A 131,864-nucleotide genomic window follows, 5' to 3' on the forward strand; every position below is an offset into this window, starting at 1 on the left:
CCCTTCTCAGCCTTGAGCTCTCAATCACGACGCAGGGCCCTCACCCAGGGGTTGGGGGCGGCCTCCACTTCCCTTCTCCCGACCCTGACACCGTGCACAGCCAAAAGGCCGGACGCCCTGACACACACGCCTACGGCCGCTGCCGCCCTACGCGCGCCGACGCAGTCCCCGCCCCAACCCGCGGAGCTTCCGCGGCCTGTCCCCGCCCCTTCCCGGAGCCCGCCTCCCGGCTGCGGGCCTCGGGCCGCCCGCCGCCCCTAGCGAGGGCTCCAGCGTGCACCCGCGGCCCCGCCTCCGCGCGTGCTCAATAACTGTCCTCTCAGTCGGCCCGCAGGATTCCCCCGCCCCTGAGCTGTTTGAATATGCTAATGAGGCTGTAAGGACCAGCCAATAGGGCAGAGGGCCTGCGGATCACATGACCCGAGTACGTGTCAGGGGCGGAGCCTACGTAGCCCCTGCCCGAGTTAAAACCGGAGTGTGAGAGAGAAAAGCGCTTCAGTAGCGAGAGGGGCTGAGAAAGTGGTGACACCGCTGGGGTGCGGAGGGAGTCTCTCAAACTTCTCTCAACAGCCCCAGGGCCAATCTCCCCTCAGCCCACTCCCCTCTTCGCCAGATCCCTGGTCCCCACTCCCTGCACTGGGGGTGGGGTGGGGAACTGGGCCGGTCTCCCGCGGGGACACACACAGGGGCCGGGAGTGGGGACGGGACCCCCAGGCCGGGGGGGGGACGGACGGACAGACGGCCGCGCGGCCGCCCCAGCGGGCAGGCAGGCCGGAGGCGGGGGTACGGCCGGGTGGACCTGGGCTGGGGAGTTTCCTCTCAACTATCGGGGGAGAAATTCCCCATAGCCGGTGTTTTCCTCCCGGGGCCGCGTTCCCCGCCCCGCGTATCGGCGGTTGCCGCCGCCGGTGCCTCCACCTCTGCCATCTCTTCACCACCTCGGGCCCCGGTGTCCCCGGCCAGCACTATGCCCATCTTACTGTTCCTGATAGACACGTCTGCCTCTATGAACCAGCGCAGCCATCTGGGCACCACCTACCTGGACACGGCCAAAGGCGCGGTAGAGACCTTCATGAAGGTACCGACTGATCGAGCCCCAGTGGCGACCCGGTGGCCCGCGGGGGGGGGCAGGGCGGGGGGCAGCGGGTCTTAGGCGGGCGCGGGGACCCCTCCCCCACCGCGCGGGCGGGCGGGCGAGCGCTGGGAGCGGGCTCTGCTGGGCCTGGCCCATGTGGGGCTGCTGTGGGTGCGGGGGGTGGCGTAGGGACGGCCCTGCGTGTGCGGTACTGTGGGGGCGGCCAGCGACCCTTCTGCGACTGGTAACCTCGCCTGTGTGCTTCCCTCTCTCCCGCCCGTCCCCACCCTGGCCCGCAGCTCCGTGCCCGGGACCCTGCCAGCAGAGGAGACAGGTATATGCTGGTCACTTTCGAAGAGCCGCCCTATGCTATCAAGGTAACAGCCCTCGCCCTCCCCCTCCCTCCCCTGCTCCTTCCTAGCTCGCCCTCCCCGCCCCCTCTTCATTATGCTCCCCTCCCCCACCGCCGCTCCCGCCTCCAGGTCCCTTCCCCGCGGCCTCCCACCCCTCCCCAGCTCGGGAGCGGCGGCGCGGTGGCAGTTTCTGGCCCACCGCGGTCCCCTCCGGGTCCAGCCTGGCCTGGCGGCGGAGGCGCTACGATCAACATGGCCGACATTTCCCCTCCGCGGCGTGAGCGGCAGCAATGAACTGTGGGGGATATTTATTCAAGTTAGCCCGAGTGACAGCGGGGCCCAGCCTTGCCTAGCACGGGTTTGCATTAAAAGGGAATCAGCCAAACTGGCAGTGAAGCCAGGAGGGGGGCTTCGAGACTTGGTCATCCCAGAGTGGTGGGACAGCTGTGGTCAACTTAAGAAGTCCTGCTGCCATCTGCCTTCCACTAGCACCTTCGCAACACCCACCCCTTACACACAATTTGGAGGATGTTATGTTAGCAGATTTCCCAGTGAAGTTATTAAAGTATTAAAACGGTTGCTACTTAACAAAAGGTGTAGGGCAAGCAGATTCATTCTTGGCCACCTTCGGAAGAGTTTCCTCACCAGACAACGATTATAACACATTCCCCAAGCCGTATCAAGCAAACATGAAGTTAAAGATACAAACCCAAAATAGAATACCTGCTTGGTGGACATCACATTATAATCGGTGTCCATGTGTGTACATGGCTTCAAATCATAAAGAAAAATCTTAATCTTTCTTTTCAGGCTGGATGGAAAGAAAACCATGCAACGTTTATGAATGAACTGAAAAACCTTCAGGCAGAAGGACTTACGACTCTTGGCCAATCCCTAAGGACAGCTTTTGATTTGTTAAATTTAAATAGATTAGTAACTGGCATAGACAACTATGGGCAGGTAGGTTGAATACTAAGGTAGAAAAGAGTTGTTTTTATTCATGTGAACAAAATCACAATCCAGTCCAAAAGTATGTAACGTGGAATGCAAGTATAAAACATTCGAGGTTCAAAAACAGTGCACACAGTTCAAACCACCTAAGGTGTATGGTCTTATATTCCACATTCCCCCTTTAAATGTATTTGCATTCAGAATTTAAATCTGAATTCTTGGCTAGAAAGTTGACACAAATTTGGTTTCAGTCCCTCAAAGTTCACAAAAGACATAAAAGGGAAGATAGCCTGTATCAGTGTACCAGTCTGAAAGTTTATGTAGGCACATATGTAACTATTGAATGGCTCACAGCCATTAGTTGACTTCATAGTTGCTTCTGTATTATAAAGATGTTGGAAGAAATGATTGTTAGATTAGGGTTTAGCTTAACCTAGATTGTATACTGAGAAAGGCAAGGGTTTCCAATAGAGTACCGTAACTGGTTTGACTACATTTAGTACGAAGATTAAAATAAATGGCAGATTCTTAATTTCTAAAGTTTAAAAATTCCAAGCCCTTGGGAAGATGTTTTCTGGGAAACATGAAAGCTTGCCTGTATTTCTGAAGCTCCCCCAAGGTCCTTTCCTCATCTGTGAGGCTGGGACAAAAGCTTTAGGTCACAAGTCATTCACTACAATGTTGATAACATTTATGAGATTGCTATCCTAGAAATACAAGATACCAAAGAATATGCAGTAGTGTCCACAAGGAAAAATAACACCCAAGGATTTCAGTATGCAAAGCACTCTTACCATAATGCTGTGTTTAGTAATATTGTTATACACTTCCCCAAGTTCCACAATGCACAGTTCTCATGAATTTTGAACATTTTAAGGAAAATTTCCTGTGACTTCAAGCTATGTACCTCAATTGGGGATAATTGTTAAACATCTTTTTAAAAATTTGAGTTTAGTCCTTAAAGTGTGTATTACAAATCAGACTTCTGAAAAGCATTTTCATCATTTAAATAGGAAACTTGTCTTAGCACATTATCTTTTTGTTGCTTTATTTTATAACTTTTTGCCACTTGTTGGTCAGTTTTTGTAAAAGCTTTTTCTTTTGTTGTCTGTAGTGCTCTTGTCTTCTATCATCTAAAATTTGATTCCAAACTTGCTGAGTTCAAAGACACCTTTGAAACTTACTATTTAGTTCCTTTATTTCGTTGTCAGGTTCTGTTTTGTAGAACTATTAATTTCCTGTTTTTTTTCCCCCTCATATTTCCTAAGAGGGAATGACAGTTGGATGTATCCACTCCTACATTTTTAAAACATGGCTAAAGTCCTGTAGGAGAATTGTTTACTATGGAGCGATGGAGGGCATCTGTGTGCTCACTCTTGTAGGAAGTTTAAGGATGAAGGGGAGAACTTCTGTTCTGACATTTATCACTTTGACCAACAGAAGAAAACCCTGGAGACTGATGTTCTTACTGGCCAGACAAGGAAGGAAGATGCCTTGTAGTTATTGTAGTGAATCCTCTAGGATTCAAGAAGTGACACTAAGGTGTTTTTGCTCATATCCTGAACTTGTACATAATGAAACTAGCATTAAAATAATTGAAGACACTACAACTTGTGAATAAATAGAAATTTTTGAGTAAAGTTAACTTAGAAGAAAACATGTTTCTGAATTTTTTCATCATAGAACCATTTTTGTTTATTTAAATATTTGATATTTCCTATTTATATGAAGGTTATTAGAATTTTGGATGGTTGAAAATCATTTAATACTAAATATCATTTGGATATTTAGAAAAGTACTTGTAGGATGCCTTTATTCTGTAACTATATATATATATATATATATATATATATATAATTAGCATTCCATATTGAATAATAGAAATACTGGAGATATATTCTCAGTAGTTGGAGAGAATGCAAGAAGGTGGGCTAGCTGGAAGACAGCATTTTACTTTTATAGAGCATCTCTACAACATAATGTAGTTCCATATTTTCTAAAATATGGATTAATTTTACATATTTATATTAACCTCTTATACAGACACTAGGTGATTTTATATAGTCAATTACAAGAACACTGATTTCTATATTGCATTTATTAACTTAGTACTCTTTTTAAAAACTTATTGTATGCATATGAATGCTCTGCTTCATGTACACCTGCATGCCAGAAGAGAGCATCAAATCCCTTAGATGGTCATGGCCACCGTGTGGGTGCTGGGAGTTGAATTCAGAACCTCTGGATGAACAGCCACCGTAACTGCTGAGCCGTCTCTCCAGCTCCCAACTTAGTTTGCTTAATTAGGTAGGATACTCAGAATTGTAAGGTTAAAAATAGCTGAGCACAAAGGATACACCTTGAATATTCCACTAACAATTGTTCTGCATAGAGGTCCTTGTAAATACTTGGTGATTAGTATCAGTTGCTGGTATTTCTATAGCCATTGATCAGTAATCCATCCCTTTAAAAGCAGTACATGTTAACAGTTTCAGATGAGTCTGAAATTAAGCTCAAATTAATAAGATTAAGAATGTAGACAGATTGAACAATATTACTACATAAATTGGTGTTTTATATTTTGTGTTTTTTGTTTGTTTGCTTTTCAGTGTTTGTAGTTATTGTGTGTGTGTTTTTTTTTGTTTTGAAGTTAGGTTTACTTGCTGAATCTGACTGACCTGTACATCCTGATTTTTCTCACTGGCCTCACTCTACCCCCACCCACCAATATAATAACACTGATTGGATTGTTTAGAATGGTGCCTGACTTACTGTGTATTTAAAAAAAAAAATATTTAGTGCTTTGAGATTTTAAATGGGAGTAGTTACCCCATTTGAAATGATGGCCTTGGTGTTAGATGAATTGGATGATCCTGTTTGTTTTTTGAGCTGATCTCATCGCTGGCCTGGAACTCACTATAGATTGGCTGGTCTTGAACTCAGAGAGATCTGCCTGCTTCTCCCTTGAGCATTGGCATTACAGGTCTGCATCACCATACCTGGCCGGGCTCTTCTTTTAATGTTCATTAGTGAAGTGGTGAAAAGTTTGTTCCTGTTTGAGTTTTTGGTTTTTCTTTTGCTTTAAGGTTTCAACAAGTTTTTTACTTATTTATTAAGCTATAGATATTTATTACATTATATATATATTAAGGTTTAAATAACTTAAGTAGAAATAGGTTATTATATTTTTGTGTATAATGTCTGTACTACACTGCTGAAATGTAACCTGAAATAATAGTGAAGAGTTAGTTTTTGTGTGGGTTAAGTATAGAACCCACAACTGTGTGCTTGTTAGACAAACATTCCACCACAGAGCTACACTTTGTTTCCTACTAAAAAACATGAATCCCTTAATTTAACAAAATAAGTCTGTTTTTAAAATTAAGTGCCGTTTGTGTGCAGTGAGGGATAGTATGCCACAGTGCACATGAAGTAAGTGGGTACCTTTGCCAGTTGGTTTGTCCTCGCCGTGCTCCTGCAGGCACACACACAGGTCTGAGGTTAATGGTGTGGACCTTTTCTGCTGAGTCATCATGCTATCCCAGAGTTTCTTATTTAAAAAAAGAAGATGGACAAAACAAAATGTCCTACCTTCTTCATTTCTAAGTGTTCAGTTCTGTAGTTCTAGGTATATTCACTGTAATGTGTAAGCAATGCCTAGAACTTGTTCATCTCACAAAAACTTATAATAACCGTCACTGCTTAGACGCTCTTCAGGTCCTTTTTCTGTTTTGTGTAGTTTTGGTTTTGCTAGACTTCTGTGTATACTTAACAAGTGTTATCACATAAATATCGTTGGACTCTCCATCTGTGGGTTTGCTAATCCAGATATCCACAGTTTAGAAATATCCTAAAAAATCCTGCATCTATACTGAACATGTTTCCTGTTGCTATTCACTAAATACAACTCTTTACATAACAGTAAGATTGCATTTGGTTTTTAAAAATAACAGAAAAGATGTAAAAGGTACATAAGAGATGTGTGTAGGTTATAGATAAGTATACATAATAAGATTATATTTTATATAAAGTACTTGAGAATCTTTGGGGAAGACTAGGAACCAGCTGCTTGTGGATGCTTAGGGGATAAGAGTGTGTTTGTTTTAAGACTAAGGATTATTTGCCCAATCCTTAAGGTTCATCACATTGTAGCATACAGAATTTTTGTCAGAATTTCTTGACTATTTTAGGAATAATACTGTAATTAATGTATATAGGTAAGTATCTCTTTATGACTCTATTTTCACTTTTGGGTACACATATTAAAAGAGAACAGTAAATCCCCAGGAGTGATGTGCTCATCTTTAAGCCTAGTGGTCAGGAGGCAAAGGCAGGTATATTTATATTTGTGAGTTCAAGGCTAGCCTGGTCTACAGAGGAAGTTCCAGGACAGCCAGGACTCTTACATACAGATACCCTGTCTCAAAAAACCCAAAAGAGGAGAAAAAGAATAGCAAATCTTAATTTTTTGAGATCTCCCTACTTTTCCATAGTAATTTTATCATTTTACATGTCTATCAATAGAATGCAAATGGTTGCTCTTCCTGTATCTTGCTGACTCACCCAAACTCCAGTAGCCTTCCTTAGCCATCTTAATGTGAGAAAATGCCATTATTTTGATTTGCATAATCTTGAGCATCTTTTCATGTGTTGGTTAGGCGCTTTAGGTGCGGTCTTTGGATACATGTATTTAAAGTCATGTTAAACATGGACTCAACACAACACATGAGAGTTGATGTTTTTGTGTGTTTCAAACTGTTGGGGGTTGAATTATGGCTACACATACCCTATTGAAGTACTGTGCCATTGAGTTACATTCCTGCTCTTTGGGATTTTTTTTTTTTTAATGTTTTGGTTATTAACTTCTTTATCAAGTAATTCACACATCTGTCATTGTGTAGGTTATGCTTTTACATTGTTGATTGTTCTTATTAACTTGCCCTGTGCTTTTTACATCTATAAAAGTTTGCTTGCTCTAGTATTATTGAAACATCTATTTTGGGCTGATTTTTATATACAGTGTATATAAAAGATCCAACTTTTGTGTGTGGCTGTCCAGTTGCTCTAGTACTATTGGATAGTCTTAGCAAGTCTTTTTCAAAAGCATTTTAAAATAATTAGTAACAAGAGAGGACTTTTACACTTAATATTTTCTCTCCCGTATGTGTTTTAGAGAAGAGCAACTGGAAATGAAATGCCCAATCTTGACTTTGTCATTAAGTCACTATGTAAGACTGAGAAATGACATTGTTACACTGTCTCTGCTGCTTATTCTGAATAATGGACTCACTGTGCTCATATCAATACAGAATGAATGAGAAGCTTAAATCTGATAGATGTCTAAAATGTCTATGGAGTGCTCAGTTAGGGAGGGACAAAACGAAGTAAAATGGGCTTGGTAGCACAAACCAAACTTTAATTCCAACAGAGGTGAAAAGGCCACGCTGCCTCAAAATCCAAAACAAAACCCAAAGTAAAGATGTGCAGTAGTTTACCTGTAGTTTCCTGTTTTGTTTTTTTCTCCTTTGTTTGGAATTATAATTACAAAAATCTAGTGACCTTTAATGTTGGGTTCTATTATTACATGGTTTGGAACCTATTAGCATGTTGAGATTTTTTTCCTTTGAATTTTGCAGTTTATCCTAGAAAAGCAGGGATGAGAGAGAACTTAATAGAACTTTGAGTTGTCTTAATGGTCGCTGGGTGCTATGAGATTGTATTTTTAAAGAAATACATTGAACGGAAACGGGTTAAGTATTGGGAAGACGTTTTAAAAGCAGTATATTGAAGAAAAACTGGGTATGACTATTGTCCTTAGATTTTTTTTTTAATATAGGTTTTATAAAGAGCTTTCAGGAGCATATGTCTTCCTTCCAAAAAATTTGCTACAGTATTTTTTGACACTGTAAGTCTGTTTTCTAGACACTCAAAAAATTGGATGCATTTCTCATTTTAGAAGAAAAATGAAAAAATTGTACCCAAAGAACATCATTGTGTTCTTAATTGTCTATGATGTCTTAAATACAAGAGGCACGAAATTCTATACAATTAAAAAGTAAAGGCCAAGAGCAACTCTAATATTGGAATGAGGCTTTTACTGACCAAGTGTGTTGAATTGATGTAAGGTAATCTGTGGTCAGAAAGAACTAAAAATTGTTTAGCCTTGTTGATGTTACAGGTTCTTTAAAAAGTTGTGCCATCATTGTGCTATAGTTTGTGATTTGAAATTTAAAAATTATTTTTCGGCCATAATAATCTCATTATTATGACTAAAGTGCCTTAATAGTTTTTTTTTTTTTTTTTTTTTTTTTTTTTTTTAAATTTTAGGTGTTTTCTTTAGGTGATAAATGCCCATTTCTTAATTTTTAACAATTGATTTTCCTAAATAAAACAACCAATTAAAATATTTAAAAAGTGAAAGAAAATGATTTCCTTATATCAACTTTTTGTTAGCTGAATTAATTTATGTAATTATGTTAGGTTTATCGTTATAAACCTAACAAGAATTTTTGGTTTTGTTTTGCTTTTGTTTCTATAACTTTTAAAATCACATTTACCTATTTATTGGGGGATAACATAGACCTTTAGAGGTTACAGGGAAATTTTGCAGGAGTTAGTTTTGTTCTTCTACCATGAAGTCCCAATAGATTGAACTCTATTCAGTTGGCTTGCTAGCATGTATGTGCTGAGTCATCTTACTCCCCTCCCCTACACTCCCTTTCCACTCAAGGTCTTAATTACTCAGACTTTCCTTAATTCACTATGTAGCCAAGGATGATCTTGAGCTTCTTTAGAAGAATTACTTACCTCATGCATACTTGCTAGTGTCTATGTGTGTATTTGTGCCTTGCTTTGGTTCCTCTAGAACTGAAGGACAGTTGTAAACTGCTCTGTGGATGCTGAGATCCAATCCTAGGGCCCCTGCAGGAGCAGCGAGTGCTCTTTACTACTGATTCATCTCAGCCCTGCTCCTGAATGCTTAATCCTCCTGCCTCTCTCCCTCCTGAGTGCTGTGTTCCACCATGAAGATTGGTGTGGTATTGTGGATTGAATACAAGCTTTATGTATGCTAGGAACCTCCTATACTGAGCTATACTCTCCACCCCTACTTGAGATTCTTTATTTATATTTTCTATTCCAAGTTTTTTAGTGAAGGCTACTGAATTTTTATATACTCTTGAGCAGAATTCTGGCAACTTTTCATTTTTGTGGTTTAGTGTATCTTAAATTTGTAGAAGAACGAAAGGCCCTGAAAAGTTAAAAATGCTTAATTTATTACCATTTTTGAAACATTGGAACATTTCAAAAGATGACAAGAGATTTGAAACAGTAACATATTTTATAGTAACCGTTCATTTAAAAGAGTCTTATTTAAGAGTGTGAAGGTATAACAGCAGATTTTCTGTGGTTTTCTCTCTGTAAATAATACAATGTGAAGTCTTATGGTTTCTATTTGAAAATAGCATTTCAATTAGCTGATTCTTTTAACCTTTTGTGTAACGGTTCATCTAAATATCATGCGTTACCTTATTACCTTCAATTAAGTTTGCTTCTCCAGTTTGGAAAAAAGGATATGGACGAATAAGGGGCAATTGATAGGATTTTATGGCATTTTAAAGACAAAGTTATATTAGCATAAATTTTACAATTGTGAGTGTGTGTGTTTATCTGCTGAGCCATCTCCTTGGCATCAAGGCAAAGGTTCTGAAATATATAAATATATATAATATATATAAATATAAAAAATATATATTTATATATGTAGTTAATTGAATTTTTGTGTCCACATTTTAGTGCTTTACTTCGTGATTTAGGTAGTCAACAGATGGCTAATAACCTGTCAGTTAATTAGCTGGTCTTTGCATTTGAGCCAGCCTGTAACAATAGGAACTTACAGTAGTAACTTCCCCAGAAAGCTTTGTAGTTAGTTAACTATCACAGGTTTTTTGTTTTGTTTTGTTTTGTTTTTTTTTTTCTAAGATGGTTTTGAAAATACTTAAGCCTCCTGTCTTGAGTCAGAAAAATGTGACTGAAGGCTTGCTTATGAATATCCACCGCACTGGTGAGGTCCTAGCATGTCTTGTCTCCTTTAATCTTGCCTGTCTACCAGGAAGATTTAATAGAAGAGCTCACCATAGATGACTGCTGTGAATGTTGTGCAACCCACTTTATTACTGTAAAACAATCTCTTGTAAATTTCCTTTTGTGTTTTAAAAACTGAAATAACAGGAATAGGAAGCCAGGTTTGCTTTAATCCTGCTTTTCTCCCTAGAAGGTTGTGGTGATACAGAAAAGCAAAACCAAAAATAAACCATACATCTCCACTTTGTCATATATATGTGTGTGTGTGTGTGTGTGTGTGTGTGTGTGTGTGTGTGTGTGTGTGTGTGTGTGTATGTGTATGTGTATGTATGTGTGTGTGTGTGTATATATGCTGGTCTCTCACATTTAAGAGCTTATGCTTTGACCAGTCCTTTCATCTTCAAATTTCTCATCCATAAAGTGATGAAAGTATCAATTTTGAAAGGTTTGTAAGAATTACAAATAATGTTTGTTAATCAGGCTAGCAAAATAACTACCTGGCATATGGTAGGGACTCAGCTGATGAAAATCATTATTATTATTATTTTTTTTTTTTTTAAGGAAAACACTTTAGCAGGATAAAAGCTTTCTATTGTGAAACTGACCAGAGCTACAATCTCAGTATACTGTTTTCCTCCACCACAGGACTTCCTGCTGAAGTCATAGCTTTTGCTGTAGGGAACATGTTTCTTGGTTTTAATTTTTTGTCTGAGGTCTAAAAATTCATTTTAAAACATTTACTGTTCTTTCACGATTTTTAAAAAAAATATGTCTATTTATTTTGTGTATGAGTATACTGTAGTTATCTTCAGACAGACCAGAAGAGGGCATCAGATCTCATTACAGATGGTTGTGAGCCACCCTGTGGTTGCTGGGAATTGAACTCAGGATCTCTGGAAGAATAGTCAGTGCTCTTAGCCATATCTCTCCAGCCCATTTCAAAACTTTTTTCTTTTCAAAACCAGTTTCATATCAACAGACGTGCAAACACACTTGTGAACTCCAAAATAAGAAACATGTTCAATCTTTGAGGAATCTCACATCAGTCTTTTCTAGGACTATATATTTTGGAATTCACATTGGTGATGATTGGCCTGGGTAGATTAGAAGACAACTTTGGTCAAGGAGTTCAAGAAGGAGTATTTCAAGAGTAAGATACTCCCTTTTTGTAGCTTTGTGTGGAAAAAGCTGTTAATAGAATAAATGTATGCTTTTTTTCATATGAAGAGTATTTTTGATATGTTTGAAATTTACTTACATATTTGGATACTGTTGTATGTAGAAAAGACCTTTTAATATGGTCAGCTAAATGACTTCATAATGAAAAAGATTTTTTTTCTAATCCTTATATACTTTTCACTAATGTATACCTTTAAAAACTATGGAATCTTTCCTATCTGTTTGATTTGCCCAGATATAGTATGTGCTTAACAAGGCTACATTTTCTACAACATTTGATTATTAGTTTTAAGTATGTGAGCAAAGACAGTGGAGACATTACTTGTCAGAACTGACGCTGGCTTGTTAAAACATCTCCTTAGTCTTAAGCAGTTGGACCTTGTTAGATTTTAGAAAACAAAATCTTCTTGGGGGTATTTTGGAACTTCAGGACTAAAAACTCCATTAAAAAAGGTTTAAAAAGCTTTGAAATTAACTTTGTCTTGCCTAGTGAAGATTTACTCTTAAGCCCTAGTATATAAGAAATAATAACCATGTTGTGAATTTTTCCCTTTCAAAAATGTAGAACTTTATCCCTAGTTTTTGTGATCTGTAACATATTGACTAGTTTCTCATTACACATATATATAACTGTTGAAGAATTTCATGATTTTATTTTAAAATTTTCAATTTAAAAATGTAAGAATTATTTTATGTGTGTAAGTATTTGGGATGTGTATGTGTCTTCATCACGTGTGCCTGGTACGTTTGTCGGCCAGAAGAGAGTATTGAATTCCTCAGCCTCCATTTGGGTACTGGGAATTAAACCAAGGTACTCTGGAAGAGGAGCCAGTGCTCCTAACTAAGTTGTCGCTCCAGGACTCCTGTGTTTTTGTTTTTAAAGACAATCACAATGTGGCATGGGTGTTTAAAGAGAAGTAACCAGAATCTTCCTATTTTGATATACAATCAAATGTTGGCTTGTTGGAGTATTTCAAAGTGAAGCTGAGTTCAAGAATGATTTCTGCGGCTGGAGAGAGAGATGGACTGCCGAGAGTACCGTCTGCTCTTCCAGGGACCTGGTCAGTTCCCAGCACCTGCGAGGCAGCCATCTGTGTGTAACGTTAGTCCCAGGGAATCTGAGCCTCAGGTACCAGGCACACTTGTGGTGTACAGAAGTATTTGCAGGCAAAATACGCCCACAAAAAGGAAGTAAAGCAACAACTAGCCAGGCTTTTGCCAAGGCAGCGTATGAAGCTGTGGCAGTGAGAACCCAAGAGATTATTAAGCTCAAGGGCAGGCTAGAGAGATCTGGGTGAAACAATGTGAGTTTTAATCTCTTTGTCCTTATTCATTTACATAATTTTAAAAGTATATCTTGCATTTATTTTACTTTTTTTGTCATCTAACATGTCACTGCATTAATTTTCCCCACATCAATTTTATCTAGTCTCTGTAATATAATTGATATATTAGGCTATTTTAATTCATACGACTAGTATCTCTTCTGTAGAATTATCCTCATGTCTTTATTTTTCTTTCTGCACCAGTATAAAGTCTGTTTGCCTGCTACTACTTTTTAGGAATCACCAAAACCAATTTGTTAATCTTTTTTCAATTATTAAATTAGATGTACCATTTATTCCTTAAATTGGCTTTTCATAAAGTCAAGCATTAGTAATTTTTTTTAATTAAAGAAATTTTTAATTAAATTCTATATTTACATTTCAAAAGTTGCCCCCCTCCCCGGTGGTCACCCCTTCAGGGTGTTTCCCCACCTGGCCACCCACCCCCACCTCACCCTCACCAGATCCCCCTTCTCTAGAGCATCTAGTTTCCACAGGATTAAGCACATTCTCTCCCATTCTGAGAGGTTGTTCAGCCCTGATACATTCTGTGGGCTCAAAGCCTGCTACCTCAGGGGTCCCACAAATATGCAACTGACTGACTTTAAATGTGCTTTACAAAACCACTGAAAGCCCCATGTTTATTTGAAGGAATGTTTATGTAAAGCTTGAAAATTTTTTACTAGTAGAGTTTGTAGAAATAAAAGGTTTGGCTACTGAAGACCTTGGTAGGACGAGTTCATGGAGGAACAGAGATTTAAACTGGGCCCGTTGGAATGAGTAGGAATTGGATAAGTTTTAAACGAGGAATAAAACAGGTATTTTACTAGAGAGAGACAAAACTTAGGTGGAAATGGACATTTCCAATATGTGGCTTCGTGAGAAGATGTAAACTTCAGATTTGAGGATCATTTCCCATGTAACTGGTACAAGTAGTGAAATGGTCCCAAAATGTGTTCTGTCCACAAAGAGGGACGCTAGTGATTGTTTCCTTCCTGTGGGGTCTGGAGACTTAATGCTGTTGTGTATCTAGAGTCAGTCTCTCTGTTTCACTATCTCTCCCAGTCTTTCTGCCTGTCTCTGTCTCTGCTTGTGTATGAGATGTGCGGTGTGGATGTGTGGTCTCATTGGCAACACTGACGAGCAGCTCCATCTTACCAAGATCTCCAGGTTATTTTCATAGTCACTAACCTTCGTCACAGACTGTTGTATATCATATTGTTCAGTTTTTTGCTGCCAACAATAGGAGAGCTAAATGTCCCTGAATTTCCCTTCTTTTTAGAGATGGGGATTTTGCTATGTTGCTCAGGCTAACCTTGAATTCAGTCTCTTGAGTTGTGGAGACTATAAGCATATGTTATGTGTGTAAGCATCTTCAGTTTCAAACAAGTTTTGCCTGCTTGAAATTTTTATATTGTCTCCTGTTCTTCATTGTATGAGTGCGTGATGTTGTACATGTGTGCATGTGTGAAGACCATTGGTTGTTGTTAGGTTACCCCTATTTTTTTGAGACATGGTTTAATTGGAGCTGGAGCACATTGATTTTAGCTAGTAAAATCAGTGACTACCTCAAGTAAATGCTTGGAGAGCTTTAGTGGTTTGGCCAGTGAGTTTTAGAGATATGTGTGTTTTCAGTTCCTCCTATCATGGCTGAGTTTACAGCTGTGTGCCATTGTGCCTTGGTTTTTTTCTTGGGGACTGAGATCTAAACTCAGGTCTTCATGCTTGTGTGACAGCTACTTTACTGCCTGAACCATCTCCCCAGTCTGTCTGTTTTTTTTTTTTTTTTTAATTTTTATTGAATATAATTTTTATAGGGTTTTACTGCTGTGAACAGATACCATAACCAAGGCAACTCTTTTATTTATTTATTTTTATTTTATGTATATGAGTACACTGTAGCTGTCTTCAGACACACCAGAAGAGGGCATCAGATCCCATTACAGATGGTTGTGAGCCACCATGTGGTTGCTGGGAATTGAACTCAGGACCTCTGGAAGAGCAGTCAGTGAGTGCTCTTAACCTCTGAGCCATCTCTCCAGCCCTGTTTTTTTTTTTTTTTAAAGTTAATGTGGAGGGCTGGTTCAGAAGTAAAGGCATTTGTCATGAAGTCTGATAACCTAATATGTCGTGGAAGGAGAGGTTGGATTTCTAAAGTTGTTCTCTGACTTAACATAAGCATGCTGTGGCATGTGTCTCCTTACCCCCAAACTAACAATGACAGCAACAACAAAAAAACCAAGGTAATGAAAAACCAAAGGGTTAATATTGGATGTACTTAGATCTCAACTGGAAACCATTTGTATGTAAAAGGCAAGGCTGAGTTTGTCTTCCCCAAAATTCAGTACCTTGAACTGATTGTTTTAACTCTATGCGAGATGAGAATTTGAATGGAAGACATTGAATAGATTCATCTTGTAGATAGCGTTTGAAACCATTTTGTTTCTTGTATTCATTTGTATCACTGTTTTTATATATCCTTTGCCAAGCATTTAGTTGAGGTGTAGTCATCCTTAATTTTAACTTCTTGTTTTAGACTTCTGCTAGTTTTGCTAATCTGAGGATACCCTACAAATACTGTGAAATTAGTTTCTGTAGTCCTAGCCTTGTACTAGTCACTTGATGAAACATTGTGATTACAGACAAGATTCTAATAATGGTCATCAACCATCTTGCTTTCCTCTTCAAGACTGTCTCTTTAAGATACTGTCATTTTTTTTTCCTATCCCCAAGGCAGAGGACAAGGGAACAAGACAATGACTGTTTCTTTCTTTGTAGTTGAGGAAATCACTTGTCTTCCTGACTCAGTTCCTTAGTGCTTGCTAGAACTTCAGTAGTGGACCGTTGTTCCTATGCTATTTTGTATTTTGGGACAGCCAGCTTCAAATGCATGGTCAGTTTGGGTCACAGTTGTGATCCACCATGTTCCTAGAGCACTGTCTTTACTATTCCAGTTTGTACCAGACTTGATTTTAGCCAAAAGACTAAGGTGATATTACTGGTCTAAGATAGCCCACAAAAATTCAAATTACTAGAATTCAGCTATAAGGATACTGTTTAAGAAATTAAATATTGGGACTGTAGAAATGGCTCTGTAGTTAAGAACATTTGCTGGTCTTTCAGATTAGGGTTCAATTCCCAGCACTCACTTCTGGTGATTCACAGTCGTCCATAACTCTAGTTTTAGGCATCTGAACTGTCTTCTGCCTTCCTTTGGTCTCTGTGGCACCAACCAAACACATGGTGCATATGTATACATGCATGTAGGCCAAACATTAATATGTGTAATATAACTTTTTAAAGAAAATATGCTTTATAACATACACAAGTATAAATTGCACACTGTAAAAGTGAAAACACAAGAATATATAAAGAAGTGAGAAATCTATCTTTATATCTCTAATTAGAGCAGAGCTAAGCACTATTAGTATGTGTTCTAAAAAGTGTGTTTTAAAATGTCCAACAGATAATGTTTGTAAGTTTTACTAACAGGAAAGATTGGGTTAGTGAGATGGCATAGCGGGTAATAAAAAGTACTCGACTACTGAGCCTGACGGACTGCTGGACTCTTAGTGCCCACACAGTGGGAAAGAACAGACTCTTGTGCAAGTTGTCCTCCGACCTCCACACACACTCTGACATTTGCGTATACATACACACATAGTAACTGAAATGCAATAAAAATGTTTTAAAAATGATACAGGAGATGGTATACATTCCTGAGGGATTGTAGATGTTCTTTCCTAAGAATTGGTTTTGTAACTGTAGGTTAAGCCAGAACTTAAGCCTTAATATTGTTTTGTTTTGTTTTGACTTTAGGGAAGAAACCCTTTTTTCTTGGAGCCAGCAATAATTATTACAATCACTGATGGGAGCAAGTTGACTACTACTAGTGGTGTCCAAGATGAGGTAAGTGATACAAGGTGTGTCACATGGGTCATAGAGATGAAACTGGGACCTGTTTGTGAATGTGTATAGTGGGGTATCGAGTCCGTCGTAGCACATGTCCTTTTCAGTATAATCATCTCCTGAGGTCCTCTCTCTGTTGACAGCAGTTGTCATTATACCACTTTCCTCTGCAGGAATCCTCTGCAGGTGTGCACATACCTCCCACTTCCATAGCGAGGACTGTGCCAGTGGCTATGCAATAGCAACATTCTTATTTTCAGATTAAAAAAAAACAAACAATTGTAATAATATTTTTAAGCTGTTTATGATAGTGTTTAGTCACAGATAGAACAACTGAAGTGAATGAACTTATAACAAGGAAAGATTTATTTTAAGTCTTAAAGAGGTTTCAAGGTACTGTAAGTAGACTTGAGAGTTTGGGCACTTTGGTGAGACAGCAATGGTGGGGCATTAGGAAGGAATAGCTGCTCAATTCATGTGGGCAGTAAGTGAAGAGACAGGAGGAAACTACAGTCAGATAACACTTTGGAGACTACTCCCAGTGACCTTTCTCCAGCCAGACTCCCGTCTCCCAATGTTGCCAGCATGCCTGGACTGAGACCTAATAGTGCCTTACATAGACATTTCATCCTGAACCCTGTCCATTGTGTTCCTTAGTAGAGTCCAGCCTGGAATACAACACCAAGAGTAGATTAAAACTAGGAAGAATACAGAGTTTTCAACAGTTACATTTTCTCTTTCATCATGTGATATAAGAAACTCAGGGCTAATGTTACTTGCTCTGTTAGTGAAATAGGAATGCTGAAATATGATGAATGTGTTAGGTTAAAGAAAGCAAGCTTTTATAGTGTTTGGCTGTGTTTGAACTGTAATAATATACAGGTGGTCTTTTAAAGACTCACTGTTTGCATTTTGTCTTAAGTACAGACTTTCAAGATTTAGAATTAAAACTAAAATTTAGGTTAAATCTTTTTTAAAAAATTATTTATTTATTTTATGTATGTGAGAACAATGTAGCTGTCTTCAGACACACTGGAGGAACAGGGCATCAGATTCTATCCCAGATGGTTGTGAGCCACCATGTGGTTGCTGGGAATTGAACTCAGGACCTCTGGAAGAGCAGTCAGTGCGCATAGCCACTGAGCCATCTCTCCAGCCCTAGATTAAATCTCTTGAAATTAAAGATTTAGAATTCATTTCCATTCGTGTGACACTGTCTAATATAAATTATATGGAGTCAGAGCATGTGGGTTTTATTTTATTTTTATTTTTTTAAGACTTATTTATTTACTTATTATATGTAAGTACACTGTAGCTGTCTTCAGACACACCAGAAGAGGGCATCAGCTCTCATTACAGATGGTTGCTCTTAACCACTGAGCTATCTCTCCAGTCCAGGTTTTCTTCTTCTACTTTTTTTTTTTTTAAGATTTATTTATTTTGTGTATGTGAGTACCCTGTTGCTGTCTTCAGACACACCAGAAGAGAGCATCAGATCCCATTACAGATGGTTGTGAGCCACCACGTGGTTGCTGGGAATTGAACTCAGGACCTCTGGAAGAGCAGTCAGTGCTCTTAACCACTGAGCCATCTCTTCAGCCCCAGGTTTTATTCTTAATTCAAGTACTTCTAGCAGTGAACTTTCTACCAGTTGGCTTAACTTCCCTAAATCTTTACCTTATCAATGAAATACAATAATTTTTGCTTTCCTTCCAAGGGTTGTTGAAATGTGTAAAGTGATGGATGTGAAAGTGTGTGGTGGGCTGTGAAGACAAAGTCTATTATGTCATTCCATCATGACATCATAGGACCAGTGCAGAACTTAGCTTACCTAATTTGACTTAGGGGGAAATGGCAGAATTGCTCTGTTTTAGCAGTTAATATTAAATAGATTTTAGGAATAATTGTGGAGGTAGCACTGAAAAAAAGTAGCTTACTTGATATAATCTTCTTGAAAGTGAAATTTCATGGGTTTCTGGACTTTGTTAGACTTGGTTGACATGTGTAGCCATTTATGGTCCTGCCACGGGTAGGAGTAGACAAGACACTAATTATCTATAATCACAAGCCATAGCATTGGTACTTAGCATGAACTTAGAAACTGTCAAATTGAGTTTCCTTCCTTAACCATACTGATTTTAGTGTTTGTATTCATGTTCATTTTATAGCAATTCCACATCTGTGATGCTTGTTTTTACCTTAGTGACTTTGATTAAAATATTATTTCTGTTTTCTCTTGTAAAATATGCTGCCTGTAAGGTTATCTAGTCAAGGCTCTCTTTCTTGTGCCTTTTGTAGAAATGCCTTCAGTGATGGAGTTCATTCCAGTATATCTAGATCTGATTTATTTATAAAGTCTGTTTATAGGATCTCCTCTAGCTTTTAAGATATCTTGAAATGTACATGGGGGTTGGAATTGTTGAACTTTTTTCTGATTTCCTCCTTAGGAAGGATTTTAGAGAAATGTCACTGTTTTTATATGTCAATATTAAATTGCAAATAGATTCAGAAGATTTTCCTGTGGGCAGAGATCTTAACCTTTTTGTTCTTTTTATCTGTGAAATATTTAACATAGTTCTAAGAATTTACATTAAAAATATTACAGATTGATGTATTGAATCTGATAGAAAACTTAATTGATTCATTTTGTTGCTTCTTACCTAAAGCAGAGAGTTGATTTATGAAGGTGAACACTTTTGATTTGATTAGGCCTGTGAGTTGTTTTGATATTAGAAAACTCTGCATGTTTCTTTCTCTGTGTCTGTAACCCAATACTGTGGATCCAACCCAGGGCCTAGTGTATCACCACTACTCTCTCTCCCTCTCTCCGTCTCTCCCTTCCTATCCCTCCCCCTCCCTCTCCCTCCTCCTCTTCCCCCCTCCCTTTCTCTGTCTCTCCTCTCTCCATGTGGATATGGATATGTGTATTTACATTCATGCTCCATAGGTGATCAGATCATTTTTTTTCTACCAGGGTATGTCAATTTTGCCTTTATGTCTTGTTACATTTACCTTTGGCAAAACTGAATTCTTTTTTTGTATTTTTAATGAGTAAATGTGTGGTTAATTTCCATTTAAGGAATTTTACGGAATATTGTGTATGTAATTTTTGGTGGTTCATGGCTGCTATTTTTTTTTTTAACAGTCTGTAGCACTGGCCTCAAACTCCGCTCCTCTTGCCTCTGCCTCCTAAGCAGTTAGGCTGCAGGCCTGCACCACTGTTATATAACTGATTCCCATTTGTATGCTTCACTTAGGAGAGTCTGCTTGAGTGGTGTGATGTCTGATGTGTTAGTGCAGAATGAGTGACCCTGCTGCTCTCACATAGCCCTCAGTGACTGTTATATATGAAGTTCAGTTAGTCTTAGAGTTTACAAATGAGCAAGTTGAGGTAAAAAAAAAATCTAAAATAATTTGCTTGGGTTATGGTTTTTGTTGTTGCCAAATTTATATTAGAATTAATCTAAACTATAATGGTATCCCAGCCTAATGGTGCTCTCCCCTCTCCTGGATCTACCCAACACCTCTTTGATTCTGTTGAAGGTGTTTAGAATTTATCTTCTATGTATGTTTGTTTGTGTGCAGGTATGTATGTAGTTCAGAAGCTAATGCTGGATATCTTCCTCTATTGTTTGAGACAGGTTTTTTCCTGAACTTGTAGCTCACTAACTGAACAGTATGATCAGCAACTCTCAGGGATGCTTCTTTCTCTCCCTTGCTTCCTTTGGTGTTACGTTTGCAGGTACTACTATACCCAGCTTTTTCTGTGCATTCCGGGAATCGGAGCCCAATCCTTGTGCTACAAGTACTTGACCCACAGCCTAATTTACCTTCTTTTTGAATTATCTTTATTTTAGCTTTCTATGCTAGTATGATATAGATAATTCTATTCTTAATTTGTTTAGTCTCCCATAAATAACTACTGAGCTAAGTATTTCTAGGCAATGACTATGTAACAGGATAAATTTTTGGTGTTTTGTTTCATGACATTGTTTGAGTCATGTTTTCTGAGTGATAGAAATAGTGATTTCTAAGTATGTATCCGCACTGATGGGAGCTCATCCCATCTCATAGACACTGCTACCTCTCAAGCAACTGGCAAATTCTTTGTAATGTATACAAACATACAATCTCATTTGATCTAGGCTTACTGCATTAATTTGTGAAATTTATAAAAAGGCCCAGTATTGTTTTGAATATAGAAAAATAGTTAATTGAAGTCTTTAGAGCCATATTAAACCGTGGCCTGCGTATGTTCAGGTCCAGTTTTCTTTTAGCAGTGTGTTGCTCAGAGGGACAATAAAACTGCTCTGTACTTTGTGTACTTGGCAATGTGCTGAGTTAGGAGAGAAGACTGTTTTGTACTGTGGATGAAAATCTCGAGCTAGATGTGATCATTTTACATTAATTAATTAAATGGAACTTATAGAACCTAAGTTACTGCTGGGGTGACATTAGTATTGTCTGGGACTTTTGATGACTGTTTATATTGGAAGTTTAAGTATATTGTTTTGGCCTTTTTTTATATGTTTGTATGTAAGTTATATAGGCCATTTAGTAAAACTGATTGTCTCCAGTATTTTCATTTAAGGGAAATGGGTTATTTATAGGTTTGAATTCTGAAATACAAAGGACACTATTTCTCTGGATTTCACAGAACTTATTATGGTGTTGATAAATATTCCTGTGGCCAAATACTTACAATGCTAACTATATCAGCATTATTGGTGTCTCAAACATTTCAATAAAATCACCAAATTATAATTAGAGTTGTTTTATTTACTTAAGATTTTGGGATAGGCTCACCTCGAACTCATGGAGCCTTGGCTGGCTTCAACTTTAGGGCGGCTCCTGTCAGCCTCAGCTTCCTGAGAACTGAGGTGGCAATGGGACGAGGCGTCACCCTGCTTTGCTGGAAACTTGTTTCTTTTTATCTTTTTATTTTTATTTTACAAAGATTCTCTCTAGTCCAGAGCTGCCATGGAAATGTGTTCTGAACTGATTTCAGAAATACATTACCAAGTGCATTGTTCAGTAAGGCAGCAGTAGAAATCCTGCTGAAACAAATCACTGTAGTAATTCCCAAAGGTGCTAATACTAGTATTCTATTTCAAATATTGATATTTCTGTGTACAGACGAAGCTGTTGGTATTTTTTTTGTATTACGATTGCCACGAAGGTGATGTTTTTGAGCAGGTATTTTGTTGCTGGCTCTGCAATACTAACTAGGTTTTTAAGACCAAGCCTGACAACTAACTTTTATAACTTTCTGGAGAGATGTTCTAAAGACATTTGTATGCAGGAATGTTAGCGTGGTCTCACCTTATGGGTTAGTGGCTCTTAGACTGATTCAGCAGTTCGCAGATCTGGTACAGGGGTCCTCAAGCTTTGAAGGATTGGATTGGACACCAGAAATTTGTTTGTTTGTTTTTTTTCTGGATCATTCTATACACTATACATTGAAAATAGTTTTGCTTTATCTGACAGTGGGGTGCCATTAGGCCTTCTTAATGATTCAAAATAATATAGATTCTAGTATCTGGAGTGATTGAGAAACTGTTTCTTTCCTCCCCAAAATATTCTTATTCACTGAAAGCACAAAATGTTTGTCAAAGGTTATAACTATTTTATAGGTAAGGACTTAAAAAGACATTTAGAGTGATTTCCCCACTCTCTGGGATACTTAAAACGTTGGATAGTGTTCTTTGTTTTAAAAACAGAGTGGAAGAAATCTTGAGGAATTTCGTGGTGTGATAGGTTTCTGAGTTTTGTGTTATCCTGTATGTAGTAGCCTCTTCATATTGGCATTACTGGAATCTAGTAATTCTTAAGGAGTCATCGCTTTTGTAATAAAATATTTAGACTGGTACTTTGTGTGTTACCTCTACCAAATCAGTTTTGTAAGAGCACCCCAGAGAACTTGTTGGATATAGATCATTTATATTTTGTTTTCTATCTATAGTTTTGCCTCTATTTTTTTCATTTCTGGATTTACCACTGTTGGTGTGGTTTAGAGATGCTTGTACTTACAGTTAACAGTTTCTTGGAAATGCATACTTAGAAAGTTTGACACAACCTTGTATAGTGCACATTCAGCAGTTCAGATAAATACTGAAAATAGGAAACTATTTTAATATGTAATAAGAATAACCCCTAAGAGAAGGTTCTAGACAAACAGAATAATTAAGAAGAAATGCTTCTTTTTAGCCTAATGAAAGTGGTATGACAGTAGTAACCTGAGATTTTGTGGTAAGATACATCTCAATAGTTTATATTCAGAGGATGTGCTGTGCTTGTCTTGTCCCTGTCACTGCTTGTAGCCTTCCATACGTAGACTCCTGTGTCACTTAGGATGCTACCTTTCACATAGCTGCGTCAGCATCACCGAGTAAGCTTATAAAATGTACAGGCCTCAGGTCTTATGGACCTTTTACTTTGGGCTGGAAATGAAGACGTCTGTATTTTGTAAACAGGTTCAAACTTATTTTGATGAGATGAACAGATTTCAGAACACAAAATAATTGTAGATACATTTTTTCCTACATAAAAGCATGTGAAAATACCTTAGTAAACAGAATAAGCAATGTTTTTAACTTAACAAGGCTAGCCTAGGTATTCAAAGATACAAGTCATTTTTGATCTTCACAGTTGTCATACTTGGAATTCTTCCCAAGGTTGTGGAATTCTGCTTATGTTAATATAACAGTATTGTTTTTTTCTAACCTGTTGTTATAGTTTAGAATAAAGTTACTATTCTTTCCACCCAGATTTTAAGTTGAGGGTAGAGAGGGTGAGCTTCCAGGAAGAGGTGAGTAACTGATTAATGTTGTCTGTCATTACTATCCCTGACTTAGACTTCTGATTTCACCCAAAGGATATTAGAATTCTGGTATCTGGTTTTTTGAATGTCTGTGTAACTACCATTATTTAAAAAATACGTATCTATGACTCTGATGAGGGCTCTGTATCAAAAATTGATGACAGTTAATGATTAACTTTCTGGAGTTGCTCCTTGATTACCTTCCAGAATGAATTTTTTAGATCTGATCTATTAAATATGCTTTAGTTTAGCATTTTTCCCTTTGACATATATATTTGGCTATATACCAGAACTGTGGCTTTCACCGTATAGGTATAGGTCTCTATATTCTAGGTACTGCAGGAGCAAATATGGAGTAAGACTCTTGACCTTAGAAAACATACTGTTTTTGAAATAGGCAACAAAATTAGCACTTGGAGTAGTATAGTGAGATGTGTCATGGCAGAAATAAGATGTTTTTCAGAGAGCATAAACAAAGGAACTTTAAATTTAGAGTAAGGAATTTAGGTGTGATACTATATTCCAGGAGAAAATTAGTATGCCAAGGTATAAATACATGGATACCATTTAATAGATTATTATAAATTAGAAAATATCAGATCCATAAAATGTATATAGAATGCAGATGACAGTGCTCTAAGGATACAGAATTCTATTGTGCTGACATTTACAGGCAAAGGTATTAAGTTTGAAGTTGACCAGTTACATTAAATTTGCATTTTTTAGCAAAATTGTTCAGCCAGGTGGGTAAACATGGAGTAAAGACAAAACGTAGGCACTATATAGAAAGAATGAGTAACATGTTACAACCAAGAAAAAGAATTGTCTGTGCTAAAATTATGCCAGTGTTTTGATAGGCAGGTAGAGACTGGAAGAGATTTAGTAATATCTCAGGCAGGTTTCCAAAGATATGTTAGGTTTCCAAAGATATCTTAGGAAAAGGGGTATTTTATAGGGTAATGAACCTAGAATCTTGGCCTCTAGAGGTCCTATAAATAAATTTCTTTAAAGTAATATCTAAGCATTATATTTGTGTGTGTGCACACTTTACTGGAGAGAAGTTCATAGATTTGTCTTATCTGTGGGGATTTTTTTTATCTTTAATTGTGTGTGTGTGTGCACGTGTCATAGTTAGGGTTTTACTGCCGTCAACAGACACCATCACGAAGGCAATTCTTATAAGGACAACTTTTATTTGGGGCTGGCTTACAGGTTCAGAGGATCAGTCCATTATCATCAATTCCTGGAACATGGTACAGGAGGAGTTGAGAGTTGTACATTTTCTGAAGGCTGCTAGAAGACTCGTTTCTAGGCAGAGGAGGGGGTCTTACAGCCGGTGCCTACAGTGAAACAGTTTCTCCAACAAGGCAACACATACTTCAACAAAGCCACACCTCTTAATAGTGCCACTCCCTGAGCCAGGCATATTCAAACTACCACATTGATGACACTGTTCTGGTGGAAGTCTAGGCTGCCCTGAGATCCTCCTGCTTCAGCTAGCCTAATGCTTGGATCACAAATGTACATTGTTATGTCCAACTCGTTAGCTTTAAATCATTCTTTCAAGCAAATTAATAATGGTCTAGTACTGTTTCTAGGCTTCTATCTTGTGTGTCTGTGTAGGATGTAATATTGTTGCCTAGTATATGGAGGATATAAAAAAGTAGAAATAAGGAAAATAATTGTTTTTAGGGTAAGGATGTTGTCAAGGAATTAAAATGTTACTTGTAAAACAATCACATCAGTCACTAAAGGGCTGAGGATCTGAGTTGGTAATCCCATAAAAATGCTGCGGGCAGAGACAGAAGGATCTTTGGGGGTTCCCTAGCCAACTAGTCTAGCCTAGTAGGTGGGCTCCGGGTCAGTGAGGAGTAGACAGGTAATTCTTTAGCTTTCATATTTGTACACTGAAAACATAATTACCTCAAACCTTTACAGGTGTTTACAGGTGTCATTCTATAAGCCTTTAATTTTGTTATTCTTCTGCTTTATCTTACTAAGGGCTGTGAGTACTGCCATACATATCCAGAGTGGCCAAGGTCATCCCGTCCTGTCTGCATGCACCCCTCCCATCCAGTCCCCGAATGGCCTAGTGTTTCTATTTTACTTTTTAAAATTAAGTAGTTTTGAGACACGGTCTCATTGTGTTTCCTTGTCTGGTATGGAACCAGCTATATAGACCAGACTGACCTCTCAGAGATCTGCCTGTCTCCGCCTTCTGAGTGCTAAAATTAAAAGTATATGACACCACAGCTAGCCCCATTGTTATTTTTAAGAACATAATGATGTAAATATTTAAATTTGCTTATTTAAAGTATCCATTAGTATTGACATTTAAAAAATATTAGAACTAGAATATTCTTTCTGTCTTCCTGCCACACTCTCTGCACACGCACATGTGTGTGTGTTCACATGTATATCAGTTTGTGCATCTATACCCAAGTCAATTTAGTTTGTTTTGGTTATTTTTCTAACTTGCTGAGTCAGATTATAATCTGAGAAAATGAAAATGTTAGTTTGGATTCCTGATGGCCATGCTAATATAAGCATTAGTCTCCTAGTTACTAGTAAATGTACTGGTTATATCTAAGCTCTCATCCTACTATTTTAAACTTTTTTTCCACTTTTGGTCCTTTTCAGGTATAATACAGTAGATACAAATTTTCTAGATTTATATATTAGAAATAAACTTGATGAGGTGACTGGAATAGTATTGAAACTTTGACCTTTAAACCAAAGTAAGGCTACATTTTGATTTAGACAAGGCTGTTTTGGTATATTTTTCCCCACACTCTCTTTTCAGATTGAATTACTGATTTCCCCCTCCCCCCTTGTTTTGTTTGTTGTGGTTTTGATGTTCTTTTTCCTTTCAGCTAAAGGAGCAGCCCAGTGGTTTTCAAGAAGTGCCAAAGTGCACTGACTGTCTCATGATGACTGGTGCCTCAGGGAGGGTCATGATTCCTGGATACAGGATCGACCTGATCCTGGATGTCACTTCAAGCAGTCATATCGTGGGGAAAAGCCTTGTCTAATGGCTAGCCTTCCTCAAAAGTCTGATGCTAGTCATCTCGGAAGGCCTCAGAGAAAGCCTTAAAGGTGAGCAGAGTAGAGTGTAGTTCTCTCTGGGGACTGTGCCTCTTTGTTGGAGAATCTGATTCAGCACAGAATGATAAGCCTAACCTGATTATTCAGGTTCAGTTGGTAAATTAACCTGAAGCTTAAAAATTGGTTGTTGATGATGATTAGACCCCAACTTTTGAGTTACTAGAGACTATCTTCTGCGCTTAACAGCCATATAGGGAGGAATTTGGTTTTTCTCATACTCTTTAGACCTTTAGCTTGGTATGTGCTCTCTTCAAAGGACATACCCTTTCTGTTGTAGCTAAATGATACATTGATGTCAAAATTGCATTCAGTTGTTAGCTACAAACAGAATTATAAAACTTAGTTCATGAAGTATTCTTTTAATTTGTCTCCTTATCAAACCCTGAGTATCAGGCAGTTAAGCTTCAGAGGTTGGTTAGGACAAGTTTACATTTAACTTTTTTCTATCATGTTTTGGGTTTTGTTAGTTTTTGTTTTTGTTTTTTAAACATAGTTATTTCTGGGCATGGTGGTGAATGCCTGTAATTCCCAGCATTGGGGAGGGAGGAACATTGTCAGTTGGACTATCCTACATAGTATGACCCTGTCTCAAAAGAAGGATGAAGAACAAACCAGATGAAAAGCAAGCACAGTAGTTAGGAAGCAGTTTGTATCTTTCTACATTGAACTTGAAGAGTATTAGTATTGCTTCCTTGATCAACATCTTTCCTCACCGCATTAAAATGATTCTTAAGAGATGGTCTGACCCTTTAAGTTTTAATTTTAGATTACTTTTTTTGTAATGTGAAGCACTTACAGAATAATCTATTAATGACCTCTGTTTCTGAGTTTAAGTTAACTTGGAGGACTTGACCTACTAATTTCTTTTTATTGCATTACTTTTTACTGGTAATCAATTATATGGGGTATGTGCCATTCTCAGTGCATGTACAGGACTAATCACATAGCTCAGTGTAGCATGCTTGTAGAGAGTTAGGAGGCCCTGGGTCCACTTCTCATCATGTTGGAGAAAAATCACATGTGTTTAATCTCTATGTGTATATGTTCTGAAGTTTGTTTTCCCTATAACATGAGCTGTGATACACACCAGAGATTTGTGTTCTATTTTACTTTTTGTTGCTTTGATGAAACTCTGGCACCAACTTTGGGAGTTTAATTCATATCATAAGCCATATCCATCATTGAAAGAAGCCAGGGCAGGAGCTCCAGACAGAAACCTGGAGGCTGGAATTGAAGCAGAGACTACAGAGGGCTGCGGTTTCCTTACTTGATTTTCTTGACTTGCCTCCTTGGCTTACATAGCCATTTGTCCTCTGCAGTGCAGGCCTGCCTGCCCGGGGATGAGACTGCCAGCAATTGGCCTGGGTCCTGCCATATCAATTAGCAATCAAGAAATTGCCCCTTAGACATGCCCACAGAACAGTCTGATGGAGGCAGTTTCTCAAATGAGGTTCCCTTTTTCTGCTGTGTCAAGGTAATAATTAAGAATAGTTTTCATAGTTTATAATCTTTTTGATTAAAGGGCTAAATCGTGCTCCTAGAGGCTGCATGGAGACGAGCACCCACTCTCACTGAATCCTGCTGTTGTAGAGAAGAAGCACTCAAACAGTGTATTGAGGAGTAAATACTAATGTAGTCAGTACAGTATTGTTTTCAGAGATAGATTGGGCTGCAGTAGGCTTTGGACTATAATTTATGAACCCTATTTTGGATTCCACTGCCATAGACCATGGGGTTGTGTTACTTGTGAAGCTTTCCACATCAGCTTTGGAATTGTCTTTATCCACACTATTAATCTTTATTTTTAAAGATTTATTTATTTATTATATATGTGTACACTGTCACTATCTTCAGACACACCAGAAGAGGACATCAGATCTCATTACAGATGGTTGTGAGCCACCATGTGGTTGCTGGGATTTGAACTCAGGACCTCTGGAAGAGCAGTCAGTGCTCTTAAGTACTGAGCCATCTCTCCAGCTCCAAGATTACTCTTTAATGCAGTGAGCAGAATAAAACTAGTAGCCAGAATGTACTCAGGTTGTATTGAATAAGTGACTATAGAACTGCACTGTAGTATAGGTACTAGTTCTTGAGGAGGTGAATCTTTATGTGCTAGACATGTGAGCTTCAAAAATGTTAAATCTTTTACAGTCGTTCCAGGCATTGCTCTTTGCAAACCCCTCCCCCCATTTCTATTCTGGATAGTAGAATTTTGAACTGAACTTCCATTTTTGTTTTAAATGCATTTTCTTTTCTGCCCAGCACAATGGCACATGCCTATAATCCCAGGACTCTAGAAGTAGAAGCAGGCAGGGGACTCTATGTTAGATTGAGGCTAACCTGGTCTGTGAGCGCTAAGCATGCTTGGTAAGATTACAAAGACCCTTCTTTCCCTTCCACCCTCTATCCCCACTGTTTCCTAATTCCCCTTTCTCTTACACCTGTCTTTGTTATTGGGGGAATTTTCTTTAACTGATTTACTAAACTGCTTGACTTTAATGAAGGGCTGTGTGTGTGTGTGTGTGTGAGTGTGTGTTGTGTGAGTGGTGTATGCATGTGTACTCTTTTAAATATGTGTGTACTTGTGTATACATGCATGTTGTGGCTAGAGGTTGATGTTCAAGCATCTTCCTTTCTTGCTTTCCACTTTATGTTTTGAGACAGGGTCTCTAATGGAACCTGGAGCTCTAATTCAGTTGAACTTCCTGTTCAGAAAAACACAGGAATCTGTGTCTACCTAGCAGTGGAATGTAGGTATTGCTGCTATGCTTGACATTTTAGTTACTTAGTCTCAGAGGATCTCAGGCCTCATGCTTACATGGCAAGCAGTTAACTAATTGAGACATTTCCTCACCTGTGTGCGTGCATGCGTACGTGTGTACATTTTAGGTAAAAATTTCATAATAAAATTAATCATTTTGAAGTGAACCATATTCTCTGAAATTTTTGTATATGAATATTGAATATGTATACATAAATATTATCTTGTACAGTACTGGGTATTGAACTCTGGGCCTCACATGACTTCTGTAGCAAGCTCTACCATTGAGCTATAACCCATTCCCCCATCTCTTCTTTTTTAGTAGATATATGCATATTACTAACAAAATGCATAAGTTTTAGGGTAAGCAGATATCTTTCACGTACAACCAGGTAATTTAGTTTGGATATTCCTGCCTTTAGGTTTGCTGTTCTTAGAAATAATTAGAAAGGTTGTAAAGATTGAGATTATTGGAAAAACAAACTGTAGAGTCGATATTGAGGATCTGTGCTCATGATTAATAATATAAAATCCAGAAAGCAGAAGACCAACAGAAGGAGGTGTCTCCTGGGAAGGAGGAAACTGAAATAAATCTGTAAGGCCTAGTACAACAGAGTTCTTGTCTTCTCTGGCCTATTTTGGATAAAAGACCTAACTAAGATAGTATTGTATTTGAGAGATGAACTTTAAGAACTGCCGAAGACATTAAATTCTTTTTTGAATAATTTCTATATTACCTAAGCAAATCTGAGCTTTCTCTTTAGAGAGTTACACAAGCGTTTACATTAGTTTTGTAAGGACATATAAATCTTGTCTTTCCTATAGCAGCAGAGTGCCTTGTTTTGCTCTTTGACACAGCGTCTTACACAGCTCTCCTGCCTCTGCTTTTCCAATGTGGGGTTACAGGTGTGTGCCACTTGCTGCCATGTAGGGTGTTTTCTCTTTGAATGCGTATTTTCTCCAGTAACAAACTGACAGACCAACGAGCCTCTAGTTCAGAATTTACAGTATAATCATAACAGTAGCAAAATTACAGCTATGAAGTAGCAGCAAAATAATCTTATGGTTGGGGGTCACCACAGTATGAGGAACTGTAGTAAAGGTTCACAGCATTAGGAAAGGCGAGAGCCATTGCTCTGGTTCAGTCTTGGCAGATTTTTTTTCTTTTTTAATTGATTTACTGATCTAATTGGAAAACTAACAACAAAAACAGATAAGCTTGTATTTTAAAGATAGGTCTAGTTGGGTAGTACTCTCAGAAGTAGAGTGTTGTACGGTTCTCAGTTTCTTCTCTCTGATGGATAGTTGATGACAGGTGAGCTAATTTTACAACCTGCAACCAAGGTTTGGCTTTCAAGAAAAGCAGCAGCCTTGAGAGTGAGAGGCTTCCTTCTGAAGGTTACTCCAGACTTAGGACGGCTTATCAGCCTCCATCAAGCAGAACATCACAACCTAACCAGTGTCTGTTTGGGTTACATTGAGATTGGGAGTTGGAGCATTGATTAGTAGAAGGAGGGAGGAGAGATTGGTTAGACTTGGGGGAAAGATCTGGAGTCAAAGGAATAATAAAAAATTATACTTTAAAAACTTGAATGTTTCTTTGTTCTCTTGTGTCCAAAGCTTATATTTTTGCCTCAGGCTTAGAATTGGTCAGGTTTCCCATGCTTACAAACAGCTGTGCTCCTGGGTTTAGGGGTAGTTCTTGTTATTGTGTTAGTGTCCAGTGTGTTGACAGCATGACGATTTTTTAATCTAAAAGAGAAAATTGACTGACTGTGTATTCATATTTATATCCACTTCAAGTTTAAGTTATTTAAATTAAAGTGTTGTTAAATACCAAGTTTTGAATTGTGGCTCTGCATCTAATTAGAGATCTAAATATATTCTCTATTGTTACAAGGTTTAATGTTCTTTAGAATGAGTGTAATAATGACATCTTAATGTTACTTTGAGGTTTTTTTTTTTTTTTTTTAAAGTTTCCACTATCACTGAACAAAGATGAGACATTTTAAAATTTTAGCAGGGGTATAAATATTGTCTTTTGAGGGAGTCTGTGTACCTTCAGAGGACTGGGTTAAAGTGGCCTGTAGCAGTTTATTTAGTCAGAAGAAATACCTGGGTAGGGGACCATGGTCTGCATTATTTAAAACCGAGAGCATAGGGTTCTGTTTTTCTAAGTCTTGAAAATGTCCAACCTTTTTAGATTGCTTTATCTAACATAGGGGCTTTAAATCTGCATTTAAACTTGAAATCAGGATTAGTAAATCTTACAGGAGAATTTACTGCTGTTCTGATTGGGAACGCAGTCAAAACACCCAAGGAAATAATGCCTTTTAGTGTTTTGCTATTTTCATCCATTATTAGTGGTTATTTCTCATCTTTTCAACATCTTTCATTTTATCAGCGGTATTTATAGTAGTCAGTGTATGAGCTTGGCATATGTGCTATAAACCAGTGTTTTACGAGACTAGTACATACATCCGATGTCTGGTCACACCAGCCCAGTCCACATGTACCTTTGTCTGGTCACACCAGGCCAGTGCATATTCTCACAAGAGTAGATGGTAACTTAGTGGTACGTCAGCTGAATATTTGCTTTAGAGTAATACCTCAAGTGGTGAGAATTTAAAATTCTGTTTTAAGTTTATAATTTTTAACAGAGCTATGTTGCTAAGCTTTACTGGAGAGGTGGTAATAAAAGTAAACCTCCACAGAGGTTTAGATTTACATTTCTAGTTGTTTGTTCTAAAAGGTAGACAAAAAACCTTTTTATTGTCAAAATTCTCAAATATGTACAGCAGTAAGTAAAGTGATAGACATGAAGAAGGAGTTTCAGTGATGGCTGTGCTTTGCTGTACAGTTTTCAGCTTACACTGCACAGCTATTCTAAGTCAGAGCCCTTAGCTTTAAGTCTTACAGAAATTTAACATAAAACTGCCTTTCTAATTCTTTTTAGAAGACAAAACAAAACCCAGGTGCAGTGGCATGTGCCTGTAAAGTCAGCACTCTACTGTAAAGGCTGGAGAGGATTGCAACCTGGGCTATAGAGGGAACGAGGGTCAGTGACCCTGTGCCAGTCAGTGTAAATAAATGCAGGTTAAACCTCCACATTTCTGAGGTTAAATTCAAAGCTTAAGTGGCATTATTACTGCTTTAGCAACTATGAAGAATTGTTTGAGTAATCAAAAACTTATTTCAAGCAAGACTTTAAAATGTAAGCATTATTTTGACTTATAGTTTGCATTTGAAATAAAGCAAATATGAAATTATTCTAAAATCCATTAGGAAATACTGATAGTCTCTAGAATATAATTTCTGAATATACTAAAACCATAAGTTGTTTTTAAAGTCAAAATAACTACATACTGGTACTCGGCTTCAATTTTAATGGCCAAAAGGACTTTAGAAAAGCTTTAGACCAGTTTGTGGAAAAGATTTAGACTTTAATTCTCTGACACTCAAACTGTAAAATTCTATACAGAAGAAGGGGCTAGACATGCACTTTTATGAATAATCATACACTGTTTTTGTGATTTTAATGATGTATGTGAGCCGTGTCTGTAGAGGGTTTGAGCGTGTGACCGTGAGTACCTGTGGAACTCAGAATAACCGAGGAGTCAGTTCTTTCCTTTTACCTTTCCATGTGCTCAGGGGAAACTCAGATGGCCAGGCTCCCTCTTGCTGCTCAGGGAAAGTTTTTATGTGTGCTCCATCTAAGTCTGCTGAGACAAGGAAATATATTACATTGTTGCTATTCCTTAGACTCTTAATTAATAGGGTAATAACTTTGTTAGGAATGTTAAACAGGGAATAGAATGGAGTTACATTACTATGTGAGTTCAGTAAATGGAGATTATAACAGGCAGAGGGAGTTATTTTCTCTGAAGGAAATGTTTTGAGGAAGAGAAACTGAAACAAGGCTAATGGCACTTGGAGTGTTGACAAAAAGGATTATAGTATAAGGTGAGAAGTTTGGGCCTCATTGTGCAAGGAGTGTGAACCAGGCTAAGTAATGATGGTGCTGATACAAAAGAGTTAAGAATTGGCTGGTGATGGAGCTCAGTGTTTGAGAGCTTACCTTGCAGGAACAAGACAGGCAAATGTCATTCAGAGTTTTCTGTATTGGTGGGGGAAGAAGAGAAGACAAGTGTTGGAATACCAGGTAGGCACTGCTGTTAATTTTGGCAATTTGGTCAAGGAGGTGGTGTGGTAATAAAAGAGATGACAAACCCTGCAATTTAAAGAAATACTTAGGAAGTTAAATTAGTAAAATTCACTGTCATAAGTTGCATTTAAGGCTTAAGAGGCAGGACAGTGGCTTCTAAAGCACTCTGTAGATGACAGTGATGCCATTCATTTCCTGGCCTAGAGGATGTTGGAAGGCTATAGAAGAAGAAACGTTGTACCTTTAGAATGCTTAGGTTTTGAGGAATCTTAGAATCATTTAAGAATGATTGTCAGGTAGAAAATTTGGTATTCAGAGAAGAGAATTCAACTGGGCATCTTCAAGTTGAATATTATCTAAATTTAGATAGTAATTAAACCTGAGTGTAGGTGGATTTGGGCCAAGTATAAACTGGCAAGGGTCCATGATTAAGCCCTACAGATCTTCAATATTTAAAGCTTAAGTATTTGGGATTGAGGCTGGGTTGAGACTAGAAGACAGGAGCAGCCAGTGAAGAAGAGGAAAGCCATGGGGATTCCTCTGAATTTGATGATGCGTGTAGTTATCAATTGGTGCATAACGCATCATCCTAAAGCAGTCTATTATGTCTTTGGATTACGTGGGCTAGTGCATTCGTCTCTGGGCTCTTGGTGCTGACTAATGACTGAGGTACCTGGTTCTCTGCTAGAGCTTCGTCTTCATCATTCAGCAATCTGGTTCAAGTTTCTTTACATGGTTTGCATTTTCCACAAGGGAGAAATAAGCCTCTCAAGACTTAGTTCACTATGCTGCTCACCATAGCAACTCAGGAAGAGTGGATAAGAATTAGTACCGTTTGGGTAAGTGGCGTGGGTGGACTGGCAGATACCTAGATGAAGAAAAGTACTTATTATTTTTTTTTATATTTTTCTTAAGCTTGACTGGACTACTGATTTCCCTGCATGTTAAGCTGTTTCTTTGTCCCTTTACTAAAATTGTGCCCATTTATCTGTAAGCCATGAGCTGAAGCCTCTCTCTCTCTCTCTCTCTCTCTCTCTCTCTCTCGCTGGAAGACAGTTTACCTTCCATTGTTTTCTGGCTTCTGCCTATCTTACTATGTGTCTGGGTTCATAAAAGTGCTATTTGGAGAGCTAGGGATGTGCACAAGGTAGAGTTACGTGTGTATTTCTGAAGATGGGACTGCTTGGTCTCATGAACTATCACACTGTTGTTTTTTAAGACTGTGTAGTATGACTGAAAGGGAACCTACTACACAGAGCAGGATGACCTTGAATTCACAGAGATTGACTGCCTTCTAAGTAGTGAGATTACACATACACCCCATACTTACTTTATGGAAACTGTGTGTGTGTGTGTGTTTGTGCGCGCGCGCGCGTGTGAATGCGAGAGCGTGTCTGGTGGACGCAGAGTTCACTGAAAGGTGCTTGCACTCCGGTTTACCACCCTTACTCACTATTTTCTCCAGAATTTCACTTTGCAGATGTTATGGGAAAAAGAAAAGAATCAGATTGTCTTCTCTTCCTCACTAAACTAGTAAGAGAGGCAGGCAGCCAAGTAAACAGGCCATTAAAGCTCGGGTGGGAAGTGCTGTTCTGAAAGGACATAGACGTGTGCTGACTTTAGTAATAGAGCTGGTTAGCAGAGCATGCTGGAGAAGTGTGGTGTTCCAAGTATGAGTGCAGGCTGTAGTGTGTTTTCAGCTGGGAACCATTCAGATGTCTGCCTAAGTGCCAGAGTTAGAGATGGGAACACAGTTTGCCTTGTATTGTTCTTTGGCTTCTGTTTATTTCTTACATTCTGTAAATTAAAATGTAGATAACGTATAAAAATATGGTTGAGATTTTATACATTTTCCTTAGAAATTGAAACAGCTAAAAATATCTTCACTACATGGCAGCTTACAACCAACCATCCAGAACTCTAGTTATGGGGAATCTGTCGTCCTTTCTGACCTGCAGGCACACATGTAGTACACACACTTATATGTGAGTAAAATGCTCATGTACAGTAATATAAAATAAATCTTAAATCAGTTTAAAAAGTATTATCTCTACCTTTGCTTATTTGGTTTTTAATATCTTTATATATACCTGTACCACAAACAAACAGTCAGACAGACAGATAGATAGGATTTTAAGTTCAATTTTAGCAAGGTCACAGACTAATAGACTCTGAGCCATTGTAAAATAAGACTATCAGAATGGGTGATAAGCTGTGAAGTGCTTGTTCTCAAGTGCGAGGACCTTCGGTTTAGAATGGCAAGTCTGTAACTGGCCAGTCAATCCAGGCAAAACCCTTTGTCCCCATATTCAGCAAGAGACTGAAGTTACAAGGCATTGACTTCAGGCCTGGCACACCACACACATGACAAGAAATAGGCTATTGCACTTTAATAAAGACATGGTTTGAGCATGTGATCTATTAGGTTGTCATCAGCCTGTTCTGCCATTTGTTTTCTAAACAGTGTTTGGAAGTTTAGTTTTTATAAAAACTCAAGGAATCCCAGGAGAAAGGATAATGCCACCAAGGGGTTGCATTGTACTGTAATGGCCAGTAATGTGGTTATGGGAAAAATAACTTACTAATGTGATTTCTCCAATTTTCAAAGTTTATAGTTCACTTTTAGACGTTCTAAGTTTAATTGTATAGCAGGGATTGTTTGAGAGCATTCTACAGATGGTTCTGAACATAGACTCTCATGCTACATCATATCTTTCTCTGAAATGAAAGTTCAGTAATGGTATTTTTTACCCCCATTTACTTGTTATAAGTACATGTAAATCTTGTAAAATGGTGCTCAATAGTGCCATTATCATTCATTCTCATTGTTACTACCCATGCTTTTTTCGAATTAGAAGGGGAACAAAGGGAAGAAACACTGCTGCTGGGAAGAGTAGGATCAGAGCAGGGCTGTGACCCAGCAGTGCTCAGGAGAGGATTGGAGACACAGTAGCTGTTTATAATCACTAGCTTGATTCAGTGATTAAAATATTTTTATGAAGTTTAGGCTTTTTCTCATTTGATAAAATTAAGTCTTTTAATAGCAATGTTTTGATGCTTGGATTTTTAAAAGGAATGTGTGTTTTTTTTCAATAATAGGTTTTATGATCCAGTATTAAAGGTCATGGGGTCAGGAACCAGACTAACCTGGACTTTAGTTCTGTCTCCTCGCATTGTGAATCTTCCCAAAAGCTGCTAAAGCGCTTCTGTACTTTACGTCTTTAAGTGTGGGTTATACTGGTCATTGTTTTATTTGTACTTTATGAGTTAAGTGAATATTATGTGTGTGGTTTAGAACGATGTGTGGCATCTAATAGTAACTACTGCAAAGGTATTGTTGTTATTCATGGCTATTTATTTATTGCCAGGGCCTCATTCATGTAAAGTACTTATGCATTTCGTCATTGAATTACATCGCTAGCCTGGTGACTGGGGTTTGTTTTGTTTTGTTTTTTTGATATAGGGTCTCATTATGTAGATATAACTGGCCTGAGATACTTAAGTTTGAATATTCTTGTACTAAAATTTCTCAAGATTAGATAATATCTCTTACAAAAATATTTTTTGTTAAATGTTCAAAAATAGAAATCCTGCTAAATACCATAAAAGCTTGCTAGTACTATGATTTTCAGTTTTCTTTCTGTTTGGTAGGTTAATTTTAAGTACATTTACAAAAGAAATGCCTAAAATATCATGTCTCCCTCACACACCAAGTTTTCCTAGTGCTGGAACCATATTTTACGGTTCATCTTTAAATGACCTAAACCTAAATTTTCATTTGGCAGCTGCGTGTTACAGGGAAACATGAGTGCATCTGCACATACTTGTAGTTAATGATCAAATAGTAATCTTTTAGGATCCTAACAAATGTACGACCTTGGGGTTAGTTATCTAATCTACCTTTTGTTTCCTTGAAGCACATATGAAGTTTTGTCTTTGTTTTTGTTTCTGTTTTTAAGTAATGACATTATTTTTAAAAAATCTGGATAATTACCTGAATACTTTGTTGGCTTCTACAGTCACTTCAGTATGTTGCAGTATTTCCAAGTATTTTGGATAAGAATAATGAATATAAATATCTTTGCCATATTTACTTAGTTGTGTTCTTTCTGTGTATAATTTAATTTATCATATGGAAGAGACGACTACAGATATGTGGGTAGTCTCGTTCTCTTACATAATGTCCTTATTTTTGCCTCTTGTCCAGTTTTCTGGTCCGTTTTGTCCTTTACTACATATTTATGCTGGGCATACAGGAGATTACACTTGTTTGCTTTACCCCTATATAAACTTGGTATTGTGTTCAAATCATTTGCATTTGCCTTTATGTTTTTGACTGAAGAATATACTTAATTACGTGTAGAGCCATCTAACTTAGAAACATGTCTATGTGCAAATGAGGCAGTGAGAGAATGCTGTTAATGGGATGGTAACTGTCAGTTTGATAGCCATATCTCTTCAAATGCACCACACTCGATTCCACATGAATTCAGGTGTAATTCTAAGTGGTAAGTACTAAAGTGTTTTTTAAAGAAAAGGGCTAGATCTTCATGATCTGTGAGGACAATAAACACTAATTATAAAGGAATAAAAATAAGGGCTTTATCAAATGATAATGGTGAACTAATGAAAGTGGTCACAGAGTAAAAGATACTTGCAGCACCTGTATTCAGCAAAAAACTAATGCGGTTGAGATCCAACCCCCTCTCCTCCCAAAGCATAAGACACAGGTACTTCACAAAAGAGCACATAAAAATGGCCAATAATCGAAAGAAAGGACAGTCACCTTCTATAGATCCCTGGGAACTTGCAATCTTGCAATACACACACACACACACACACACACACACACACACACACACACACACACACACACACACACAGAGTAAAATGGCTAATGAAGTTTGCAGCTTTGTACTAAGCATTGGTGAAAGAGAAGCAGCTCTTCTCAGACATTGCTTATAGGACTATACATCAGTACCACTGCTAGAACATTCCCTTCTTTGGAGACTGTTTCTGGGTTGCCTTGGTTGGTCTCACAGTTTGGAATCCTCCTGTATCAATCATCCCTGCGTGCTGGGCTTACGAGTATGCCATTGTACTACAGAGAAATATTAGCCTTGAGCATTATGCGCCTATCACAACGACCTTCTAGCATACTAAAGAAATTCCTGTCAGCAAACGAGGGGTAAATTATAACATATTTACTGACATAAGTGTACAATGGAGATGATCTATAGCTATATGCAAAACTTTATGAAACATCTACTGTTGAGGGGAAGCCTCTAAGACAAAGAAACTGTTCCATAATTATATAAAGTTCAAAATCAGGAAAAGAATATCAAAAAATAATCAAGTCAAATATCAAAAAAGTAGTAGCTAGATGTGGTCATTAGTTAAGTCATGGTATTTCTAAAAATTAACCAAATTGTACATTCATTTTTTTGTAGTATATTATAAAAGGTACTATTTTGAGATCTTTTCATGTTGGACCTTTGAGATTTAGATTACTCTTTTAACTGTGGAATAATAAATGAACGACAGACCACAGTTTATTAGATGGATTTTCAGTGTTCATGTTTCAGATAATACCATTGTATGAGAGTTTGTTTGGGCCTGGGGTCTCATGCATACTAAATACTGACTGTACATTACATTCTACGACTCTTTGTCCAGTTTTTATGAAGAGGAGCGTGCCTCTAGGTGGTGGGGTCTGTGGTCTGTGCTTATTTTCAGCACTGCCAAATGACATCAGCATCTTCCAGATGGCCACATATTACCACCTCACCAGCAGTGCAGGCGGTGTTCTTGCTGCTTTTTATCCACTTATGCTCATTTGATGGGGTAAAATAACATTTCTTGATATTTCAGTTTGTATTATCTGGGAACTAGTGTACTTGATCCTCTTTCCATATGCTGTAGGCCACATGAATTTACTCCATTTTTAAGTTTTTCCATTTTTAAGTTTTAAAATGTATCCATTTCTATTGCATATCTTATGACTGATCAGTTTTGTGTTTTTTCTCTGTGACTTATGTGGAGTTGTTTTTAATTGAAGATTTTCCCCCTTCGTAACTAATGTTAACTACAAGTTTAGCTATTTTAGGTTGAATAATGCAGACTTCTTGTATTTTTTTAAATCTGTTCTTGCTTGCCAGCCATTACTCTAAGTCACTTTCCTCAAATATTCTGTCCCCCTGGGAGATGAGAAGTTGATAATGTTAAGGGAAGGGAATAAATAAGAAACGCAGCAATACACGAATAAAAAAAAAATAAACAGTTTTATAAAATTGAAATGACCATGTTTAAAATATTAGAAATATTCTAAGAGCCTATCTTTTTTTATTTAGAAGTTCATCTTTGATTTTGTACAAGCAGAGACCAATTGTTTAATGTTGTCATGGCTGTAGGAATTTATCATTACATGCTGAGTTGTGTATGTGAGGTTCCAGCAGATCCTCTGAATGCTTGAGGGGGTTCTGTGCCTCTTTAAGAGCACTAAAGTAACAGTTGAACATGTCTTCAGCTAGTCTCTTTGATTAGTCCATGTAAAAGTAAATTTATGTGTTCACTTCTGACTTACGTGTCTGTGTAAAATCTTACACCAAGGCTTCTGAGGTCAGACCGGGTCTTCTGTCGGTTCTACCTTGATTTAAGACTCCAATTTCTTTACCTTTTTAAATATCTATTCTAGGAAGTGTGCTTGTGAAATTGTGCTCATCTAAAGACTTGTACTACTAGTAGACTGTACTTTAAGACTATTACAGGGATAATGATCAGTCAAGGTTTTTGTGTTAAGATTTGTTCTAAATTAAAAAAAAAAATTGTGTGGTTGTTTTGCCTGAATGTAACTCTTAGGTTCTTTGTACATGACTGTACGCATGTAGATCAGAAGGATCCATGAAACTTGGTTAAGAACAGTTGTGAGCTGCCATGTGGGTGCTGGGAATCAAAAATAGGTCTCTGGAAGAGCATCCAGGACTCTTAACTAATGAATTATCTCTCCAGCCCCCTTAAGATTTATTTTTGTTTTTGTGGGAATGTGGGGAGACTGGAATTAGAAGTTGTATGTAACCCCATATGAAATGTGGGTTCTCCGCCTGAGTAGTACATGCTTGTAACTGCTGAACCATTTATAATAATACAAATTTTGTCTTCCGATTTAAGATCTTTATAGTAAAATAGTATTTATTAGATATATCTGAAGCTTTTACTTGTGAAACTTGTTTTTTTTTTTTTTATATATATGAGACTCTTTGATATAAGAGACTCAGAGTGGTTTTGCTGTGCATTTAAAGAAATGGCTCATAATGAGGTTAAAATTCATTCTTGCAGACAACTGAGGTTGGATTCCCAGCACCCACGAGACAGATCACAACCATCTGTAACTCCAGTTGTAGAGGATCTGATGCCTTGCTAAGCTTACTAAGTACTAGGCACACATGTGGTATACAGATAGTGCATACAGGCAAAACACCTGCTGCAACAGTAAAATAATCTTTTAAAAAAACTTAATTTTTTCCCATTACTTTCAGCTCCATTTACCTCTTAATTCGCCTTTGCCTGGAAGTGAATTGACCAAGGAACCTTTTCGCTGGGATCAGAGACTATTTGCTTTAGTACTGCGGTTGCCTGGCACCATGTCGGTAGAGTCAGAACAGTTGACAGGTGTGCCTTTGGACGATTCTGCTATCACGCCAATGTGTGAAGTGACAGGAGGTACGTTTTTTTGCTGAAAGTATCTCAGAGGCTTAAAACAGTTTATTCTGAATGTGCTAAAATGTACATTTCACAATTTGCATGTTTATGTTTGTCAAACAACATTGACATACCTGTAGTTTTAAAATTGCATGTGTTATGATGGGATGTAGTCTTGATAAGTCAATGGTTAAACTGTTGGATTTCATGAATGTTAATTTTTTATGCCTATGTTACAAATGGTGGGATCACTAGTGATTTAGCTGGCATGGTGACATACACCTGTAATCCCAACACTGAGGAAGCAGAGGTGGGTGGATTTTTTGAGTTCCAGACCAGCTAGAGCTGGATACATAGTGATTCTCTGTCTCAGAATAAAAATGTTGTGGACAGCCATTAATTAATTGATTAAAAATATAAACATGTTATAATCTTAATATGAAATAAAATTATTGGAGATTTTTATAGAAAAAAAACGAATTAATCATCTTACAAAATAATTAATCTGAAATTAACTGAAGAGAAAAAGCAACTTTTTCTATACTTTACAAATTGATCCTGTTTAATCTGTTTAATGTTCCTTCTATGATTATTGTCTAGATTCAATCTCATCCCTTGTAATATTTGATAATTTCTACCAAAGCATAAAAGTCTGTAGAATGGGTCATTTTAACTGGGGAAGTAAAGTATGTATAATATTGCACAACTTCAGGTCAAGAAGTTGGCTTATTCTCAGTTATTTAGAGATGTGCATGCACACATGCACGCACGTACAGCAGGCCACAGTCAGTATGGTCAGGCAGCACAAACTACTGTGAAACTGTAAAGAGTCAGAATTTCCGAGTTGGGACAAAGTTAAATTTATATAATGTAAAAAAATCTGTAAGCAGGTTTTCATAAAATGCCTGTATGTTTTGAGTTGGATGCTTTCATTTGTAAAGCACTTTCTCCTGGCATGCATTCGTGACTGGAGCCCTGGAGCTCATTTCTCCAACTCAGGACAGATGAAGCATCTGGGAACAACCCTTGTTTCTCCAGATCTGACAGACTAGACACAATAGAGAATTAGGGTTTCTTACTGGTCTTGCTGCTTCCGTTTTCCATGGTACAACACTGTCTCATTGAAAAGCCAATCTGCAAGAAACAGAAATCCGACGTCAAAGCTTATAAAATGGCTTTCCATATTTGGCAAATAAACCATATTTATTATGGCCTAGAAGACACTTAGTTAATATTAGGTCCCTGCCTCCCTCCCTCTCTCTCTCTCTCTCTTCCTCTCTGTCTTCCACATGTAAGCTCACTCGCAGATGCTTTTACTGGTATCCAGGATGTCCTTTTTTCTCTGTGACTCTTTCTCTTTCGAGATCTTCTTGTGCTATTTAAGTGTCACCCTCAGAAGAAACTTAACAAAATATACTCATTCCCAACCTCATTACTACCATCTATATATTAAAATAATACAAATAATTAAAAATCTGTAGTAACTGCCAGGAGGCCAGTTGAATACTTATCATCTCCTTTGTACTTGTACTTGACACCTTTTATTTTGTTAAGTAGAAATAAGAGTTTTGGGGAGTTGCTGCTAGATGTGTATGTATATCTGTTAAAGATACTGGCTAATAGTTGAAGATAGTACTGCCTATAAGGGTGGATAGATACTTGATGTTTTTCTCTTTGTGATTTGCTCAACCCAAGGTTTCTATGCTCCATTTACCTTACCTATAATTAGAAGAAGAAAATTGTGTACTCACCTATGATGAGATTGTTGCTTGGAAATAATAATTTTTGTTTATTCTTCTTTAAAACTGAGAAATACCAACCACTTAATTTCTATTTATGTTGTCATAAAAAAAAATCCCTACTGTAGTCCTTATGGTCCATTCTTTCAGCTAACTAGTTTACTTCATTCTTTTTATCTCAGGCCGGTCATACTCTGTATGTTCTCCAAGAATGCTTAATCAGTGTCTGGAATCCTTGGTGCAGAAAGTACAAAGTGGGGTGGTAATAAACTTTGAAAAGGCAGGACCAGATCCTCCCCCTGCTGAAGGTATTATATTGTTCTTACAGATATTCTGAGTTTGATTTATGAATTATTGACCTTTGCAGGTTCCTCCCCTCGTGAGTTTATGTGTGTATTGGTCTGAAGATCAATAAGGCCTGCTGAGTGTGATGATGTGTACCTTAAATCCAAGCATTTGGGAGGCAGAGTACACCTCTGAGCTTGAGACCAGCAAGATAGTTAAGGCTACATAGAGATCCTAGCTCATAATAAAATAAGAGTAACAAGGCCAGTTGTCATGGTTACACAATTGCTGTTGGTACAGAAGTGGAAGATATAGGACTATCACATTCAAAAAGAGCAGATTTTTACTGGCTAACGAACTGCAGTCTAACAAAGCAGTCATGTCATTCTCCCATTGAAGAAACAGAGGAAAGCCCATAATCAACAAGCATCCAGATGTTGTTGCTGTTGTTGTTGTTGAGTAATAATGGATGTAATTTAATTTTGTTTTTTTACCCCCTAATGTATTTTCTTTGTCCTAACCTTTTTGCTATAGATGGGCAGCCAGATATATCAAGACCTTTTGGATCTCAGCCTTGGCATAGCTGTCACAAACTCATATATGTCAGGCCAAATCCTAAAACTGGGGTTCCTATAGGCCATTGGCCTGTTCCAGAGTCTTTTTGGCCAGATCAGAATTCTCCAACACTAGTAAGTACCAGAGCATCTGTGACTAATTACTAATAATCATTTAGATGATTCTGTTTTATGGAGCTCCTTGATTTTGAGAGAAGGTCCTGCTTTGTAGCTCATGCTGTGTTGATCTGACAGTGTGACACAAGCTGGCTTGAAGCATGAAGCAGCCCAGTTATTTGAAAGTGCTCATTTATAAAAATTAGACAAATATATAATGTGCTTATCATGATAAGCCATTATTTGCTTTCATATATGGTCTTATGAAGCAACAGAAAAAAAGGGTATCTTGCTTCCCTTGGGATTTAATACTAGCTTACCTTTTTGTTAGTTATATTTGGAAATGAAGGAAGGTATTTTTTAATTTGGATTTTAAATGTGATGTAGCATGAGGGTTTATCCTTGGTACAATTTGAAATTTAAATGAAGGTATAAAATACTTGTGATAGTTTCTGTTTGAGTAAACATTATTTGGGGGTTTCTGCCCCACCTTAGATAATTTAGTTCCCAAATAAAAGACACAAAAGTCTTTATAATAAGCCTTAAAGCACTAGGTATCAGCCCTCTGTGCTGTTCTGTGTACTTCCTTGTGTCACTTTCTTTGTGCCACCTGGGCTGCTCCTCGTGGCCCATCCACCTCTTCATGGCAACTTCTTCCTTCTTCCTTCTCTCTCTCGTCCTTTCTCCTTCTGACTGAGACCCCAAGCCTGGGAACTTTCTGCCTGGCCCAGGCTATAGGTATCTTTATTAACCCAGTATGGATAACTTAGGGGCGAGGTTTACAAAGGAAACACTGGTGTACAGGTGGGGATCTGCTTGTGGTGAGCAACAAGCAGCACTAGACTGATTGCCTGCAGGTTTGCCTGCAGTCTTTCAGGTACAGCCTTAGACTCATGTTCACTTGGACACCTGTAGGACAACTCCAGTTCAGAGTGTTGCAACTTGCAAGTTGAGTTGGTGCGGGACTTTTCTCAAAAACTTTACCTACATGAATTGTTTTTATGAATGTTGATGGTTGTTGAGTGAATCTATTCAGAATCTTAGTCTACTTTTTTAATTAATTTTTTTGTAGAGTGACATGACACTAATATTCTTAGAAGGTTGGCTCTATTTCAGAGATTCTTGACAAGTAACTATTACTCATATTAAAGTAAGCCACTTGTACTTTTTAAAAAAGCTCTATACATGTCTGATTTTTATAAGTTTTGAGATCTGAACATTAAGTTTATGTCTATTAATAAGGCCTTTTTCCATCCTTAAATGTAGTAGCACATGAAAGTAAAAGTTTAAAGTTTCATTGTGTTACCTTGTTTATTCTTTTCTTCCCTTTTCCTGATTAAATTAAATGTATGTACTTTTTTGGTTTGCTCTTATAAACAAGCTTTTCATTTCTTTGGTAAAATTTATTCCTTTTTTCCTAAATTTTATGTAATTCCCATATTTTTATAAAGTATTTTGTTGATTACTCATACCATTGTATTGGCACTGGCAACAGTGTCTATAGAAGTTGATGGGAAGTGGACTAGAGAGTGGGAGAAGCATAGGCTGCGGCTGAATCAATAAACCAGAGTACGGTTAAGAAACCAAACTGCTGTGGTCTAAAATGCAGAGCTTAGGGAATGTAAGCTGTTCCTGTTCAGGTTCAGAGTGCATTTGAAGTCGGCGGTAAGGAGTCACCACTTTAGGAAGGTAACTTGGTACAAATTAGGAGGTAAGTTGGAAGTGCAGGTAGGTTGCCTGCAGGGATAGTAATATGGTTCATTTCAAAGGTCCTAAAATGTGTTTCCTAAAATGATGGAAGAGAACGATCATGAGAAATAGTACTGGATAGAATTCTTTAAAATGTGTTAATTGAGGGCTATTAGGAGGGGAATGACATTTCTACAAATTAGAATTTTCAAATAAGTTGTTGCTACTGAAGTTGAAAAGTTAGTGATTTACTATGAACTGTGAACCTCTTTATTGTGGCTCTTGTCTTCAGAAATTGTTTGGAGACTTAAATGGAAATACATTTAGGAATTTTTTTTTAACCTAAATATAGAAGGATTTCCTCTCAGAAAAGAAAAAAGAAAATTTTAAGACTGGCTTGAAAGGTGGTAGATAAACTACTAAAATATTTTGAACCCTCATTTAAAGTTAAAATATTTGGGTGAAATATTTATACATACACATACACACCAAATATATTTAAACAAAATGCAGCTAGGCAAGAATATACTTATTATTATCTTGAACATTCCCAGTCTGGGCAGGTTCTCAGACGTACACACTGTGGAGCACAGTCTGCTAACTGTGAAGGAAGGCAGGGCGCAGGCAATGTCAGGACCTAACTGCCTGGTGTGTGTTTTGAGCATATACATTGGGAAGGGGCACTAGAAAAGTCTCCCAGAGTTTGGTTTCTAGCAACTCACTCATTCTGTAAAACTCTTTAGTTTTAAGAGAGAAAACAGTGAAATAGTTGTAAAACACAGGGACAGGAAAGATGATGGCCTGTGGGTGCAGCGGCGCATGAGCATGGAGTCTCTAGGGCATGAGTGAGGAATACATTGGAAACCAGAGCAGTGGGACTTTTATTTGAAATCAAAGGTGTAAACCCTTCCCCCCTTGGGATTGGTTGCTACTTTTACTGCATAAGTTTAAGTAGGGAACTACATGAAATATTAGCAGGATGATTGGAGTAGAGTAACTAGTAGGAAGACTAGTTAAAAAGCAGTTGTGTGTAGTTGTAACTTGAGAAACAGTGAAGATCTGAGTTAAAATGGCAAGAAAGATCAGTTACTGAAATTGGGGATTTAATATTGTCAGAAAGAAGGTGGCAGCAGCCAGTACTGAGCATTTGCCCCATTCATGTGTTCTAGGAAGTGCCTTATCATTGCTCTACTGTTTCCTGCAAGTCTTGACAGTTAAAATGGTGAGGTCGTTAGAAAAGAACCTGTGGTTTGGAGACAAATTAGATACAATGCATTGAAGGCTGTGCAGGAGTCAGGTGATGCCCAGCAGACGGTCGCAGACAGGAGAGGAACGAGTGCTCATCCTTAGAGTGTTGTGCTTTTATGCCTCTAGGACAGGATTCTTCAAAATAGTGTTAGGCACCTTAGGAGTATGCCAGAGGAATAACCAGCCAGAGGAGTCCATTTGGGAAATAGAGAAAGAAAGCTAACTTATAAATAAGGTTTATGTCTTTCATTAGATATCCATTAATTATTTATATCTCTTTAAATCCACAGTTTGTAAATAGTGTTTGAATATTACCGATGCAGAATAAAGGAATCTGATTAGATTGGAAGTTATGATTCTCTATAAGAAATGCCACAAAGAGGTCTAGTGGGCTTTTGTACATTTCTTCTTTCTTATATATGAAAATAATAAACTTTTAGTTCTAAATTAGTTGAATGCTTTTTATTCTAAAATTTGCATTTAACTAATGATAATTTGATTTTAGATTTTTGTTTTATGAATTTTGATGTTTTTCTTTTTCTATAATTTAAACATTCATTTGTTTTTCCAACTTAATGGTATTTCTAGTAAATCAAACTTACTAAAAAGATTGAGGAAGTAAGTTTTGATAAGAGAAAGGTACTTAAGATGTTTTGATATCTGGTATTTTGTGTAAATAGTAATAAGATTTTCCCCTCTAGCCACCTCGTACATCTCATCCTGTAGTGAAGTTTTCCTGTACAGACTGTGAGCCAATGGTTATTGACAAATTGCCTTTTGACAAATATGAGTTGGAACCTTCACCACTGACTCAGTTTATTCTAGAAAGGAAATCTCCTCAAACATGTTGGCAGGTAAGCTGAAAAAACTGTAGTGAAGAAAACGTTTAGGTGAGATGTTTCTGACAGAGCTAAACTGGGGACTAGAGCCACGGGTCAGTCAGTGACGTGTATGCTGTAAAAGCACACAGACCTGATAACCCAAATTTTGGTTACCTAGCACCTGTGTAAAAAGCCAGATACAACCGCCTATTTCTGTGTTGGGAAGGAGATAGAAGGACCCTGGGATTCATTGGCTGGATAGTCTGGCTGAAATGGCGAACTCCAGGTTCAGTAAGAGACTGCGTTAAAAGATAAGACTCGGTGTCAGCGTGTGGCTCCCACGTGCCTGCATGTCCATGCCTGTGCAGAAGTACTCAGGCTACTGAATCTGTGGTTTGCACATCATGCACTGTCTACTGAATATGAATTTTAACCTTTCAACAGGTGTATGTGAGCAATAGTGCCAAGTATAATGAGCTTGGCCATCCCTTTGGTTACCTGAAAGCTAGCACAGCCCTGACCTGTGTCAACTTATTTGTGATGCCTTACAATTACCCCGTCCTCCTTCCTCTCTTAGGTAAGTCACTCTTGTCACGAGAATGCTGAACCTACCTAAAGACATCTGAATAATAGTAATCTGCCTGCATTTGTAATAAATTGAAAGTTGATGTAAAATCCTTATATTTTACAAACAGAAGTACTACTATATTTAACTTTTAATATTAAGTATTCTAACTTTGTCCAAGTAAAATTTCTTACTCAGTGATATTTTCTGGGGTAGACTTTCTGTTTAATGCATAAAACATGCTCTATTTATAAAAATCTGAATACATGTTCTAAAAATTTATCTACACTTTACTTGGAAAACAGTTTTGTGTATGTATGTGTGGACGCAACAGGTCATTCTCAGGCACTGTTTTCAAGAAGCCATTCACTCAGTGGTTGTCGGCGGTTTAAATTTATGTGAGAGCTTGTGCTTATGTGATCATGTGATTGCTCATATGTGCCGCGGCGCATGTTTGGTGGACAGAGGATCACTTGTGAGAGTTGTTTTGCCTTCTCCTGTATGGGAACTAGAGACTGAACCTAGGTTCAGGTTATCAGGCTTGACAGCAAGTACCTTTGCCTGCTTAGCCATAGTTGGCCACACCATGGGTCTCTTGCTGGGACCTGGGACTTGCTGCTAGCTGGCCATGAGCCCTGGAGTCTGTTCATCTCTTCTGCTCTGGGATTACAGGCATGTCTCACTATATCTAATTTTTTTTTTCATTGTTTTGCCAGTAACTCAACTCTGGTCCTCATGTTCATACGGCAAACACTTTTATCAGCTGTGCTATGTCCCCAATCCTGGGAAATACTTCAGACATGAGAAACCTAGTGTCTGCTCTTGGTTTCAAGCTGGCTGTCATTTTTGAGCAGTAACTGAGAAGTCCTTCTAGAAAAGTTGTAGTGAAGATAGTAGTAGTTACATTTTTATAGCAACTATTGTATTTTATACGTACTTGATTTTTCTAGCAGGACATAAGACTTTTCCTTGTATATTTTCTGATGCTGCTTCATTAGTGTGTGTTTAAAAAACCATAATAGCCTTTTGCTTTTAAAAACAAAACCCACTAGAGCCAAGTTACTACTCTTAATCTTGTTAAGGTTTTTCTGGTGTTAAGTGTCTCAGCAGTAACAAAGTAGACTTGAGAGGAGCTCTGACTAGCGTTAAGGACAGGGAGTGACGCTGCTCTGTCCTCATGTTCCAGATGACTTGTTCAAAGTGCACAAAGCAAAACCAACACTGAAGTGGAGACAGTCCTTTGAAAGTTACCTGAAGACAATGCCGCCCTACTATCTCGGGGTAAGAAGTACACTGTTAAAATGGACACGGCTCATTCTAGTATTGTAGCCTTTTACTCTTCCCTATGAATAACATGAGATTGAATGTACAGATAACCTATAATGAGTGCAATTATAGATTTTAGTGGTTTTGAAAATATGTGAATATTGTATAGCCAAGGCCAGGTCCTGTTGTAAGCATGATGTGTGTATTATTGGTGTTTAGTCCTTAAGGTCTTTCTGGGAGGTAGAAATGACTTGTTTCTGCCTCAAAGAAGTCAGGAACTGAAAGTCAGTGGTCATTTCTAATTCTAGTTTCTTTTGTTGTAAGACTTTTTTATACCTCTGTTTAGAACTAATCTTTATAAGTGGTCCCTATGTCATTAGAAGATAACTTGATTTTATGGTTGTAAAAGTTAATTCTCTTTAAAGTCTAGCACAGGGCACTTGTCAGGTTAGAGTAAGAAGGAAGGATCTGATAGATATGTTGACTTTGTTATCTTTAGAACCTCTAAGACCTAAGCAGAGCTTCATGAATATCATGTAAATAGGAGCTCTGGGTTAGATTCAGGACTCAGCAGAGCTTATATGTACTTTTTGTGCCATTGAGTTTTCTTCTGTCTTTGTCTCACCCACATATAGCAGGTGTGTCTGTTGGTGATGGTTTACTCTATAAAGTGATTCTGAATTAGACCCTCCGACTACTGAAGTTTTTACTGTTTATATGTGTCTTAAATTTTTTGCTGTGCATATTCTCCTGTATCGCTCCTGCACTCTCATTCATAGCTTGCTGTGTTATTGGGAGGGGTTATGGTCCATGTGTTTGTTTGAGCTTCCCCAGTTGGCTAAGGTCCCTGAGCTTCCGAGCCTTGTAAATTTCATGAGCTTCTAAGACTTTTTAAAATATTAATTTTATTTATATAAGTGCTGATGGTACATTAAGAGTTCTGTTAATGATAATAATAGTGAGGATCAAAAGCTATTGGATGCTTATTATATGCCAGGCGCTTTTCCTAAGTGCTTTCCGTGTATTAAATCACATAATCCCATAACAACTTGTTAAAGATAGATGTTCTTTTCTCCTTGTAAAAGTAAGAGCTAACTCAGGACAAGTTGTATCACTAGCTCAGATTGTGTTTCCAGCTAGCTGCTTACCCCATGTAGCACTCAGACTGGCCCCCACAGTGTGTCTCTGTCTTCCAAATGAGTATTTCCCTGTGGTATTGAGCACTTCATGACTTCATTCTTTTTGCCCTGGAATAGATTATTATGCTTCTAATTCATATTAACTACCTTAAGTTGCTTCTCATGGTACTGATTAAACATTTTCCTAAAATATAAATAATATTACTGTATTGTTGTATAGTGCTCCTTTTAAGGCAAAGAATGCAAGTTGGGGTGAAAAGTTTCTAAAAGTTACATTTTCCAACAAACTTAGTATTGAAAATGTTTCCTTTTCTCTAGCCCCTGAAGAAAGCCGTTAGAATGATGGGCGCGCCTAATCTGATAGCAGACAGTATGGAATATGGACTCAGCTACAGTGTCATTTCTTACCTCAAAAAGTTGAGTCAGCAGGTAATGTCAGAAAGTGCTATTGAGCATTAAGGATTTGACTGCTAGCTAACAGTTTTAATAGTCTAGAAACTATCTAGTTCTTGATAAGTCTCTTTATTGCTGTGGTATATGGGTCAAACCCAGGGTTTTTCATGTGGTCGGCAGTTTTCCACTGAGTTAATAGCCCTAGCCAACCCTTTCATTTTGAGGCAAGTTAATCCACATCAGACTTGAATTTGGCCGTTCTCCTGCCTCAGTCTTTTGAGTACCATGAATTACAAGTGTGCCACTATCTAACAGGCGACAAACAAGTTCTTGTTGATTGTACATTTTTATAGTTTCTCATTTATAAATATGGCTTAACTTCCTGCTTATATATATTTTTTTCAAGATTTTAATTTAGAAAGATGTTTTCATTAGGGAAAAAAATACCATTCTATTTTTCTTTGTGTTTTAAAACCTGTATGTATTTTCTTTCAAACTCGGAGGCTTCGTTGGAACTGTTTATAAACCATGGGATTTTTATCATTTTGATTGTATGTTCTATTAGGATACTGTGAATATCAATCAAGCAGTAGGAAGCTCACGTCCATCCAAATTGTGAATGTCTTTCTAAGTTTTCTAGTACTGTAGACATCTCTGCGATTTATAAGGAATCAAAATGTGGCTAAAGTGTACATCAGGGTTTGCCACATCTGTAAGTGTGTGTGCAGTTCTGTGCTGATCGTATCTTCAAGCAGTTTGTTTTCTTATTTCTTGTTGCTTCTGAATTGGGAACGTTTTCTTTTATGAAATGTACTTCATGGTTTATGTGTGATGGGTATTAATTAATAAAATAACTTTAAGGAATGCTAATCTAACTGCAAAAGTTTTAAGTTGTAATTATTTTAACTGATAAGGTATTGTTATTAAGGTATGTTTGGTTTATCTACAACTAATGGAAATTAGCATTACTCTCTTTTTAAATGTTAAATTCAATACATAATGTATGGTGTAGAGCATAGTCACTCACATCTGATTTATAAACTTGTAGATTGAAACTTTTGTTTCTTTTTGCTTTAGGCCAAAATAGAATCTGATAGAGTCATCGGATCCGTAGGCAAAAAAATAGTGCAGGAAACTGGAATTAAAGTCCGAAGCCGGTCACATGGTTTGTCCATGGCCCATAGGAAAGGTTTTCAGGTGCTTCAGGGTATTTCAGAGGACGTCCCCCACAGGCTGCTAGACCTGAATATGAAGGAGTACACTGGGTTCCAGGTTGCTTTACTAAATAAGGTAATGGTCAGCTTGACATTGCTTTAGTTGTGTTGTATTCTGTCATAGAGCAAGTTGAGTTTATATTAACTAACAATTTGTCCAGGCCTCCAAAGGCCCATTTCTATTTGGTTTTAGAATGTTACTTATTATATTATCACTGAACAACTGAGTTTTAGAATTAAAACAGAAATTGTATATGGTATGTGAATGAGTGAATTGATTGACAGTGAAAACAAAGGTTTAAAGATTGCTTAAAATTACAGAGCTGATAAAAGAATTTCACCTACACTTAAGACCTTAAGATGCTTTATAACTCATTATTAAAGTCATTTTCTTTCCAGCAACCTTTCTGTAGACAACAGAATAGCCAAGTTATATATAACACTTATGGAAATGTAAAGGGTCTGGCATAGCCGAATCACTTTTGGAAAAGGAATAAAGTTTGAAGAGCTGTGGCCTCATGATTTAGAACTGTGCAATTACATCAAAATGGTTTGTGTGGTTAAACACAGAGAAAAGGTAGAATGGAATAGGCAGGTTTTCACATGCAGTCACTTAACAGAAGTTAATAAAGATGGGAAAAGCCTGCTAAGAGGAGCTACAACAGTGCTTATGCCTACACAGCATAAATACCTCATATTTGAAGTAATCATAAGAATTAAACCTTAAGCATACAGAAGAAGAGAAATGTCTTCTTAGTGTTTAAAGCTAATGAAAATTTTCGTAGTATAACACAAATCCAAAAGGAGCACAAACCCCCAAAGTTGGAAATTTGAACCTTTTAAAAATGAATTATCTGCTCTTTAGTGAACTGGTGTAACTTGAGATGTAGTTGAATGGTAGAATGATTGCCTAACATCTGAGAGTCCCTGGTTTTGCTCTCAGTACTATATATATACATTAAAAAACGAAGAAAAGAAAACCAAAATAGGTAAGCACAGAACTTGTAATAGAAGACTGCCATCAAGAGAATTGGCATCTGGACCATGAAAGTGCTCTAAGCTAGGTGCGATGATTGTCAGCCAACCATAAACTCACACAGTGGTTAGGTGTTAGAGCGATGTTCAGAAACCCTCCCAGAGTTTAAAGAAAGGCTTTGTTAACTGATTTGCTTCCCTTACCCATAACATACTAGAAGATCTTAAAGGTTGATGTGAAATCATTTTGTTGAGCTTACCATAAAATATCTTTTGGCCCTAAAATGGTATAGTTAATATTATAGCATGTCTTTGTTTTCTTTTGTTTAGTTAGCTTAGATATTTTATATTTCATTTTTGGGTCATGCTTCAGGCTAAAGAGATTTTAAATTCTGTTTAGAATATTTTATCCTTGAATGTGTTTGTATAGGATTTGAAGCCTCAGACCTTTAGAAATGCTTATGATATACCAAGACGGAATCTTCTGGATCACTTAACAAGAATGAGGTCTAACCTTTTAAAGAGCACCCGCAAATTTCTTAAAGGCCAGGATGAAGGTTAGAGTATGATTTTAAATATTTCTTTTTTTTTTTTTCCTTTGAGGGTCACTTTATTTCTTATTTAGAAGAGAAATTTACATCTTTTTACTTACATTTCAAGTGTTATCCCCTTTCCTGGCTTACCCTCCATATACCCCCCTATTCCATCCCCATCCCCCTGCTTCTATGGGGGTGCCTCCCTACCCACCAACCTCTTCCCGCCTCCCTGCCCTGCCCTGACATTCTCCTACTCTGGGACATCGAGCTTTGGCAGAACCAAGGGCTTCACTTCTCACTGATGTCCAATAAGGCCATCCTCTGCTACACACACATGAAGCTGGAGCCACGGGTCCATCCATGTGTTGGTATTGTTGTTCTTATGGGGTTGCAAACCCTCTCAGCTCCTTCAATCCTTTCTCTAACGCCTCCATTAGGAACCCCGTTCTCAGTTGAGTGGTTAACTGTGAGCATCTGCCTGTGTATTTGTTGTGTTCTGGCAGACCCTCTCGGGATAGCTCTATCAGGTCAGCATGTACTTCTTGCCTCAGCAATATGGTCTGGGTTTGGTGGCTGTATATAGGCTGGACCAAGTCTCTGTTTCAAACTTTGTCTCCATATTTCCTCCTGTGCATATTTTTGTTCCCCCTTCTAAGAAGGACTGAAGCATCTGCACTTTGGTCTTCCTTCTTCTTGAGCCTCATGTGGTCTGTGAATTGTATCATGTGTAATCTGAGCTTTTGGGCTAATATCCACTTATCAGGGAGTGCATACCATGTTTTTTTTTTTTTTTTTTTTTTTTTTTTTTTTTTTTTTTGTGACTGGGTTACCTCACTCAGGATGGTATTTTCTAGTTCTATCCATTTGCCTACGAATTTTATGAAGTCATTGTTTTTAATATCTGAGTGGTACTCCATTGTGTAAATGTACCACATTTTCTGTATCCATTCCTCTGTTGAAGAACATTGGGGTTCTTTCCAGCTTCTGGTTACTATAAATAAGGCTGCTATAAACATGGTAGATAATGTGTCCATGTTATATACTGGAACGTCTTTTGGGTATATGCCCAGGAGTGGTATAGCTGGGTCCTCAGGTAGTACTATGTCCAATTTTCTGAGGAACCTCCAGACTGATTTGTAGAGTGGTTGTACCAGCTTGCAATCCCACCAGCAATGGAGGAGTGTTCTTTTTTCTTCATATCCTGGGCAGGATCTGATGTCATCTGAGTTTTTGATCTTAGCCATTCTGACTGGTGTGAGGTGGAGTCTCAGGATTATTTTGATTTGCATTTCCCTGATTACTAAGGATGTTGAACATTTCTTTAGGTGCTTCCCAGCCACTTGATATTCCTCAGTTAAGAATTCTTTATTTAGCTCTGTCCCCCATTTATTAGTAGGATTATTTGATTCTCTGGAGTCTTAATTTCTTGAGTTCTTTGTATATATTGGATTTTAGCCCTCTGTCAGATGTAGGATTAGTAAAGATCTTTTCCCAATCTGTTGGCTGCCGGTTTGTCTTAATGACAGTGTTCTTTGCCTTACATAAGCTTTGCAATTTTATGATGTCACATTTGTTGATTCTTGATCTTAGAGCATAAGAATTGGTATTACGTTCAGGAAATTCTCCCCAGTGCCTATGTGTTCTAAACTCTTTCCTACTTTCTCTTCTATTAGTTGTAGTGTATCTGGTTTTATGTGAATGGAGGTCCTTGATCCACTTAGACTTGAGCTTTGTACAAGGAGCTATTTGTATTCTTCTACATGCTGACTGACAGTTGAACCAGCACCATTTGTTGAAAGTGTTATCCTTTTTCCACTGGATGGTTTTAGCTTTTTTTTGTCAAAGATCAAGTGTCCATAGGTGTATTGGTTCATTTCTGGATCTTCAGTTCTATTCCATTGATCTACCTTCCTGTCTCTGTACCAATACCATACAGTTTTTATCACTATTACTCTGTAATACAGCTTGAGGTCAGGGATAGTGAGTCCCCCAGAAGTTCTTTTATTGTTGAGAATAGTTTTCGCTATCCTGGGTTTTTTGTTATTCCAAATGAATTTCTGTAGATTGCTTTTGGCAAGATGGGCCATTTTTACTGCCGGTCCATAAGCATGGGAGATCTTTCCATCTTCTGAGATCTTCTTCAATTTCTTTCTTCAGAATCTTGAAGTTCTTGTCATATAAATCTTACACTTGCTTGGTTAAAGTCACACCAAGGTATTTTATATTATTTGGGACTATTGTGAAGGCTGTCATTTTCCTAATCTTTTTTTCAGCCTGTTTATCCTTTGAGTAGAGGATTATTTGAGTTAATTTTATATCCAGCCACTTTGCTGAAGTCGTTTATCAGGTTTAGGAGTTCTCTGGTGGAGTTTTTATGGTTACCTAAGTATACTATCATATCATCTGCAAATAGTGATATTTTGACTTCTTCTATTTGACCTCCTTTTGTTGTCTAATTGCTCTGGTAAGGACTTCAAGTATTGTATTGAATATGTGGGGAGAAAGTGGGCAGCCTTGCCTAGTCCCTGATTGTAGTGTGATTTAGTGTGATTTGTTTCTATTTTTAAAATAACTTTTCTTTATAATTTGTTAGGGGATGTTAATATATACATTGTACAGGCTTATAATATTCTCATTGTTAAACAAGTGATGTAAATGAATCATTCACATTCACATAATTAAAAATAAAAATGTTTCAAAAGGGTAAGTCATCCCTTATTTCTATCTTCCTTCTTCCTGTCACTGTTGACCACAAACCCTGTGACCAGTTTATTTAGACTTCTTCAGACACGTGGACATCTACAGTTATTTTCTTGGGCTATGTTAGCATCTGACAGTTTGACTCTGGGTGACCATTTCTTGGCCTATCTGCCACTTCCTTATTTCTTTAGCCTCTTGTTGTACATCCCATCATTAACTCTTACTGTGACTAAAGCCTTCCCACGTCACGTGTATATTCATGTGCTAGTTTAGTTTCACTCTTTTATACAAATTTCACTTTATTTTGCCTGGAAGAAAAGATTAGTACTTTCAAATTTACTTTTAAGGAATTAAAAACTGTTACATGTATACATGCTCTGTACTACCTTCCAGTGTGTAGTAAAATGGGGATGGGATATGTGGGACAGCTGGAATGATTATTGGTGATGGTAACTCTTGTTGTTGATACATTCTTTCTGAAAAGATCAAGTGCACAGTGTACCAATAGCACAAATGGGGAATTACCAGGAATATCTCAAGCAAGTACCTTCTCCGTTGAGAGAGCTTGATCCTGATCAGCCTCGAAGGTTGCATACGTTTGGCAATCCCTTTAAACTGGATAAAAAGGTAACTCTGAAATGGTCTATGATACAGTTTGTTGGGTAGCTGTTGTCAATTTAACTAAAGTTATTTTGGGGGGAGAATATCTCATTAAAGTATTAATATTAAAGAATTTATCAATTAAAGAAGTGAGGTTGGTCGTACCACTTAAAAGTTGAGTAGAGGCTTAGTGGGTTAAGTGCTAGCCAGGCAAGCATGAGAGACTTGAGTTCAGCTCCCCAGAGCCCATATAAAAAGTCACACACAGCACTCGTCTGTAATCCTGCATTCCTTTGGAGTTAGACAGTTGAGTCCCAGAAGCTGATTAGCCAGCTAGACTAGCATGTACGGGGGCGAATGAGAGACGCTGTCTCAGACACGGAAGAAGGTGAAGACCCATACCAGAGATTGTCCTCTTACTTCCACATGCCCAGTATGGCAAGAACGTACCCCTTCTTCACTGCATGGAAATTGAAGAACATGGCATTTCCTTTTTTAGCATAGAGTAGAAAGGTAGAGAGATGTCAGAGGCTGTGAGAAGGATGAAGAAGGGAAGATAAGGATTAATGGGTACTAATCCCAGCTTCAGGAATAAGTTTGGTGAGCTCCTGACAACATTGTTATTCTAGTTAATAATAATGTGTTACTATATTTCAGAGTTGCTAAAAGAACATATTTTCAACATCCTTCCCCCATCAGTGTTGGCAATGTATTAGCCATGTTCATTATATTGAATCCTTTTATTTTTTTGTAAAGATTTTTAAACTTGCATGTGTATGAGCCTGTGATGTGTAGAGGAGCTTTGGTGGCTTGAGGAGTGTTCTGGATTAGCTACAACTGCATATGAGTGTTTGTAAACTGTTATGTGGTACTAGAAACAATTCGAATTAAGAACAATAAGTGCTCTTAGCTTCTGAATCCATAATTAAATTAAATCCTTCTTCTTCCTCTTACTCCTCCTCTTCCTTTTGTTCCTCTTTCTCCTCTTCTTTTTTTTTTTTTTTTTTTTTTTTTTAAACATATGGCACACATGCGGAAATCAGAGGGCAAATCTTTGTGGTGTCAGTTCTGGTTCTTTCCCACCTTTCTTGTGATCTGTGCTTTGAACTCAGGTCACCCAAAGTGCCCTTCTGCTATTCTACCTGGCCAGTCCTTGGATTAGCCCTTTCTACACATCATCCGTAGATCAAGCTGTCACACTGTATACCATAAATGTATAATTATTCATCAGGTACAATAGATGGTGGCCATTTATTAAAAATTATTTATAAATCCAAGAACATTTTATATTTGTTCACAGGGTATGATGATAGATGAAGCAGATGAGTTTGTGGCTGGGCCTCAGAATAAACACAAGCGGCCTGGAGAGCCAAGCATGCAAGGGATCCCCAAGAGGCGCCGGTGTGCCTCTCCACTCCTGAGAGGCCGAAGGCAGAGCCCTGCTGTGAACAGTCACATCGGAGGGAAGGGACCACCTGCACCCGTGATGCAAGCACAGCCGGGTCTTAGTAAACCCCTTCCTCTGAATAAAGGTAACACTTTGGGCTTTCAGATACTGCTTGCTATTTTGGGGTTCCTACGGGCAGAGATGTTTATAATAGAAACAGAAAGAGTGTTCAGCACAATCCAGAGAGTGTTTCTTGTGAGTTAGTATGTGGTAGCTTAGATGCCTTTTTGATGAATATTTTATAAATTTATACTTTGCCATGTTCTAAAATGATTTTAGCAAATCTTCAAGTATTTCAAAAATGGTTTTGGAAGGAATATTGTTACTACCAGCTAAAAATAAATGTTTTTCTGTTCAGTAAAACTCAACAACTAACTATAAACTGCATATTATACTGTGCTACAGATGTGAGCAAGGCTGTAGTAATTTCTGCCCTCACAGTAGGCAAGGAAAGAAAGTCATTGTTTAATCAGTTACCAGTGTGCTAAGTGTTAGAGAGTCTGTTCTAGAAGAATTTGACAGAAGGATGTCTGTGGTGGGTGAGGATTAAAGCTGTCCTGTGCTGAAGAGTCTAAGGAGAGCATGCAGAGGGGTCCATAAGGAGAAAGACACAAAGACCTGAGAGTTCTGTGACAGCATGGATGACAGCATTGGTACTGGGCGTGTTTGTTAAGAAGAGAATGGGATGACAATTCAGATCAGGGGTGGCCTTCGAACCTTTTAGAAAGATTCTGTATTTTATTCCAAGGATGGTGAGAAACTATTAACTAGTTCAGATGAGGTGGTAACCTGGTTAGTTAGCATTTTATGTATGGGAATATAGGTAACTTAATAAGTCAGTGTTAAGTGGAGAGAAACCCAATATTGTATACCATTTGATGGAATTATACAGTATTCTTCTATTAAATACACTTGTCTCTTTTCCTCTGTCCTATATTGAAAATCAGTGTGATCAAGCCTCTAGGTCCAGTAATTGCATGGGAAATAAAAGAGACAGAAAAACGGGTTAAATAACAAAAGAGGGAGGGATACAGTCAGAAAATTAAGTTTATAGGGAATAATAAGACAACAACAAGAATCTGTTGTGTTGTTTTTGTTACTGAAAAACATAACAAAAAGAGATGGAAAAAGGTTTTATAGCGTTGAAGGGCCAGTTATGATGCATGGACTTCACTTAGACCCAGAATCAAATAAGATTAAACTTTAAAAAAAGAAATGTACAAAACAGCCGAAGGGTGTCAGTGCTGACTGGATAGTTGATGTGGTACTGTAACTGTTGTGCCCTGGTGCATCCACAGGGCCTAATTAGTAAATGCAGATGATTTGACTTGACAGCGTGTCTTGAGAAACAGTAGGAGGGTTGGGAAAAGTAGTAAGTGTGAGTTTACTGTAATAGTGTGTTGATGATTTCAAAAGCTTTACAAATAGACCATGCAAATCAGAAACGTCCTTTGGTTTCTGGTTGTTTTAGTACCACCAATACAAGTAAAGGACAGAAACCTTTTTTAAAAAAATGAGAAAGAAAGAAGGACAATGATGTGTATATAAAACTAGTTTTGAGCAATTCATGAAGATGAAATGTTGGTTTTGCTTGAGAGTGTTTAGATGCTGGCATTGTGGACCTAGTCTATAGAAAGGCTAAAATAAAGATCAGATAGGCCTTTGTCTCCACCAAAAAGGCAGGAGGAAAGACCCAACTTGCTAATCAAAGAATGCTGTTTCTGTTGAACAAAATGGGTGTGGGTACAAATTCACTACAAATAAGGGAGTGGAAGAGAGTCCTCACCCAGTACTTCGCTTCTCCCATAAATAGAAAGTAGGTGTAATGCTGAGATAGAGGATGATTGGAGAAGTTAGAACTTAGAAGAGAATGAGGATATGGAATATCTTTGGGAAAGGGATAAGGCACATAGTAGGCTTGCTAAGCAGTGCAAGATCTAAACCTAGGTGGGAATTGAGACCACCCTGGTAGATCTGGCTCCTATTTTTCCAGCTATTGTCAATTGAATGTCTTCAGCTAATAGACAGTGTAAACTGGCCATTAAGTCGGGCATTTTACTTGATAGATCCATAGTGTGGGGTATTAGAAGTCTGTCATTGGAATATTTGTAAAAGTGACCTAGCTTGGGATCAAGCCTCGTAAAGAAGAAAGTGGATATATTGCAAGAGTCTGATTATTAGAAGAAAGTAGAGGAGCTGCTGGAGTGAAAGTTCACCTGTATTAAAGACACAGACCTGGAATATTGCCAAGGGAGCACCTGCATTTCTTGAGTTTGTTTAGGTGGGAAAGGTGAAGTGGGAGTGGAAAGTTTGTGAGGTGAGCTCTTCAGTCGATGATACTCTGCATAGACACTGGTGCTGTAGAACTTGATCAGATTGGAGCGTGAGGAGTGTCTGGAGTCCTTGTTAAACTTCCTGTTCTCATGCAAGTCAAGACTGAAGCACAAAGGAAACATTTGAGGGCTCTCCACTGGGGGGGGCTTAGAATGCACTGTGGACTAGATGGCAGCCGCATGTGCACTGATGAAGGAAATGCATGAGGTTCTCAATCCCCCTCCTTTTTTAAAAAAGAATTAAATACGTGAGATTTTAAAATTACATTTAAGAGGTGGAAAAGTCAGTGCCTGTCTCACTTTTACACTCAGGAGACAGCTATTTATACTCCATGTGTGAAAAGGAGAGCAGTGGTTTGTTTTATTTTTTAAACAGGAGAGATTGCTTTTCATTAAAGCAGAAATTACTGTGATATGTATTTTTTCTTTATTCTTTTTTTTTTTTTTTTTTTTTTTTTTTTTTTTTTTTTTGGTAAGCCTTAACCTTAGCCAGAGGCTGGGAAACAGTTGTGGAGAATAATGAGTAAAGTGTTTGCAAACCATGGGGTAGAATTTAGAGTATGTGATGGAGGAAATGGAGGGAGCAGAACCAGGTCTTTACATGGAGATACAGAATGGGCTAGCTGAGGCTGGAGGCTGGTGAACAATTGGTTCGTGTCTAAGAGTCTTCTATTTATTGGCGAGCTACTAAGCTTTGTGTCTACTGTCTGAGCTGAAGTGACCACCCGATTCCTTGGCATGTCCAGGGGCTGAAAGGACAGATGGAAGACAGTGTTCTGAACTGTGCTCTATTTGGTGCTCCTGGCAGAATCTTGAGCAATAAGCACCATCCAGTGTTTACTCTTCTCTCTAAAGAATATATCTTAACTTTAAAATTTAGTTATTTGTAGTAATTGTGTTACTTTAGCATTTTTATTCTGTACTTTAATACTAGATCTCATTTTTTGTTCCATTTCGTTGGTTTAATTTCAGAAGCTACTAATGATTCAATAGTAGACGATGTGGTTGAAAATCATGTTGCTGACCAACTTTCATCAGACATGACACCAAATGCTATGGATACCGAATTTTTAACATCTCCAGCCAATCTTTTGGAACCATCAAGTAACCATACAGAGGCCCTTGGTCATGAACATTTAGGAAACAATGACCTCACTGTTGGTGGATTTTTAGAAAATCATGAGGAGCCAAGAAATAAAGAACAAAGTGCTGAAGAGAATACACCAGCATCTTCGCTCAACAAAGGAAAGAAGTCGATGCACTGTAGAAGCCATGAAGAAGTCAACACTGAACTAAAAGCACAAATAATGAAAGAGATCCGAAAACCAGGAAGAAGTACGTACAACTAGAAACAAAACTTGTTAGTTTCTTTCTCTCCGATTAGGGACAACCAAGTCAATTATAAATATTACTCTATATTACTCATGAAGTAATATCTGAACTCTTTTAAGGTTTAAATTCATATTCAGCTGGAAAACACTAAATAATTGAATCTTGGTACTCAAGGTACTCCAGTGTGGGAGGTAGATATCAGGCAGTCTGTCTAAAGAAGACTCTAGAGATGTAGCACTTGGATGTAGCTGCCGTAACTGGGACCTAGAATCTTGACAGATAGGTGAATAATACTGCATGGCTTGGTGTTGGTTGACAGTATAAGAGGTAGAGCCCCTGTATATCCCCATTCAGTTGTCAGCACTGTCCTGAGTGTTTGCTGCCTGTCACCATGAATGAGTTATGATAGTAATCCGGATCATGTGCTTAGGCCTCAAACCAAAGTCATTCAGGCTGTCACATGAATGCAAGAGAGCAAGAACTGGGAATGGTGTTCTGTCATCCGTTCAGAATACAGCAGACACTGCTTCGATGGTGTAGAAGAAAGTAGAAGGGCCTTCAACAACAACAAAAGTACTCGGGAGGTTTTATCTTTGTTGATTCATACTTTGATGCACATAACTGTTAAAAGTGGTCTGTAAAAGGTTTGAAGAATGATATTTTTATGTAAAATATTTCTGTCTTGAGTATAAAGCCAGTTAATTGTTTTTCCTTCTCTTTTTTTCAGAATATGAAAGAATCTTCACTTTACTGAAGCATGTGCAAGGCAGTTTACAAACAAGGCTCATATTTTTACAAAATGTCATTAAGGAAGCATCTAGGTAAAGAAACTTGTTTTTTTAATTTGTCTTAATTTTTTTTCTTCATTGCTTTTTGCTGGTGTTATAAATCTGTAATTTCTTTCACCTTTCTACGTTGATAGTTATTTTGAGTGATTAGAAGTAACTTGAAAAAGTAATATTTGAATGCAGTCCATTTTTACATGAGAAGACAAGTAATCAAGGGGGTTGGTTCAGAATCCAAAGATTATATGCCTTTCTGTGTGGACTGAGTCAGTATTATGAAAAGTAGCAATGAAGACAATGAATTTGTAAGCGTAGTTGTATAACCTTCCAGATATTTACATTTTTTTCACTATTTAAGTTTTAATATTATGGAAAAATCATTGCTTACATGATCATCTTAGTGTAAGCATAGCCACCCACTAACTGCTCCTCTGTCTCTCCCTCGCTGCCTCAGGCAGCGAGGGAGAGACATGCCTCAGCCTCTAGGTCATGACTGTTTTGGGGGCATGTAGAACAACCCTTCCATAGTGGTTGCCCAAGACCACTGGAAAACCTGTTTTACATTCTTCATAACAGTAGCAAAACTACAGTTACATAGTGCTGAAAATAATTTTATGGTTGGGGTCACTCAACACAAGGAACTGTATTAAAGGGTCACAACATTAGGAAGGTTGATAACCCCACTGCTTTAGATAGAAAGGATTTTTATTCTGTTTTGGTAGGGTTTATTTTTGGAGTTGCTTGGGTATGGTCTAATTGGAATGCTGAAGATAAAGCTATATGTTTTCACATAAGCTGAAGTATTGAAGTTATTCTACTTTTAGTGAAAAGTCTGTTCTGTCTTTTGTTCAGTTCAAACTATGCCTTGAATTATTAGTGTTCATTTCTGAGGCAACATCTTCCCACGCACCTTAGGCTAGCCTTGATCTTAGGTTTCTTCTGCCTTAGTCTTTCAAATGTTGGGATTATGGGAATGTGCCCAAATGCTAGTGTGTCTTGGATCCAGTTGTGTTCCGTACACATGCCTTTCTGCCACCTTTGTTGTGGAATTTGGGGTCTATTTGCAACGTTCTTCAAGTAAAGCAGTAGAACAGAATGCGCAGTACACTCTGAAAAGCGTCAGTGACATTAATGACTCTGTGTATGGTTTAGTTTACCTGTGCTTGTTACTGATAAACATTCTGTGATGCTTGATGTCCTGGTCTTCACATTATAGTAGAACACTGATTTCTTTCTTTAAATGCTACTATCAATCTTTCATTTTTATTTTGTAGGGAGTATATGATACTACAAATGACTGTTTTGCAATTCAACTTTACTATAATGTTCAGAGTCCTTATGTGTGTTAGTATTTTTTTTTCCCTTTTTCTTTTTCAGTGATAGGAAGAATAACTATTCTTCCCTTGTTTCTAAGACAAGATGAGTTCTCTTAAACAAAAACTGTAATTCAGTTCTGGTTTGAACAGTAATTTACAAACTTTTCATTAGATTTGTATAACTTTATTTTGTGTGTTCCACACACATTGGGTGGGGGTCAGGACAGGTTTCAGAAGTCATTTTCTCCTTCCATATGAGTTAAGAGGATATCAGGGTTGGTCAAGGTTGGCTAGAGCTTCATCATCTTCCCAGTTATTTTGCTAGTCCCTAGCAGGTGCTTTTTTTTTGTTTTGTTTTGTTTTTTTTAAGTTGCTTTTTTGAGACTATAATATCATGACATCATTTTTCTCTTCCCTTTTCTTTCTCTTCAGAATCTCTCAAATATCCCACCTTTGCTTTCAAATCCGTAGCCTAGTAACAATTGTACGTTTGTACGTATATACGCATGTACGTATGTATGTATGTTTTTAGGGCAAACCATTTTGTATTAGATAACTAATTGGTGGGTCCTTCCTGTAGAAGACTACTTACTCCTCCTGCTCAGCATTCCTTAGTTATCCATTAGTTCTCCGTTGGGGCTGAGACCTCCCTCCCAAGTCTCTGTCCACTTTAGCGTGTGTCTATTAGACTGTACTTGGTCAGCTCATGTTCAGGTAGTTGCCAACAGATTTTATGTGTTGGTTTTCATTTTTTAAAAATTAATTATTTCATTTATTTGCATTCCAGACGTTGCCTCTCCTCTGGTCCCTCCACCACACTTCTTCCCCAGTCCCTCCACCACACTTCTTCCCTCCCCCTCTCTTGTTTTTTGTTTGTTTGTTTGTTTTTAATTGTACTTTAAAATAAATGACTCCCAAAGCCAGCTTTTCTCTTCAAAACATATATACTGTCCATTAATAGGAGATTAAGAAGACTCTTATTTTTTTCACACAGGTTTAAGAAGCGAATGCTGATAGAGCAACTGGAGAATTTCTTGGATGAAATTCATCGGAGAGCCAATCAGATCAACCATATTAATAGCAACTAAAGAAAATAGACCGTGGCCGTTTATTTCATTATCTTCTCCAAATACAAAGTAAATACAAGACTGTTGTAATCTTGTATTCATTCTTTGACATGCATTGTTGGCTATTTGAAATACTAAAACATTCTACAGTTCCTTTCCATCATTTTACAGTGACCTTTTCATTTGAGCTTATTTTTGTAAAGTGAAAAGTATCACTAAATTTTTTTCTTGTTTTTCTCTTTTTTAAACAAACTAAAACTATTCTTCAAATCCTCTGCTTGCCATCGGCTCTTGCGTGTCAGTTTCCCTCAGGTTATATTTTCTTAGACCAACCTTTAAAGTTGTCAGCTCTGTCAAGGTTGAACTTTGCCAAAAAACAAACAAAAAACAAAAAACAAACAAAAAAAGAAAGAAAGAAAGAAAAAGAAAAAATTAAAACAAGTTACTTTGTAATTTTTGGGGAAAAAAAGCACATACATTAAATACTAGGTAATGTTTTGTATATACAGTTATTTTGGATATATTATTGTAAGTTGTACAAATGTATTTTGAAGAATATTTAAGAAAAGCACTTTTGTTATTCCATCAATAAATGCTCTATTTTACTCTTGTGTGGTTTAGGAAATAATCACATTTAAAGTAACTACTTAAAAACATTCTACAACAATGGAATTTTAAAGGCCTTGCTTTTTAGCATTAAAAAAAAATACACAACATTTGTTAAACTGATGTAATTCTGTGTTACATAGCCTGCATTGTCTTTTTAACTGTGTTCTTAGTTTCTGTTGGCCATGTCAACACACTCCACTCTTGCCTGGATAACGGTAATGCCTATGACTGTGGCAGATAGATGGGTACTTTTAGATGAGTTGGGGCATTATTGGTTTCTCAACACCTTTCCATCTCTTATAGGATTTAGATGACACTCAACTCCAGCTGTTAGTTAGGTGTGGTAGCTTTAGGGCGTATCGTATTTGGAAATGCCTAGTATGCCATCCTTTGATCCCCTGTCATGCTTACATGAGTTTGCAACACGATCTTCAGAGGGGATCTCTTGGTTCTGCTCTCTGATTCTCAGACTTATTTAGACGCTAACTGAGAGGAAACAGACTTAGGATGACTGTACTCATTTTCTTTTCCCCCTAATTTGCACAGGATGAGGATATCTGACATTTAGCATTTTAGCATTCTCCATCCTCACAGAGCTCCATCTGTACTAAGGATGTGACCCTGTATCCTGACTCATGCACATATTCATAGATCACTGCTGTGCCTTTAGTGGTTTGGAGGGAGCCAGTAGAAAAGTTGGAATTTTTAGATTTGGAATAATCAAGGGGGAAAAAACCTTTAAAATTATTTTTTTAATTGAATTATTTTTAGATTAATAATATTTGGATATCATATACCCTTAAAATAAATTGTAAATACTTATGAAGGAAAGCATACATACAGAAAACATTTTTGAGGTCTGCTATTTTAGTCAAGGGGATTTGAAACTCTTCCAATACTAAAGACAAACCCTGTAAAGAAAAAGAAAAAAATTAATATGACTTGTAGCATTTTCATATAACAATTCATTAAACATTTCTTACATCTTAAATTCCTGGAAGTAAATGAAGATATAATATAGAGATGGAATTATTAAAATTTCCTGTAACCACATTGCTAAATTCAGGAAACTATACAAAATCCAGATTTATTTTGTGGTTGTGAATTGTGTATATTAAGAGTGGGATCAGTGCGAACACTGGAGTCACTCAGATAGAAATTATATCACTCAGCACACGGGGCTGTCCTTGGCAGGGTCCTATGTCATAGGCATGGTGGAATAATGCTCAAATCATCTGCCTTTATTTTAATTTCCAAAATAAAGCCCCTAGGAGTGAAGTAACAGGATCTTCTGTGTCTGTGCTCCACCCTTCTCTCCCCCACCCCACCCCCTTTTCTTCTCTTGGCCTTTCTCTGGCATAATATTCTTACTTCCTAATACTAAAACTTAGTCCAAAAATTTGCAGCCTATCAAAACTAAAGCTTAAGATGTGACCCACCTCGGGCTTTTCTCTTCCAAGAAAATGGTGGGCAAGTTAGTTAAACTTAGGAGGTTTCTACAGAGTCCTTGTTAGCAGAGGCAGGGGAGGATATGCTTGGGATGCTTATTTTATTCTTTGAGATCATGGAATGATGCTGTGCTGGACAAGTACTCTCCAAAAGGTTAATGTTGGAGTTTTTAGATAAATTTCCTTAATGTTCCCGTACATGTCTCATTTGTTAATTGATTCATTATATCAGTGTAAGACTAGTAAGCCTTAACAGTAAAGGCTGAGACTTTATTTTAAGGTTATTTTTATTTTATTTTGCCTACATGTATGTAAATACATCAGATGCATGCCTGGTGCTTAAGCCCAAAGAGGAGAGGGTGTCAGACCCCCTGGGACTGGAACTACAAATTCTTAGGAGTTTCCACGTGGGGCTGGGGACCAAGCCTGGCTCTTCGACAAGTGAAACAAATACTCTTAACTATGGCCATCTTCTAGTTCCAGCTGAAAATTAAAAATCCCTTCAGTGTAATGTGATCAGAAAATTAGCCACTTTGCCTTGGGTAATGTGAACAACCACTGTCCAGAGAAAAGAAAAGCCACAGGGGCAGGGCGATCGTGGTGAGTTAGGGAACTGGTTTTTGATGAAACCTGTATTTTCATTCTGATACTAGAGCCGTAAAAACTATATTATTGAAAGTGTGGTGTGTCTTTCTAGTCTTAACAGCTTTATATGGTTTTTACTATACAGTTGAAATTCAAGAATCTATTATCTGTCTTATAACTGTCCCCTTTTTTGGATATGAGCTCTAGGTAGTGGCTCTTCAGTTCAAGGTTAGTTCCTCTTTGTGTGAAGGTTTAATTTAAAACATCTTTTTGTTGTTACCAGTTCTTTTTTACATTCTGTCTGCTCTGTTTTGTGATCGGTGCTGTCTCTGTGTAGTCACAGTCACTGGGTTGGGGTAGTCATGGTGGGATGCTAAGTGGACATTGTTATAAATTCAGTCTTCTCAAATAATCTGCATAGATAACTCTCCAGGGAATGATCACCTACATCCTTCTGTCACAATGTTCTTTTGATTTCTAGCGCAATATGACAGTATACACATGATTCTCAGATAAAATGATGTTGACAGTATTTCCTTTTAATAGTCTGTGTTAAACTATGCTCATTTTCACTCTAACTTCCGATATTCTTTTCACAAATAAAAGTGATGGCTGATGTTTAGTTAAAGTAGGTTCACCTTGGCTTCAGTTTATTAATCTCGTTCCATACTATTATTGTTTTGAACACTACTGAGAATTGCCAACAGCTCTTTACTGAGAATCTTTTCCTTTTGAGGCCAATAATTGTTACAGGGAGACTAAGGGAAGAAAAGAATTGAAGGACTGTTTTCAATATTGCTGAGTTGTAGAGACGTGCTTTTTCTCTTGTGCTAGCTAGGCTAGTCTGTTTCTGCATTGAGATCCTGTCCTATCTGCAAACGCACTACGACAAGTGTTTGGCTTTTGAGAAAGACAGCAAACAGTGTAGAACTCTGCATCACTAAAATAGTAGAGTTTCTGGGTCTTTTTGCTCATCTTGGCCTGAAGAAACCCATCTTTTCTAAAACAGTAGGACAGCAGCAAGAAAAGCAAGGTTTGACTGAAGTGCATTTTCATGACTTTTAAATCTCTTTCGAAGTAGAAGTCTGCTGATCTGAAAAGAGTTAGCATCAGCTACAAATAAACAATGCAAAAGTAAAAGGCATGAAGGAAAGTTTCCTTTGTCTTATGGAATATTTCCCCTTTATTTGAGATTATAATAGATACATAAACTAGATACATAAAATTGCTAGAGAGATGGACATAAATGTCCCGAATCCAGTTTTTTGTTTTTTAAAGAAGTCAGTACCTGTGTTGTGTTCTCTCAGAAGAAAAATGAAGGGCCGATCTGCTTTAAAAGCAGGAGTCCGAGACCGCCTCAGCAGCAGCACAGCTGTAAGAAGAAACAGGCCTGACAGCCTTGGAAAGTACTATGCAGATGTAGTAGATACATAGTTGCAGACCTTGGTTTGTCTTTAAGGAATCAACAGCCTCTTAATGACATTTTACTGTGTAGTATTTTATGGGAGTGCAAATGGGAAAATTAAAGAGGAAAGATACTACTAAATCATTCCCATGTCTTTTTTTTTTTTTTTTTAAATAGTATTCAATGGCATAGCTCCCTTCTTGAAAGTTGGATATTGTATGATTCCATTCCAGTCGATGGGGCAATGATACTTTGTTAAAAATTAGTATCATTGGTTTTCTTAAAATTTTGTTTTCTCTCATTTCTCTTTTAAAATACTACATCTCACCCAGGCGTGTCTAAGTGGTAAGGTTTATAACTGGACAGACACAACGAGGGTAGATCCTGGTGAGCAGCTCTATGGGGATAAGGGCTTGGATTTCTGAATGTACCTGTGGCTGCAGATGACTTGGCGCCCTCCTCTGAAAGCTCCATCTTGGCCTTGTGGGTTACTTCAGAAACATAAAAGCCATCTTGGCCTAATTCACAAATAACAAAAATGGAAAGGGATTTGTTTGTGTCTTCTGTGCACATAGAGTATGTGTTTGAAGACTCTTTGAGTAAAATGTAAGGAGCATTCAGTACCACAGGTACACAGGGTACAGTGATTGTACAGAGAATTGCCAAGTTTTATTTTTCTACAACTCAGAAGCTTTATTCACTAAATTTAGCAAAGCCTTCCCCCAAAATTAATAGAGACTGAATATCTCATAATTTTAAATATTAATATTAAAATCTTTAGCCTATATTTCTAAAACTTAGGCATTAAGTTCCCAAGGGTGTGTGTTACAAAGTATAACCCAGGAATAGTTCCAATGATCTTTTTTTTTTTTTTTTTTTTAGAGATAATTCCTCAACTATCTTGTTGGGCTACAGTTTTTAGGAAGATACTGATAAGTCATGGGTTTGTATTATGAGAATAATCTGGTGTTAAAGTGCCTGCTGTTCTATAACTACATTCTGTGGAGCTGGTTGTGCTGGTTAGCTAGTTGGCTCACCTTGAGGCCTGGCACCTGCAGAGAAACGCGAGGTTATAGCTAGATGTGTGTGCTGACAGTTTCAAAGGCAAGCTTAACAAATAGGAATTCGAGAACTCAGAAGGCTTGACAGGTTCTTCTTTGAACAGTCCTCACAGATGAAACAGCATGGATTACAATAAGGGGTGAACGTCAGTGTGCAGAACTAAAATCTGAACCTGCTCAGCCCGTCTGTCATCTGGTGTCACACACACCATCTGAACTGAGACTATCCACTTTGGACCCAGAGCCCGTTTCTTCCCAGCCCTCCATTTAAGAAACTGCCCTCTAGTCAACTGTAGCATACCATCAGAGAGACCATGTATTAGCAGCCATTTTGATGTACTTTAAGGGAGCTTTGCTTGTTAGATTGGACTGCCTAGTCATGCACATGCAAGGACATGGCCCCCAACAGTCATGTAAGACTGAATGAAATCCAGCCTAGGATACGGAAACAATGGGATCTCGGGATGGTTGTCCCACTGTAAGGAACAACTTTTCGCTGGCAGTAGAGTTTAGGCAAGAGCCAGGAAGAAGTCGATCAATATTTACTTGGTACTAATGGAGAATCAGAGTAGTTTTAACAGTGGTCTTTCTCTGCTTGTCTTTGAGAAAAGAAACAAGATTCTTTGTGTTAATGATTAGCTCCTTCTAGTCCACTGAGCAAAGTGCCAAAATTCAAAGGGATTTTATAAAGAAGATGTTTGCCAGTTTAGGTTTTACTGCCTGTGACTTCATTCCTTTCACGCCGTCTGAACGTTTCCATGGTTAAGTGAGTGCAGCTTCACTCCGAAATCGTGTCAGCTGATAGCAAATCCTGTCTCTGGATCGTTGTAAGAAGTGGGGCTGACGATACAAATGCATATTCATTCGGCTAGGTTGGCTGTTTCAGTGTTTGTAAGGCAAGTGAATTGCTTAAGTATCCTATACCCCTGTTCTGAGAACGGCCCAATAACTGTCTGTCTGCATAACCCTTAGACTGCTCATAGCCAGTATGTCATCTACTGTCACATGTCTGAAAGTCTCATCCTTGGAAAGACTGGACATTTGCAGACTAGCCTGCGTTCTTCCTTCATCTTATATTCTGATTAATTGGCCTATTGTAACATGGCTAATGAAACGTTATGCCACTAATGAAATAACTAGGAAAAGATGAGGGTTTCCCAGCCTTTGCTTTTCTGAACTGTTGGCATTGTAAAAGGTTATACAGCCTTTTTCCCCAAAGTCTGCCTCAGAATCCTTTATACTGCTCCGTAGACAGACTCCTTCATTAGTTAAATATAGAGATGCAGGTTGATGGACCCCATGTTATGTCTAGAAAGCTTTGGTGGAGCTGCTGACACCTCAGCCCTGGAGTCGCCTCACCTCCCTTCAGTCTCAGCTTACTGACTGAACTTTCTGGAAGGCACATCGCAGGCCAGTATAAACATCTGTGCGTATGTTCATGTCATGTCAGCATATAATGCCTTCTAGCCAGCATTCTTCCCAGCGCTTTACCCTGGCTCCTAGACCTTTCGCTGTATCAAGTAGAAATTGACCACTACGCCCAAGTCTCAGAATAATGCTTGGAATGTACACGAGTCAACGTCTTGATGTGTACATCCAGAAGGAGGTTTTTAGAGCATGGGTCTGATTCCCACCTCTTTGGGTGGTAGATGCTATCATACTTTCATATACTGTTGGCTACATATTTGTAAATCATTATCTGCATTTGGACCTCAGCTCCTCATCAGGACAGACGGAACATCAGTTACCTCCTTTTGTCTCTTTGATAAGGATGATTTCCTTTGGGGAGAGCTAGTTGTTTACTTCGCTAAGACATGAAGAGTGGGTATGTAATATACGGTTGCAGTTGCTCAGGATATAGAAAGTGTTAGGAAGGATCTTAGGTGGCTCACAAACTAGCTGTAGTTGTTGCTTTCTCCACCGTTCTCTGACTTCCAACATCTTTCTGTGCAGTGTTGGTGTGCCCTGGCTTAAGTTAAGTCAGGCACTATAGATAGTTGGCTTATTCAAGTCATATAGCACACCGCTTGCACTATGAACAGAAATTGACATTATAGGCCATAGGCATTTTTGTTCTGCAAGATACAGATGAGACCACTGCTGTTTAAGAACACAAGATTGACATTTGAGGTTTTTTTTTTTTTTTTTTTCAGATCCTTGGGGAGGGGGCTGGGGGAAGGTAGGGAATTACAAAGGAAGAACAGTAAAACTAAGTACAATGGCATAGAAGAGAGGGCCTAGAATAACTTGAAAAGTTGCTCTTTTTCCTCTTCTGCATAACTGGCTACTAAATTCAGCACCCTAATATTTTTAATTTGGATGACTAAGAGTAATAGAATTTCCATTAGCCTCCGGGATACCATAGCTGAACTCTGAAGCCTTGAGAAGACACCATTGCCCATAATTGACAATAGAATGTGGTAGCGTGGCTGCCCCTGCGCCTTCCTTGCTTCTGATCAGTTTGCTGTTTGTTCTGCCGTTCCTTTCCTGCAGTGTCAAAGCCTGCCTGTCAATAAGGAGAATTTCAAACTAAGCCACCAGTATTGCCTTGTGTCTAATTGTGTACCAGGCATTGTGGACACTGCCGAAACTTGACTATTGTCTTTCATGTTGACAATATGTAGACAATAAGTAAAGAAGGGGTAGAAGGGTTTTTTGGGGGGGCGTAATGTTGGAGATGGAACCCAGGGCTTTCTGCATACTCGACAAGCACTCTACTATGCAGTCCCACAACCCCAAGACGGCGAATTGTTAGCACTCTTGCTCTATTTAACTAACTTGTGATTATGCTGTTCACATCTAACACACAAGCCAAAGATGTGAAGCACAAACTCCTGTTATTTTCTGTGAGTAAGAGGGAAGATTCTGACCAAAGTTTTGCCATATGTTCCAGTGGTCTGATGTTTACAGTGGCAGCTTCCAAGTTAGTGAAGGCAGTGAGAATGTGCCTCAATCCCTCAAGTGAATCCCCAAAGTAAATGTTGGCATTCCTTTTCCTTGGGGTGTGTGATGGAAGCTCAGATCACAGGCAGACATGGCTCCCATAGATCAGCAGTAGCCTGTTAACTGTAGAAAACAATGGAGCATGGATACCAGGACAGAGCATCTTAGGGCAAGGTCCTGAAAGCTGGGGACCCTGAGGAGTGGGCGAAGGAAAGCTGTGTGTTTAGTCCATTAGAAAGGGCAGGAGATGTTAAAGGCAACCAGGAAGGAAAAGGGTGGAGGGGTGGCCATGATGCTGGCGTGACAGAGGGCCTGATGAAGGTGCTGCTGCCTGCAGTCCTCATGAGAGTCTAGTCATGGGGGGGGGCTCTGAACTGCACCCTACGGCCACTTGACTCACTGTGAATGGTTGCCAAAAACCAATGCTTAATATCCTCAAGGAGCGCCCTCACCAACTCGTTCTAGTCAAATGTGACTTACCAGGAGCTCCACATTCTGACACAAAGCTAACCCTAATTCTTTTATGCAGTGCTTCTGTCAAAAACTCTGAAGCAATAAGGATCCCTTAATTAGAGTATGACAAAACTCCCAAGCATAATGCCCCACAAAGATGGGAAGAATTGAATAATTATTACCTGAAATTCCTTTCAAGTTAGCTTTGAGTGGGTCAAAAAGATCAGTGATACCCCACGATCTTAAAATGCTTTTTAAGTCAAACTGATTTTGGATCCTAAACCTGCAAAACAGTAGCAAATGGTCAGTTACCATTTAGAATTCACACAATTCTCATACCGCATGAAGTATAAGGGTGTAACCAGAGGTCAGAGGTCAGTGCATACTGGGCCCCTCCCCACCATACTTTTCATTGTTCCTGCCTGTGAGCCATACCTGAGAGGAACCTGGCCCCCTGCCCTACCCCCCCCCCCTTTGTCTGTAGTACTTATTTGGGACAGCCCTGTTTTCTTTGCCTTTAAATAACTCTCTATTCCTCAGCTGTTACCTTCCCCACTCAGCTGTAGGACTTTTTCTGACTTTTTCAAAATGGTACTAGAATTAGGATCCAGGACCTCCTACCTGCTAGAGAAATATTCTATCACCAGAGCTCCACCCCCCCCCCCCAGCCCTGTGACTCCTGGTTCTAAGCCCAGTTAGCATAGTTGTGCTCAAGGTACACAGAAAAGTCTGCTGCCTAATGATATTCTTAACGACACCACAAATGACCTGGAAGCTACTTCAGCTCATTTTTATTAATATTAATAAAATAAATATAAGTTAATATAAAATAAATATAACTAAGATGAGTAGTGATGACTCTGTTAGACACTATGATGAGAGCGTCATAGAAATTACTTCATCTTTATATAATGGCTATTATTATCTCTTACACAGTAGATGGACAATTTAAAGCGTAAAGTATTTAAGAAGCCCAAGATGACCTAATGAGTATGTGGTGCACCTCAGTTCAAATCTGGGCTCCAAGAATGTGGGACCAGTCCAGCCAGTGTCACCCTCACGATTGGGTGGAGTCTCACACACAGTAGATGTGGAAAATACCTATAGTGCCTTGTATAGCGCATTGTGTCACTTTCTCTACTGTGTAACTCATTCCCATGCTTGCGTGTGCAGTGTGTGCCTTTGATATGCAGCAGAAAGGAGCCGAGACCAGAAAGAATCAACCTGTGCCCAGGACAAAGCTTCACACTGGCCATCCAAGAAGCAAGCCTTCAAAGAGGATGCAACTGCTATTTGTCTTTGAAAATTTTAAAAAGAAAGATATAATTTGTCTTTTGTATAAACCACACATAACTTTAGGGGGGAAAAAGGTATGTTGACATTTTTTCAAAATATTTGGCTCACTTACAAAATTGTCTTAAGTACAGAAAACTTTTCAAAAAGCATACATGCCAAATGTAGCGGTTAGTGTCGTGGCTCTGGCTTTCTAGTCTGATCCTTCTCACCAGGAGCTTCTTACCGTACAGACTCTGGTGAGCTACTCCACCCTGTTCGCTCAGTCTGTGGAGAAATGTACGGCGGCAGGAAGATTTGAATAGGGCAATGTCATTGTGTCAGCACATGCGTGGTGTGGTGTGTGCACTTCCCATTGTGTTTTGACTGGTTTCTCAGTAACATGAAGAAAGTTCGAATCTGTCTGAAGCTGACAATGTGGTGGGTGACAAAGCTAAATAATATCCTGTCTTCGTGTGGTGAAGGTGGCAGGTGAGGTGTGATTTGGTGTCCTGCACGGCCACAAGAGTGGAACTAGAAGGATGAGGTGGCACAGTAGCTCCAGGAAACCAACCGGAGAGCTGCCTGCCCTTTACGGAAAGCAGCAAGGCCATCAGAAGGAAAGAAAGCCGTAGTCCATATAAATTCTCAACTACATAGTAGGGATTGACTCAAAATGATTATATTCAAGCCATATAAATCCTGCCACGACCAAGCAGAACTTACCACATGAATGCGTGTTCAAGAAATGGTAATAAGACAGCACATTTGTTAGCAAATCGATTAAGATCACGTGGTCATCTCAACAGATGCAGAGAAGGCCTTTGACAAAAATCTAGCATCTTTTCATGACTAAGAAAACAATGGGGGGTGCTGGAGAGATGGCTCATTGGTTAAGAGCACTGACTGCTCTTCCAGAGGTCCTGAGTTCAAATCCCAGCAACCACATGGTAGCTTACAACCTTCTGTAATAAGATCTGATGCCCTCTTCTGGTGTATCTGACAGCTATGGTGTACTGATAGAGAATAAATAAATATATTAAAAAAGAGAACAATAGAATTTGAGAGTTCATTAGGTAATAGAACACTTGCCTAGCTGGATTCACAGATGACCTGGTCTAGTGTGTAGAAAACATTGAATATTAAAACCCTATTAGAACTCATTTGAGATTCACCAGCATATAAAAAGCAATGGCATTTCTAATACAATGTGGAGATGAAATTCAGAAAATCATTTCATTTCTAGTCGCCCAAAATAAGCCAAATACTTGGAAATAAATTCGGCTGTAAGTGTAACATGAGCACCTCGAAGCACAAAAACACTAAGAAACAGTGAGCGGATGGAAGACCCCCAGCACTCAGCCCACTTCCTAGTCAACATACACGAGACATGCCTGTGTCTGACGCCAACTGCTCGAGTAGGGGAGGAACTGATAAGCTCATCTTATAGTGCATGAGTTAGACACTCTTTAGGAAGAAGAGAATAAAGTTAGACTCCCTGAGTTCCAAGAGTCAGAACAACACAATACTACAAGAACATTAGAATCGATGCCTATGAACTCATACTGAAAGTTAGAAATAAACCCATAATTTGGCAATTAACTTTGATATGATGTCAAGAATATATGATGGAGGAAAAAAATGATCCTTTTGGTAAATGTTATAGGACACTGGGCCCATCCCACATACAAACACATGATGTGGCCTCCACTTATACAAATGCAGTTGACTCTCCAATAACGTGGGCTTCATCTGCATAGGTCTGCTTAACACAGATTTTTTGTTTGAACTTTTGCAACGATTTGAAAACCTCGCAGGTACAGCCTATGAAGTTTTTTTTAGCCTATACAGCCAAGAAAAATAATACCGAAGATAGACACATAAAACCTATGGTCTAATTTGTCATTTACTACCAGGACATGTGTAACAAACCTGTTAGAACAAGTCAAGCTTAACTGTCACACGCAGCACCTTTCACTCATGAAAATGTGGGTAGATGTAAAGATGCTGTGTTGAGTCATAACGGCTGCATGTTGAACGTCAGCAGTGGCCCTGCTATGCCATACTGGTCATCTCCGTGAAAATGACATGGCCTCCTGTGGGCCTCATTTCTTTTTAGCCATACACGATGCCTATCACACACAAACTACTTGCTACTGGGATAAGAGCAGTCAGGAGCAGGCTGTTGGTTTTGTGGGAGTAAAAGTTACATGTAGGTTTCCTATCATAAGGGAAGTTGGTGTCCCTGGCACTCAAGTTGCCATGGTCACAGTAATTAATTCACAGTGGATCAAAAACCCGAAGAGTGAAATCTACAAAGCTTGTGAAAAATAGGCATAGATCTTTGAGAGAAAGTTTGGCTAGGCAATTGTGAGGTAGTCTTTTTCTAGAATGGCTTCATAAGCAACACCAGAACAATGCCTATCTCAACATGGAAGGGGAAAATTTCCACTGGGCCACACCCCTAGATAACTACAGGCAATGCTGGGTTCCAGGACAGCCAGGGCTACAAAGAGAAAACCTTTCTGGAAAAAAAAAAAAGAACTATAAGCAGTTAGTGGCTGCTACATGTAACAATAGTAACAATTTGAGGAGCCCAGGAGAGGCTCAAGGGAGGGTCCCTGGAGGGGGGAGGTTATTATTCTATATCATTTTAAAATATTTAACAGAATACTAAAATAAAACTTAGTATATCCACCCACTAGAATAATATTCAGTCATTAAAAAGATATGAAATGTTAAAACTTTGTGTTCACTGGGGAAAAAAAAAAAACAAATAAAAAGGCTAAGATTGTATTTGTTGATTTGCATGAAAATGTCCCGAAGATAATCCACAGAGAGACTGAAATGGTGGTTGCTTAGCACTGAGTACTGATGACCAATAAATATGTGTTTTTTTTTAAGTAACAAACATATTTTTCTTCTGGTTTTTGATTTTATCGAGACAAAGTTTCTCAGTGCTACAAGCCCTGGCTGTCCTGGACTCAATTTGTAGACCAGGCTGGCCTCAAATTCACAAAGATCCACCTGTCTCTGCCTCCTGAGTGCTGGGATTAAAGGCACGCAGCACCATGGTCACCTGGTGGCAAGCATCTTTTAGAATTTGGAGTTGGGTGTATGGCTCAGTTGATAGAGTGCTTGTCTAGCGTACGTGAAGCTGTGAGTTTGACCCCCAGCACTATACAACTCAGTGATCCTGGTGTACACTGATGAACCCAGCACTCAGGATCCACTTTCTCAGACAAAAAATCAAAATTATTACTTATGGCTGCAAAACTTTGTAAATATACAAAAGAACCATGCAATGTATGCCCTACCTATCTGTCTGTCTGTCTGTCTGCCTGTCTACCTAGCTACCTATTTATCTCACAGAGATCTCTGCCTGTGCTTCCCAAATGTTGATATTAAAGACATATGCCAGCTCACCCAGTGCAACATGCACTTTCAAAGTAACTTTTATATGAAATATATATACATATATATGTAAAATATATATATATATATTACTTTTCAGGGTTTTTAATAGTCAAATGCAGAGGTCTGGTTTATTTCAGCTCCTTCACTGCCAAACAAGGGGGTAGGGACTGCTTCAGGTCCTTGTCTGTGATGACCAGGGTGTAAAGGTACCTGCTGCAGCTAACCTTGACCCTCATGTTATCCTGTTCTTGATGTCCACAGGATTTGGCGTCCTCGCACCGTCTGTGAGAAGAAAGCCCCTGATTTCCTCAGTTTTCCGAGGCACTGTGACAGGCGCTTGCCTTGGACGACTGTACCCAAAACACTCACAGAGGAGGGAACTGAAGGGAAGGGGGTGTATATCCCATATTTTAAAAAGAAAAAAAGGAAATATTGTTGGGAAACTGTTGCACTTCATGATAACCAGAAGCCCCTTCAAGAAAGAGCAAGATTCACTTTGGATGTGTGAGTCTCATAGCTGGGGCATTACTTTGTGTGTTTCCACAACGGTTCTTGCACTGGAAGCTGGGCTCTCTGGGTAAGTGGTATTGCACTTTGGGGGCCTTCGGGAAGCTGGGCCTAATAGAAGGTGACTAACCTGGACAGTTCCTGGAAGCCATCAACATAGTTCTGCTGTTGGTTCTCATGAAAGTGGGTCTCTATGCAAAAGAGAAAGCCAGACCCTAAATCTCTGTCACATCCCTTCTTGCTCTGTGCCCTTCTGCCACTGTGATGACATTACCTGTGTCCTGATACAGGGCAAAGAGACTTTCAGAACTGTGAGGTAAATAAAATGTGTGTGTGTGTGTGTGTGTGTGTGTGTGTGTGTGTGTGTGTGTGTGATGTTCTAACATATTGGGGGAAACTGAAAAGCAAACTGATTTATATTTGGATTTATACCTTGGACATGGTAGACACAACCAGAGTTTTGTTGTTTTTTAGACGGGGTCTCACTGTACAGCCTTGTGTAGCCTGTAGTGTTGTATATTTCTAAACATAGTGCTTCCTAACTACAAGCATTGTTTTTTTTCCAAACCAATACAAAGCAGGCTAGTACAATATCATCTGAAGTGTTTTATTTGATATTCCTAGCTAGTCTTCTCTGTGGCATCTAGCTATGATTGCAGGGTTACAGATACTGTAAACACCCGTTATTGATTACTTAACAGGTTAAATGTTCTTAATGAAAGCTATTCTTGTGCATTTAATTTTATAAATAAATAATTACTCTGGAAGATGGCTTCATAGTTCACCTCAGAATACTGCTTGGTAATGTTCAGACTCCAGCTCACCCGCTGGGCTTGTGCCAAGCAAAATGTAACCTGCATTGGTCTCTCCGCAGGGTGTTTGGGATCTCAGTCACTGAGATCTGTATGATGAGTACAGGGCGCAGAAAATGAATAATCTGAGGGAGCTAGGGGTGAATTCTTACTCAAAAGCTGGCTGTGTAGTAGGATGTAGTAGCCCTACATAAAAAGCAGAGGCAGGAGGATGTCTGTGAGTTTGAGGCCAGCCTAGTCTACATGGCAAGTTCTAGGATAGCTAGTGCTACGTGGTGAGACTTTGTCAAAAAGCAAACAGCAGGTGAATTAACCAACTCCCGTTCGCATCTATGGTGGTCCAAACCCCAAACCTAAAGCAGTATCGGCTTTTCAGTTTATTCCTTAAAGTGTGCTTCTCAACCTTTCCAGTGCTCTAATCCTTCAATGTGGCTCTCAAAGCTGTGGCGACCCAGCCACAAAATTATTCTTGTTGCTACTTCATAACTGTAATTCTGCTACTGTTATGAATGATAAAGTAAATTTTGGATATGTGATCCCCCAAGCAAAGATGACCCATGAATTGAGAATCGCTGCCCAAGGAGTTTATAGCTTTGCTTTTTGTTTGCTTGCTTTGTTTTGTTTTGTTTTTTTCTCCTTGGTCTGGTCTGGAGTGAGTGTACTTGTGCGTGTCTAGGTGTAAGGTTGGTTTTGCTTATGAAATAAAATGGTTTTATTTTCCTAAAATCCACTTCCATTAGTTTCTTAGGGTTTCCATCTTAGTCAGGGTTTCCATTGCTGTGAAGAGACCCCATGACCACGGCAACTCTTATGAAGGACAACATTTAACTGGGCCTGGCTCACACTTCCAGAGCTTCAGCCCATTACCATCATGGCAGGAAGTGTGGCAGTGTCCAGGCAGGCATGGCCCTGGAGGAGCTGAGAGTTCTCCATCTTCATCCAAAGGAAGCCAGGAGCAGAATGATTGTCTCCCAGGCAGCTAGGAAGAGTTTCAAAGCCCACTCCCCACAGTGACACACTTCCTCTAACAAGGCCACACCTCCACAACGCCTAATAGTTCCACTCCCTGGGCCAAGCATATTCAAGACACCACAGTCTTGAATTAGAGGCTTGATATTTTTCTAGTGATTATATTCATCAGAACGAAGTTGTTCAAGTCATTGCTGAGGCTCTCAGATCTTCTCTTTCTCCTTCCTCTTCCTTCTCCCCTTTCTCCTCTGTCCTGTGTTTTTTGGGGTCACTGCTGAGGGTTCGGGAAAACACCAGTGTGAAATTCTCCTCTCTCTGTGGAGCTGAGCATTTCCTTGGGAGTCTTCCCTACAGCAGCTACTCCAGGCCGAGCTACTCATCCTCTTGGGAGAGAGCAAGTTCCTCACTGAGCCTCACTGTCTCTCCATGCAGACTGCAAGGGCTCCCTTCCCTCCTGCACTAATTATTCTCAAGCAGAACTAGACTGGGGGCTTTGGTGGGGGCTAAGCATTTGGCTCTGAGAGATGGGATTTTTTCCCCCTTGGGTTTGAGTTCACCTTTGGCTTGATCTCATCTTAGACCTGAGCCCTGCCTCTTTGGTCTTTCCTTGTATGTTTTTCTCTAGGAGATGGGCTTATTTTTAACTGCCCGAGGAAGCACCTTCAAGTGCCTTTATTCACTGGGAGTTCTGGCCTTGGAGTGTGACCAAGGCTTCAAGTGGACAAGGTAGGTAAAGAATCCTTATGCTGCAAATGAACTCCTGGGTATCAGTGCTTTGCCCTTAGTGCTGACCTACAAAGCTCTGCTGATTTCAGATTGCCAGACAATCTCATTATCTGCAAACATTTAGGCAGAATTGTTTTGTAAACAATGGATTTTGCTAACATCTTTGCTTTGGAAAACAAGATATAGCATTGTCATTAGAATTTTTAAAATTATATTTACATCTACTGAATTTTCTTCAACAGAGAAACTTCTCCACTTAGAAGGAAAATATCTTCAGCACAGATACACAATGTCGTGGGTTTACTGGCTAATAGACAGGGTCTTACTGAATTGCTCAGGCTGTAAGCATCACTCTGTAGACCAGGCTGGCTTTGAACTTGCCACCATTCCATCTGTATTTACAGCTGTACCACCCTCTTCCTGGAAAGGTGTTGGATTTTTGTGTCTTCCTTTGGCTTCTGACTAGAATGACATATCTGTTTCCTCAGTTCCTTAAGCCACTGGTGTCTTTTGTTTGGTGGGAACAGCAGCTGTACACATAAGGCTTCCTCTCTGTTCTTCCTCATCCCACCATGGCCTCTGGAGCAGGGCAGTAGGGACTTGAGTTCGCCCAGTGAGAGCTGAATAGTTCATCTTGGAAGACCAGGAACTCAACTCTGCATGTGTCATGATCTAGTCTTTAGTGATTTTAGGATAGACTCAAACTCCAGGGAACCTCTCCTTGGCCAAAGCTCATTTGACAAGGTAGCCCAGTGGAAGGAGCATGACCACTTGACTCTAAGTGCAAGCCCTACTGGCTGCCATGGTAACTGTTCTGTAAGAAAGATGTAGCCACTCACCTAGGGAGAAACAAATCCATCCTGGCTCTCTTTAGTCTTGTGGTCCAGAGGTGGATGACTCTGGCTGTGAGGTGTGGCTCAATGTGGTCCAGAGGAGTGCCCTTGTCTTTGGGAAGCACCAGGAGCAAACTGGCCACCCTTCCGAGGTACAGCAGCTCCAGAACATCTACCTCATGGCCTGCAGCATCCTGGAACTGGCCTAGGCGTTCAGTGGGTCAGGAATTAGCTCTGTCATAGGAGCCAGGAAGACCCAACAATGCTACAATTGAGTAAGCAGACTTAGAAGACACCAACAGTAAAACAGGATGTTCTCTTCAGCCTCAGGAAGCAATCTGAGACTGGGAACGGTTGGGTAACACGCTCCTTCAGTGTTCCTAAAGCTCTCTGAGACCTCCTGTGGAGCCTTAATCAAGGATCCAGAGGCTGGGCCTGCTGGGGCAGTGTCTTAGGGAGCATCCAGTCTGAGCTTATTAGAGTTCAGGCTCTGTGTTCCATCTATCTTTCAAGAGAGCCTTTAGGGCGGGTGGGGCAGCACTCTCATAGAGGCAAAGGGGAGGGAGGAGGAGGCAGATGTGGGATGGGGGTTTTGTGGAGGGGTAACCAGGAAGTGGGAGGATGTAAACGAATGGAATGATTAATAAAAAATAATAATAATTACAAAAAACCCTGAAAAGACAAAACTAAAAAGAAAGCCTTTAAACCTATATTTCATATGAAAAACGCCCAACTCTTGAAAATCTCTACAGACCCAACAAAATGCACATTCTGGCTGGATTTGACTTGAAGACTGACCATTTCTGTGACCTAAAATTGGTCTTCCATGGGCAGCTGGAAGTCTGTAGGAAAAGTCAAGTCCAGGCCACCAGGTGAAGTGTGGTCACAGGAGGATATGATGGAACAGGGGACAGAGGCCAGCAGAACACACTGAACTGGAGAAGGGTTGGTGCTGCCGAGGGAACGTAGAAAGGTGGAGACCGGTCTTAGGTGAACCCACCGCATGCTGTAGCTCACACTTAGTACAGAGCCTGCAGGCATTGTAGCACACACAAGGCCACTAGGCATCTGCTGGCATTGGGAACCTCCCCTAGTGACTGGGACAAATAACCAGAGGCAACAGGGCCATTTGGAGCAATGGCACTTCAGGAACGGGGGTCTTAGTCTGGAAGCCTTTTAGGCCTCATTTGGCCCTGGCTGGGGGATGTGTCATGAAGGTATCTTCTAGGAGAGGTATGTGGTCCAAGTATTTTTGATTCCACACGAACATGTTCTTAACCAACACTGAGCATATATCTGGTTCTCAGCACCCAGAGGGGTACCATTCAAGGGCCCTCTCTAAGCCTCCTGCTGCCTTGAGCCTACCCACAGCCCAGAGCACGGACCCCTATAGAAACAAGTCTCCACCCAGTCCTGTGGAACAGACGCTCCCTCCCCGCTCTTGCCCATGTTGCTGAGTTTCCTCCAACTTTATGAATGTGGAGAGGAAAGGAGGAGAACTTACCGTAGCTGACCTCTGCCACCTGGTGCATCGCTGGGACGTGTACAAGGCCATGGGCACACGTGAAAGGCAGGGGCTGGGAGGCCACGGAGGAGAATCTCTTCTGCCAGGTACTGTGGAAGGTCATGGTGCTCATGATGGAGAGCTGAGTAGACAGGGCACCGGCCTGGCCCCACCGTGGGCTACGCGTGCTTTCACCTATAGACAGAAGAGCTGCTCTTCAGCTTCATGCTTTCTCCTTTACTACAAAAGCTTTAGTTCCTTATGCTGCCGAGGGGCCCACAGTGGCCATGCTAACTGGTTTTTAATTTATTGTCACAGAAATGCAAATAAGAACACAGGATCCAGACTGGGTCCCTAATGACGGGGCTCCAGCTCTGGGGCTGTGAGTCACCTTATAATTTGAATTACAGCCTTCTCGTTAGCACGCATTCCGTGTGGCCTCCCTCCCTGTTTCCACCAGTGCCCAGGATGTCCCAGAGATCATTAGGCATCATCTCCCTGGGCAGATGCTCGCTCAGATGGGGCTCTTTGACTGGAGAGGACTGCACTGTCCCCCACCTTGGGGCTTGTTGATTGTTGGCTGCATCCACAGCCCTGTGGAGAGGTCGGAGCACACTTTGGGGAGGACTGTGGTTAGAATTTCATGTAAGAACAGGAAGAAGCAAGCAGACCATTCCTCCAGAGACAGCTCCTGCCCCAGCCTTCAGCTGTTTAATAAATTGTGCTGGGCTCTGCCTACATGTTAGAAGAATTCTCCACAACTTTTGGTTGTCATTTTTCAGTTTCCCAGATGTGAGAAGTGAGGATCGGGGAAGCTGATCACATACCATCATCAGTCACCAACAGAAGAGCCTTGCCCTTGAGTCTGAGAAGGTCCACACTCACGCCGTGGGGCTGAGAAAGACCAAGTCTTTCTTTTTCTGAAAGAATACCAGGCTGGGCGTTGAGAATACCTATGCTGGATTTTGAGTGGATCCCTTGACAGCTCAGGAAGGATATGGGGAATCACTCCTTAATTAAAAGATATTTTAACCATGTGTCTGTGTATCTGCTGTGTGTGGGCACATGCACATGGAAGCAGGTAACCTTGGATACTAGAAGCAAGCATGGGATACTCCAGAACTGGGCTAAAGGCAATTGTGTGCTATGGGTCCATCCTCTGATTGCCAAAGCTATCGTGGAGCATTTGAAATCGTCGAGGGAGAGTCCAGCCGTCAACCCGCGTACACCGCAGCCTTCAACCCGCGTACACCGCAGCCTTCAACCCGCGTACACCGCAGCCTTCAACCCGCGTACACCGCAGCTGCTCTGCTTTTAAGCAGCTCTGGATCTTGAACATTCTCCATTTGTCTGAGTTGTCTGTGTGCTTACCAAGGGCGGTGCAGCCAGACTACCTGGATCACAATGTGACCCTGGCTTTGTGGCCCCTGGGCAAGTGGGAAGCTCAACCCTGGTGTTTCCGTCCCTCCATCAATAAAATGGAGACAGCACTCCTGTTTGGAGCGAAGGGCCAGGGAAATGGAATCAGAGACGTCAAGCAGCACTAAATAAGTAAAGAAGGCCGGCGGGTGTGAGCCACTTCTGCCGATGTCATAGCAACCATAGCGCCACCATGACTACATTATGCATAGCATGCTTCCAACAGAGCCAAGCGAAACATACTGAGTATCATGTCCCTTGTATGTGTCTTTCCTTAACCTAACTTCCTCAGGAATTACTTTTCCTGACCCCTGCTGCATTTTGCTGTCATATGTGGTTTGGGGGGGGGGGAATGGCCTAGGGACAGTGACAGGAAGCAAATCCTGCCGGTTATTTCCATAGGTGGTAGGCTCTGAGGAGCACCTTTCTGCGTGTCCCTGCGGTCAGGTATGTGCATATACATGTGGACTTATGCTAGGGGGCGGAGAGGGAGGAGCGGGAGAGCACCCTGAACCTCACCATGGCTTCTGGCCAGTGGTGGCTTGACACTACTACTTTGCAGCCCTTATCCTTGCCGAAGAGTGTGGTTTTCCTTTACCTGTGCTCTGTCGAGCTGCGCCTTTGGGGGCTTCCATGGTAGTGGTGTTAGGTTCACTGAAGTCAGCTGGCTTCAGACTACTGTTGGCCCACCGGGAGACCTGCTCCACAAAGCAGGGAGACAGAGATGCCCCGGTTTGCATGAGCAGGGTGCAGGCCAGCTCCATCCCGATGCCTTGACTGGAGTTGTGCAGCGTGGTATAAACAGCGTGCAGGAATTCTCTCACTCTCGGGTCTGGGAGAAAGGAGAGTTTGTAAGGGCTTGCCCAGATGCCACCTCAGGTTGTCTCAGAAGGCTTGTCCATCCCAATGTCCCGCACTGGAAATGGCAAAGCTGCATTTGACTTCCTGATTTAGGAACATTGCTGACTTCTGGAGAGTCTGGACCTGGGGATATGGAAGGTTCAGTTTGTCTTGGTGGAATGTCTAACAGGAAGCCAGCGGCGTTCTGTGTGATATTATAACAAGAATGGGCAGTGGTCGAAGAGCTGCTGTCCTAGTTTCAATTCTGGGCTGTGATAAAGACCAAGACCGAAAGCAACTCGGTGGGAAGCGTTTATGTTGCCTCCTAGTTAATAGTCCACTGCCAAGAGAAGTCAGGGTAGGACTCAAGGCAGGAGCTTAAAGGCAGGAACAGAAGCAGAAACCATGGAAGGACTGACTTGTCCTGTGTCTTGCTCAGGCTGATTTCTTACACATCCTGGGACCACCTGCCCAGGTGGTGGCACCCACAGTGGCTGGGTCCTCTCACATTAATCATTAATGAAGGAAATGCTGCACAGACTTGCATTCCCTCAGCTAAGGCTTCTCTTCCCAGATCAGCCTGTCATGCGTCAGGGAGCTGCCCTGTCACCATGTCACATCCGAGGTCTCACATCCAGGGTCTTACCAAGCTAACCCAGTTTTCTCTCAAGCCACTTTCCCCAGGTGTTTCACCACAGCAAAGAAAAAAGCAACAATACAGCCCGAGACAAGGGTTGTGGAAATAGCAGAGCGACGGCGGGGGGTGGATTTCCAAGCCTGGGTTGTCCCTGCTCATCTGCATACGGAGAGGAGCCCATACGCATGTTCCAGAATGCACAATGCTAGAATAAAATTTTAAAGCTTTATGGTGTCCACTCACATTGCAGAGAGCGCCCCACAGTCTAGGTTACAATAAGTACTCTCAGTGCCTCTCTGAAGTAAGGGCTATCTATGGTCCTCCTACTGTGGAAAGGAGGCAGATGAGGGCCACTCATCACGGGCTTAGAGTCGCCATGTTGGAGGTAGAGCTGCATGCTCATTCTTTTGCCCACAGGGTGAGGAATAGCTGAATAGCTGGGTTTGAGAAGACCCTCCTTGGGAGAGCTGTGTTCGGGATGAATGGGAGCTGTAGAGCTCATTGATTCAGAGTTGGGGACTATATTTACTACATTATAGACCAACAGTTTTCAATCTCTGACCCTTTAATAAAGTTCATCATGCTGTGGTGACCCCCTGACCATAAAAATTATTTTTCTTGCTACTTCATAATTGTAATTTTGCTACTGTTAAGAATTGTAATATAAATATCTGTGTTTCTGATGGTCTTAGGTGACCCCTGGACATCACTTGACTCTTAAAGGGGTTGTGACCAATATAATGAGAACTGCTGTTCTAAAGTCATCTAGAGGGGCAGAGGTGAATAGCCTGAGACCAAGGGACAAGGTTCTCCATGAGGAACCTGTCACTGCTGTTTTCTGCTCAGCCTCCTGCTGCCAGAGTAAACAGGTGGAGGGTGAGAGCCTATAATTGGGTGGTTTAAAAGGGTGCTGAGAGAAGAAAGGAAGGAGGAGGAGGAGGGGAAGAAGGAGAAGGAGGAGAAGGAGGAGGAGGAGGAAGAAAAGGAGGAAAAGAAGGAGAAAGAAGGAGAAGAAGGAGGAAAAGAAATTCAATCCACAGCAGCAAAAAGAAAATCATCCTGTTAGCTCATCTGATAGGTGACTCCCAGGTTGGTGGGTCTAGGCTCTAGAAAGTTCTGAACTCTGCAAAGTTCTAAAGTCTGGAAAGCTCTGGGCTCTGGAAGGTTCCTGTCCATAAAATGTCAAACTATGAGACATGTTTTCCAAACACAGATATTTTCATTTTCAGAAACTCTGAGAGAGGTGAGTGGGGTGTGTGTGTGGGGTGCTCCCCAGCAGGTATGGCTGGGCTGCATGCAGCTGCCTCTGATGAGAGAGAGGAAGAAGGTGCTTATGAATGTATTCATCTGATCCCTGGCCTTGACGGAGCTTAGGAAGTCTGGAGAGAGCACAGGATTTGAAATCAACAACCTGGAACTTGAACCCTGGCTTTGTCACTTTCCCCTGGGCCAGCTGAGTTTTGCAGAGCCATTCCTCGTGTGTTAGTCTGTGGAACTCAAATGATGTGATCATAAAAGAAAACTCAGTATGCCTTACAAAGCAGAATTCTTTTCCTAGGATGAACCACCTTCCTCTCTGGGGCCTCTGTGCTATAATGTGTTCATTAATTTGCTTAGAAGGATAATGAAAATGCTTAGAAATTGAAGCAATCGAAATTATGTGTTCCCCAGGGGCACAAGACCCAGAGAACTCAAGCTGGATCTGTCTTTAAAACCTCCTCCCTGATGACCAGCTTTCAGAGTACTAGGAGTTGCTAATGCCACTGGTCTCCAAGGGAAGAGAGCCGCCAGTCCTGCCCAGAAGAACCACAAAAATGACCATCATGACACAAACCCCCAAGGGTGCAGTAGTGGCCCTCAAGTCTTGTCAGTAACCAACAGCTCTCTAATTGAACGTAAGGCCCACTCAACAAGACAGACATCACTCTCCATACAGGAAGCCTAGCTGACTACTGGGGGATGGTGAGACCATGCGTCTTAGAGGAGAGCCTACAGCCAGCGCTTCATTAAACCAGTGCAATTCCTAAATACATTCCAGACAGCTATCCCTTCTATCCAAGGAGAAGAGCAGCTCTCAACCCTCATCAAAGACACTTGTCTTTGTAGTATATTGGAGGCCATTTACAGAACACCCCAACTGGTCAAGATGTAGGTTAATGCAGCGTGAGCTGTGTTTGAAGGACTCTCTGCTGTGAGCAGAGCTGTTTTGAGAAACACAATATGCAGATAGAAGCTGGCAGAAACCTCAGCATCATGAAAATAGGCCGGTCAAAAGCATAGTTCTGGGTCTACAGAGTTTGCATTGAAGTCTGGCCCTTTATTGATTTTGTGACTCCCAGTAAGTTGTCTCTACCCTCTGCCTACCTGCTTCCCCAAATAGGGGTGCCAGTGAGATCACCAACCTCAAAAGTGTTGTTGGAGCCATTGGTGAATGTTCAGAAGGTGTCCCCACCCCTCCCAGTCATAGCAAGCATTCTAAAAGGGACCATGACTCAAAACCATCACACTGTCATGAGGCTAGAAGTGAATCTCCACAATCAAGAACAGCTATGGTCAAAGTCCGAGTGTTTCATGCACGGCCATGTCTCTGTCCCCGTGCACACTGGGATCTGAGCTCTCCATTGAGAACGCCTGAGCAGTGCGGAGCAGGCAGCAGGGCTGAGAGCACGTGGGAGAGAGAGGCCTCTTACCTTGCACCGTATATCCCAGGGCCCCTGCCAGCTGCCAGCCAGTGTTGCCCCTGGCTCCAAACTGCAGGATCTCTAGGGACAGGGCTACACTGGCAGGTGAGATGACACAGTTTGTCCTGTTTCTCTCTGCTGCGGCACTCCGGTAGAGGTGGAGGGCAAAGTCCGTCTTCAGCAGCCGCAGGCCTTCACTGAGGGGGCTGCTTCCTTCCGCCGAGAGGCAGGAGGAGAGGAGAAAGAGGGTGGCCTGAAGGAGAGGCAGCATGGCGGCCAGACAACTGCAGCTCAGAGGGAGGAGAAGCTGGTGACAGGGGTGAGAGCAGGTCTCAGCACCCGCAAACTGGGGCACCTGGCTCTATCTTCAGTGGCCAGTGATGGGCCCCAAAGACAGTCTTGTTACACTTTCCTGCTAACCCACCATGATCCTACCTGTCTCGGCTGTTTGGCTAGGCTGAGATCCTTTTGAAAACCCTGTGCTGGAAGATCTGCTCCTGTTACTGCATGTGAGGCTTTGGAAAAGTTCTGGTTTTCCAAACCAAATCACTATGATAGGAAAAGAAATGTCAGAAGTGCATCCTATGGTTTCCTAGTACTTAGCCTGCTTACCGCTGGGCCATGTTTCTCATGATTAATTATAATGTGAATCATACTCAAAGTTCATCTTTTATACTGAAAAGATTATATATTCTTGGTTGATATTCTCACAACCATTCTAGGTATCGTGACTATAGTGACGGGAGCTGTGCTCTAGAGAACTCAGAGACTCACTGGGACGGGGACAGTCACAGAGCTATGACAGATCCTGGCCTTTAAGTGCTACACGAAATGTCAAGAACGCATCTGTACATTCAAAGAGTGATGCATGGGATAAGTGGGCAGAGAACAGCAGATCCCATGCTACATGTTAGATAATGTCACAGAGACTGGAACAACAGTAATAGAAAACCCCTCCTCAGAATGTGCCCTCCCAGGAAGAGGGACTACCACGAGTAAGAAAGGAAAGCCAGGAGGGATCAAGAAGAGCAGAGCAGAGCACGTTCATTGGCTGTGCTGACAGACACAGTAGCCATCTTTGCTAAGTATGGAACCAGACTAGGGTGGTGGGAAAAGGGTGCCCAGTCCAGAGCATCTCTTATACAAGCTCATGAGTAAGGCCCTGGGCTCCATGGTATTCATTTTAAATAAAGATCCAAGAGAAAAAGCCATGTTTCCCAGCTCTTCCTTCAGGGTTGAACACAAAAGCACATGACCTAGGGACCCATCAAGTGGGAATTCTCATGGGTATGTGTCTAGAGAGAAAGTAGGCTTGGTCTAAGATCATTAGTGAAAGCTTCAAGTCCTACTCTGAGAGCTCATACAGTTTCTGCCAGCTCTCAAGACAAGAACACTAGCAACCCTTAGCAAATAGTCTTTGATGCCCAGACTCCTGGTGACCTAGGTCCTGCCAATGACTGGCTCCGGGGATAAGATGTATACTCACGGACTCTTTAGTCAAGCGGTAGGTTTCCTTGTCTGATTCTGCTCTTGTGCCTCAAGCATCAACATGCTGCCCTTTTTAAAAGAATGGAGCAGAATGTGCTCTGAATCACAAGACATCCCAGAGAGGAAGCTGGCGATTGCAGTCTCCGCCGGCGATGTCTCTGCCACTCCGTCCAAATTCCTGGAGCGTGGTAGTTCTGTAGGGGGTGAGGAGAAGCCACTCAGCTCTAGGCAGCAAAGCTTTGATGAGAGCTGGGGACAGAGCCAGCCATGCCCATCGAGCCTTGTAAGGCGTGTGACCTGGTTGTACCAGCGAGGAACCCTCCATCTGGCCCTTTATGACTTTGAAGAATTCCGAGATAACGCTGGGTTTTGCTGGGTGCCAGGTACCTAATGCCTTTCCCCTCCTCCTGGAAAGAAAACAATAGATCAGTCTTTGAGCATGACCCAAAACTTCAGCCAGTGCAGTGCTGAAAAGGAAAAAGTAAGCAGGGCGAAGTCTGGTTCAATCAGGTTAGAGCAAGACAGCTGGCCCCACCTGTTATTAACAAAAGCAAGTGTGCCTGCTGTGTGAGCCCCAGAGCAGTCCTGAGATGCCCACTATAATTTAAGAAAAAGAGATCCCTTGGAGGGTGTCCCTTTAACCTGACAAGTACTCACACCCTATAGTCAGTGGGCAATTCATGTTTAAAGTTTAATCTTAGATATTCAATCCAAGGGCATTTTGGGTTTTAGGGGAGTTACAGTTCTGTAACTGTTTCATATGGAATCTCTCCAGATCTTGAATTTGGATGTAAATTCACCACTGAGTGTCTTGGACTCTAAGCCACAGTATAGCTGGGGAATGAAATGTATTTATCTCCTGTTAAAGTAGCCAGAGAAAGCATTCCATCCATTCATGCATCCAAGAACTAGCTGCTGATTGCCTGCTGGGTTCCAAGGCTCTGGACCAGGTGTGGGAAATGGAGTCTCGAATCAGCAAACGGGGCTTCACTCTCTCTGGACTATCCCCCTTTGAGTGTGCACTTTATAGAAAGCCGCAGTAAATGCAAGGGCTTTCTCGTGACACCGCAAGGTTCTTAAGGGTAAACTTTAAAACTTGAAAAGGTAAACCGTTTCATGAAACAATGCCAGGAAAATGCTAGAGGTATTTCCCACATGGATTAAATATTTCAACGTGAGGATGAGTAAAATATAAATAGCAACTAATGTTGCTTTGGAGAACTCAGCAGAATGTCGTCATGGCCTCTGACCGGTTACAGAGACTGCGTGCTGGCTTCCATCTCGTCAGGACGAACACTGGTTATTCCTATGGACATTGGTTATTCGTAGCCATAGAAACAAGCAAAGTGAACATTATTGATCATATCCTCTGTGTTCTACGAACTGTTAGATATTTTCCACTCACAGCTGCACGTTGTGTGAATCCCCGGGACGATGCCACGAGCACACACATATTATTCCCATTTCACAGATGGAGAAACTAAGACAGAAGAACTCAAGATTCTGTTGAGGCTTCAACCTATAGCTCCCTGTTTTCACTCTCAAGCTTGTGTTATTTCCTACAGCCTCAGTGGTGTCTGTCAAGGGGCCAAGACATTGGGTCTTTTGAACTCCACATGGGATTCTAAAGCTTCCGATAGTCTGTCCAGACTCTAAGGACTGGTGGACTTGCTTCTAGACTGCTTTCACTTCTCAGGGCTGCTCTGGCAAAGCACCTCTAGACAGAGTCAGTGCTTTTAGAGTATCTGTTTCTCTTCCTTCCCTCGGTCACCCCGCTGATCCCTCCTTCAGATCCCTCTCTCTCCCTTTGGGACTCACTAGTGAGAGCACTAAGGAGCCGGACAGATGTCTCAGTGGTTAGAGCACTGACTGTTCTTCCAAGGTTCTGAGTTCAACTCCCAGCAACCACATGGTGGTTCACAACCATCTGACATAGGAGCTGATGCCCTCTTCTGGTGTGTCTGAAGACAGCTACAGTGTACTCACATAAAATAAATAAACATGTTTTTTAAAAAAAGAGAAAATTTGAGACCTCTCAAATGAACAACTAATGATGTTCCTGAAATACTTAGAAAAACAGAAAGCAGTAATAAAAGTCAGGGCTGAAATCAACAACACAGAAACAAACAAACAATAAACAGAATCAACAAAATAAAGAGTTCGTTTTTTTGAAAAGTTTAACAAGCGTGACAAACATTTACTTAAATGAACCAAAAGAAACGAGGAAGAGTTTAGACTAATAGAACTGAGAATGAATGGGAGACATTGCAGCAGACTCGGGAACTCAGTGGATTAGAAGGACATGCTTTAAAAGTCTTCATTTCATCAAACTGAAAAGCCTAAAAGACACAGGTGAGTCTCTAGATAAATCTAGCATACCAAAGCTAAATAAAGATAAAATAGATGAATTTAATAGACTTTAAAATAGCAGTGAGGTGGAAGCAGTAACTAAAAGTCTTGCAATGAAATAACCAGGGCAAGTTGGATTTAACACAGAATCTTATCAGACCTTTTGAATAAAAACCAACACCAATACTATTGTAACTTCACACAGATTGGAAAGCGATGTACATTTCCAAATTCTTCTTATGAACCCTTATTACACCTGTACCAGAAACTAAGCAGACCCAAACCCCCCCCCAAAAAAAATCCTTAAAACTAGCAATTAATTAAAACTAGGACCTCATGAAACTCAAGTGAAGGGGAAGCCCACAGGATAGGGGGAAAATCCTTACCAGCTGTCCGTCTGACAGACTGTTGGTATCTAGAATATAAAAAACTAAGGAACCAAACATCAAAGAACAAACAACCCAGTTAAGAACTGGGGTATGAAAGTAAACAGAGTTCTCAAAAGATGGAATGTAAACGGCTGAGAAATGCTTTAAAAACACGCAGTCTCCTGGGGGGGGGGGTGCAAACAAAACCAGTTTGAAATTTCATGTCACCACATTCAGAATGGCTAAGGTGTCAATAAACCAGATCACAGGATGACAGATGCTGGTGTGTGGGGGTGAACAGAAAAGAGTCACTGCTGCTAAGAGTGCAAACTGGTGTAACCTCAGCGGAAATCAGCATCTAGGAGCCTCAAAAATCTAGAAATGTATCTGTCACACAATTTAGCAATAGCACTCTTAAATGCTGTGTGGGCTGGTTTATGTCAACCAGCCTAAGCGGGAGTCCTCAAGAGTCATTAGAGACAATGCCTCCATGAGATCAGCTTGTAGGCAAGTCTGTAGGGCATTTTCTTAATTAGTGATTGATGGGGTAGGGGGAGAAACAAGTCCATTGTGGGCGGGGCTGCCCCTGGGCAAGTGGTTCAGGTTGTATAAGAAAAGAGGCTGAGAAAACCGTGAGGAACAAGCCAGTAAGGAGCAATCTTCCTCCACAGCTCGGCCTCTGTATCAGCTCCTGCTTCCAGGTTCATGCACTGCTTGAGTTTCTGTCTTGACGTCCTCCAATGATGAATAGTGTTATAGAAGTTAAAGCCAAGTTAAAGCCAAACTAATCCTCCATGGGCTTTTGGCCATACCATTTCTTCACAGCAATAGTTAACCTAAGTAAGACACTACATTCTATTACAGAGATGCCTGCACGGCCATGTTTGTTTCTGTTCTATTCCCAATATCCAGGAGACAGAAATGGCCAAATGCCTGTCAGTGGATGAATGAATAATATAGAATGGTGGTATATTTGCACAACGGAGTATTATTCTGCTGGTAAGAAAAATAAAATGATGAAATTAGCAGAAAAGTACGTGGAGCTAGAAACCATCATTCCGAGTGAGGGAACCCTGATCCAGAAAGACAAATGTCATTTGTTATCCTTGAAGCTTCGGCTATATGTGTCTTATTTGGAATCCCACAGAAGCCAGGAGATTATTAAGGGGCCATGGTGGAGGGCAGGGCTCAAGAGAGGGGAGATAGAATGGAGTGGTATTGAGGGAATGATGCAACAGAAAGGGTTAATTTGTGGTGGGGGGAGGGGAGGGCGGGGTGGAGGAGGAGATAAGAAAAGAAAAATAACATAAAGATCTTTTGATAAAGACTTATGGCGCCTTACTGTTGTAAATCCCTAAAGTAAATATATTCATACATATATTTGAATATATACATATTTATCCTATAATAGAGTGAAGATGCCCATAGCAGACACCCTTCGAGGACCTTCAATCCTTCCCCTAACTCTTCCATAAGGGTCCCTCCATCCAATAGTTTGCTTTGGGTTTCTGCATCTGTTTTGGTCAATAGCTGGGTGGAGCCTCTCAGAGGACAGTTATGATAGGCTCCTGTCTGCAAGCATCACAGAGTGAAATTAATAGTCTCAGGGATTGGTGCTTGCTCGTTGGATGGGTCTCAAATAGGCCAGGTTTTGGTTGTCCATTCCTTTGGTCTCTGCTCCATCTTTGTCCTTATATTTCATTTAGACAGAACACATTTTGGGTTAAAAGTTTTGTGGGTGGATCAGTGTCCTTATCCCTCCACTGGGGGTCCTGCCTGACTATTCAGATTCAGTCCCCACTGTTAGACAACTTGACTAAGGTTCCCTGTATTTACTCCTGGTCTCAGGGACTGCCTAGAGATTCCCCCACCTCAGCAGCTGCAGATTTCCAGTCATTCTACCAGCCCTCTGGCCTCTCTCCTGTCTCTTCCTGAATCTTTCCCACACACACACACACACACACACACAGAGAGAGAGAGAGAGAGAGAGAGAGAGATTTCTAGAACCACAAGCTAAAATAAATCTAAACTCCTTTCCAAAAAAAAAAGAAAAGAAAAAAAGAAAAGAAAAGAAAAGAAAGAAAGAAAGAAAGAAAAAAGAAAAGAAAAACAAGAAAGAATTCAAAGTAACATGGGAGGGGGTGTGGATCTCAGAGGAGTTAGGGAAGGAATAAATATGATCAAAACATTCTATAGAATCCTCAGATTAGTAATAAAACACATACTAAGGAAGAACGACATAAGCATTTCATGACAATTCACTTTGCACTGGCTAATTTCTTATAGGCATAAGCATATGACTTTCAAAAGAGCATGTTCGATAGAAGCATGCTGTTTAGGTAGAACGTGTTTAATACGCAGACATCCCCTGGTTGTGTATTGCCTGCTTGCCTGGGTTTGTGTGGGGACAGCCCTTATTTGTAGCTCCACCCTTCAGGAGTTCATGATAGGAAGAAAGCACACTAGCTGTCTGAGACATGCCCTCATTAAAGAACAAAGCCCTAGAGCCAGAATGAGTTGGAGAGGAAAACGAGGGGGCACAATACCATGGAGTTAGAAGAATTGTGTACTGTGCATCTGAGCCAGAAAGGGAAGGATGGAAGGAACCATCTTGGGGTTTCCTGCTGTCAGTACTGATTGCTGCAACATGGCCTTACAATTCTTCAGTTACCTAGTGAATGGCGTTCAAACAACTAACCCGATGCCTGCCAGGATCACCAACTGGACACTGCACTTGACTGCCTTCCACTGACTATAGATCCGGAGGTAACTCTGTGGCCTGCCCAGGGCTTCAGATGCCTCTTCAGCACAGTGGACACAGAGAAACCACCTCTCACTCTGAAGATTCATGAGTCAGCCTCTGCACTGCCTGGTTTTGTGTCACCTTGACACAAGCTGGAGTTATCACAGAGAAAGGAGCCTCAGCTGAGGAAATGGCTCTGTGAGATCCAGCTGTAAGGCGTTTTCTCAACTAGTGATCAAGGGGGGAGGGCACAGCCCATTGTGGGTGGAGCCATCCCTGGCCCAGCCCATTGTGGGTGGAGCCATCCCTGGCCCAGCCCATTGTGGGTGGTGCCATCCCTGGACTGGTAGACCTGGGTTCTATAAGAAAGCAGGCTGAGCAAGCCAGGGGAAGCAAGCCAGTAAGTAACATCCCTCCATGGCCTCTGCATCAGCTCCTGCTTCCTGACCTGCTTGAGTTCCAGTCCTGACTTCCTTTGGTGATGAAAAGCAATGTGGAAGTGTAAGCTGAATAAACCCTTTCCTCCCCAACTTGTTTCTTGGTCATGATGTATCTGCAGGAATAGAAACCCTGACTAAGTCAGTCTCTCTGCACCACCCAGCACAGAATTGGCTAGGAGTAGAAAGCTAAAAGGATCAGAGTTGTGGATCATGTCCTCTTGTGATACTTTCTGTCACAATAACAAAATACCCAAGAAAATCAATTTATAAGGAGAAAAGATTTATATTGGCTCACAGTTCTATAGATCCCAGTCCATGGTCAGTTAGCAGCACTGTCCTTGGGTGGTGAGCATATTATGCTGGAAGTACATGTTGGATACTTCTATCTCACTTTTCTGCTGTACTTGATGCTAAATGATACCTCCTTGTGTTAATGTGATCGTCTGGGCGACGACCAGTGACTTGCAGGATCTCATAGTAAGCTTGCTTTTCTGTTTCCTCTCCTGCAATTACCTACTCATAGCCTTTGCGTGTTTTTCTATATTGTCAGATTTTCTTTTTAAAACCTTTATTATATTTATGGTGTGTGTGTGCATTGTGTGTGATAGACATTGTGTGACATGTGTGGAAGTCAGAAGACAACTAAAGTCGCTTTTCTTCTGCTACTATGTGGGGCCCAGGACCCACCTGCAGTCATTAGGTCTGTAGCCAATAAGCCACCACTCCATCCCCCATAATTAGAATTTGAAAGAATTATTTGAAAAATTTATACAATGTATTTAGATCATATTCACAGGCTGACTCCTTCCTCTGCTTCCTCCAAGATGTACCTTCGCCCTCCCCACCCAGTGAATCACCAAAAATCCAAACTGTGAAGCAAATGGCACCTGGCTCAGGGCACTTCCGGGAGGTGCAGGGAGTCAAGGTTCCTGTGGGATTCCTCTCTGTGAGTTCCGGAGGTCTGCTAAGGGATTACCTCACAGCCTACGCTTCGTAGGTGGAGTCACAATAGTGAGGTGCCACAGCTTATATACGTGGCTGTGTTAGTGGCTTCTCAAATATGCCACCACATGCTGGTACGGCCATCAATGCTTAGTTTATGCTGTATTTCCCACCTTGGCACAGAATAGATGACTATCTTTTGAAAGGGCAGCCAGGTCACTATCAAGTAATGGGGTAAGCATACTTGTAACTTTACTTTTGAGAGGAACATTTTCACAAGTAAATAAATGTTGTTGGTGGAAAACAGTCACCAGTTTTAAGCACATGTATGCTTTTAAATTCATATATAAAATATAGGATAAGAAACCTTTATGAACTTCATTTCGTGTATCACAGACTAACGGGTTATCCTTGGAACCTACTGTGTGTGTCAAAGTATATTCAGACTCCTCCTGCACTAGGCTTGTCCTTCTAGAAACAGGCTCCTGCCTTCTTCTGGTGAACATCCCATTGGAAAGAACGCTACAAAGACAACAATGTAAAGAACAATGGGGCTGTGGCCAAAAACTAGAAATCTGGGCTTAGATTTTTCTGAACACTGCTTCATGAAGATAGAGAAGGCATTTGTCCGCAGATATATTCTTCATTCTGAGAAGAAAGTCTGGCCTGTGAGAGGCCTTCAACACAGAACTTAGTGAATAATTGGAGGGATGAATGCTAGTCATCTGTCACTATAAGAAATATCTGAGCTGATCAGACCGGTGGGTAAGAAGCCTGGTTTTCTTCCCAGCATTAGTGTTTTAGTCTATCACGACCACATTGCTTTTGGGACCTCTGGAGAGATAGGACACCATAGTCAGAGCATGTGGCAGAACAAGGCTACTCACCTGACAGCCACAAAGAGGAAGAACTTGTAGCCCAATGACCTAAAGGCCTCCCGCTGGAACCCTCCCTCTGACAATTTTTACTACCACCTTCTGGCCTACTCTGGGAAACAAGTCTTTAGCACACAGACCTTGGGATACATTTTTGATCCTAGCTAAAGATGAGAAAATGGATGTGTTTTGGTTTTGTTTTCTGAGGTAGGGTCTCATGTAGCCAAGGCTGACTCGAATTCATCACATGCCCAATGCTGGTCTCGAACTGGTTTCACTTCTTCTGCTTCTCACGTTTCTGGGTTTACAGGTGTGTAAGGAGGCTGAATGTGTTAGTGCTCACGGAATCCTCCATGTCAGGGAGCTTAAAGCACTAAGTACAGTTTACTTTTTACTCCAAGCCTGAGATGAGAAAAGAGAAAGCATCTGAACCATTGCAGCTGAGAATGCACGTTAGAAGATTTGCCCTCAGACAGTCAGAAGGAGTCAGAGTGGCCTGTGTTCTCCTGGCTCCTTCCAGCTTTCGGGGGTGGGGAGTGACCACCCTGCTAGGTGGCCAGTGTGACCACTCCGCTAGGTGGCCAGTGTGACCACTCCGCTAGGTGGCCAGTGTGACCACTCCGCTAGGTGGCCAGTGTGACCACTCCGCTAGGTGGCCAGTGTGACCACTCTGCTAGGTGGCCAGTGTACGCTAACTGCCCACAAGTCTACCAGAGGCAGTTCTTGTCCCTGACTTGAACTCTGGGTCCTGAAACTGGCTTCCCTTCTTTTATGTCCAAGGCCTGGGGTTTATCCAGATTTCTGTGAGACTGGAAGGGTTTGCCAGGTCTAGGGGACTGAAACTCAAAGTTTTCAGAAACTCTGTGAGTTGGTTTCTAAACTCCAGAGTTCACAGGATCAACAGTCATAGACCTGTCAGCAGTGACAGGTTATGTTGCTGACGAGGTCCGGGTGTGTGGGGTAGAGCCCAGGCCCTTGAGCAGCCTTCCCACTGGTCTCCAGGGTGAGTCAATGAGCCATAGCTGTCACATGGCTGCTGACTGAATCATCGGGTCACAGTCCTGTAACGTCCCAGGCCATAGTCTCACAGCCTCTGAAACATGAAAATAAACTAATGGAACGGAGACAGGAAAGCACATTGTAACTGGCGACTTTGATCTAGAGAGGCGCCAAGTGAAATCTTTCAGAAGTCTTCATTTATCGGTTACGAGCTTCTGTCTTCTGGGTCATGTTCCCCATGGTCATCGCAGATCTAGTCTACTAACACATAAAGATGAGAGCCCCCACCCCATTCCTCCCATGCAGTGATACTTATTGGTTATCTTACTTTTTCTTTTTCAGGAAGGGATGATGATGTAGGTGGGCTGAAGGGGAAGACCCAAGACCGATGTGTGTGTGTGTGTGTGTGTGTGTGTGTGTGTGTGTGTGTGTGTGAGCGTGCTCGGGGCAATGTGTGTCCCAGTGCTCTGGTATTGACTCTGGCCAGTGGGGAATGGGTGGCATGGCCCCAGGAGAAACTAAAGTATACAAGCCCAGGAAGACTAGAATAGGGGAGGGGAGGAGAGGGGAGAAGAGAGTAAGGGAAGAGAGGGCAGGGAAGGGGAAGGGAGGGGAGAAGAGGAAAGAGAGCTCCACCAATGCAGCTGTGGGAAAGTCCTCATCTTCACTGGGATATTTTCTGCTGAGGCCTTTTTGGGGGAGGAAAGAACACCCACTCCCCTGTAGGCAGCCCTCATCTATGCACTATAAGGAAGCTCATTAAACTGATTGGTTCCCTCAGAGTGAACCTGGGTGGAGTCATGCCTCCATTTGTCCTGGAACCTTAGGAGAAGGATTAGTTACTGCTTAAGCCTTCCCCTGGGAAGGGATTTTGGCAACACTACATTCTCTGTGGGAATTTTAGTGGTCTAGGAGGGAACCGGGATTGAGGGGACATGTTGCAGAACCAGTTGTATGAGGCCCAGTCCCCGGGGCCAGAACACTCAGACTCAAGGATAGCCAGAGTTTCCAGTTCAAGTCCCATGGCAGGAGGAGCACTCTCAGCTTCTGATGGGCAGACATTCCCCTTACTCAGCTTCTCATCCCCCATCCACATGGGGGAGGGGGAGGGCTGCTTTCCACCGTGCCCCAGTTCCAATCCCCACCTCATCAAGACACAAAAGCACAATGCTGTTAATAGGGTGCACACAGGGCCTCAGGACACGACGAAGGGAAAGGTGTGTGAGAGGGGGAGGGTTGGATACATCATACGCCCTTGAGGAGGATACTGTCTTTCATCTCAAAGACTTAGAATTTTTGTGGGAAAGGTAGGCCCACTACCACTTAACACAATTAGGAAGAGCATCCTGTCACAGAGTATGGGCCATGGTGTTGTCACGCTGTATACGAGATGAACCTGGGTAAACGGGCTGGGAAATAGCGTCACAGTCACAAGATAGTACATAGGAGAGGCTGGCATGAGACTGTTTGTGGTGCTCAGCAGGGACAGAAGCAAGGGCTAGAGAAACCCTAAGGCGCAGAGCTTGTTTCTGCCAAGGAGGTGACAGTCAGTCACCACCCAGAAGTCTGTGAGGAGGATGGAGTGGGTGAGGCTATGCCTCAGGAAGAGGAGATCTCACATATCCTCAAGGGCATGTGTGCTTACGGACTGACCAGTTTTGACTGGTACAGTTGCAAACCTCTCCCACCACCTGACATAACTCCCTCAGGGTTGGACCCTGTACCTAGGTGTTTATCACAGGCCCTAGATGTCGGGTGCCCAGCTTACTGTGATGGGTAATGATCACTTGGTCTATCCCGGCCTGTTCTCAACCTGTGAGTCTGACCCATGTGGGGAGGACGGGGAGTTCAGATATCAAATATCCTGTGTATCATATATTTACTGTTAAGTGGTTCATGACAGTAGAAAAATTACAGCTAGGAAGTAGCAATGAAATAGTTTTATGGTTGCGGGACACCACAGCACGAGGGGCTGTATAAAAGGATTGCAGCACCAGGAAGGCCGGAAACCTCTGCTTTCTTTATACGAAAGCTGAGCTCTTCAGGACGCTTCTGGAGCTGATATTACAGCTCTTTGGCTGTCATGGTTCCCTTTTTAAAATCCCAGTTATTGAGCTTTGCAGAATTTTCCCAAATTGTCCTTCCAAAATAACCCCTTGCATTTTGATGTTAAGTAAACATGCATTATTTCTACTCCAAATTATAATATGCACGTTAGTCCAATTCCTTACCCACCAGGTCAGGCAATGTCGAGGCACCCTGGCTTTAGCATCCAGTGGGGCTGGCTGTTCCCAAGGTGTAATGCAGGCATGGCCAGGCTGATATGGGGGAATAGAAGGCTAAGCAGAAAGAAGCCAAGCTGGGGCTGATCTTGCCATAGTGCCCACCCTTCATTGAGTAGTGTGAATTTGGGTGCGTGACAACATTACAAATCCTGCTCATCACGAGTTCTACAAATTCTTGTTGATCAGGAGGCAACGTCTTCCTCTTCCTTGGGACTTAGAAGAAAGTTAGAGCACCACACATTCTGGATACATTGTACAGGTGATTAATATCTGCATGGAGATTTTAGTTGCTTTCTCCCTGCTATGAATAAAGTCCGCACGATCTCCAGTCTGTTTCTATGGTTTCATTCCTCTGTTCGGATACATTAATGGGCCTGTCAGTTTATCATGGATTTTGGTGCCTTTCTTTTCCTTTCAAATCTGAGTCCATGCTAATTTAGTCTTTATTTCAACAGTGTTTAAAAATAGACAAAACTGTTTTGACTAGCACACAATCAAGCGCTAGATGTTGAAGGAATGTCTCCCAGCAGTCTACACCTCCACTGCCTTTTCCTTGTCATCTCTGAGAGGCGAGGCAGCTGCAGTTTCCTCAGAGGTTCGCCAGGTCAATCAATCTCCGCCAAGCTCAGAAATGCACCTGCACTCTGAAGGTTGACCCCGTCAGACTTGCCCTTCTGGAGGAAGGATGAACTGAGCCATTGTTATTTGTGGTTGAAGAGCCTCATTCAAAGATGCTGGGGTTGTCACTTGCATTTCTTCCAAGAGGCCAAGCCTTCAGCCCAACTGCTGTTCGTCAACCCTGCAGTGTTGCTGGAAGGAGTGTTTGTTTGCTCAGCACACGGTGTGTTGAAAAAGTTAAGCATGTGATGAGTCTTGGAGCCAGGCCTGGGACAGGCTACTTACTGGTCTCTCTTACTGGCTGAGAAGGCTGGAGCTCCCTTCTTCCTGACTTCTTGGAACCTATAAGTGGAAGGGAACAAAGGTCTGCCATTGCTGGGAGGTTCCGGGGAGACAGAATACAGGTACACACCAGTGCCTCTGCCGAAAATAGCTTCCATCATCTTTTATACTTTTTGGTAGCATTTGGGTCTTGAATGTCACCTAGATATCCAGAGTGATGCTCTAGTAGGTGCTATAATTTTTAGGAGATGGGGCCCTCTAAGAGGTATGTAGGTCATTAGAGTGTGCCCCTAAAGAGACTGTGGCCTCTTCACCCACCTTTCCTGCTCTTTGGGTACCAAGCAACGAGGGGAGATGATTGATTGCTCTACCATGTGGCTGCTGTCACTGCCACCCTGTAGTCTTACCCTACCCCCTGCAGAGCACAGGCTGAAGCCTCTAAGGCCATGGGCCAAAAGAACGCTTTCTCTGCATTGGCTGGTTATTTCAGAAAGGCTTTGATACTGACCATTGGTGACATGCCCCCTGAGCCTAGAGTTGTGCTGCTTGTTGGCCTACATGTCTCCGTGTCTTTTGATTGTTTTGAGACAAAAAGGGGCCAAGCAACCTTCAAACTCACAATTCTCCCTCCTCAGCCTCCTAAGGACTGGGGTTTGACCTGGCTGATTTCTCGTTTTTTCAAGGAGCACAGCTACTACATGCTGGCTACTTTGCTAGTCAGTTTTTCTGTACAGTCTTCAGTTTTATTTCCATAGCAACCCTATAAAAAGGCCCTCCTACCTCTCTGAATCGAAGGGGGTCCTTGAGGCTCAGTGGTTGAGACCAGGTCATGCATCTGTTAAGGCTGGAGTCAGATCCAGTTCCGGTCTCTGAGAACCCCACCGCCTTCAACTTCATAGTCTCTGTTTTGTGGGCAGGAATGCTCTGTAGCTGTGTAACAGTACTTCAGGGTGGTGGCTCAAACAGGAACATGTCTCCCTCTCCTGGAGGCTGGAATCCCACAGTCGGCAGGACATGTTCAGAGTGTACTTTGGTGGCTTTTCCCTGTGCCCTCACATGGTCGTTTCTCTGCAAGTACCCAGTCTCTTCTAGTAAGACAACAGTCACATTAGATTTGACTATCCCAGTGCCATCTTATTAGGGTCTTTAGCTCTCTAAAAGTTCTCTCTCCACATGAAGTTACATTCTGAGGTACTGGGCATTAATCAGGGCTTCAGTAGATACACTGGTATACAAGAGAGCTTGTTAATAAACACACCCACAGTCACTGTCGATATGATTTGTCCCATTTGATAATGTCATAAGAGCATGTTTCTCATCACAGTTGAGAAGGCTATAAAGAAAATGTCTGTGTATGAACTTGACATGGGCCCAATGTGACACTTGAGGTTCTAAGGAGATCATATGGTGATAGCCTGATAGAATGTCAGGGAGGAGATATGCTAATGGTTATATTAATTATTTATAGTTTATAGACACATATGAATACACATATGTATATGTAATTTATATTAGCATATGTAGGTAGTATGGTACACATATTTGTATCTAGACAGTGAAATGACTAAAGTGTGTATTTTGTATGCATGTATACAGTATGAGTGTATGTGCGATGTTCTTTAATAATGTAGTGGCTGTATAGCATGTATTATATTTTACATATGCATATATGTGTATGAACACACAGTATACACATGCTTACAGTCTGCTTGTGGTAGCGTCTACAGTGATTTTGATGCACTCCTTGGGCTGCTGGGGATGTCTTCCTTTCTGATCATAACTCATCATTACTGTCTCGAGATGGTTTTGCCTCATTTCCAGCTGCACACACTAAAGCTTCCTTAGAGATTTAAGCCACCGAGTTTACCTCATTTTGCAGTAATGACAGCCCCCAGGAAACGCACAGATTGGATTAGCACACAGCGCTGTTATCTCAGCACCCCGGGGAGCCACAGCTGTGGCTGGCAGCTGTGAGAAGCTGCTTCAGCCCACTCTCTTCCCTTCAGTCAGCATCGACCTAAACAAACCAACCCTGGCGCTCAGGGACCTCAGCTGGAGCCGGTGCTGTGGCAACCAGAAAGTTTAATAGCTGCCAACAGCTGAATTTACGGATTTGTCACCTGTAGCCCTCGGGAGCTCCCAGAAACTGCCAAACTGTTTAAATGGAAATGTGGTAGCCATCCCAGGCTCCCTAACTTTCTGATGTCATCCAAATGTGTGCACCTGCTTCTCAGGTAACACTTCCAAGGCTGACCGGCTCAGCACAGCGCATTGCTAGAGCTCCCAACAGGAGTGAGATGCCAGGTAGAATTCCTAAGGAATTCATAAACTAGCAAAGAGGTCGTATGCTTCCAGCAGCCTATGACGAGCACTGAGGAAGCTGGAAGGAAGAATGAGGTAAGCAGATGGGAGGAGAGATTACTTCTCATATGCGTGTAGGGAGCCATCAGCAAGACATTTCTCCCTGGAGAGAATATGGGACCTGGGTCTTCCCAGACTATTGCTTCCTTTGCTTGGATTGTAGAGGGCGAGGGGCCAGGACACATCCAGGGGAAGCATGTTGCTGGGGTACCTGACAGCAGCGGAAGTGCTAGTGAGGAGAGTAAGACCCTGTGAGGTAAGGCTCTGGAAGACGGGAAAAGAGGCTGAGATGGGGTACAGCAGGCTGAAGGACCTATGTATGCTGCACGCAGTATAGACAGAGTCCACAGCTGTGAAACAAACCCTAGCCGACATACAGTCCTCACAGTAACACACTGGCAAATGGTAACTGGGGAAGGGGAACAGGACTCGTTTCAGATGTGAACACTTTCAATTTTCCAAAGGACACGTTGAGGATATTTTGGCTGTTATTGATTGATTTTTTTTTTATTATTATTTTCTGCTTTGGGGAAGCTTTAAAATAGTTTAGAGTTTATCCATCCATCCATCCATCCATCCACCCACCCACCCACCCACCCACCCACCCACCCACCCATCCATCCATCCATCCATCTATCTATCTATCTATCTATCTATCTATCTATCTATCTATCTATCCATCTATCATTTATTACCAATTTTTTCTTACTGATTGTGTCTCTTATTTGTTGGACAACTTTTTAATGATCTTAAAATGTTGCACTTAAAGCAGGCCGTGGTGGTGCACAGCTTTAATCTCAGCACTCAGGAAGCAGAGGCCGGTTCAGCTCTGTGAGTCTGAGGCCAGCCTGGTTTACAAAGCATGTTTTGGGACATGTAAGGCTACACAGAGAAACCCTGTCTCAAAAAAAAAAAAAAAAAAAAAAAAAAAAAAAAGCCAAACCAACAAAACAAAGAGTTGCATTTGTACTCAAAGCTCTCCAGGCTGACGCAGGGTTGTCAGGATTGTGGGTTCAAGGCTGGACGGTGCTACACTGTGAGCTGTAAGACAATAAAATCATTTCTTACTCTAAGATACCTTCCTAGGGTTGGTTTAACAGCTCGACGATGGTAAGGCCTTGCCTTATATTCTCTCCTCTTGGCCTTTTCCATGGTTCTAAGGCAGCTGCAATATTCCAGTCCTTGTATCTTCCCAACTATTCAAATGAAAAAAAAAGGTGAAAAAAAAAGCATTTTAAAAAAATAATAAGGAATAAAAATATTTCCCTTTTGGCAAATTTTCTTGAGGTCTTTGGCTTCACATAGACATATTCTCTTTCTATGCCATTGTTATAAATTGGCTGGGAAAGTGGATTGCAAAACAATGGCTCTGACCACAATATACAGAAAAACAGCAGAGTAGGGGACAGGCGGTCAAGTGTGTCTTCCAAGAGTGTCACATGCTTTCCTTCCATAAAGTATGCCTGTAGGATGAAGTATTAAAATTCCATTACAAATATTCCCTTTGAATTGTTATAGTCATGAGTTATTAGTCAATATACAATTGGCAAAGGGAATATTCTACTGTTTTATGAGTGAAGACAAACATGCTTCTATCTAATCTTATGGCTGCCAACAACTGTGGGCTTGCGGGTGGACCTCCTTGCTCCCCAGTATATACAGTCTATCCAAGAAGTATCTATGGAAGCTTTCGGGTGGACCTCCTTACTCCCCAGTATATACAGTCTATCCAAGAAGTATCTATGGAAGCTTTCGGGTGGACCTCCTTACTCCCCAGTATATACAGTCTATCCAAGAAGTATCTATGGAAGGTTCCTTGTGGGAAGACTTACTGTGTGGAAGACCTGAGAATGTTAATTTGAAGGTGTGCGGTAGGGACAGTGACATTTCTATAGTCCCAGTGTACAGATTTCTATACAGTATGGTACGCTTTTTAAAATAATCATTTAATCTTGGGAAAATGGGAAGGAAGAGAGTGAGGTGAACAGCCCAGGAGGGGTGAGCCAAGGAGGAGCAACAACTCAGATGAGAGACTGAAGATCTGGGTTCTCGGCAGTGGTTGGATGCCAGTGGAGACAGGTTGACGGTGGGTGTTGGGGGTGGTGGGATGCCAAGCAAGAGCAGGCCTCCAGAGAACAAGTCTGCTCAGAGCAGGGGACCAACGAGAGGGACAGCAGCAGGAACAGGAGGTGTGCTGCCAAGGCAGGAGGTGCCATCTTCCTCCTGAGCAAGGATGCTGAAGGGTACAACAATAGCAGAGATGCAGGCAGACTCCATAGGACCAGTGGGCAAACAGGTGAAAGGGAGGAGGACCACTTAGAAAAGATCTCATCATCCAGGAAGGAAACACAGCAGTCTACCATTAAAGGTTCGCACCAGAGGACTCCATTCCTTTGTTGTTACCGGGAACCCAGGGAAATGATAGTGCTGGGGAAAGGGGATGTGGTTTCACGCCCTGACTGCCCCTTTGCCCTTATCATCAGAACTTGCTCTATTGGAGAGTGAGACAAACAGGTTTGCGAGACAGCACAGGGTCACCAGTGAGGGCCAGCCATGTCAGATTGGTGACATTGGCCAATACTAACACATGCATATGGGAATGGCTATGTGGGGGTGGGGCACAAGAGTGAGTCTGAGGCCATACATCACGTGTTCAGGAAAATGATGGACAGGAAACTTTCTAAAGACAGAATTCAGTGTTATGAGCAAGGTTTGCGCTGGGTTACCTAAAAAGAGTGAGTCAGAAGGACTTAGCTGTTCCTTGTAAATTTCTCAGCAGGGGTTGCTTCTCTGAACTGAAAACAAACAAACAAACAACAACAAAAAGCCAAAACCAAAACCAAACAGCCTGAAGGAGGGTTAATAGTCACTGGAAAAGGTAACAGCCCTGGCCCTCCCCAGCGATGCAGTTCTCAGATCCAGGGAATCTTTCTAGCCCCAGATAGGTGTGGCTGGGAGATCAGCAATCACTAAAATCCTGAGACCATAGCGCTCACGAGGAGGAGGAGTAAAGATAGAGAAAAGCTTGGGTATACTCAGAGGAGAGGAATACTGAGACGTTAGGGACGTGAGGGATTAAGGGAAGGGAGAGAAACTCCCTGGAGGGCTTCCCAAGCGGGAAGGGTCCAGCTACAATGCTTAGCGTTTTGGGACTCATGGTAGGAACGGGATAAAGATCGTGGTAACCTCTGCTGAGACGGATTAGTGTTCGGTGCATGTCATAAACTGAATCAATCAGGAAAGTGATTCACTCTGCGCTTGTCCTCTGGCTCACCAGAGTCACCGTGCCCCGTTGATATCACCACTTAGAGGAAGTGCAGCCTCCCGTGTGTGCGGGGTGCGCGGGGTGCGCTCTGCCAGCCCAGGCTTGCTAGCCCCCAACCTTGCAGGTTGCTCTTTGTTCTCATCCCGCTGTGGCTGTGTTCTACCGCGCAGCTCACTCTTCCCACAGCTCTGGAGCCGCAGCTGGCTTACCTGCCTCCTGTGTGACCCACGTCTGTGCAGGGGTCTGGATAGGCTGTCTCCTGAAATAGGCGGGGACTTCTTAGTATCTGTTCCTGCAGACAGTTAGAGTCAGGGGAGCAGCGCCTTCGCTAAATTCCCAGGGTATCACAAGCCAGCATCCTTGCCTCTCGGCTTCTGGGGAGGCTGTCTCATACCAGCTGTAAGTCCTCGGATCTTCCTCACCTTTAACCCTAACCTTCCGTTTATTTACAGTGATTTTTGAGATTATAATTTAGTCGCAACATTTCTCTCTTTCTTTTCCTCCTTCCAACCCCACCTCCCACACACCCCTTCCCCATCTCCTTCAAATTCATGGCCTTTTTTTTTCATTGTTATTGTGCACACATATGCACATATATATTATATTTGCATGCACATATATTTGTAAATATAACTCATTGAGTCCTTATGGCATTACTTGTATGTATGTTGGCAGGGCTGACCACTTGGCACTGGACAACCAGTTGGTGCGCTCTGCCCTGGGGATGAGCACCTCTCTCACTCCTGGTTTTGCTCAGTTGCCTTTAGTGTTTTCTTTAGGGTGAAGGCCCCACGGGCTTTTCCCTGCCCAGTTTGGCATGTTCCTTGGTGTCGTCCTTGCTCAGTTCATGTTTGGGTGATCACGTTGGTGAGGCTTTACAGCTTTACCTTCTGATGCTATTGGAAACAATCTTGTACCGGACTCCCCCATCCTCTGCCTCTTACATTCTTCCTGCCCCTCCCCCTTTCCTCAGTGTTCGGTGAGCCTTAGGTGAGGGTGTGTCCATTGGGACTGGGGTCCACAACTCTGCATTGTGATTAGCTGTGGTCTTATGCAGCGGTCTCTTTGCAGTTTCCTTGAATGAAGAAAGAGGACTTATATCTGGGTATAGGATGAATGTTTAGATTGTTGTTGGTGATGATGCTGGTTTTAGTAAATCAGCAGTTGCAGATTCTCCTCTAGTACCCACTGGCGCCGAGTAATTAGTTAGGTTTCCAGTACCAGGCACGGTTCTCCTCTTCCTGAGAGGGTCTTGAGTCCAATTAGAGAGCTGTTGGTTACCACCAAGGCATGTGTGCCACTACCACACCCTTGGGCTATCATGCCATGCAGGTCGTTGTATTTCTAATTTTCTTTCTGCACCTGTTTTCACATTAGCAACTGCTATCAGCCTATACTTTCTACCAAGGCCTTTCCTTTCCTTCTTTAGTGAGATGGCTCTTCCTCACCCCCAGAGCCCCTGAAAATACTCTCCTAGTGGCCAACACCCCAACTTGCTACCCCAAATTGAGACGGATAGTGAGTGTCCAGTATCTACTGGGGTATCACTAAGTCCTCAGGTACAGGAGGCCAGCATGTGCACAAGGGAGCGATTTAAAAACAGACGTGTGCACAGCTTAGTAGCTGAATTTAATCAACTTAATAACAAATGATTGGAAAGCTATTCAAAGGATGGAAAGTCTTTGGGGAGACTTGCTACTCAGCAGAAAAGCTGATTTCGGCAAAACATAATGTTCTATAAAAAAAAAAAAAACAACTCCACATCTTTCTCCCGCCTTCTTTATTTATTTAAATTAATTTTTAAAATTGCTTGTTGGTACTGGGAAATGGACCCAGGGCCTGACACACGAGAAACAATAGCTCTTCAACTAAGCTACGCCCAGGCACCTGCCTGGATTTCACAAGTTAGAACTGCTCAGCACAGTGCACAGCTCAACCAAAGGAAACGATGCTGAGGACAGCCCGCTGTCTAACCAAGGGCTGTGGAACATGCTGGGAAGTATTGGGATCTCAGGGATGTGTTCCCCAGTGATGCTCAATTACCCTCGAGCCCTCGCCTTCTCCCTGGGCCTTCTCTCCATGGCCTCTTGACTGTAGATAGAGCAGCACCGGTGGCTCTGGTCCTGTCCCAGGCTCCTTGCCTTGTGCTTGACTCGGGTGTGGCATGGGGTGGTGGAGGCTCCTGTGTCTATGGAGATGCAAGTGTGAGCTGGTTTCTGTCTTGGCCAAGCTGGTTTAGGCTCTAGAAGAAGATGCTGTAGAAGCCGTGGGGTCCCTCCTCCCTTGGCGCGGACTTCATTTCTAAGGCTGAGCAGCTGTGCAGAGAATTGGTTCCTCCGCAGGGCTGTAAGGAGACTGATTGTTTTTGTAATAGGACTTTCCAGGGAAGGTGGGATTCCATCTCTGCTCAGAAAGCAGATCACCTCCCCAGCAGGGACGCAAACTTTCTCAGCTGGGCATTTAAGGAGGGATGAACTCCAGGTCTCTCCCCTCACAGGGCAGCTGGGAGTCTCCATTCCCTGGAGAGTTCATTTTGAGGGAGACAGCTATCTTAAAGAAAATGTAAAAGAGTCACATTTTAGAGGGAACTTAAGATGCAATTGTTTTTATTAACCTCCATAATTGTTCCTAGAGCCAAGGCTGTTACTCCAGCCACTTGGGCAGTCCAGGGCCCCCCCCCCCCCGGCCCCACCCTCTGGATTTAGGCTCCTCCTTCATTAGCATAGACTGCCTCTACCCCAAGTGGTAGAAAGACTGCTCCTCCTCTGTCCTTACCCCAAAGGTACAGGTCAGAAAAATGACAGTAAGCAAATCACAGTAGGCAGGGACTTGACCCAGTGACGACACCCCTGGCCTTCAGCAAATCTACAAACGGAAGCCAGCGCATGGACGCTGCTATTGGCTTTCTCCACCCCTGCCCAAACCTCAAAGCAGCCAGGCATCCTTGAGTCCGTGAGAGGGGAACTGGCTGTGGTGAGCCTGTCAGCAACAGTGGAGGCTGCCAGGCAGAGGGTTACATCAAGTTCAAAGGCAGCCTGGTCTACAGGGCTACATGGCAAGACCATGTCTCAAGCATGTGTAAGGGGGCTGTGGGTGTGGCTCAGCTGGTACAGTGACACACAAAGCCCGGGTTTGGGTGTTAGCACAAACAAGGTGTGGTGGTGTATGACTGTCATCACAGCTCTTAGAATGTGGAGGCAGGGGTTCAAGATAGTTCTTGGGGTTACCCCGGGCTGCATAAGACTCTGTCTTAGCATCCTCCCACTACCCTGCCCTCAGCATCTTCCCACTACCCTCAGTATCCCCCCACTACCCTGCCCTCAGCATCTTCCCACTACCCTCAGCATCCTCCCACTACCCTCAGCATCCTCCCACTACCCTCAGCATCCTCCCCACTACCCTCAGCATCTTCCCACTACCCTCAGCATCCTCCCACTACCCTCAGTATCCCCCCACTACCCTCAGCATCTTCCCACTACCCTCAGCATCCTCCCCACTACCCTGCCCTCAGCATCCTCCCACTACCCTCAGCATCCTCCCCACTACCCTCAGCATCCTCCCCACTACCCTCAGCATCCCCCCACTACCCTGCCCTCAGCATCCTCCCCACTACCCTCAGCATCCTCCCCACTACCCTCAGCATCCTCCCCACTACCCTTAGCATCCTCCCCACTACCCTCAGCATCCTCCCACTACCCTCAGCATCCTCCCCACTACCCTCAGCATCCTCCCCACTACCCTTAGCATCCTCCCCACTACCCTCAGCATCCTCCCCACTACCCTGCCCTCAGCATCCTCCCACTACCCTCAGCATCCTCCCCACTACCCTTAGCATCCTCCCCACTACCCTCAGCATCCTCCCCACTACCCTCAGCATCCTCCCCACTACCCTCAGCATCCTCCCCACTACCCTCAGCATCCTCCCCACTACCCTGCCCTCAGCATCCTCCCCACTACCCTCAGCATCCTCCCCACTACCCTTAGCATCCTCCCCACTACCCTCAGCATCCTCCCACTACCCTCAGCATCCTCCCCACTACCCTCAGCATCCTCCCACTACCCTCAGCATCCTCCCCACTACCCTTAGCATCCTCCCCACTACCCTCAGCATCCTCCCCACTACCCTCAGCATCCTCCCACTACCCTCAGCATCCTCCCCACTACCCTCAGCATCCTCCCCACTACCCTCAGCATCCTCCCCACTACCCTCACCTCAGCATCCTCCCACTACCCTGCCCTCAGCATCCTCCCACTACCCTGGCAAATAACAACATCAACATGTGTCTGTAGAAGGGCTAAACCAACGGTGGCACATCCAGACAATAGAATATTAGTCAGAGCTGAAAATAAGTGAAGAGACGAGGGAAACGTAAGAGCATCTCTCTGAGCAAATGAACCTAATATGAAGCCATGCTGTTTGGGCCCAGCCATCTGCCACAATGGAAAAGACAGAGCTGTGAAGAGAGAAAGGATCAGTGGCTGTGAGTGCTAGGAGGAGGAAGGGAGGAGGCATGAGGAAGGGGTGAGGGAGAAAGGAGGGATGGGGAGGAGGGAGGGATGGGGAGGAGGGAGGGATGGGGAGGAGGGAGGGATGGGGAGGAGGGAGGGATGGGGAGGAGGGAGGGATGGGGAGGAGGGAGGGATGGGGAGGAGGGAGGGATGGGGAGGAGGGAGGGATGGGGAGGAGGGAGGGATGGGGAGGAGGGAGGGATGGGGAGGAGGGAGGGATGGGGAGGAGGGAGGGATGGGGAGGAGGGAGGGATGGGGAGGAGGGAGGGATGGGGAGGAGGGAGGGATGGGGAGGAGGGAGGGATGGGGAGGAGAGAGGGATGGGGAGGAGGGAGGGATGGGGAGGAGGGAGGGATGGGGAGCACGGAGGGTTTTAGGACTGTGAGCTATGCTGTGCACCACCACAGTGATGGGCACACCCAGTCATAACACCTAGTGCAAACCATACAGCCATACATACAACCATGTGACTCACTACACTGGACTGACTCCTCTTCTATGTCATAGACTCTGATGGTGATGCCCCAGAGTAGACTCAGAGACAAAGACAGATGTATTGCTCTGATGTAGGGATGTAGGGCGTGCCAGCAACATGGGGACACTAGTGAGGGGTGTCCAGGCATATCTGAGAGAGGAGAAAATGTAGAGCTTTTCAGTGTTTTGCTTGAAATTTTGCTTTGAACCTAAAATTGCCTCAAAAAAAACAAAAAAACAAAAACAAAAACCTCTGTTGTATGGGTATCTGTGGTTGTGTGTGTGTGTCTACTGTGTGTGTGTGTGTGTATGGTGTGTGTGTCTATGGTGTGTGTGTGTGTCTATGGTGTGTGTGTGTGTCTACTGTGTGTGTGTGTGTGTATGGTGTGTGTGTCTATGGTGTGTGTGTGTGTCTATGGTGTGTGTGTGTCTATGGTGTGTGTGTCTATGGTGTGTGTGTCTATGGTGTGTGTGTGTGTCTATGGTGTGTGTGTGTCTATGGTGTGTGTGTGTCTATGGTGTGTGTGTCTATGGTATGTGTGTGTTTCTATGGTGTGTGTGTCTATGGTATGTGTGTGTGTCTATGGTGTGTGTGTCTATGGTATGTGTGTGTGTCTATGGTGTGTGTGTCTATGGTATGTGTGTGTGTCTATGGTGTGTGTGTCTATGGTGTGTGTGTCTATGGTGTGTGTGTATGTCTATGGTGTGTGTGTCTATGGTGTGTGTGGTGATTTGCATATGCTTGGCCCAGGAAGTGGCACTATTAGAAGGTGTGGCCTTGTTGGAAGAAGTATGTCACTGTAGGGTGGGCTTGGAGACACTCCTCCTAGCTGCCTGAGGATGTCCAGTCTGTTCCTGGCTTCCTTTGGATGAAGATGTAGAGCTCTCAGCTCCTCTGGCACCATGCCTGCCTGGACGCTGCCATGCGCGAGTCTTGATGATAATGGACTGAACCTCTGAACCTGTGAGCCAGCCCCAATTAAATGTTGTTATTTATAAGACTTGTCTTGGTCATGGTGTCTGTTTGCTGCAGTAAAACATTAACTAAGGCAGTGTGTGTTATGGTATGTGTGTGCATATGTGACTGTGGTATGATTATTTGTGTATGGAGTGTGTATGTCTATGGGATGTGTGTGTGTGTGTGTGTGTGTGTGGTTTTATGTATCTATGGTGTGTGTTATGGTATGTGTATATAGTATATGTGTGTGTCTATGGTTGTGTGTATTATGATGTGTGTGGTGTATGTGTGTGTTATTGTGGTGTGACTATTGTGCATATGAGGTGTGCACATCTATGAAGTTTGTGTCTATGTGTGTATGTGTGTGTGTGTTGATGTCTGTGCTATGTCTTTGACGGTGGTATTTGTGTGTCTGTGATTGTGTGTGACTGTGGTGTGACTATTTGTGAATACAGGGTGTGAATGTCTATGATCTATGTGTGTGGTGCATGCACACACATGTGCAAATGTGCACAGAGGAGGATGCTAAGTGTCTTCCTTTATTGTTTTCTGTCTTAGTCCTTTAAGACAGACCTCATCTTGAACTTGAAGCTTCCTGTTTCAGCTAGCCCAGCCGGCCAGGGAATTCTTAAAACTCATTTGTCTCTGTTCCACCAAAGCTGTGGTTACAGGCCCAGGCAGCCACGCCCTATTCTCTTTACAGGGTTGCTGTGGATTTGAATGCAGGTCCTCATACCCACTGAGCCGTTTCTCTAGCCCTAAAACTGGGTTGACTGAACTGAGAAAGCAGTAGCTTCCCTATAAATCCCTTCCACTAAACAGTTCTATATTGATTGGGTCACCTGGCCACCTCGGGCTAGTTCAGACTCTGATAGCTCTTCTGCACCAAATCTGAGTAACCTTCAACCTAGAAGGAATGAACATGTGGCTGGTGACCTGGAATCTCTGTGACACTAGCTGGTCACACAGACTGACCAGCTGGTAAGTCATGTTTGTCATTTGAGAGGTGTTTCTATGCAGGCACATGTGGAGGTATCCTAGAGACACTGCTGACACGCCCAGGAGTTCTCTCCCTACCCATTCCCACAGCTCTTTGCCTCCAGGCCTAATTGATCTCAAACCCTCACTTCAAGACAAGGATCCTTGAGGGCCTCTCTGTGGTTCTTAGGAACTGCCTGGTCAGGGAAGTCCAGACATGTTCAACATCACATGTCCTAAGCAAGTGTGAGACACAGTTCACACCATTCTGTATATATGTAGCTGTGAGACCCTTGGGCCATCTTTTTCCTTCTGCCTTGTCTTGTTCCCCAGAGGAGAAGGCAGAAGGCATGTCCTGGGCCACTAGAAGCCAGCACATATTCATGAGGAAAAGCTCCAGTGAGGAGACACCTCTATTTCATAGCATAGAATGGAAGATAACACCTGCAGCACACATTTTTTGGGAAGGGTGATGGTCTAGCCTTGGCTATGAGGCTGCCTCTAAGTGACAACAGTGGAAGAATGACTCCCAGATGTGCAGTTTCCCAAACCCAATCCATCAGCCCCCAGAGACTGGATACACCACTTCATTTCTTTCAGAAACCCTTGCTGCTTAAACACAGCATGCCGGAGAGGGCTGTCTGTAACCCATAACCCTGCCTGATACAATCTTAAGACGCTGTCCAGAATGCAGGCTCCTCTGGCCCTCTGTCCCATTCCACGTACACACAACACTGTTTTCTTTCCCCATTTTATGGCTTTCTTTGCCTTCCTTGAACCCTAAGAAGATACCACTCCATGGGGAATGTCCGCATTTCTTTCTATGCCACGGCCAAACTTCATCATGAAGCAATGCAGGAACCCAAGGCAGAGACCTGGAGGGAAGAAATGAAGCAGAGAGTGTGGAAGAACACCCACAGCTTCCTCAGGTGCTTTCTGATACCACCCAGGGCTACCTCCCTGGAGGGGCACCACCCACAGAAAGCTGGGTTCTCTCATGACCATCATCAATCAAGAAACCGCTGCACAGACTTACCCACAGGCCAATCCGATGGAGCCATTTTCTCAACAGGGTCCCCTCCTCCCAGGGAACTCCAGCTTGCGTCCAGTGAACAGCAAAGACAGTCAGCACAGTGATTAAATTCCTGATGTTTCATGCCTTCTACCACGTGTCGGAAGTAACGTCCTAGCTACTTCCTGTCCTGTCCAAAGGACAGGATCATTCTTCCCTGCTCCATACATGTTGGGCAAGTTGGGGGGGCTGAGATGTCCTTTATGTCCACTGTGCTTTGAGATGATATTGTTCCTTTTCAGAGACAAAGCATCTGGTGGTATCTTCCCATCCACCACGTCTTGATTTACCATCTCACGGAGACGTAGCTCTGCCTACTCTAGAATTCATTCTTTGGTGCTTACACCACACAATCAGACTTTATGTCTCCAAAGACCAGAGGTCAGACTGTAATCCTGGGGAAGAGCATTAGATCTGCATATACTAAGCCACCAGGAAGTGTTATATAATATTTGTAGCATATCAAAATCTTTTGCTTACTTCTGTATATGTGGTGTGTGTCATAGTTAGGGTTTTACTGTTGTGAACAGATACCATGACCAAGACAACACTAATGAGGACAACATTTACTTGTTGCTGGCTTACAGGTTCAGTCTATTATCATCAAGGCAGGAGCATGGTGGGAGGGGCTAAGAGTTCTACATCTTCATCTGAAGGCTGCTAGAAGACTGGTTTTCAGGCAGCCAGGATGAGGGTATTAAAGCCCACACCCACAGTGACTCACCTACTCCAAGGCCACACCTACTTCAACAAGGCCACACCTCCTAATAGTGCCACTCCCTGGCTAAGCACCTTCAAACTACCACAGAGTGTATGTGCATGCAAGTGTGTGTGTGTGTGTGTGTCTTAGTTACTATTCCTGTGTTGTTAAAAAATACCTGACAGAGGCAGCTGAAGAAGATTTTTCTCTCCTGGCTCACAGGTTAAAGTCCTTCATGGCACAGGAGGCCTGGGGGAAGGAGTGTGTGGTCAGGAGCAGAGAGAGGTGAAGGCTGGTGGCCACTTTACTTTTTCAAACCTCTCAGCAGACATAATCAGATTTCCATCCAGAGGCATGTTTCCATGCTAATCCCAAATACTATTAACTGGACAATAAGGTTCACCCTCCCTGTTGGCTAGAAACACTCCAAAGATGTGAGCAAAATGGCAGATAGTGAAGGAAGATTGATCAGTTAAACACAGCAAATGTTTCTGACAAATCCGATACCCAGGTTGGTAGGTCATGTATCAGTGAGTATCAGTGATGTTCCTGGAAACCGTCGAAGAGTGGCTTGGTATTGGTCTTGACTGCATGCCTGCTGTATACACTCGACCTGCATGCCTGCTGTATACATTCAACCTGGTTCTCATCCCTTCAGAGACTCTGGGGTTGGTCTGGCATCCCTGTACTGTCTTCCCTCATTTACCCAGGAGACTGGATTCTGTTTATAGCTAAGAACTACTTCAGACTGAGAGGTTAAAGATTATACTGTGTGATGACTTGGAGCAATGTCTTTGCAGTTAGCTGGACCTGGGTTTAAACCCGAGACTTTGCCACCTATAATCCCAGCTACTTGAGGTAGGAGGATCAAGCTTTGAGGCCAGCTTGGGTTACCCACCAAGTTTAAGGCTGACCTACGCAATTTAAAGAGATCCCATTTCAATGTGAAAATTGAAAAAGGGGCCAACATTCCCAGTATCACATTAAGACCATTTGGGCCCAGTCAGCAACTAGTTGTATGTTAATCATATAAATTCCTTCATCTTATTAATGTCCTACCTCCTGAAGGATAAGTAAATACAATGTAGCCTATCAAATGGAGTGTTCTGGGAACTAAAAGGTGTTAGGGCCCAGGAAAAATATGAAGGCCCAGGTAACAGTTACCTGACTAGCCTTTCTCGTGTTTCTGCTGTTACTCGGAAACTTTCTAATGCCAAGAATGATTACATGTTCTGTGCCCTTGGAAACCAATCACAATAGAAGTCAGTAGAGCTGTTGTATGTTGTTACCCACAATAATCTTGGGCCCAAACCAACCATCCAATAGCACTTCCTGCACTTGTGTATAAGTTTTTATAGCATAAGCTGCCTCTGGGATGGACCCCAACACATGAGAGACCCCTGCGCCAGTATAAGAAGCTATTTGGAATAAGACTTCCATTTTGAGTGGTGGTCAAGGAAAAGTTTAAGTTCCCAAGATCTCCTGGAAACTGAGATCCTACTTGGCAGGAAGAGACATGTTTGTGGGTAACTGACATCCTGGCAGACAAGTTAAAACATGGATGTTACACAAGTACCATCCTGGTAGACAAATTAAGACATGAATGTTAGACAAGTCTCCTACTGCAGTTGAATACCCAAACCAATGGAGACAGGATAAATGTACAGCAAAGACATGTTCCAAAGGAAATCCTCGTCCCTAAATCCTGGTTGGTGGAATAACTTGGCACAGATGTTTGTGAATTTGGGGCTTAAAAAGCTTGTAGGACCTTAACTCAGAGTCTTGGTTCAGTTCCCAAATTTGGACTATAGCCCTGGTTGATCAGTTTTGGGGTGTATGCTCAATAAACTATCCCTATCTGACTGAGGCTGGTGTTTGTGTGGTTTGTGAGGTGATTTCCCAACAGAAAGAATGCAGTGGCATTTCATACACAGAACCTGGTACACACGTGGTGCTCGGTGAATGAAGAGGTTCGTCCAGGTGTGTGCATGCTCCTGTCTCAGGACTGTTAGAGTATTCTAGATCTTTCTGCCTGACACAGAGATGGCTTGGAATGGTGGAGACAGAAGCTCTTCTGGTGCACTGTTCAGGTGAAGTTCCTGTCTATCTTGTTAAGGGAATCTCTCAAGCTCTCAGAAGGCAGCCATAGGGTCAATCTCTATCCCTTCAGAATGTGATGGGACTTTCTATAAAGGACTTGGGGATTCCCACAGTTTTAATTAGTGGCCCCAAAGACAATAATGTGTATTTGTCCAGGAAAGAAGATTGATTGTATTGCTGTGAGTCCTCTGCAAACACATCACTCCACCCCACGCTATATAAAATGCTTCCTGTTCACCCAGATCTCTCCTCTTCCACCATGGACTCTTCCTTATGCTTTAAATCTTTTATCCCAGACTCCATCTCTATTAGAAACTATCTCGGAGGCTGGAGAGATGGCTCAGCGGTTAAGAGCACTGACTGCTCTTCCAGAGGTCCTGAGTTCAATTCCCAGCAACCACATGGTGGCTCACAACCATCTGTAATGGGATCTGATGCCCTCTTCTGGTGTGTCTGAAGGCAGTGATGGTGTACTCACATACATAAAATAAATATTTTAAAAAGGAAACTATCAGGCTGCTGTTTAGAACATGCTGATTTATGGCGTGACTTGGACACATGGTAAAGGGATGTCTGCTAGAAGCTATGGAAGACATTTTTATTTCAGCAGATAGGACTTAACTATGGCGCCATCTCTGTGCTGTCTAGAGGTGATAAGCAGAAGGACTGGCAGTGGTTTGACTAAACAGGAGGTACAGACAAGTAGGCCAATTGCTTTAATTTGCCCAAATGCTTGGCTAAAATGCATTGCCAAATCAGTTTTATACAGCAGAGAGAAAGCCGGACAAACTGTGGTGGTGTGAAGGAAGTCTGTCGCATGCTGTGACATGGTCATGGTCATTCTAGGGTAGCTCCCGTTCCTGCGTGCATTTGTCTGCATGTTTGGGGGGAGGGGTCTTGCTGACTTGAGTATGACATGTCTCCTGTAGCGTGTTTGTACACTCAGTGCCCAGCAGGTGGTGCTGTTTGGAAGATTGGGGTCTTTATGAGTACATTTCTTTGTGGCAGGGAGTAGGTGAGTGGGGCAGACCTGGGGTTTTGGTCATCTGGTCCCACTTCCTGTGGGTTCTCTGCTTCTTGACAAGAAACATAATGTGACTAGCTGCTCTGTGAATCTTCCTCCATGCCTCCTCTACCTTGATGGGTGGTTTTCACTCTTAAAACACAAGCCAAACGGGCCCTTCCTTCCCTAAGTTGGTTTTGTTGGCTATTTCCTCAGAGCAGCAAGAATAAGAGTGCCAAGGTCATTCATTGCCTTGTGGTTCCTTCCACACAAAGACTCCTTCACTCCCGGCACCCCCTGCCCTGGCCCCTGCTCCTCCTCCTGCTCCTCTTCCTCCTGTTCCTCCTCCTTCTGCTCCTCCTCCTCCTCCTGCTCCTCCTCCTGCTTCTCCTCCTGCTCCTCCTCCTGTTCCTCCTCCTGCTCCTCCTCCTCCTGCTCCTCCTCCTCCTTCTGCTCCTCCTCTTCCTCCTGTTCCTCCTCCTTCTGCTCCTCCTCCTCCTCCTGCTTCTCCTCCTGTTCCTCCTCCTGCTCCTCCTCCTCCTGCTCTGCCCCAATTCCAGGTGAGCATCATAAAGCGAGTATAGAGAGAGACAACACTCACTTGAACTTGAGAATTTGCAACAGGCTTTGACCCAGCTGAAGTGTCAGATCCAACTCTCATAAATGGCTTGATCCTGACCCCACTTATTCCTTTCTATGCCTGACTGCTTACCGGGTGCTGGGAGCGTGAAAGCATTGGTCCTTCATGTGCAGCATGGAAATTATAAATCATGTCTCCTTTTTTTTCCTTTTTAGAATTATTTTATTAAATCACAAATGTACAACAGCTTCTTAACTTTACACATGCACTTAATCTTTTAAAGGAAAAACGTTATGTCTTATTACACCATGATTCTGGTTAATAGCTTTTCAAAACTCTTTGAGAAAAATCTTTAAAAAGGTTTCACACATCATCCGAAACTTACAAATTTAACATTATCAAAGAAAGAATGCTTCTACACTCTTACAAAACCACTAGAAAGAAACAACAATTAAAAAGCTAAGAAACTGTCTCAAAGGCATTTTTTTTTTTTTTTTACAATCCTTCCCCCACGGTAAGGTATTAAATAATCCAACTCATTCACAAATGTCTCTCTGCATCTGCCTGGTGCCTTCTGCCAAATCGCTGCATACTATGCTTGACTAAGAGTTTCCTTAACACTGTTATTTCGAAAACCTGAAGCTCTTCTGTTACCTCTGGGCTCTCATCCTCTCCTGTTTACACAGGGAAGCCCACGGAGGTAGGAAGAAGCTCTGTATCGGCTCCTCCCACCGTAGCCCCCACTCCCTCCAGGACCACAGTTCCCCCACCACATGCTCCTCCCATGTTCCTGCTACCACACGTTCCCATTCCTCACTGGACCATAGTTAGAAGGCTGCTGGTTGTAATTTTCAAACTCACTGTGATTTCCACTTCCGTAATTCTTCCTCCATGTCAGAACTGCCCCCGTAGCCCCCACCTGGTGCCATATCCCCTACCACATCCTCCTCTTCCTCCTCCGTAACCAGGGCTACCTCCAAAACTCCACCTCCAGGTTCTTCATACCCATTATAGCCACCCCCAAATCCATGTCCACTTCTGTATCCATCAGATCACCCCAAAAGTTGCTTCTTGGTCCTGGTCCAAAATTGCCACCATCACCACGAGAATCCCCCAAACCAAAGTTTCCTCCTCTTCTACTCCTAGAACTGTGGACTTCATGCATTTCTTGTCTAGACAATGCCTTTCTAACTTCTGCATTGTGACCATTTATGGTGTGACACTTTTGCAAGACAGTGTTATCCACAGGATCGTGGTCGTCAAAAGTAACAAAGCCAAAGCCCCTTTTCTTTCCAGACTGCCTATCAGTAATTATTTCAATAGTATCAAATTTTCCATATTCTTCAAAGTCATCTCTAAGGTGGTTTCCTCAGTATCTCCCTTAATTTCTTCACAGTCACATGGGCTACAGCAGGTTTCTGCTCAAGGACCCTGCCACCCATGGGATGAGGTCTTGAAGCCATGGCAGCGTCAACCTCAGCCAGGGATGAGAAAGCTACAAAGCCAAATCCTCTTGATCTTTGGCTTGCAGGATCCCTCCTAACCACACAGTGTGTGAGCTTTCCTCATGACTCGTAGTAGTGTCTCAAACTTTCTTCTGTGGTTTCAAAGCTTAAGCCACCAATGAAGAGCTTATGGAACTGTTGTTCCTTTCTCTCTCCATCGCGGACTCAGTCGCTTCAGCTCGATTTCCCGCAGCCAAGCGAGGTGAGAAAGACCTCCGCGGGCAGACGGACGGATAGACACACTCGGGACTCGTCCTGACGCATGGAGCTCCTACTCACGGGACTGGCGCCGCTGCTACTCACGTCTCCACTTTAAAAACAAAGAAGGTTTGAAATAGACCTCTTAGAAAACAGAAGCCCTTCACAGGCTTCATTCTCAGCTCTCTCCCTCCAGGACACAGCAATGAGGAGGAGTGGAGACCGATTCTACTGTGGAAGCTTGCGGTGTCTCCATCCTTCCTACCTATGGCCTCTTCCTTCTCCAAACATGAAAGAAGATGGTGGAAGGTCTGATTCTTGATTGGAAGTGAGGGGAAGGTAAAAAAAAGGTTGATGCTTATTTCTCCCTTCTTGCACCCGTACCAGAAAGGCGAGGAACTGCCTGGCTTGTGTAGGCGCCCTTGTTTGCGAGAAGAAGGTGGGTTACTTGTCAAACCATGCACAGGACAAGAATACTTTTGATTATATGGTCCTAGTTACACTAAGTGACCATGGATGGGCTGGAAACGCAGCAGATCTTTCATGTCACATGTAGATACCCACAAGTGCCTTCCACAGACATGTCAGACTCTTAAATCAAGTCCCCCCCCCCGCTTCCGTCTACTTTCCTATTTAAAACAAATATAATTTACAATTAGTCCACTTAGTTAACCATGTCTAGGTCATTGGTAGAGTTATCGTAGTTCGTGTATATGGGTGTTTTTGTCTCCATGTATGTCTTTGTATCACATGTGTGCAATTCTCATAGCGGTCAGAACTCCTGGAACTGGAATTATGTAGATGGTTGTGAGCCCCCTTATGAGTTCTGAGTCTATTGCAAGAATATAACTGTTGATTATCTTTCTTGCTCATCAACCTGCATTACCACAGTACCGAAGGCAGGGCCTCTAAGGACCTCATCAGGAGGGATTTTCCTTCATGAGTGGACTAATGCTTAACTGTGGCAGCAGGACCCCTATGGTAAGTGACTCTTCATAAAACAGCGCCCTGAGATTCCTTCATGGTGGATGCTAAGGTAAACACAAACCTGTTCATAATGGTCTCACAATCCTTACTGCGCATAATTTCTCCCTTGTGGCCCCACCAAGACATTAGGATTGAATCTAATGAAAATAGAAAATCGATCAGAGTCAGGGCCTTGATGTGGGGGCAGGGGATTCTTTTTTCACACATATCACAGTGCTGGACAGAGAGTCTGTTTCATGCACACACATTATTCATGCACACACGCATTCACTGAGCTATTGTTGATTGAGATGCCGTTTCAGACTAAGGGCTTTTTAATAATTTCCTTGGATAATTTGCCTGGTGTTCCACAAGACCGCATCACCTGTGATCCATCCCGAGGCGGGAACAACCCAGTCTTAGAGTGTCTCTGCGGTGGGGATCCATGCTCTGGCAGAGATGGTGGACATGTCCCCTGAGGAGGCTGTGGTTCCACTGAGCTCTGGGTGCTAGGAGCTTGATGGGAAGTCCTTGTATGTGGAACAGGTTATGTGGTGGCCATTTATTTGTTTTTACTTTGTTATTCTCCTGGATAATTTTATGTTAACTCAACATCAGCAGAAGTCTGCTGAGAGGAGAAAACCTCAATTGAGAAAATGCTTCCAAAAAATCAGGCCATAGGGTATTTCTTTAATTAGTGATTGATGAGGGAGGGCCCAGCCCATTGTGGGTGGGGCCACCCTGGGCTGGTGGTCCTGGGTTCTATAGGAAAGCAGATTGAGCAAACCATGAGCCAGCAAACAGCACCCGTTTGTGGCCTCTGCACCAGCTCCTGCCTCCAGGCTCCTGCCATGTTTGAGTTTCTGTTCTGGTTCCCTTCACCGACAGATCACAGAGAAGGAGCAGTAGCCACATAAACCTTTCCAACTTGCTTTCTGGTCATGGCGCTTTGTTGCAGCAATAAAAACCCTAAGACTGGTCAAGAAGTCAGGAAAAGGCCTTGGGAAAGTGGGTATGCAAAATACTTAAAAAAAAAAACAGCCATATGCATAGACAGAACTATGCCCACTTGGCTCTATGACCCTTTACTAGGAGATCAAGAACATAGCTTCTAGTGTGATGACTCAAGAAACAAGGTATGAAAAGCACACCTGTGTCCTTTAAACTCATTCTGACCAATCGCTATGTTCTGTGTGTGACATTCCACTGTAGTAACAGTTGTGAGCCCCGTGCCCCCAGGAGAACCCAGGAGGATTATGTAGGGAGACATGGAGTGGAGACCTTGTCCCTCTGGGGTCCCACTGATGCCATGGTCATTGTTCTAGCAGGCGGTTACACTGCCAGGCAGTTTCTGTACCATGAACACACATATATGGCAAAGCAAATTTGATTTCTTCAATTGAAGAACATCATTCACGAGAAGGCTAAGGAACTGGTTGTAGTTGAAAATGTGAGGATCCAGGCTCCTCCCACTGGTCTATATGGAACTAGGATGGAGGGAGGAGGAAGACCACAGGCCTCAAAGCCTAGGGAGGACTCACAAACAATGTCAGGCTGATTTGGCGACATCAAAAAGAGTTCAATGGGATAAGGCTCTCCAGTTTTACTAACTATATTTTAAAATTATAAATGTAATAAATGCTTGTTATAGAAACTATGTCAAATTCAACAAACAAACAAAACAAAAACAAAAACACTCATGATTCCAGAAGCAATTTCTACTCTGATACAGTTCTTTACCTTCCTCTGATTGCTTTTATATAGTCAAATGTACAGCATAGCTTATATAATGTATAGTGGATGTCATTTCCTCCATTTATTATTTTGAGAAAACCCCTCATGTAGCCCAGGCTGGCTTCAAGCTTGCTACATAGCCAAGGCTGACTTTGAACTCATGACTCTCCTAGCTCCTCTTTGCAAGTGCTTGGGTTACAGGCACGAGCCATCACATCTGCATCACATACTAATGTTTGAAGATTACAAGTTTATCAGGCTTTCTCTTCTGTTGTTGACATCTCTTGAAGCATTATTTCTTGGATTTATGCCCTCAAATTTCTCTTTTTTTCCAAATGTCTGAGTCATGGATCTTTCAAGTTTGTCCCAATTGTTTGATATTATAAACTGCCCTGTGATGGACAGACACACAGCCATTATCTCTGTTTAAAAACATTTCCCTGAGATAGAGTCTTGGAAACAAAATAGTGCGGTATCCCGGAAACATCAGTAATAATTAGTGCTAAAATCCACAGGTGCACATAAATTGAGGATGTTTTTAAACCTTGGCTAACTTGCAAGGTACATGAAAGCTGTGCCTGCCCTGTGAAATCCTTGGGCATGTTGATCTTTATAGCTAAGGTTTCTAGTCCATTCTGAAAGCTTGCCCCTATTGTAGGTACCTTCCTGGCTTGGATCCCCACAACTCTGCAAACAAAGAAAGCAAGGCTGAGGAGCGGTTTAATGAGGGTCACACAGCTGTAGAGTCTCTTGTGTTTCCTCAGCTTTGTCTGATCTGCTGTTGAGTGCTTCACAAGACCATTAACAGAACTGAGTGAATGGGAGGGGGGGGAAGGGGGAGGGGGAGGGGAGGAACTGAAAAGGGCTGAGGGAGAGTCCTTTGTGATATATCCCTGTTTATGGTGCTTGGTGGGGTAGATTTTGAGGCACTATATATATATATATATATATATATATATATATATATATATATATAAATGCCACAGCATGAGTGTGACAGGCAGCTGAAAATCCAGGTGTGGCTCCTTAGAACACGTGCTGGAATGTGTGGGTGACCCGGAAGGCACATGGGACAGCACAGGGAGGCCAAGACACAATGGGAAATCTCAGAGCACAGGCTGGGGTAGGTGTAGGACAGAACATGACCAGTAGGATTGCCTGGGATGGTTAATGTGACCCGATGCTAGGGCTACAAGGACAGCAGGGCTGCTGTCTGTAGCCTGGCAAGGAGACAACCCTGATGACAGGGCAGAGCCCTGAGCACTGAGCTACACCAGAAAGGTCGGTGGGTCCCCGCAGCTCTGCGGAAGCAGCTTGGATGGTGAGCACTGAGCCGGCAAGCCACCAGCAGGGGTGAGCAGGCTGGTATTGGGGACAGATACGGAACATAACTTTTGGAGAAAAAAAAGACAAGAAATCCTCTGCAGCTCAAACGGGTTCACTCCGCTCCGCCAGTCCGAGTTTCGGCTTCCAACCAGTGCCCAGGGCGAAGGCTCGGGCTGCAGCCCCGTTTTACTTCTTATTTCTCTTCCTCTGTGCCTGTGTGTCTTATACAATAAGGAAGGACCCCGACTTAGCAATGGGCAATTCTGACCCTGGCTGAGTGGGGCCAGGTAGTGATTCGGGAAGTCAGGGCAGGTATGGGTCATGGAAACTTGTAAGAGGCGGGGTAGCTGAGGATGTGAGGACTTAGCTCAGTGTTGCCCGAAGTTATGAGACGTAACAGATCATCTTACAGGAGGAGTAGAGCAGATGAAGTTCATAGGTCAGAGGGTCACAGGGAAGGGATGCTCAAAGACGGGGGTCTGAGAAGGTGCAGTATGGTGTCCAGCTCCAGTGGTAATGGCTGGGAATAGACGGAAAAGCATCACAAAGCTGGGGTTGAGGAATGATGGCAGCCAAGGTGCTTATCACAGAGGCGACTTTCTGTCTGCAGGAAGGTGGGGGAGACGGGTGCTAGAGAAGCTGGTTTAAGTACAGCTTTTCTCCACCTTGGCTTGCCTGGAAACCATGGCTCCTCCTTAGAAAAAAAAAACGCCCTATTTCTGAACCTTGGTATGCAGCAGTCTAGGGGCTTTGACACATGTAATATGTACTGGCTGGTTTTGTGTCAACCTGACCCAAGCTGGAGTTATCACAGAGAAAGGAGCCTCAGATGAGGAAATGCCTCCATGAGATCCAGCTGTAAGGCATTTTCTCAACTAGTGATCAAGGGGGGAGGGCCCAGCCCATTGTGGGTGGAGCCATCCCTGGCCCAGCCCATTGTGGGTGGAGCCATCCCTGGGCGGGTGGACCTGGTTCCTATAAGAAAGCAGGCTGAGCAAGTCAGGAGAAACAAGCCAGTAAGTAACTTCCCTCCATGGCCTCTGCATCAGCTCCTGCTTCCTGACCTGCTTGAGTTCCAGTCCTGACTTCCTCTGGTGATGAACAGCGATGTGGAAGTGTAAGCTGAGTAAACCCTTTGCTCCCCAGCTTGCTTCTTGGTCATGATGTGTGTGCAGGAATAGAAACCTTGACTAAGACAATAGTGGAAGCCTCAAAATGACCCACCGAGACCCGTATGTTGCAGGTGATGGACCATTTCTGCTCATAGTCAATGCTTGCTTTGGTATGGGAGGCAGGCTTTTCATGCTAAAATCCAAGACTCCATTTGTGAATTAAACAGGTTAGTTGTGTTAAAGGTGTCATGAAGATGCTTCTAAACTCTTTGGCTAAATGGCAAGTAGTGACAATAGTTGAATGAATGCATGAATGAATGAAGGAAGGAAGGAATGCATGAATGAATGAATGAAGAAATAACCAAATACCCACATTGTTGGAGAATAGAGTGTGGAGTACTCTCAGGTACCTCAGCACAGGGTGTAGTGGGGGATTTATAATCTAGTTCATAATGTCTGTTCCTCTTCTAGCTGGAGAGACTAGAGGTCAGAGGATGGGCAGAGGGGGAGAGGGGGCAGAGGGGGCAGAGGGGACAGAGGGGACAGAGGGGGCAGAGGGGACAGAGGGGGCAGAGGGGACAGAGGGGACAGAGGGGGCAGAGGGGACAGAGGAGACAGAGGGGACAGAGGGGCAGAGGGGACAGAGGGGGCAGAGGAGACAGAGGGGGCAGAGGGGACAGAGGGAGCAGAGGGGGCAGAGGGGACAGAGGGGGCAGAGGGGACAGAGGGGGCTAGCTGAACAGAAGCCATCTATCAGCTTAGGCTAGAACAGCAGCTCTTCATAGGATGTGAGTCCTAAGTTTGCCCTTAGTTTTCCTAACAATGCAAGTGCTTCGAAAACCAGGAAGAAGCCAGCCCCTGGGAAATTCCTTGCCCTCACAGTATAGCTGGGGGATGTCTGCAGAGGCACAAGGAAGACAGCTATTTAGTGGGGCTGGAGAGATGGCTCAGTGGTTAAGAACACTGGCTGCTCTTCCAGAGGTCCTGGGTTCAACTCCCAGCAACCACATGGTTACTCACAACCATTTGAAATAGGATCTGATGCCTCTTCTGGTGTGTCTGAAGACAGCTACAGTGTACTCACACACATTAAATAAATAAATAAATAAATAACCTTAAAGAAAAAACATTTAGTAACTAGCCCTTTATGTCCCCAAATTAGAAGAAACCTTTGGCAAAAGTTAGAACACAATACTTATGTATAATTTTTATATTCAGGTTCCTGATCCTTTATAAATCTGTTTGTTGTAATAACTACTTGTGACAACGTGTATTTCCCCTGATAATCCTTCCCCCAACAATGGCTTCACTTTTATTCTCTCAAGCCTTTCCAGGGGACTCGGGAGAGGTGGAACCCAGCAAAGAGCAGCCCCATGGAGCAATGGCCCTGCGTGGAGACCACTACCCACTTACTCCCAGAACTCCGATGACACACAGGCCTGATGGTTCAAGCAAGAACGGTTCCTGGCACTGTTGTCAGGGTGAACAGTGAGGGAAACTCCACAGTTTGTTTACCTTTCTTTTATTTTTAGGTTTATTTTATTTGTATGAGTATTTACCATGTGTATGTGTGTTTAAAAACACATGGGCCCTGGTACTTATGAAGGTCAGGAGAGGGATTCTGAGAGAGGGACAAGTACTCTTAGCCAATGAGCCATCTCTCCAGCCCTTGTTTTATTTTAAGGCTGGGACTGAGCCCGGTGCCCCATGATGCTAGAGGAATGCTATAGCCCTGAGCTACAGTCCCCCTCCACAGTTGGTTTCATTTGCCCTTAAATGTTTTTCTCTATGTTAGTCTAATTAAGTGTCTGGTAGCTGACAGATTGGAGAATTCATTCATTACAGGGAGAAGGGGCTTGATAAACACAGTCATTTCTTCTGGTTTTTCAGGGATAAAGACATCAGCCATGTACTTAAAGCAGGCTTAGCTAAAACCAGACATCTGGTCTCCCTGGAGACCCTAGATAAAGGAATATGATTCCCCTCTGCTGTGATGCTCCTACTCTTTGGGCCTTGAGACTTAAGGAACACCAGTGGTAAAGCCAATTTGTTTCGACAAATGCCACCCACCTCTCCTCCTGTCACAAGAGGGTCATCCCTGTCCCCATGTGTCCCTGTGATATACACTTAACCAGCTGATGTAACTCAAGGTGACTGAGAAACATTTAATGTCCTAAAGCAGACACTAGATAGTGCTTAGTGTAGGACAAAGTGACACCCAGAACAGGAATTAAGCATCAAGGCAAATACGGGCTGCAGTGTAAACCTGACCAAGGTGTTCAGTAGCCAGCCCACCGGGCACAGGTGGGGGTGAGGTGGTTTCAGGTCAAGGAGGAAAGAGACAGGCTCACACTAGACAACATAAAGCAAACAGTAAGACAGACACTCCCTACATCACCGAACCCACTTTCGGTCATCTCAACATTTTTTGGTTGAACAAATTTATGTGTCATCCATTGGATTCCAGTATCTGTCCTAAGGTCAGTGCTGTCCCAAGAGTCAGGATCCCCTGGTGAGTGCTGGGAGAAAGCACAGGGTAAAAGCACAGGAGGTGACCCCCTGGAGACTCCCTCATCTCCCATGCCAGTCCAGGGGAGCCTGGGAATGGACTGCATCAGAAAAGGGGGCTCCCAAAGCCTCTCTTCCATGCTGTGCCTCTGACATCTTTTGGGGCGGGGGTCACTCAGTTTGGCAGACAGGATTCCCATTTCACAAAGGGTAGAAATGCTGAGATTGGAGTTGGGCTCTGTACTGGCTGGATTTGTGTCAACTTGACACAAGCTGGAGCTATCACAGAGAAAGGAGCCTCAGCTGAGGAAATGCCTCCATGAGATCCAGCTGTAAGGCATTTTCTCAACTAGTGATCAAGGGGGGAGGGCCCAGCCCATTGTGGGTGGAGCCATCCCTGGCCCAGCCCATTGTGGGTGGTGCCATCCTGGGCTGGTAGACTTGGGTTCTATAAGAAAACAGGCTGAGCAAGTCAGGGGAAGCAAGCCAGTAAGTGACATCCCTCCATGGCCTCTGCATCAGCTCCTGCTTCCTGACCTGCTTGAGTTCCAGTCCTGACTTCCTTTGGTGATGAACAGCAATGTGGAAGTGTAAGCTGAATAAACCCTTTCCTCCCCAACTTGCTTCTTGGTCATGATGTTTGTGCAGGAACAGAAACCCTGGCTAAGACACTTGGAGTCATACTTCTGGGCCAGGGTGACCTGTAGGGATTTACTGGAAATCAGCTTCAAAGGGAGTGTCTCCTTGCATTCTGAGCCTGTGGCTCTGTCACCAGTGGCCTGACCTGAGAAACCAAACTTCTAGAAGTATCATTATATCCTCCTCCTCCTCCTCCTCCCCCTCCCCCCCATCCCAGCAGAGGCCTGGTAAACCTAAGCTGATGGTCAGCTGGAATCTTGAGTCAATCTTCCACATCAGCCTTGAGGACTCCCCAACTGCCACTTGAGCCAATACTGGCCACAACCTGCTCTTAGAAAAGAAGTCTGATTGCAACTCAGCCACGTCCCCTCAATGCATCTATTTTATTTTTCCTGGTGCAATGGAAGCGACAGCAACACATTTGGATAACGTTTAAAACACGATTAGACAGATTTTAAAATATTCACTATTTAGCCCTTTTCGGAAGCTGGCGTAATCCTGACCCAGAACTAGAAGCAAGCGTGTTTTCATTTATTTACACTGGAGCAGAGCTCGGAGTCCTGGGAAGTCCAAAGTCTTTGAGGCAAGTCAGAGCCCCTGGCTTTCCTCGTGAGGCTGGGGAACCGGAGGCTGGGGAACCGGAGGATAACAATTGTATGTGTGAGAGCCTGAAGGCCCGCTGGAAAGACTGTGACGTTGCATCTGAACTGATGTGGGCCCTTCCAGAGAGGAGGCAAGAAGCACCATGCGGGGCAGGGACAATACACACCATGCTTTTCTTTCCCAAGGACAGACAGAATCTGGGGATAATTTGGCATT

General features: G+C 41.9%; 2 protein-coding genes and 2 pseudogenes across 6 annotated transcripts; 1 reads left to right on the top strand and 3 right to left on the bottom strand.

Annotated features, from left to right (window-relative positions):
• Positions 1–798: 798 nt before the first annotated feature.
• On the top strand, positions 799–79,054 carry INTS6 (integrator complex subunit 6). Of its 3 annotated transcripts, XM_080926652.1 has the most exons (19): positions 799–1,078; positions 1,375–1,452; positions 2,239–2,388; positions 16,785–16,874; positions 41,264–41,447; positions 43,348–43,473; positions 43,985–44,139; positions 47,760–47,912; positions 48,324–48,456; positions 49,631–49,725; positions 51,168–51,278; positions 52,320–52,532; positions 53,862–53,988; positions 57,152–57,294; positions 58,568–58,799; positions 62,020–62,382; positions 63,107–63,200; positions 65,475–65,616; positions 79,002–79,054. In XM_080926652.1, the coding sequence occupies exons 1-18, from the start codon at positions 968–970 to the stop codon at positions 65,566–65,568; spliced, it is 2,652 nt and encodes an 883-aa protein (XP_080782778.1). In that variant the 5' UTR covers positions 799–967; the 3' UTR covers positions 65,569–65,616; positions 79,002–79,054. The 3 variants fall into 3 exon arrangements, with proteins under 3 accessions (XP_080782778.1, XP_080782777.1, XP_080782779.1); XM_080926651.1 differs by lacking the exon at positions 79,002–79,054 and having other exon boundaries at positions 65,475–66,983; XM_080926653.1 differs by lacking the exons at positions 2,239–2,388; positions 79,002–79,054 and having other exon boundaries at positions 65,475–66,983.
• SERPINE3 (serpin family E member 3) lies at positions 67,024–89,939 on the bottom strand (the record flags this gene model as incomplete). The annotated part of the gene is made up of 8 exons (XM_080926654.1): positions 67,024–67,067; positions 69,478–69,561; positions 70,026–70,112; positions 74,234–74,334; positions 82,594–82,792; positions 84,092–84,286; positions 86,109–86,342; positions 89,678–89,939. The coding sequence occupies 8 exons, from the start codon at positions 89,937–89,939 to the stop codon at positions 67,024–67,026; spliced, it is 1,206 nt and encodes a 401-aa protein (XP_080782780.1).
• LOC308428004 (large ribosomal subunit protein eL38-like) lies at positions 78,869–80,107 on the bottom strand (annotated as a pseudogene). The gene is made up of 3 exons: positions 80,008–80,107; positions 79,378–79,438; positions 78,869–79,090 (listed from the first exon to the last, which is right to left on the bottom strand). The product of its transcript is annotated as a large ribosomal subunit protein eL38-like (transcript).
• Positions 89,940–121,721: 31,782 nt separating the features above from the next.
• LOC308428373 (heterogeneous nuclear ribonucleoproteins A2/B1-like) lies at positions 121,722–123,843 on the bottom strand (annotated as a pseudogene). The gene is made up of 3 exons: positions 123,809–123,843; positions 122,776–122,872; positions 121,722–122,706 (listed from the first exon to the last, which is right to left on the bottom strand). The product of its transcript is annotated as a heterogeneous nuclear ribonucleoproteins A2/B1-like (transcript).
• Positions 123,844–131,864: the final 8,021 nt, after the last annotated feature.

Source organism: Micromys minutus, assembly GCF_963924665.1.
Source record: "Micromys minutus genome assembly, chromosome: 12".
Classification (NCBI taxonomy): domain Eukaryota; kingdom Metazoa; phylum Chordata; class Mammalia; order Rodentia; family Muridae; genus Micromys; species Micromys minutus.

Bases quoted from the DNA above. Each gene is read 5' to 3' on its own strand.
- INTS6 (XM_080926652.1), top strand. From the start codon at position 968: ATGCCCATCTTACTGTTCCTGATAGACACGTCTGCCTCTATGAACCAG. The intron at 1,453-2,238 runs GTAACAGCCCTC...CTTTCTTTTCAG, and splicing joins AGCCGCCCTATGCTATCAAG to GCTGGATGGAAAGAAAACCA. The intron at 47,913-48,323 runs GTAAGCTGAAAA...ACCTTTCAACAG, and splicing joins CTCCTCAAACATGTTGGCAG to GTGTATGTGAGCAATAGTGC.